This window comes from Schistocerca serialis, chromosome 1, assembly GCF_023864345.2.
Source record: "Schistocerca serialis cubense isolate TAMUIC-IGC-003099 chromosome 1, iqSchSeri2.2, whole genome shotgun sequence".
In the NCBI taxonomy this organism is placed as follows: domain Eukaryota; kingdom Metazoa; phylum Arthropoda; class Insecta; order Orthoptera; family Acrididae; genus Schistocerca; species Schistocerca serialis.
Window position 1 is genome coordinate 290052152 of NC_064638.1, and position 144179 is coordinate 290196330.

The 144179-nt window shown below is 37.7% G+C and overlaps 1 protein-coding gene across 1 annotated transcript; it reads left to right on the forward strand.

Moving 5' to 3' along the window:
• The first annotated feature begins 47231 nt into the window (after positions 1–47231).
• On the forward strand, positions 47232–87239 carry LOC126467022 (uncharacterized). The gene is made up of 6 exons (XM_050096434.1): positions 47232–47295; positions 52288–52505; positions 63954–64070; positions 64157–64561; positions 84706–85028; positions 87032–87239. The coding sequence occupies exons 1-6, from the start codon at positions 47232–47234 to the stop codon at positions 87222–87224; spliced, it is 1320 nt and encodes a 439-aa protein (XP_049952391.1). The 3' UTR covers positions 87225–87239.
• Positions 87240–144179: the final 56940 nt, after the last annotated feature.

Consider the following 144179-nt stretch of genomic DNA (forward strand, 5'->3'; position numbering starts at 1 on the left):
AAAACACTGTCCATTCCATTCAGCTGCTCTTCCAGGTCCTTTGATGTCTCTGAGAGAATTAAAATGTCATCAGCAAACCTCAAAGTTTTTATTTCTTCTCCATGGATTTTAATTCCTACTCTGAATGTTTTTTGTTTTCTTTACTACTTCCTCAATATACAGATTGAATAACATCCCGTATAGGCCACAACCCTGTCTCACTCCCTTCTCAGCCACTGCTTCCCTTTCATGCCCCTCAACTCTTATAACTGCCATCTGGCTTCTGTACAAATTGTAAATAGCCTTTTGCTCTCTGTATTTTACCCCTCCTACTTTCAGAATTTGGAAGAGAGTATTCCAGTCTACATTGTTAAAAGCTTTCTCTAAGCCTACAAATGCTAGAAACATAGGTTTGCCTTTCCTTAATCTATTTTCTAAGATAAGTCATAGGGTCAGTATTGCCTCACGTGTTCCAACATTTCTACAGAATCCGTACTGATCTTCCCCGAGGTCAGCTTCTACCAGTTTTTCCGTTCGTCTGTAAAGAATTTGTGTTAGTATTTTGCAGCCATGGCTTATTAAACTGATAGTTCGGTAATTTTCACATCTGTCAACACCTGCTGTGTTTGGGATTGGAATTATTATATTCTTCTTGAAGTCTGAGGGTATTTTGGTTGTCTCATACATCTTGCTCACTAGATGGTAGAGTTTTATTAGGCCTGGCAGTCCCAAGGCTGTCAGTAGTTCTAATGGAATGTTGTCTACTCCCAGGGTCTTGTTTCAACTTAGGTCTTTCAGTGCTCTGTCAAACTCTTCACACAGTATCGTTTCTCCTATTTCATCTTCATCTACATTCTCTTCCATTTCTATAATATTGTCCTCAAGTACATAGCCCTTGTATAGACCCTCTATATACTCCTTCCACCTTTCTGCTTTCCTTTCTTTGCTTAGAACTGGGTTTCCATCTGAGGTTTTGATATTCATGCAAGTGGTTCTCTTTTCTCCAAAGGTCTCTTTAATTTTCCTGTACACAGTATCTATCTTACCCATAGTGTTATGTGCCTCTACATCATTACATTTGTCCTCTAACCATCCCTACTTAGGCATTTTGCACATCCTGTCGATCTCATTTTTGAGACATTTGTATTCCTTTTTGCCTGCCTCAATTCTCCTTTCATCAGTTAAATTCATTACCTCTTCTGTTAGCCAAGGATTTCTATTAGCCCTTGTCTTGGTACCTACTTGATCCTCTGCTACCTTCATTATTTCATCTCTCAAAGCTACCCATTCCTCTTCTACTGTATTTCTTTCCCACGTTCTTGTCAATAGTTGCCTAATGCTCTTCCTGAAGCTCTCTACAACCTCTGGTTCTTTCAGTTTATCCAGATCCCATCTCCTCGATTCCCACCTTTTTGCAGTTTCTTCAGTTTTAATTTACAGTTCATAACCAATAGATTGTGGTCAGAGTCCACATCTGCTCCTGGAAATGTCTTACAATTTAAAAGCTGGTTCCTGAATCTCTGTCTTACCATTATATAATATATCTGAGACCTTCCAGTACCTCCAGGCTTCTTCCATGTATACAGCCTTCTTTTATGATCCTTGAACCAAGTGTTACCTATGATTAAGTTATGCTCTGTGCAAAATTCTACCAGGCAGCTTCCTCTTTCTTTCCTCACTCCCATTCCATATTCACCTACTATGTTTCCTTCCCTTCCTTTTTCTACTATTGAGGTCCAGTCGCCCATGACTGTTAAATTTTCATCTCCCTTCACTACCTGAATAATTTCTTTTATCTTATCATACATTTCATCAATCTCTTCATCATCTGCAGATCTAGTTGACATATAAACTTGTACTTGGCCACAATAATGCATTCACTATGCTGTTTGTAGTAGCTTACCCACATTCCAATTTTCCTATTCATTATTAAACCTACTCCTCCATTACCCCTATTTGATTTTGTATTTATAACCCTGTATTCACCTGACCAGAAGTCTTGTTCCTCCTGCCACCAAAATTCACTAATTCCCACTATATCTCACTTTAACCTATCCATTTCCCTTTTTAAATTTTCTAACCTACCTGTTCAATTAAGGGATCTGACATTCCACGCTCAGATCTGTAGAACGCCAGTTTTCTTTCTCCTGATAACAACATCCTCCTGAGCAGTCCCTGTCCGGAAATCCAAATGGGGGACTATTTTACCTTCAGTATATTTTACCCAAGAGGTCGCCATCATCATTTAACCATACAGTAAAGCTGCATTCCCTTGGAAAAAATTACGGCTGTAGTTTCCCCTTGCTTTCAGCTGTTCGCAGTACCAGCACAGCAAGGCTGTTCTGGTTAGTGTTACAAGGCCAGATCAGTCATTCATCCAGACTGTTGCCCCTGCAACTACTGAAAAGACTGCTGCCCCTCTTCAGGAACCACACGTTTGTCTGGCCTCTCAACAGATACCCCTCGGTTGTGGTTGCACTTACTGTACGGCTATCTGTATTGCAGAGGCATGCAAACCTCCCCACCAATGGCAAGGTCCATGGTTCATGTTTTTATTTAATTATCATATTACTATAAGATCACTGATAATGTTTTAAAAAAATTTTATACATGTGCCACTATTGACCAAATATTCATAAATGCAGAAAAAAATGATTTCCTGGCTGTAACCAAAAAACAAGATTTAGTGACCATAATGGATAATCTCCATACAGTACCAATATGTAAACCCACAATGCCAACAGAACTAGTCAAAGAAGAATGAATCCTAAGTGAACAGACTATAGACACCTTCAGACAACTGTTACCTAAGAAAACATGGATTGCAGTGTATGAGCATGGAAGTACATGTGGAAAGTTCAACAGATTTATTGAAATATTTAGCAAGTACTATGAAACTGCATTCCCAATAAAGAAACATAGGTTGAGGTCTAATAATAGAAACAGATCTTTAATAACAATTGGAATAAAGATTTCAAGCAAGAAAAGAGAAAACTATATTATATTATAAAGACAAAGCAGGGAGACAATGAATTTCATACTTATTACAAGACAATACTTAAAAAAGTTATCAAGGAAGCAAAAATGTATACTTGTGGGATTAGAAGGACTAAATAAAAAAATAAAAATGAATGCAAATGATTTATAAATTCAGTCTGCTGGAAATAAGTCCAAAGCCATGTGGAAAGTTGGGAAACAACAGACAGGTAATATAACTACCGGAAATGCCAATATCATCCATGGCAAGATGGAGAGAAAATAACAGAGCCAAGGAAAGTAGCAAGTACCTTCAACAGCTATTTTGCAAACATAAGTGAGTAACTAATCGGTAAGATTACTCCAAGTAACCAAAATACAACAGCATTCCTACTTATCATCAACAGCTGTGCTACCTCATTCTTTCTGTACCCAACGAATGGAGAACAAATGGTGACCATAATAAAAACCTCAAAAATGAAACAGTCATCAGGAGTAGATGGTATACTTGATAAAATAATAAAAAGATGTAGTGAATGCATTGCAAAACCACTGACATATATAATGTGATAGTTCACAAGCATAAGGGACTTTCCCCTCTTGTCTGAAAATTGCAAAATTGAAACCAATCTACAAAAAAGGAAACACAGAAGAATTTGGGAAATAAAGCTGGTTGCCCTATTGTCTGGCTTCCCAAAAATTCTAGAGAAAGTCTTCCACAAAAGACTTACAGCCTTTATGGAAAAATATCAAATCCTGTCCACAGCACAACACGGGTTAAGGAAGAACCACTCAACCAACAGTGCTATCTATGAATTCCTAAGTGAAATTTACCAGAAAGTGTACAGTGGTGATTATATCACTGGCATATGCCTTAACTTGTCAAAAGCATTCAATACTATAGATCATGAAGTACTCCTACAGAAATTAAATCAACTGGGCATCAGAGCCACACCTAATGACTAGGTCAGATTATACCTTTGTAGACGGAAACAAATGGTGGAAATACAACAAACTGACTTTATTAGAATCATAAACCATTACTCAGATTACCAAGGCATGAAATTTGGTGTTCACCAAGGATCAGTACTGGGACCAGTTCTGTTTCTTCTATATGTAAATGACCTACAAACAAACATACAGTGCCAAAATGCTTACCAGTTTGTTGATGACACAAGCTTTCTCATTACTGCAAAATCAGAAAACCTGCTACAAGAAAACATAACAAAGACAATGAATAGCATAGCAAAATGGTTCACATACAATAAGTTAATCATAAATCAAGGAAAAACTGTAGCAATCAATTTCCATAATGTCAAGGAAATGGTTCCACAAACTATAAATATCCAGTTGTCAAACAAAGCTGTAAACAGAGTTGACCTAACAAAGTTTCTCGGGCTGTGGATTCAGGATAATGTCAGGTGGGGAAATCGTATTGACAGTCTCAGCAAGAAATTGAACACTTACTGCTATGTGATGTGTTCCTTAAAAGCTGCTGTAGTAAAGACTGCCTAAAAAGTGTGCACTATGCAAATGTCCAATCAAAGCTGTAGTATAGTGTCATTTTCTGGGGAGCTTCTCCAAACACCATCAAGCTATTTAGAGTCCAAAAAAGAATCATAGAAGGTGCCGAATCATAGAAGACGCCAAACATAGAAAATCTTGCCTTCATATGTGTGAAACCATAGTATTCATACGGCACTATGCGGCTGAAAATCTCACACTCTTCCTCAAAAATGAAGATGAACACACTCACAACACAAGAAAAAAATTGGATCCTCATATGCATCATAGAAAAACTAAGCTCTGCCATTGGCAAAATGATATTCAGGTAACTACCAAGTAACAAACAATCAACAAACAACATAGCAGGTTTCAAAGCTGCAGAAAAGGCTTATCTAATTTATCACTGCTTCTTCAGTATGAAAGAGTATTTCGGTAAATGATAATGTGCCAGTATAAATAATAATGTACCAGTCTAATGCACTGAAACTGTAGTAACATTTTAATCACTGAACAAATACAAATAATGTACCAGTAATAAGTAGTGTAACCACAAGAGATTAATTATGTCAAAATGATAGGAACAAATTGTGTTAAGTGATGTCCAACATCTTATGTACATTCTATGTACGAACAAGGTCTCATGGACAAATAAATAAATAAAATTTCATTCATTACTGGGAAGTTGGTCAAAGATTTTTTGTGGCTAAATGGCTGAATACTTCATTCCTTTTTGTGCTACACTAAGGCTGAGTGAAGTGTAGTGTACATTGTTTCTCCTTCTAGTATTATATTTATAAAAATTACTGTTGTCCTTAACTGAGATTGATTGTTGACAACAAACTTCATACATGAATAAATATGTTATGAGGCTTTTTCAGTATGCCAAACTATTTAAAGAGAAATCAAACAGTTGAAAGTCCAGGACAGAGTAACAACAATGTTATGGAAATAATAGATTGCTACTCAGCATATAGGGGAGACACTGAATTGCAGACAGGCACACTGAAAAGACTACTATATGTTTCAACTTTTGACCAAAAGGTCTTCTTCTGAAATAGAAAACGCAAATACATTTATACAAACACAAGTCACATATGCATGACCATTGTCTCTGTGCCGAACTGTGAGCTGGAACTACACTTGATGGCAGGAGGAGTAATCCGGTGTGGGTGGTGGGGATATGTGGGAGGTGTTGGGTGGGTATGGGAAGTTTTATTTATTTATATCCCATAAATCCAATACTGCAAAACATTCGCATGGATGTAGGACGTGTCTCAATTATTACAAATAATACAATAGGAATACATAAAAGTACCTCTTGAAAGAGGATATCTGGTATAAGACAAAATACACATTAATAGGTGTAGATAAAATTACATTAAAAATATGGTAGATCTTAATAGCTAAATGAAAGACACAGTAATGTTAACAGTGATTGTGAGTATCGTAATGCACAATAGCACATCAAGTTAGTAAATGAAAAAATCAATTACAGTTAACTCTACTGAAATATTCTTCTACCGAATAGAAGGAATTATCTAATAAATACTGTTTGAGCTGTTGTTTAAATTTGGGAAGCTCGTGGATAAGTAATTTCAGTGATGGTGGGAGAGCATTGAACACCTTGCAGCTCATGTAATTGACTTCTCTTTGTACAATAGTTAGGTTTTTTCATTCATAATGGAGGTCCATCTTCCTCCTGGTATCGTGGGTACGGTATGAATCATTGGTTTTGTACGATTGTCCATTTTTACCAATGAAACATAACAGGGAGTAGATATATTGGCGTGCAGTTGTCAGTATCCCTAATTTTCTGAAAAGGTTCCTACAAGAATGTCTAGGTTGGAGTCCGCTCATTATCCTAGTAATTCTCTTTTGGGCAATGAATATTTTTTTGGACAATGGCTGATGCCATACAGCCATACAGCAATAGTGCATGGAAATAACTAAAACAAGCAGTTTTTTTGGTGTCTCGTTCACATACAGTGGAAATAATAAGAACAGCGAATGTTGCTGAGCTGAGTTTTTTGTGGAGGTGCAAAATATGTTCAGACCATTTTAGACTGTTGTCAATGGGTACACCCAGAAACTTGGTTGACTCAACTTGTAGTAGCTCACTACCATTCAATGTAATACTTAATTGATCCTCAACTTTTTTCCTTACTTGGAAATGTACAAACTGGGTCTTACTAACATTTAGTGATAACCCATTTTTACAAACCAATTACATACTTCACTAAAGGCAATATTGGCCGATTCCTCAAGATTGAGGTTGGGAGTTTTGTTGATGAGGATAGAGGTCTCATCCGCCAAAAGAGTAAAGTGAGTTTTAAAGCTAGTACACAAGGGAAGGTCATTGATAAAGATGAGGAAGGGAAGGGGGCCAAGTACAGAGCCCTGAGGAACACCACAGCAAATAGAGCCTCAGCTGGATGACACAGAGTACCCCTTAGAGTCGTTCAACATGACCTTCTGCTATCTTCCAGCTAGGTAGGATTTAATCCATGAGCCAACTGAGCCACTTATACCATAATATTCAGCCTTTGCTAGGAGGATTTCATGATTAACACTATCAAAGGCCTTAGAAAGGTCACAGAAGATACCAACAGGAGACAATTTATTATCAAAAGACTCTAAGATTTGATGGGTGAAGGAAAAAATAGCTCGTTCTGTTGATACACCCTGTTGAAATCCGAACTGGCCACTGTTTAGTACCTTATAATGCTTGAGGTGTTCAATAACTCTTTTCTGAACCAATTTCTCAAGAATTTTAGAAAAGGTTGTTAAAAGGGAGATAGGCCGATAGTTGGTAACGTCAGCTTTATCACCTCTTTTAAAGAGAGGTTTGACAATAGCAAACTTTAGTCTCTCAGGAACAATCCCATGCTGGATGGATTCATTGAATATGTGGCACAGTATTTTGCTTATCGATTTATAGCACTCCTTCAGTAATCTTGAAGAGATACCACCTATGCCAACAGAATTCTTGCTCTTCATCTCTCTAATTATATTCTCAATTTCATGAACTGTGACAAGAGACACTTTAATCTGCTTGGTTTTTTTATTAATAGCTTTTTGAAGGGATAACATGGCTTCATTAACGGAACATGTTTTTCCAGTTTGTACTGCTAACACCAGAAAGTGGCTGTTAAAAATTTCAGTGATTATTTCAACATTGTCATGAATGGTATCATTTGGTTTAATTTCTATTGTGTTTCCTGCAGCAGGGATTTTACCTGTTTCCCTTTTTATTATGCCCCATATGGTTTTAATTTTGTTGTTAGAGACACCAATTTCTGATTTTATAGAAATGCTCTTTGCCCTTCTTAGCACTTTTTAAGGATAGAGCAGTATAGTTTGTAAAATTTTTCCTTTTCTACATTATAACTGGATTTGAGTGAGGCATACAGGTTCCTTTTCCTTTTAACGCCCAGTGTTAGCCAGTTTTTATTAGAGTAGGTTTCGCGTTTGGATTTGACAGTCCTTTTAGGAAAGGCCGCTTCGAATAGGCAGATAAATTAATTTAGAAAAGCATTGTACTTGTCATTAACATTGTCAAAGAGCTCAGTCTGGTCCTAGTCTACTTCTTGTAGGGAATTACAGAAGCTATTGATAGACTGTGTGTTAATTACTCTGAAAGTTTTTCTGCAGGAGTTGTTCTTACAAAGAAGGCTAACATTATCAATTGAAAGTAGTTGACCTTTATGGTCTGAGAGCCCATTCAATATACGTTTTACAGTTATGTTTAGAATTCTACTGCTGTCTAAGAAGATGTTGTCAATTCAACTTGTAGAATTAGCTGTGACTCTAGTGGGAAAATCCACTGGTACTGTTAAGTTAAAAGAGTTCATTAAATGTGATAAATCATTTCTTCCCATGTTATCTGTAAGAAAGTCAACATTAAAATCACCTACAATTATAATATCTTTTGTTTTTGCAAAGAGATGAGTTAACAGAGACTCTAACTGTTTTAGAAAAATACAGATTTTGCTTGCAGGAGCCCTATAAAATGAAATAACAGTAATTTCAGAGAAATCAGTACAGATTACAACCCCTCAAACCTCACAATGTTGATCAATACAGTATTCACTCAAGTCTAAAGATCTATAAGCTGTTTTGTTCTTAATGTAAATCACCACTCCACCCTTATCTAAAGAATGTCTACAGTAAAGAGCTGCTTGGTTATAGTTATTCAGTTGTAGTGTGTCACAACCAAGTTTCGTAAAGTGTTCACTAAAACAATTTACATCAGCATTGTTAATAAAGTCCTTATCTAAAATGTTAATGGGTAGCTCATCTAGTTTACTTAATAAGCCTTGAATGTTCTGATGGTAAACAGTAAATTTGTTAGCACTGGCTGGAGATTTGGGGTGGTTGATTGGGTTAGTCTCTCTTAAAGTATTAACATTAGTGATGGCACAGGTCCAACAAAATGTGCTTCACTTCAGTGACTACTTCACTGACTGTGCTATCTGGATACTTCCTAACAACACCAGCCTTTCTGAACTGCATGGGTAGGAACTCTCCATGTAATATATCCTATGTTGCCATAAGAGTCTACTCCCCCCCCCCCCCCCCCCCTTCTCCTGGCAAGCAACCTTAGCTAGTCCTTGTCCTTCACATATCCAATCCCCACCCCAATATACACGCAGTTCAGCACTACACAGCCTTCTATTCCATCACCACACCCATCAGTCTATTTTCACCTTGTCTAGTTCTCTCCTTTTCCGCCTGTCCTCACGACACCCCTGCATGTTCTCATAAGCAACACTATATGTTCCTACACCTCTACCTTGCTATCCCTCCCCCTTTCTGCCCTATACTTCCTCCTCACCCTACCACCCATACCAGATTGCTTCTCCGATCAGATGCAGTTGCAGTCCACAGTCCAGCCACAGCAGCCAGAGACACTGGTCATGTGTGTGTGAGTTTTGCTTGAGTGAATCTGTGTGTGATATCAATTTCAGAAGAAGGCCCTTTGGTCAAGAGCTTAAGTGTATATCAGTCCTCTTGTTGTGCCTGTCTAGGACTCAAGGTCTCCTCCATATGGTGAGTAGCAATCTATTCTTTCCACAATACTCTTGTTATTACAATTGTTTAAAGTGCAATCTAGAAATAGTGAGTATTTTGGTATTAATTTATACCTGTCTTACCATGTTTTTTGTAAATGGGCCTGACAACAGCATCATTCTGGGATTATCTTTGTGATAGTGATGTCTCGAATACACTCCTGGAAATTGAAATAAGAACACCGTGAATTCATTGTCCCAGGAAGGGAAAACTTTATTGACACATTCCTGGGGTCAGATACATCACATGATCACACTGACAGAACCACAGGCACATAGACACAGGCAACAGAGCATGCACAATGTCGGCACTAGTACAGTGTATATCCACCTTTCGCAGCAATGCAGGCTGCTATTCTCCCATGGAGACGATAGTAGAGATGCTGGATGTAGTCCTGTGGAACAGCTTGCCATGCCATTTCCACCTGGCGCCTCAGTTGGACCAGCGTTCGTGCTGGACGTGCAGACCGCGTGAGACGACGCTTCATCCAGTCCCAAACATGCTCAATGGGGGACAGATCCGGAGATCTTGCTGGCCAGGGTAGTTGACTTACACCTTCTAGAGCACGTTGGGTGGCACGGGATACATGCGGACGTGCATTGTCCTGTTGGAACAGCAAGTTCCCTTGCTAGTCTAGGAATGGTAGAACGATGGGTTCGATGACGGTTTGGATGTACCGTGCACTATTCAGTGTCCCCTCGATGATCACCAGTGGTGTACGGCCAGTGTAGGAGATCGCTCCCCACACCATGATGCCGGGTGTTGGCCCTGTGTGCCTCGGTCGTATGCAGTCCTGATTGTGGCGCTCACCTGCACGGCGCCAAACACGCATACGACCATCATTGGCACCAAGGCAGAAGCGACTCTCATCGCTGAAGACGACATGTCTCCATTCGTCCCTCCATTCACGCCTGTCGCGACACCACTGGAGGCGGGCTGCACGATGTTGGGGTGTGAGCGGAAGACGGCCTAACGGTGTGCGGGACCGTAGCCCAGCTTCATGGAGACGGTTGCGAATGGTCCTCGCCGATACCCCAGGAGCAACAGTGTCCCTAATTTGCTGGGAAGTGGCGGTGCGGTCCCCTACGGCACTGCGTAGGATCCTACGGTCTTGGCGTGCATCCGTGCGTCGCTGCGGTCCGGTCCCAGGTCGACGGACACGTGCACCTTCCGCCGACCACTGGCGACAACATCGATGTACTGTGGAGACCTCACGCCCCACGTGTTGAGCAATTCGGCGGTACGTCCACCCGGCCTCCCGCATGCCCACTATACGCCCTTGCTCAAAGTCCGTCAACTGCACATACGGTTCACGTCCACGCTGTCGCGGCATGCTACCAGTGTTAAAGACTGCGATGGAGCTCCGTATGCCACGGCAAACTTGCTGATACTGACGGCGGCGGTGCACAAATGCTGCGCAGCTAGCGCCATTCGACGGCCAACACCGCGGTTCCTGGTGTGTCCGCTGTGCCGTGCGTGTGATCATTGCTTGTATAGCCCTCTCGCAGTGTCCGGAGCAAGTATGGTGGGTCTGACACACCGGTGTCAATGTGTTCTTTTTTCCATTTCCAGGAGTGTATGTGACTGAATACATAGCATGTATGAAAAGAACACTATAAGTAATTTACTTGACATGTCATCTCCATGAGGGTTTTTGCTTTTGAAGGAGTATAGAATAATTGTGATTTACATTGCATGCATGGCATTGAGATTGCTTCTTACATGGATTATACTGTTTTATCACTTGAAAAATCCAAACCAGTCTCTAGGAAGTGATTGTTAAATATGACATTCATTATTTGACTGTTTTCTTTAATAACTTAACTGATTTCCTAGTTTCTCTTCTAACTGTTGCCCATATGGATTTAATTTTGTTATCTGTATTATTAATCTCAGGTATTATAAAAATGGTTTTGGAGTTATTAATCACTTCCTGTAGGATAACACAGAATTCTTGTAATGTTAAACAAGCTCTTCTCTAATTGTTGTAACTATTTCATATTGTACCCATTTCCTTATACATGTTATTTGAATCCTTTTGTAATCCAAAACTTATTTCATATCTTATTAGTGCTAATCTTTATTGTTTCTTTGGAAAAGCATCTGTTAAAATTTATCAAACCCCACTTATAAATACATTAAACTTCATCTTGATATTTGTCACATTGCTATAAGGCTGCCTTGCCTGTTGATTACTTACTCTTGACTGTTTTCCATGATGCCACTTCATTGTAATAATAATTCTCATTATTAAGTGTAGCTGGTTGTGTACCATGATCAGAGAGGCCATTCACTGCTGGATACACATTTATATTATTGGTTCCATTAGTGAAAGTCTTGAGAGATGTCCAAGAGAATTTCTTTGTAGTTTGGAAGTAGGAGAGACACACAATGAAGTGGAAACAGTCATGGGATAGTGATATGCACATATACAGATGGCGGTAGTATCACATACAAAGGTATAAAAGAGCAGTGCATTGGCAGAGATGTCACTTGTACTCAGGTAATTCATGTGAAAAGATTTCTGACGTGACTTGGCTGCATGATGGGAATTAAGAGACTTAGAATCAAGAATGGTTATTGGAGCTAGATGCTTGGCAAGAGTGTGCTGAGAATACCAAGTTTCAGGGATTACCTCTCACCACAGACAACTTGGTGGCTTAGCTACTGAGAGCAGTCAGTGCAAACATACAAGTGACATGGCATGAAATAACTGCAGAAAGCAATATGGGATGTAAAACAAATGTATCCATCAGGACAGTGCAGTGAAATTTGGCATTAATGAACTATGGCAACAGATGAGCAATGGAAAGGTGTTTGCTAATGGCATGACATTGCCTGCGGCACCTCCCCTGGGCTTATGACCATATTGGTTGGACCCTAGATTGCTGGGAAACCATGTCCTCATCAGATGAATCCCAGTTTGAGTTGGCAAGAGCTGATGGTGTGGTTTGAGTGTGGCACAGACCTCACGAAGCCATGGACCCAAGTTGTGACGGTATTAGTTGGACCCTAGATGACTGGGAAACCATGTCCTTATCAGATGAGTCCCAGTTTGAGTTGCTAAGAGCTGATGGTATGGTTTGAGCATGGCACAGACCTCACGAAGCCATGGACCCAAGTTATAAACAAGGCATTGTGCAAGCTGGTGGTGGCGCCATAATAGTGTGGGCTATGTTCACGTGGAATGGACAGGGCCCTCTGGCCCAATTGAACCAATCATTGACTGGAAATGATTCTGTTTGGCTATTTGAAGACCATTTGAAGCTATTCATGAATTTCATGTTCCCAAACAATAAATTTTTTTTATGACAATGTATCACCTCACTGGGCCCAAATTGTTCTTAATTGGTCTGAAGAACACTTTGGAAAATCTGAGCAAATGATTTGACCACCCAGATTGCTTGACATGAATCCCACTGAACATTTATGGGATATAATCAAGAGGTCATTTTGTGCACAAAATCCAGCATCAGCTACACTTTTGAAATTGTGGGTGGCTGTAGAGACGACATGGCTGAGTATTTCTACTGGGGAGTTCCAATGATTTGTTAGGTACATGCCATGTCAAGTTGCTGCGGTATGCCAGGAAAAAGGAGATCTGACACAATATTAGGAAGCATCTATAGGACTTTACAAAAGAGGACCATGTAGTGATAGTGGGTGGGGTGGGAAATAGTTTGGACAGGGATGGGGCATATGACTTAGGTGGTGACCTGGACAAGATAGCTTCCCTGACTCATAGCACCAACATACACTTTGTTGAGCTGTTCCAACATCATGATCGGTCACACCTTGACGGAGCTGTGAGGCGAATCAATGTGGGTTTAGAGATGGCTCTGAGGGCAGCCAACTTTGTTCATGTTTATCTGGTGCCCATCAGGACTATCAACAGATGGGATTTCACTAGGCATGGCCTACACCTAAACAGGACTGGTAAGGGAAGATTGGTACAGCTGATTCCTGAAAGTATAGGGGGTGGATCTCGGGCCACACATGGTCAAATACCTGTTGTCATTGGTAGGAAAAGTAAGTCTTTTTTAGGATAAATCCAGACAGCAGGTTCCCCTGCCTAAAGAATATCTCCAGCACTTAAAAAAATACTGAAATAATCACTCACAAGACAGATTTTAACGCTCCAAATATCACACATACCAGATGTCACAAAGAAAAACAAACAGTTGGAAAGAGTAACATGGGGCATTTCACAGACTTAACAACCCTTCATCAAAATATGCACTCAATAAAAAATAAAATTCAGTTATTAGAAGTTGAGCTCCAATCTTTGAACTTGTTATTGAGAGATGGTGTAGAGAGACAGAAATCCGACATGTAGTGTTATCATTGTATGAAAGGGCAAACTCTTACTGCAGAACTACTTCAAGGGGTGGAGGATCAGGCATTTATATCAGAAAAGGAAAACAGTTCAAATCAAGACATGGCCTCAGTACAACAACTGAAGACAAATGCTTTGAAATATCAGCTATTGAATTAACAGGGCTTGATAGCACCAAAAAATTAATCATTTTATGTGTGTATAGATCTCCCAGTGGTATTATGGACACTTTTTTCAATAAATTAACAGAAGTTCAAGATAAAGTCTCAAGTACAAAGGTCAACATAATTTTGTGTGGGGACATTAACATCAACACTAATATCATAAATGAATCCAGCAGCACCCTCATAAATATCCTTCAAGGTTTTGGCATGTCTCTATTGGTCAACAGTGCAACAAGGGTTACTACAAGGACTGCAATGTCATATAACAACAGAAAAATAAGGCACTGAATCATTCCCTAAACTACAAGCCTAGAAACGACATTTATCAGAAATCAAAATTTAAAATTTTTCAAAGGAACTAGCAAAACAAAGCTTGAATAAAGTGTATAAGGAAACCAATGCGAATATGAAATTCTCTAAATTCTCAACATTATTTAAATTGAACTTTGAAAAAGCATTTCCATAAGTATGCATGTCTGTATCAACATCTCACAAAAACAGATGGATAACAGCAAGTAATGAGAAGTCCTCCCAAACACTTAAATACCTCAGTTATCTGAAAAAGAGTCGCAATGTTCCAGAATTCTTAAATTTCTATCACAGATACGAAAAGATCTATAGGGAGGTGCTGATTGCTGCAAAAAAGTCATTTAATGACAAAATAATATATAATGCAGAGAATAAAAGCAAAGCAGTCTGGGATGTTATAAAAAAGGAAACAGGGAGAGGCAAAGAAATGCAGAATAACATACTTGTAAGGGAGGGGGATAAGGTAGTAAATGATCCGCAACACTTAGCAAACTATTTAAACAGGCATTTTTCAGGTTTGCAGAGAAGTTACAGCAAAAATTCCCAAAAACAAATATAACACCTGTCAATAATGTTACACTAAATACAATGATGTTACTTCCAACCACAGAGAATGAAGTCAATAAAACTGTTCAAAAACAAAGAAAAAAAAAGTCAGTAGGCATTGTGTGTACTGAAATAATGCATAGAGATTTTGCAAGGACCCTTAAGAAATATAATAAATGAAAGCTGCATATCACGGACATTTCCGGAGCAGTTAAAACGAGCAAGAGTTGCATCTTTGCTTAAGAAAGATACTGCAGAAGACATGGAAAATTACTGGCCCATTTCCCCACTGTCACCATTCTTAAAAATAATGGAAGCAATTGTGAAAGACAGGTTAATGAATTACCTGAATCAATATAACCTTTTAAGAAAATCAGTTTAGTTTCTGAAGTGGCAAAAATACAGAGTCAACCATAGTAGAATTTACAAAGATTGTACTCAACGCTCTTGACAAAGTTGAGTGTGTCACAGGCATATTTTTGGATATTTCTAAGGCCTTTGATACAGTTGTCACAAGATTCTATTAAATAAATTAGACGCATTAGGAATAAGAGGGGTAGCTAATGACTGATTTTGATCGTACCTAACAGATAGAGTACAAAGAGTAGAGATAACACATACGTCACATAGATCTAAATATTTAGTAAAACACTTATCATGACCAAAATACATTAATATAGGTGTTCCGCAAGGTAGCATATTAGGATCAGTACTGTTCCTGATATACAGCAATGACTTTCCCAGTAGTGTTACTCATGGTGAAAAAATTCTCTTCGTTGATGACAGCAATATTATAGTCACTGAGAAAACAAGAGAACTCCTTGCAGAGAAAGCAAATGAAGCTCTCAAGGAAGTTTATGATTAGTCAATAAACAATAAAGTGACATTGAACATAAAGAAAACTAATGCCATGAATTTCAGTTTGAAGAGGAAAAATGACAACGTTAAATTAAATGTAGATGGCACTTCTATAGACTGTGTAACAAATGCAAAATTTCTATGAATGAATATTGATTCTCAGTTGAAGTGGTGTGAACATACTAAGGTACTTGCTAACAGAATGTCATCAGCAGAATCCTATAATCAGTGTGTAACATGCAGTGTCTTTTAGTTACATACTATTCATATAAACGCTAAATTCATAGCCATGGCATTCTTTATTGGGGAGCAAATGCACAAAATATGAACACAATTTTAAAACTCCAGAAAAGAGCCATAAGAATCATAAACAAAAATGGTAGTCGAGCTCAACCAGTCAGTTGTACACATCAAAAATAACATTGATAATTACTGCACAAACTGTTCTGTCCATGACTATGGAACAAGAGCTAGACTGAACTTACATTAGCCAAGAAATAATAAACATAAAACTCAAAACAGCATTTTCTACCAAGGAATAAAACTATACAATAAATTACCAAAAGAGATAAAAGAAACTGCAAAAATATACTTATTTAAAAAGGAAGCTAAACAGTATCTGTTATGCAGTATATTTTATACATTGAAGGATTACATACATAAAACAGAGTAGGGGTTTGGTAAAAAAATGTTACACAAATAAATAATGATAATGATTATAAAACATCCAACATTCCGCATAACATGTTCACACTATGTTTTTTTCCTTCTTTTTTCCTTTTCTAGAAAAACTTACCCCCAAGCTATGCATTGCACAATACTAACACCTCCTCCTCTTTCTGAGCTCAACATCAAACGCATTATAGAGGTATGCTGACTCAGTTTTTCAGGATAGCAAATGGGAAGTTGTGGTACAGAAAATGGCCCAGAGATCACCAGTGTGTGTGTGTTTGTGTGGGTAGTGAGTGAAGTGTTATGAAACAATGTGTGTACAGTGTGTATAGTGGCTGATAGTGAGATATGAGTGAACAGTGTGGTATTGCATTATTTAATAAGTTATTTGGAAAAAAGTATTGTATAACACGAGTAAATCTAATGATTGTCTCTAACTAGGAGTCTGTAAATGTATGTGTATATGAATTAGCTTATTTTAAATAGGTCTAAACTTGTAAATACTTTGACATGTCCTATATCTTTGTAAAAAGAGATCTACAGATGAATAAAGCTACTATTACTACTACTACTACTACTACTACTACAAGTATCTGATGCCATTTGTCACCTCAGTGTATTATCAGAAGTATAGCTGAGAAAGCAAGTCATGGTTTGTACCTAGATATCTCAATTGGGAAAGACATTGTATGTGAAAGACCAAGTTCCAGGTTTGATTTCATGGTCCATGGTCCCACAGCTTTTATCTGCTAAGAAGTTTCATTTACACTATTTATTCAGCATTCACCTACAAAAATTGTCCTGCTTTCTTGTGCTATTCAGCTGTCAGAAAATAACAACAGAATTTAGCTTACAATTGTTGAGTAACATTCCTTAATTGTTCCTTTTACCTTAATATTTCAGAAAATTAATATTAAAATCTCCACAAACTATCATTAGCTTTCTTTTGTCCACTGGGTGACATAACAATGTCTCTAATTGTTCTAAAAATAGTTAAATATTTCCTTCTGTGGACCTTAGTACTAGAATAATTATAAATTACTTTTCTAGTATCAATGCTTCACAAGCATGACTATTGAACCTGATGTTATTTTTAACATATGTTACAACTCCCCCTTTTCTCCATATATTCCCTACAGAAATAGGCTACTGATTTATAATCATCTGTGTTTCACAAATGGGTTCCTGTATTTGGTTGGAGCTCAGATGGACACAACTTCCATTTGACAAGCTAGATCATGTGAGCAAGAAGCTCTTAATTCTCTAACACTCTGATGCACTGCAATACGGTTATTTACAAAATCTTCTATTGTGTTGACACTTCATCTATGTGGACTTCTTTTAAAGCAGTCTGTTTGAATGAGGCTATATGTTAAAAGAGTTTACCTCTCACACCTCTAACCACTAGATTATAACACTAGTGACAGTGTTCCTTTTTCATCCCCTCTTCTCACTCTATTTTCAGCTATCAGTTAAGCTAATCTATCTTTCCCCTCCTGTTAAGGTGTCAGCTGTGTCTTGAGTACCTCCTCTCCAAATAGAATCAACTGGCAAAACACTGATGTGAACACCACCGAAAGTCAGTTCTTGGTTAACGAGTCTGACGGTATTATTCATAGGGTTCATCATGCTGCTGCATGCTCCCTCAGCAATTAGTACTTGGTTCTATTTAATCAAATTCCTCTAATCAACTGGTCAAGGTTGGTAGTAGGTTTTAACAATATGGAGGCAGTATTCCTGGATCTTGATACATAAAAGAACATTTAAAAATCAAGTTTGTTTTGCTATCCTCCACAAATCTCTGCTTGTTAACTTTGATGTCACTAACAACCTTTACACATTACATGACTATCTATGCATGTGTGAGAGGTCTTTCAATAAAATTCAACTACTATATTCATTGAAGACTTCAAACAATGTCTGTTTAACATTCAAATATGCTTCATAATTTTTTAGGTTTTTATTTGTTTATTTTTTTTTTTTTTAATTTCAAGCTATTTGAAAGGCTGTTTGTACAAGACTCAGTGTCAAGGTTGGACGTAAATGTGGAACTGGATCCTTTCACTGAGCACCAGGCTCACCTCCAAAAATAATCAAAAATTTAGAGAAAACTTGAGCTCAGTAGCATCTACTTTTTCCAACCATACTGTCATTATTTGAGGAGACTTTCTTTATTCATCCAACACTAAATCAAGAAAATTTCAGTTTTTTAGGTGGTGCGCATGACAAGACATCCTGAAAAATGATACTAAACACTTTCTCTTAAAGCTACTTGAAACACATAGTTCAGAAGCCCTTGCAGCATAAAAATATATCTAATTGCAAAAAAGAGAACTGAATCTTTTGAGGACGTCCATATTGAAACTGGCATTTGTGAGCATGAGGCAGCTGTAGCAAAAACAATTCCTAAAGCATGAAGGAAAGCTAAAACAAACAGAAAGACGTGATCAGTAAGCTAGGTAAACAGATGGTCATATCAAAATTCAAACTCAAACTCAAAAAATTTCCGTCTGGGAGGGAGTACATAGAGGAACTATGTTAAAATGATAGTAGAGTTAAAATGATAGTAGAGAAACAATTGGATAGATTAGATGTGTACCTAGCAGAATAGTTGATGATAGGATAGACTCACCACAGTATACAGTCTAAAAAAGCAAAGCAAAAGCAGAAATGTTGAACTCTCCTTTCAAATATCCCCTTACAAAAAAATGCAGAACTGCTGCCCCATGTTAATTCTTGCATCACTCATCACTGCAAAGTTGAGTGATACAGACGTTATTGGGAAACAGCTGAAATTGCTAATATTGAACAAGGCTCTAGGGTCCAATGGAATCCCTGTCAGAACCTACACAGCATCTGCAGCTAAGTAATCTCTCATTATAACCATAACATATAATTGTAGAACATACTGTGAACTCAGACATTATGGGGTATGTTCAGCAGGATGGTCTCCTCCATGCCAAAGAGCACAGATACTGAAAATATTAATCATGTGAAACCTAACTCAGACTTTTATGATGACACTTTGAAAGCTGTGGATCAAGACAATTAGGTGTATGCAGTATTTCTTGATTTTTGTAAAGAATATGACTCAATCTGCCTCTGTAACTGAGCAGTCAGTGTAGATGACTGCCAAGCAGAGGAGCCAGATTCAATTCCCTGTACTGCCAAGGATTTTTCAGAGTGGGAGGACAATTACAGGGTGCACTCAGTGTCATGATGCCAATTAAGGATCTACTTGACTGAGCAGTAGGGATTTCACAGTCTGTAAAGTCTGCAAAAAAGCTGACCCCCCCCCCCCCCCCCCCCCCATGTGCCACCATACCGCAAAGCAGGGGATGGCATGCCAGCTGGCAGACATCCCTTGGACCCTTACAGCCTGTATGAGAAGCTCTTTTTTTATGTGACTCAGTACCACAGCATTGATTATTGATGAAAATACAATAATATGAGGTATCAAATGAAATTTGTCTCTGGCATTAGGATTTCTTCCTAGGGAGGACACACATCATTACCTGGGATTGAGAGGCATCAATAGAAGTACCAGCGGCTTCTGGTGTGCCCAGATATAGTGTACTGGGACCCTTGTTGTTCATTTTGTACATTAATAACCAGCCAGACTTCCACTAACACTAACCTAAGACTTTTAGCAGATCACGCAATTGTCTATAATAAAGTATTATTTGAAAAAAAAAGGAAAAAAAAAAAAGAAAAAAAAATTGCGCAACTGACAGATCTTGGTAAGATTTCAGCGTAGTACAAAGTTTGACAACTTGGTTTAAATACACAGTGAATCAACTTTCATTTGACATTGACCATATAAACAGTAGAACAGGCTTCATCTCTTATATGTAAATGTGGGCATATATAGTTACCAACATACTTAATTACAAACCTACATAATTACAGGTAATTTGTAATGCATTTTAATTTTAATGTATCATGTTACACTCCGTATACTGATAAATTATATTGTATTATAAAATGGATTTTCAGCCAATGAACTATATAATTTTCTTTGAAATAATTACGAAGAGATGGGTCACTCTAAGGGAGACATTTTTAAAAGTATTTTTGGAGAGCTGACTCTGAATGAGTGGACCACTTTTAGTAGCCTGTGTCTTGGAATATCCATTTTAATTTATCTCCTAGTGTTTTGTTAGTGAATATCTTCTCTTATTTGAAGTTCTTTTTATTCAGTTAACATATATTTAGTGATGACTTTACACTTTCACCACATGACTTTTTATTGTATTTTCAATATATTCCTTATATCTGAAGAATACACCCATACCAGCAGCCCCTAATAAGTGTGAGACAGGAACAGTACAAAAGATGTCAGTCTTAGCTATTCAGAAGTAAGTGTGTACCTCAATTTCCAAATTCGGTATGTTACTATTGATATTATTTTGCAAATATGTTTGCTATGCTCTCCTCAAGTCAATTTGGAGTCAGTATGAAATCCTACAACTTTGACTGACTAATTTTCTGTATTGTTAGATAGTGCTAATAGAAGGTGATGGATCTTATCTGGGTTACACAGAAGTTTGTTGGAGGAGAACCATTTCACAGCATTGGTGAGTCAAGTGACATATTTTAATGCTGATGTGTCTTGATGGGCTGTAATTATCATTGTGTCATCTGCATAGCAGTTCAGTGAATGGTGAACATGATGTAGTGAATCACTGATTGCAATTATGGAAAAAATGGTCCCAGAACTGATCCCCCACTCAGCAGTGTTCATCAGTTAATGTCTGTTTCTCACAGAGATTTAATGTTTTCTTTTACTTAAATATGAATCAATTACTTATGCTAAGTATAATTAATTCCATAAAATTGAAGCTTCTCAAGCAACATCTCATAAGAAATATGATCAGAGACTTTACTTAGATCAAATGAAACAAGTAGGGCTCTATTCTTATTTTCAAAAGCTATGATTATCTGATTCACAATGTCAAGCTGAAGTGCTAATTATTTGCCCACCTACAACCAAACAGATTCTGTGAAAAGAGGTTATTTTCTTCAAAATAATCACTTGTTTGATTGTATATAAGAGTTTAAAACATTTTGGAAATTATTGGAACTACTAATACTGCTTGATGATTTTGAGAAATATCTCTACCTATCTCTTTCTCTCTCTCCTTTTCCCCCCTCATCCACAGATTAAATGAAAAGTTTTCTTGATAATGAGTTGTATAATCATGTAGAATTAGAAGGAATAAATAAATAAATGAACTTCTTTCCACGAAGAAACCAAACTTTAATATTTTTTATATTTCAGATATGCTCTTCTATCTGTATCATTCGTACTTATTTTTATATATGCTTCACAATAACAATATTTTTCCATAATACTTTCAGGTTCACTAATATACCAGTTTGATAACAAATGTTTACGCTTATGTTTAAAATCGTCCTTTCTTGGAAGCAAAAAAGTATACCGAACATCAAAGTATTTGCTAAACAATCTGTCAAAAATACTTTCAACATTAGTTGACTGCCTCCTTAGCTGAGTGGTCAGTGCACGTGACTGGCATGCAGCAGACTTGTGTTCGATTCCCAGACAGGTCGGAGATTTTCTCCACTCGGGGGCCTCAGTATTGCATTGTTCTTATCATCATTTCATCATCATTGATACACAAGTTGTCCAATTTGGTATCAACTGGAAAGACTTGCAACTCAGCAGTGGGCAGTGGACCACTATCAGTTGTACGGATAATGCTGCACATTGTGGTCTTCATTGAAATTCTGTAAGGAAAGCTGATCTGCTCAAACTTCTCTGTCAGTTGTTGGAATGCTCCAAGTATGATCTTAGAGCTGAGATGTCAGGTATTGTTTGCTGTGATGCATGCCCAGATTACTGATTTGTTATATTTAAATGCACAACTTGATATTAATGAAACATATATTGCCAGTTTCTTATTGGAAGATGAATCGCCTATCTCAGCAGGTGATAAAAAATAAATTGCACACACATCAACTATCATGCCCGGCATACAATCAATTTGCAGCATATTATGGTTATGCCTTTTTCATCTACATTGCAGATGAAGATTGTTTTAATACATGTAATTACAATGATGTCACATAGGAGTGACAGAGATTGAATGGGGTGGCAAAGTGGAAAGAGACTGGACGGTGGTTCAAGTAGTCATTTGATAGTCCAGATTTTGGTTTGCCATGATTTTAAAGAAAGTGAGTAAATTTCCTGTATGAATCCACAATCTCTGGTGCTGTTGATGTCCCAATTGGGCGTAGGTTTTTAGTACTGGGACTCTACCTTGTTTTCCAAGTTCTACATATTTTTAGTATCTGATGATGGCAGCACCTGAAATGGCATAATAAGTAAAGAAATTTATTTACCTATCTAGATGGTGTTATTAAAAAATTTCTCTGCTTTTCTTAAGGCAAACCTCTCTGTACCCTGGTACCTGGCAGGTTGAAAACTCCACTCCCTATTTTCATAAGAAAAGGAAGGAATCCTGTGCAGCAGCATACATTTTTCTGTCTTTCTGTTAATGTAAAAAGGTAGTCACCTTAGTAAGTTCTTCAGGAGCATGACCTGCCCTGAAATGACAATTAATATTCCTTAGCTGAGAAAAGCTGTAAAAAATTAGCTGCACTACAGGTATCAACAGAGTGCACAGAGCTATTAAGCTCCATTATAATGGCAAAGTGAGTCAACTTTATCAGGACTTAGTGCAACTACTAAATGAGGAAAAGGCCTCACTTAAAATATCTATTCTGTATTGTCATTTTGTGCACAGACATTTTCTTCCAAATCCATCCTAGCATGTAGTTCCACCAAATGAAAAAAATGAAGGGAAGCACAGTTTTTATTTATCCTTCCACACTCAAACACACACTTTCCCTCTAAAACCCAGTTTAAGATTTAAACTCAGACCTGTGACTGAAAAAAATCTGCAATTTTTATTTGTTAATAAACAGTTTGAAAAAGCAAGTGCTCACTCAAATACTATACAGATCGTTGTTTTGGGCTGTGAAAGGTCATGGTTATGACTGATATATTTATCAATTCAAAGAACATTAAAAATTGTATGGATCTTATCAATTGTTGGTGCAGGGTTTCTTGTTAAATAAGTTTACATGGATTCTTAAATTTTCAAAGTTCATATAATTAGTCTCACAATGTTTATAATTATACCATACAGTGTTGCTTAATACATGGGGTACTCATGAATATTAAGTGGTCACCTATCATTATTTTAAATATTCATTTACAGTGTAACATCTCCTACTTAATAAATATGCTTGAAGCCATTGTCTTTTCATTAAAGCCTTTAATTTCTTGTGATGGCCCATTGTACCATTTTAGGCCATTATGCAACATACTATTTTTTTTTTTTAAACTAGTTTCTCCTATTTGTGTGTAATTAGTGACTATTTACATATAATTAGTGATGGAATCTAAATTCATGGTCATGTATTGAACTGTTTTGTAGTATACAGATGAATATTCTTTTCTTATGTACATTGTAGTCTGGAAAATGAATTCACATGGGATAGTCAGGATATAGATTTTTGAATAAATCAATACAGTAGGCCCTATTCTACTATTTGTTATCATCTGTACAGGTCTTTTTTCTTTTTCCCTCAAATACAGTCTCAATGTTCCCAGTGCTTGCTCCCCAAAACATGATTCCATAACTGAGGATCGAATATATATCTATACAAAACGGATAACTTTGAACATGAAATATTGCATACTGGTGCAAGGATTCACAAAGCATAACTTCTGTGGATGGTCTCTTTGCCAAAGACTTTACATCCTCTGTCCATTTTAGTTGATAGTCTGCATTCAACTACAAGAATCTGATAAATGTTACACATTCTGCTGAATTCCCATTAAATAAAATCTTCTCAGTTTTCAAGCTGTGTCAATTTGAATAAAATTCTCGTCTTTTGATGGCTAGCTCTGCCATTATCATTAGGAGTAACACTACTGACTGCTTCTGCTGGCATAATTTTCCACTTACACTATGTGATAAAAGTATCTGGATACGTGGCTGAAAATGACTTACAAGTTTGTGGTGCCCTCCATCGGTAATGCTGGAATTCAACATGGTGTTGGCCCACCCTTAACCTTGATGACACCTTCCACTCTCTCAGGCATACATTCGATCAGGTGCTGGGTAATGGCAGCCCATTCTTCATGGAGTGATGTACTGAGGAGAGGTATTGATGTCAGTTGGTGAGGCCTGGCATGAAGTCAGTGTTCCAAGGCATCCCAAAGGTGTTCTATAGGATTGATGTCAGGACTCTGTGCAGGCCAGTCCATTACAGGGATGTTATTGTTGTGTAACATCTCTGCCGCAGGCTGTGAGTTATGAACAGATGCTCGATCATGTTGAAAGATGCAATCACCATCCCCAAACTGCTCTTCAACATTTCACGTCCAACTCTCTCGCGGATGGTAAAATTGTTGCTCTTTGGTTTATTTATTCTCTTTGTAACAACACATTTACGAAAAGAGTTACGTGAAATACTTTTAGCAATGCTGGGCTTTGCTTTTCTTTATCATCATTACCTTTTAGCGGAATAAAATGTATATATGGAAGTCTTATTGTTCTGTATCTGGCCTACAATTTAAGGAACGATTTTTCATAACTGCAACTCATGCTAAGAATCAATATATCTTCCCTACTTCATAGTGATTAAAAGTTGAAATTACTTTGTTATGAACACTGATGTTACAGTTCGTGTGATCGTTCAAAAACACAAGTTCGCAGTGGATTTTATTTCTCGTTAAAATGCTATTTCATACCACGACTAGCCCAAGAACATGAGACTCTCATTAAAAAATACGTTGTCACTATAAAGTTTGCCAGATCAGAACGGAGCACAGCAAGATTACTATCAGATTCTGAAGGTACATTAAATTATTTGCACTGTAAATTATATCCTATCAGCAGCCCGCGTCAATCTGCAACACATCATAAAATCTGCTGATCTTCACTGCCAGTCTGGGAGCTAAAAGAAATAATATTATTTTACTATTATTTTACCGCTTCCTTGCGGTATGCTCCACTATATTGTAAGTCGTTTAAATACGCCGCGGCAGCGGCTCTTCGTTCTCCACGCAGCTCAGCACCACAGATAATATTTATATAACTGAAAAATGTCTCAACAGGATGGGATAATATGCAAGCAAGCTTAACAATAAATAATACAAGTTTTCATTTAAACACCTCTATTAAAACCTTTAAATATCTCAGTGATTACAGACCTTTGTGAATTCACACGTAATGGCGTACATTGCTTAGTCTCGACAAAAGAATGCTACATTGGCGTTCTCTACGACAACAACAGGAGATCTTACTCGCACAACTTCCAAATTAAGATGACAAAGACATTCATATTCAACACGTATTATATACTAGTTCCTTTTTTAATCTCTGTTTAACATTTATCTTCTGTGTCGGTTTTATTACTCGCCGATGCAGACGCTTTCAGAAATAAATAATAAAAAAAAATACATAATTTTATACAATGACACAATATGATACATCTAATTCTCTAATTACTACATAATATATTGTTTTTGTTTCTCTAGACGTTACAAACAGTGTGAAGCAAGGAGGTGCTTAAAACATCAATGTAGGCTTGTGCTGTGATAGTGCCATGCAAAACAGCGAGGAGTGCAAGCCCCCTCCATGAAAAGCACGACTGCACCATAACACCATTGCCTCCGAATTTTACTGTTGGCACTACACACACTGGCAGATAATGGCATTTGCCATACCCACACCCTGCCATCGGATTGCCACATTGTGTACCATGATTCATCACTCCACACAACATTTTTCCACTGTTCAATCATCCAATGTTTATGCGCCTTACACCAAATGAGGTGTTCTTTGGCATTTACCAGTGTGATGTGTGGCTCGCGAGCAGCCACTCGACCATGAAATCCAAGTTTTCTCACCTCCCACCTAACTATGATAGTACTTGCAGTGGATCCTGATGCAGCCTCGAATTCCTGTGTGATGGTCTGGATAGATGTCTGCCAATTACACATTACGACCTTCTTCAATTGTCGGCAGTCTCAGTCAGTCAACAGAAGAGGTCAGCCTGTATGCTGTTGTGCTGTACATGTCCCTTCACGTTTCCACTTCACTATAACATCAGAAACAGTGGACCTATGGATGTTTAGGAGTGTGGAAATCTCGCATATAGATATATGACACAAATGACACCCAATCACCTGACCATGTTTGAAGTCAATGAGTTCTGCGGGGTGCTCCATTCTGCTCTTTCACGATGTCTAATGACTACTGAGGGTGCTGATATGGAGTAACTGGAGGTAGGCGGCAGCACAATGCACCCAATATGAAAAACACATGTTTTTGGGGGCTTCTGGATAATTTTGATCACATAGTGTATATAGCCTCAATTACGGCCACTGGCACCAATCAAAGAGGACCGAACAGATATGTGCCCGGAAGGTGATATGGGCAGCTCGTAGCAACTATGGCCCACTGCAGGACTGAGTGATGTCATGTGGGGCAAGTGACTGGCACCAGTTTTGAATCAGCCGCTCACTCTTCCCTGCAAGTGTTAAGCATCTGCCGTTGCTTCCTTTCGACATCCAAAGCCCAACCTCTTGTCCTACTCAGTGTGTATCCCTCGGCTCTGTCAAAATTGTTGCTATTCATTCTAATCTCATCTACCTCTTTTGTAATGGAATCCCAGTATGGTGACGCATGAACCAAGACTCTCATGTTCTCAAACTGTATTTTGTGTCTGTTTTCCAAGTGATGCTTAGCTATGGCTGTCTTGTCAAGCTCAATTTGTTTAATATGTCTCTTGTGCTTCGTATGATGCTCTGCAACTGTGCAAATTGTCTGATCTATATAGATACTGCTGCACTTGCAAGGGACACCGTGCACACTGGGCACACGAAGAGCTATGTCATCTTTAACAAGGCACAGCATATCTTGTATCTTGATTGTGGGTCAGAATACTGGTCTTGGTCCATGTCTCTGCAGTACACACCCTAAATTTGTCCTCATTGCTCACAGTATGGTGGGAAAGCCACCAGCTTGGCTTCTTCTGGTCATTCACATGGCATCCTTTTTCGGTGGCACATGAAAGCATTTGCACTTTCTCTTTTGCTATAACCATTTTCTCTGTAAATGTTGCAGTTCAGACTGTAGGTGGTCATTGTCAGACATAACTTTTGCTCTATATGTGTTAATGTGTTCACCACTGCTTTCTTGTGTAGAGGGTGGTGAAAGCTACCAGCATTCTGCCACCTGTCTTTCTATTGCTAGCTAGAGTACTATTGAGTTTGATGACTGGTCCTGGGTGGATAAGAAATATGTGTCTAGAAATTTCTGTTGTAATTTCTTAACAATGTTGTTGAAGTAAACATTCACCAAGTTTGCTATTTCTTTCAGTTGGGTTATTTGCCTATCTTTGTTTTTATTTGTGCTTTCAAATGTTTTTGCCCAATGTTTACTGTCTCCCATACGATAATATTCCAGGTTGCTCTGCTTTTATTTCCTGCCTGCATTAGTATTTTATGACCTGCAAGTTTTTTAGCAGCTAGCAGTATCTTCTGGCAATTCTCCTGTAGTTTTTATAAAATTACAAATGGTTGGTTTAGCCTGTACATTTTTGATAGTAGTGAGATACCTAAGAGTTTCAGAGATTTTTTTTTTTTTACCTCTGGTCATCCATATTTTTCTTTCTGTAGTTGAAATAGAATGCAATGTTTTGGGGAATGCCTCTTCTAATTTTAGTTTAAACATTGACATACAGCATTTTTTTTCCTGTCCATATCCATTGTCCCATGGTCTATCAATGTTGAAAATTGTTTGGTCACCATAGTGGGTCAATTCATAAGTGCAGACTTAACGTAACTGTACAGAATATTTAAGTAGGCCTTGCTGCCGTCATCTTACTTAACATCTGGCTTCAATGTATTGATATTTAAATTTCCACTGATGATTATGTTTGTTTTTGAACAACATGCCTTACCTAGAGTCTGGTTTAGTTTTGAGAAACAAATCTCCAAATCACCACTGGAGGTTGGTACACACAGAATACAATTAAATTTTTGAGATACTATGCTCTCTTATGTCAACAGCTGATAGTTCAAAATGTTTATCAACACTTAATGCAATAAGGTCATTTTTGCTTAAATGAAATTCCTCTTTTCACACACATACATGAACCGCCACATTTCATAGAGAGACTACTATAGATACAAGCAAGTTCAAATGAGGTTAAGGCTAAATACAAAATTTCATTACTTTTGCACCAGTGTTAAGTAAGACATGAAATTAAGCTGTCTAATGTTTGCAAACTTACTCCTAGTTGATGTACTTTGTTTTCTATGGATTGTATATTTTGGTGGAAGTATAGTAAACATTTAATGGTACTTAACATGGCAGGCTCCTCCTCCTTGTGCTTGATGTTAAAAAATCCTTCAGGTGGGATGGAATCAATATTTTTCACCTGCTTGCTACACTACACATTTCACTTGCAGTTGTTTTGCCATCTTCTAGTGGTGACATTCCTGTGTTTCTATGCTGCTATTGTTATTAATGAAGACATTCATGCTGTGATAATTTCCTTTAACCCTGATGACACTGTTTCTAGGTCTTTTATTGCTGCTGCTGCAGTTATTGTTACAGCTACTTTTCTGTCAACACTTACTTGTGTAAAAACTAGATAAAACATCTTTATCATGTTTTCAGATTTTTTTATATGTTTGTAACCAGTTTTGGCCTTTTCCTCAGACCATCCTCAGGCTTTTGACCACCATTATGACTGCCGGTGGTGGCAAATGGAGCAAGATCCTTAAAAGTAAGTTTATCACTACTCACTAATGGCAGTCGAAAGCCTGAAGATGGTCTGGGGAAAGGGCTGCACTAGTTGCAACAAATAAAAAAATCTTAAAATGCAATCTGAATTGTTTTTTATCTGCCTTTTTTTTAAGCATTTATATCAATCATTGTGTTCCAGAATGGTTTCTAAAATTTTACCTACTTCTGTAGCTAATGTTTCTTTGGGTACTATTACTGCTGCAGCTGGATTTGTTACTAGGGAAGGGTTTTCCAGGACTCTGATGGTCTTGGTTGTGCAAGATTTTCTTTTCAGGTCTCCTTTGCTGTTGGCAGTGCAGTTGTGTCATACTTATCACTTCTAGGGAAAAAAATAAAAAAAAAAACATTTTAATCTTCCGGCTGAGTAGCAATTTGCCCCATTTATTTAGATTCATTCAATTTGTTGTGAAGTGCTTTCTTTACTGACGATCTAAGCTGAGAAAAACAGCATGTAAACTGGACTGGCAGAGCTTTTTGTGAGTCATGCTGGCTTTGTGGATCTCTGCATTTACATAGGAAGATTAAGTGAGGTCACGCATGTGTGATACGTGTACCACAATCACTGTCTGATCTCCTAATGTACATAGTGTATCTCTTAATACTCTGGTTGCTACTTAGAGTTCATTTTTACATGCATTGTTTGTGCTGCCTACTATCACAGTACATTGATTTGGTGACACACAATTATTGTTATCATAGTCCTTGAAAACTTCCTGCTGCCTGATCCAGCTTGTGCAACACTTTTGCTATTGATATATTGAAGGTAATTAATTCCTTTGCCTTGGCTGTCAGAAAGTGAAACATACTAACACATTTTGATGTTGCTTTGTTTACTTTGTTGCACTGCTTGTTTACCTTCACTTCATGACAGTTTCTACAGTTGAATTATGATGTAATGGGTGCATTGTGCATTTTTATTCTATTTTATCTTATTTTATTTTATTTTTTTGCTGCTAACTCAGATTCATATACTTTATCTCAATTGCTAGACTCTTCACTTTTAAGTTTACTGTCAAAAGGGAGATATCAAAATTGGTTTCTTAAAGTTTAGATTTTACACATTGTTTTAGTTCGTTGTGGGTTTGAAAATATCAAAGTTCCCTTTGTGGTGATTTAGATAAGCATTTCACCATGTCTTCCAGCAGTGCAATGTGCTCTTTTGTGGCTGTCAGGTCTTTCTGCAATACTTCTAGCACCTTATGTTCATGCTTGGAACACCACATTTCAATTGCATCCAAATGACTGTTACACTTTGTTCCACATGCGATATTTCTGGAAAACCTAGAATTCTCAGGGAATTATATTTTACCTGGAAAAATCAGAGAAACCTCAGAGAATTATGTGTTTTTAACCTAGCATTGCAATTTAGTTTTTTTGAACTTCATAAACCACAAAATTTTAAAATGTTACTTAATATTTCAAACTACGTTAATTAAATGAATATTATTCCATACATATTATCCATGTTTAAACATTGAGTGGATGCACTCTTTAATGTTGTAGGAGCAGTGGCATTGTGAATTCTGTACAAATTGATGATAAGTGTCTATTTACTGCAGTAATTTACATTATATCATATAGTGATCAGAAGTAACATTTAAGTTTATGTTTAACAACAGTTTCATATGTTACAAATGCTAATTTGTTACACTGGAATAATTTACTTGAAAATTAATTGTCTTTGACCTTGTGAGAACACACATCACATTTTTTGAAGTTTGAGAATGATTTTTGCAAACAAAAATGTTAAAACAGCTATATCTTACTGTTGTAGTTCTATTCTTTGCCTTTCCACAAATTCCACATCGTTTCTTCATTGATTGCTCTTGAATATGCATCTTTTGAACTCTGTAACTATGTTGATAAATGCTAACATCAGATGGGAAACTTGGTATCACAGATCTTTTGATAAGACATGTTTTCATGAATTGAAAGAAACATTTTTTAGAAAAATTTGATGTGGATGTTTCTCATTCTTTTCATTTTCTAGAGACAACACATACATGTTGATAGCAATCACAACCTATACCATGTAACTGCTGTCCATCTTCTTGTCATTTGTGTTACTGAATATTTATTGCACATTTGGCCAACAGTTTCAACTCTACATTTTGTCTTATTATAATCTAGTATAATTTGAAGTTTCTTAGCGACCCATCCACTGCTACTTAATTGTGCACTGTGGAAATGAGTACAACAGATTTGTTATGTTTAGACAAACACAATACCACAGAAATGTCTCTGGTATCCAAAAACTGACAAACCAGTTTCTCTGTTCTTGTTGTCCAAAAACTCAGGTGAGATTCTTTTTCAGCCTTGTGTAGGGTTCTTACAAAAGTGATTTTGTTTTGGAGCAGAGAGAGAGCCAGCAACTAGATAATGTACGATTTATCTACTGTCTCATATCTATTTCTGCCTTGTATTGGCTCAGTTGATCTACACACAAAATCAAATGGCTTATTAGAAACACAAAATGATCCTTGTTTGGAATGTATTTCATGATGCTGCAACAATCTCTGATGCTTCTAGTTTCTCACAAAGAGTAACAAAATCTCCAAGATTGTAACTGTTTATGCAGTTTATCACAAATCCATCCAGAAAGCTCCTAGTAGCTGCTACCCTATCTGTTTTACATCTCATACCCACAGCTTCATTATCGCCAAATCTAATTCACCTGGGAAACAATAAAAATCTCTTGCAAGCCAAGCAAGTTCTCAAAACAATTATTCCTGTCCCATCATTTCATCAATGTACTAATGTATTTATGTGTTTCTACCTTTGAGGCGAATCAATTAAAGAATGCCTAATACCGCACAAATTTCATTTCAATCTGTCAACTTAGCACACCTATCTATAGAATAATTCTCCTCTTGTCTATTTCTGTGAATTATTCATCTGCAAAAAGCATAACATCATCTATCATATCAATACTGATGATTTTGTGACACAATTCAGTTTCCTCCACAATACCTTGTGCTATCATTTTAGAGCCTGGACAGATCTTGATAATATTTTTCATTGGTATATGGGATGTCTTTTTATGCATATCAGTTTTTATCCATTTTGTTTCTGTTGCCGCACCAATAAATATATATCTACAGCATTAAAGCAAGGTTATCTTTCAGCACACTTAATTCCAGAATCATTATCATAATATCACTTCATTCTTTCCAGCAGAAAACAGATCCCCAATATATTCACAGTCATCGTATTCTGCAAGCTCCTCTAAAAGACTTTCCTCTGTTTCCTCCCCTTTCAAGTATTTTGTGGCTCTAAAATTAAAAACACATACCACTGTTAGTAGCCATTGATGTATAATAATTGATGTCTCTGAAACACACATTACTTTTAGTGCTCCATTTTGTGTAAAAGTACAAGAGATAACACTGACAATAAAATAGTACTTACATGGCCAGTTACATGGTGTATACAGTACACCAGTGATGAAATTACGTGAATAACTTATCTTTGTCCTTGACTAGTTGATATTACAATCACTCTGACACAACTAAATATAAGAAAAACAATTACTAGAAAGATATCAACTTTAGGTGGCTGTAAGTCTTGGCTTTTATCTGGGAGAGCAAAAGTTGACTGTGCTGTATAACATATAGCATCATGCATGCTTTTGCTTTAAAACCATGGTTAAACTACTACTTGTTGGCTGGTATGCCTCAGTGTCTCACCAGCAAGGAAAGAAAAGCTATTATTGTACTATGAGATTCCTCTCCCCTCCCCCCTACCTCTTTACTTAATCAGGAGCCACTAATGATATCATCAACCAGGAATTTTAGAGATTTTTTTTTTTTTCAAGTTTGAGTAGTCACCCTGGATACGTTTTCTTGATCCACTTTCACAAAACATAATAAAAATTCCAGTTATACATCACTGAGTGTACTCTAATACCATTTGATATGATTTTATTGCATAATGTGCAAATTATACACACAAAGTACTCTCAATTTAGGGAACAATTAACTAATACCTGTACACATGTCACCAAATTGCCTACTTGTACCAAACAACATGCAGAACTGGCACCCTGCAACAGAAAATTTCAGTCTTCACTGCAAAGATCAGAAGTTTTTCTACACTTCATCCATGATGGGTCTTACACTTACCTAAAAAAAAAAAAAAAAAAAAAAAAAAAAAAAAAAAAAAAAAAAAAAAAAAAAAAACATTGTTACTCAGTGTTAATGAAAATGCCTAGAGCACTGGGACATGTGTCCTCTCATTCCAAGAGCTGACTAAGGACTCTTTTCAATTCATATGTGCAGTTCCCCTCTCAGTACCAAAGTGCACAAAGCATCTCTTCTCTAGTTCATGAAATAACACAGTAGCCAATTAGTTTCATATTTTGATTCACACAATCCAATACTCTCATTCTTTGGATTAATGCCAGTTCCAAAATCAGTTTATAAGAACTTACAAAAAACAAATTTCCAAAAAGAAAAAGAAATCTAATTAACTGAATTTTTAATCATTTGAAGGACTGATGGAAGAATTACAATTCCAAAATACCAAAACTTGACTGCTTTACAATTATCATTTTCCTCCACATGTATGTCCTAGATCAAGGATTTCCACATCATTCAAGCTTAGTTATTTACAATTTTAATTGTTATAGTCACAAAAATGCTGCTTTCATTACCTCATTCACTCAGACAACACAACAGATGAAAATAATGTCATCCAGCAGCTAAACTAATAGTAGCTATATGAAATTGAAACTGTTTCATTAACTTTAGTCTTTTCTTCAAAACACTGTTTACTCCATTATTTATGGATCAAGTGTTTACTTTCTTCACTAACTTCTACACACTACACATTAATATGTCAGAGACTTATTTATCATAGAAAATCATAAATTCTCTGTTTTAGGTAATTTTTGTGTAATCAAAAGCTACCTCAGATAATAAACTGAAATTCAAACAGTTGTTAAGTATTATCATTACAAAATGCTATATGAAGTTTCACAACAATTGAGTTACAATACTGTCAGTTCAATCTCCGTTCAGTATATGTACTTGGCTTGGCCTGATGAAGGGCTGGCTGACTTATGAGTGATGTATGATTGTATCAACATAAGAAATCATTCTTTGGGGTCACCACTTATTAATTGTGGCAAGAAAGCTTCTATCAGACTCCCTGTTGGTGATGTAAATTGCTATGCTTCACCTATATACTCAGGATGTGCGTCTCTGATGGGTACATATGTTGAATCTCCTGAAGAGCACTAAGAGAATCCAATCACAATGATATGACAAGGCTGCTGTGTGCTTGATGCACAATAAGGAGACACCACTCAATAGCAAATAGTAGCTCAACAGCCTCAGCAGAAAGGCTGGCAATAGGACTGGTTTTAACTATTGTTCCCATTAATAATCTGATCTACTTGTGAAAAATGGCACAGACATTTTTTATATGTAATACTCATACTGAAGCATATACTCAACACATATAAAACCACTGGAATCACACATAAGCCTTGTAGAATGGTTTCCCACAGTCTATGACTTACACACTTTAACCCTTCTACTATCAGGATTTTTTTTGTTTCATAAACACTCAAAGTAATTTACATGGGCTATATTTGCAGTGTTTCATTTGTTTTAATGAACTGAACATAAAAACATAAATTACAGAATTAAAAATAGGAAAACTGTATAAGCATTTTCAGATTTTGTCTTCATTCTTTATCTTAAACAATCCTTACCTTTCAAAGAAAACAACAATGAATGTTGTTTAACAATGAAAGAAAAACATCTTCTGCACTTTTCTGGATGTTTTCTATCCACAGAATGTTTGCGTATGGAGCACTGTTCACATTTTGCCCCCTTTGCACTGATGCTGAAGGAAGAGAAGGAACTTTGCTGCTCTGACTTCTGTACTAGACATATTCCCAGTTGAAGAAGAAATTTCTTTTTGCTTCCATTTGAAATTTAAGTTCATCCAAATTATGAAAGCAGTGAGGGTGCTAATTATAAAAAATATTTTTAACTATAACATTATTATTATTAATTATAAAAAATAACCATAGACCATCTAGTCATATGTTTCATAGTGTAGGTATCTTCTTAAAATGCATCGTACTCAGCTGTGTCATTGTCGTATCCACTTTTGGGCAGTAGGAGATTATTGTAGCTGATTCCTAGCATCCAAGGAGGCTTGAAACTACATTTATTTACTTGCCACAACAAATTCTGCAGATAGTTCATGATGATTTTTTCTTATTCTTCAAGAAGAATCACCTTTTTGTTCTGATTTCTTTGTCACCTATAAACTTGTGAAAAAATTGTCTGGTGTGGCATTTCTGACAGTCTCAGATAAATGTTCTGTTAGTTCCAACACTACTATTTCTCCCTGATTTATTTATGTAAGCTGGTCCTTACTTCTTCTGTGTCCAACAGGTTTGTTACAGAAAACACTCAAATTTTTCTCTCTCAAGATCTGTCCATTTGTTCCCAAAAGTAATGTTATGTCCTTTGTTGGTCCATTTCAAAATATTTTGGGAACTGATGGTTTCAATAAATAATTCGAATGCTTACTGCACAGTATTTACATTCCTTACACAATGTGGTATTGGACCCGGCACTCGTTTCAGCATATTTCATGCAAGCTCCTTTGTAATCTAACAGGGTTTCCCCCATGTTTCTTTTCCATTTCTGAATCTCAAAATAATGAGGCTACTATTTTACATATTTACTTATAATTGTTATTATTATTATTTCTCTTTCCTGTTTCAGACGTTATGTCTGGTTAAAAATGGAAAGTGAGGTGGACCTTGATCAAGTGTGACTTCCTTTTAACTGTATGGTATATGTTACATTGCATTTAGGAACTTTTGGGTAATTGAACATGTATCAATAATTACAGATTTCTGTAGTTGTATATATACGTTTGGATGTAGCTGTATTGCGTTGATCTACTGGTAGATATTGTGTGGTATGACTCCTGTAGTTGATAGTATAATTGGTATGATTTCAACTTTATCCTGATGCCACATGTCTTTGACTTCCTCAGCCAGTTAGATGTATTTTTCAATTTTTTCTCCTGTTTTCTTCTGTATATTTGTTGTATTGGGTATGGATATTTCGATTAGTTGTGTTAATTTCTTATTTTTATTGGTGAGTATGATGTTGGGTTTGTTATGTGGTGTTGTTTTATCTGTTATAATGGTTCTGTTCCAGTATAATTTGTATTCATCATTCTCCAGTACATTTTGTGGTGCATACTTGTATTTGGGAACATGTTGTTTTATTAGTTTATGTTGTAAGGCAAGCTGTTGATGTATTATTTTTGCTACATTGTCATGTCTTCTGGGGTATTCTGTATTTGCTAGTATTGTACATCCGCTTGTGATGTGATCTACTGTTTCAATTTGTTGTTTGCAAAGTCTTCATTTATCTGTTGTGGTATTGGGATCTTTAATAATATGCTTGCTGTAATATCTGGTGTTTACTGTTTGATCCTGTATTGCAATCATGAATCCTTCTGTCTCACTGTATATATTGCCTTTTCTTAGCCATGTGTTGGATGTGTCTTGATCGATGTGTGGCTGTGTTAGATGATACGGGTGCTTGCCATGTAGTGTTTTCTTTTTCCAATTTACTTTCTTTGTATCTATTGATGTTATGTGATCTAAAGGGTTGTAGAAGTGGTTATGAAATTGCAATGGTGTAGCCGATGTATTTGTATGAGTGATTGCTTTGTGTATTTTGCTAGTTTCTGCTCGTTCTAGAAAGAATTTTCTGAAATTGTCTACCTGTCCATAATGTAGGTTTTTTATGTTGATAAATCCCCTTCCTCCTTCCTTTCTGTTTAATGTGAATCTTTCTGTTGCTGAATGTATGTGATGTATTCTATACTTGTGGCATTGTGATCGTGTAAGTGTATTGAGTGCTTCTAGGTCTGCGTTACTCCATTTCACTACTCCAAATGAGTAGGTCAATATTGGTATAGCATAGGTATTTATAGCTTTTGTCTTGTTTCTTCTTGTCAGTTCTGTTTTCAGTATTTTTGTTAATCTTTGTCTATATTTTTCTTTTAGTTCTTCTTTAATATTTGTATTATCTATTCCTATTTTTTGTCTGTATCCTAGATATGTATAGGCATCTGTTTTTTCCATCGCTTCTATGCAGTCGCTGTGGTTATCCAATATTTAATCTTTTTGTTTAGTGTATTTTCCCTTGACTATGCTATTTTTCTTACATTTGTCTGTTCCAAAAGCAATATTTATATCATTGCTGAATACTTATATTATCCTTAGTAATTTGTTGAGTTGTTGATTTGTTGCTGCCAGTAGTTTTAGATCATCCCTGTATAGCAAATGTGTGATTTTGTGTTGGTATGTTCCAGTAATATTGTATCCATAATTTGCATTATTATTATTATTATTTCTTTACTTTCTCAGACGTTAAGTCTCGTTAAAAATGGAAAGTGACGCAGACCTTGATCAGCGTCACTTCCTTTTAACTGTACGGTATGTGTTATATTGCATTTAGGAACTTTCGGGTAATTGAACATGTATCAATAATTACAGATTTCTGTAGTTGTACATATAAGTTTGGATGTAGCTGTATTGCATTGAGGTACTGGTGGATATTGTGTGGTATGACTTCTGTGGTTGATAGTTGTTGTTGTTGTTGTGGTCTTCAGTCCTGAGACTGGTTTGATGCAGCTCTCCATGCTACTCTATCCTGTGCAAGCTTTTTCATCTCCCAGTACCTACTGCAACCTACATCCTTCTGAATCTGCTTAGTGTATTCATCTCTTGGTCTCCCCCTACGATTTTTACCCTCCACGCTGCCCTCCAATACTAAATTGGTGATCTCTTGATGCCTCAGAACATGTCCTACCAACCGATCCCTTCTTCTGGTCAAGTTGTGCCACAAACTTCTCTTCTCCCCAATCCTATTCAATACTTCCTCATTAGTTATGTGATCTACCCATCTAATCTTCAGCATTCTTCTGTAGCACCACATTTCGAAAGCTTCTATTCTCTTCTTGTCCAAACTATTTATCGTCCATGTTTCACTTCCATACATGGCTACACTCCATACGAATACTTTCAGAAATGACTTCCTGACACTTAAATCAATACTGGATGTTAACAAATTTCTCTTCTTCAGAAACGCTTTCCTTGCCATTGCCAGCCTACATTTTATATCCTCTCTACTTCGACCATCATCAGTTATTTTGCTCCCCAAATAGCAAAACTCCTTTACTACTTTAAGTGCCTCATTTCCTAATCTAATTCCCTCAGCATCACCCGACTTAATTAGACTACATTCCATTATCCTTGTTTTGCTTTTGTTGATGTTCATCTTATATCCTCCTTTCAAGACACTGTCCATTCCATTCAACTGTTCTTCCAAGTCCTTTGCTGTCTCTGACAGAATTACAATGTCATCGGCGAACCTCAAAGTTTTTATTTCTTCTCCATGAATTTTAATACCTACTCCGAATTTTTCTTTTGTTTCCTTTACTGCTTGCTCAATATACAGATTGAACAACATCGGGGAGAGGCTACAACCCTGTCTTACTCCCTTCCCAACCACTGCTTCCCTTTCATGTCCCTCGACTCTTATAACTGCCATCTGGTTTCTGTACAAATTGTAAATAGCCTTTCGCTCCCTGTATTTTACCCCTGCCACCTTTAGAATTTGAAAGAGAGTATTCCAGTCAACATTGTCAAAAGCTTTCTCTAAGTCTACAAATGCTAGAAACGTAGGTATGCCTTTCCTTAATCTTTCTTCTAAGATAAGTCGTAGGGTCAGTATTGCCTCACGTGTTCCAGTGTTTCTACGGAATCCAAACTGATCTTCCCCGAGGTTGGCTTCTACTAGTTTTTCCATTCGTCTGTAAAGAATTCGTGTTAGTATTTTGCAGCTGTGACTTATTAAGCTGATAGTTCGGTAATTTTCACATCTGTCAACACCTGCTTTCTTTGGGATTGGAATTATTATATTCTTCTTGAAGTCTGAGGGTATTTCGCCTGTTTCATACATCTTGCTCACCAGATGGTAGAGTTTTGTCAGGACTGGCTCTCCCACGGCCGTCAGTAGTTCCAATGGAATATTGTCTACTCCGGGGGGCTTGTTTCGACTCAGGTCTTTCAGTGCTCTGTCAAACTCTTCACGCAGTATCGTATCTCCCATTTCATCTTCATCTACATCCTCTTCCATTTCCATAATATTGTCCTCAAGTACATCGCCCTTGTATAGACCCTCTATATACTCCTTCCACCTTTCTGCTTTCCCTTCTTTGCTTAGAACTGGGTTTCCATCTGAGCTCTTGATATTCGTACAAGTCGTTCTCTTATCTCCAAAGGTCTCTTTAATTTTCCTGTAGGCGGTATCTATCTTATCCCTAGTGAGATAGGCCTCTACATCCTTACATTTGTCCTCTAGCCATCCCTGCTTAGCCATTTTGCACTTCCTGTCGATCTCATTTTTGAGACGTTTGTATTCCTTTTTGCCTGTTTCACTTACTGCATTTTTATATTTTCTCCTTTCATCAATTAAATTCAATATTTCTTCTGTTACCCAAGGATTTCTACTAGCCCTCGTCGTTTTACCTACTTGATCCTCTGCTGCCTTCACTACTTCATCCCTCAAAGCTACCCATTCTTCTTCTACTGTATTTATTTCCCCCATTCCTGTCAATTGTTCCCTTATGCTCTCCCTGAATCTCTGTACAACCTCTGGTTCTTTTAGTTTATCCAGGTCCCATCGCCTTAAATTCCCACCTTTTTGCAATTTCTTCAGTTTTAATCTACATGTCATAACCAATAGATTGTGGTCAGAGTCCACATCTGCCCCTGGAAATGTCTTACAATTTAAAACCTGGTTCCTAAATCTCTGTCTTACCATTATATAATCTATCTGATACCTTTTAGTATCTCCAGGGTTCTTCCATGTATACAACCTTCTTTCATGATTCTTAAACCAAGTGTTAGTTATGATTATGTTGTGCTCTGTGCAAAATTCTACCAGGCGGCTTCCTCTTTCATTTCTGTCCCCCAATCCATATTCACCTACTATGTTTCCTTCTCTCCCTTTTCCTACACTCGAATTCCAGTCACCCATGACTATTAAATTTTCGTCTCCCTTCACAATCTGAATAATTTCTTTTATTTCATCATACATTTCTTCAATTTCTTCGTCATCTGCAGAGCTAGTTGGCATATAAACTTGTACTACTGTAGTAGGTGTGGGCTTTGTATCTATCTTGGCCACAATAATGCGTTCACTATGCTGTTTGTAGTAGCTTACCCGCATTCCTATTTTCCTATTCATTATTAAACCTACTCCTGCATTACCCCTATTTGATTTTGTGTTTATAACCCTGTAGTCACCTGACCAGAAGTCTTGTTCCTCCTGCCACCGAACTTCACTAATTCCCACTATATCTAACTTCAACCTATCCATTTCCCTTTTTAAATTTTCTAACCTACCTGCCCGATTAAGGGATCTGACATTCCACGCTCCGATCCGTAGAATGCCAGTTTTCTTTCTCCTGATAACGACATCCTCTTGAGTAGTCCCCGCCCGGAGATCCGAATGGGGGACTATTTTACCTCCGGAATATTTTACCCAAGAGGACGCCATCATCATGTAATCATACAGTAAAGCTGCATGCCCTCGGGAAAAATTACGGCTGTAGTTTCCCCTTGCTTTCAGCCGTTCGCAGTACCAGCACAGCAAGGCCGTTTTGGTTATTGTTACAAGGCCAGATCAGTCAATCATCCAGACTGTTGCCCTTGCAACTACTGAAAAGGCTGCTGCCCCTCTTCAGGAACCACACGTTTGTCTGGCCTCTCAACAGATACCCCTCCGTTGTGGTTGCACCTACGGTACGGCTATCTGTATCGCTGAGGCACGCAAGCCTCCCCACCAACGGCAAGGTCCATGGTTCATGGGGGGGGTTGATAGTATAATTGGTATAATGTCAACTTTATCCTGATGCCACATGTCCTTGACTTCCTCAGCCAGTTAGATGTATTTTTCAATTTTTTCTCCTGTTTCCTTTTGTATATTTGTTGTATTGGGTATGGATATTTCGATTAGTTGTGTTAATTTCTTCTTTTTATTGGTGAGTGTGATGTCAGGTTTGTTATGTGGTGTTGTTTTATCTGTTATAATGGTTCTGTTCCAGTATAATTTGAATTCATCATTCTCCAGTACACTTTGTGGTGCATACTTGTATGTGGGAACATGTTGTTTTATAAGTTTATGTTGTAAGGCAAGCTGTTGATGTATTATTTTTGCTACATTGTCATGTCTTCTGGGGTATTCTGTATTTGCTAGTATTGTACAGCCGCTTGTGATGTGATCTACTGTTTCTATTTGTTGATTGCAAAGTCTGCATTTATCTGATGTGGTATTGGGATCTTTAATAATATGCTTGCTGTAATATCTGGTGTTTATTGTTTGATCCTGTATTGCAATCATGAATCCTTCCGTCTCACTGTATATATTGCCTTTTCTTAGCCATGTGTTGGATGCATCTTGATCGATGTGTGGCTGTGTTAGATGATACGAGTGCTTGCCATGTATTGTTTTCTTTTTCCAATTTACTTTCTTTGTATCTGTTGATGTTATGTGATCTAAAGGGTTGTAGAGGTGGTTATGAAATTGCAGTGGTGTAGCCGATGTATTTATATGAGTGATTGCTTTGTGTATTTTGCTAGTTTCTGCTCATTCTAGAAAAAATTATTATTATTATTATTTGTATTATTATTATTATTATCATGACTGTTGTTGTAAACAAATTGTACCGGGTGTCGAAGTATGAAACCAGACTTTCCCTATAAATGATGCTAGCCATCAGTGTAGGGCCTGTGAGACCATGTCTGCAGCACCATCTGCTTCATGTAACAGCTGATGATGAATGTCAACACACAGTAACCCAAGTTCCATGTATTGATATCTGTTTCAAACCTGTAAACATGTCAGGTTTTGTGCCTATGAACTATGATTTGTGGACAGCATTGGTTTTCTGTTATCATTTGAAGAAAACTGCTGCAGAATCACGTTGAATGTTTGTTGGAGCTTCCGGCAAACATGCGCTTGGGTAAAAACAGTGTTTTGAGTGGTTCAAAAAATTGAAAAGTGTGATTTTGACATGATAAATGATGAGCATGGGAAGACACTGAAAAACTCCAAAGACAACAAATTGCAGGCCTTATAGGATAAAGATGATACTCAAACTCAAGAGAAACTTACAGAACAATTGAATGTGATGCAGAAATTGGAATGCTAGGGAAATGGTGGAGAAAGTGGGAAAATGGGTTCCCCATGAACTGAATGAAAGACAACAAGCAAATTGCAAGACCACTTGTGAAATACTGCTTTTCAGATACAAAAGAAAGCCATTTCTGCATCAAAAACCTACAGGTGATGAAAAATGGATATATTTTGAGAATGCTAAGCTTTATAAATCTTGGATGAGTGCAGACAAACCATCAACATCCACTGGAAGACCAAATCACTTTGGAAAGAAGACAATGCTCTAAGTTTGGTGGAATCAGAAGGATGTCATCTATCATGAGCGACTAAAACCTGATGAAACTGTTAACACTGATTGCTACCACAGGATGTGATTAATTTAAATTGAGCATTACATGAAAAATGACCAGAGTATGAAAAAAGGCAACACAAAGTCATATTGCTCCTTGATAATGCCCCATCACACACTGTAAAATGGGCCAGCAAAAAGATTGAGGCATTCGGGGCGCTTTTACAATCTGACAGAATATATAAAAGCCAAACAACAAAAATAAAGATGCATTATTAATACCTCCTCATTAGTTATATGATCTACCCATCTAATCTTCAGCATTCTTCTGTAGCACCACATTTTGAAAGCTTCTATTCTCTTCTAGTCTAAACTATTTATCATCGACGTTTCACTTCCATACATGGCCACACTCCATACAAATACTTTCAGAAATGACTTCCTGACACTTAAATCTATACTCGATGATAACAAATTTCTCTTCTTCAGAAATGCTTTCCTAGCCATTGCCAGTCTACATTTTATATCCTCTCTACTTTGACCATCATCAGTTATTTTGCTCCCCAAATAGCAAAACTCATTTACTATTTTAAGCTTCTCAGTTCCTAATGTAATACCCTCAGCATCACCCGATTTAATTCGACTACATTCCATTACACAAGTTTTGCTTTTGTTGATGTTCATCTTATATCCTCCTTTCAAGACACTGTCCATTCCGTTCAGCTGCTCTTCCAGGTCCTTTGCTGTCTCTGACAGAATTACAATGTCATTGGCAAACCTCAAAGTTTTTATTTCTTCTCCATGGATTTTAACTCCTACTCTGAATTTTTTTTTTGTTTCCTTGCTCAATATACAGATTGAATAACATCGGGGAGAGGCTACAACCCTGTCTCACTCCCTTCCCAACCACTGCTTCCCTTTCATGCCCCTCAACTCTTATAACTGCCATCTCATTTCTGTACAAATTGTAAATAGCCTTTTGTTCCCTTTATTTTACCCCTCCCACCATCAGAATTTGGAAGAGAGTATTCCAGTCAACATTGTTAAAAGATTTCTCTATGTCTACAAATGCTAGAAACATAGGTTTGCCTTTCCTTAATCTATTTTCTAAGATAAGTCATAGGGTCAGTATTGTCTCACATGTTCTAACATTTCTACAGAATCCAAACTGAAATGTCGTGTGACGAGGGCCTCCCATCGGGTAGACTGTTCGCCTGGTGCAAGTCTTTGGATTTGATGCCACGTTGGTGACTTGGGCGTCAATGGGGATGAAATGATGATGATTAGGACAACACAACACCCAGTCCCTGAGTGCAGAAAATCTCCGACCCAGCTGGGAATTGAACCCAGGCCCTTTGGACTGACAGTCTGTCGCGCTGACGACTCAGCTACCAGGGGCGGACAGAATCCAAACTGATCTTACCCGAGGTCGGCTTCTACCAGTTTTTCCACTCGTCTGTAAAGAATTCATGTTCGTATTGTGCAGCCGTGGCTTATTAAACTGATAGTTTGGTAATTTTCACATCTGTCAACACCTGCTTTCTTTGGGATTGGAATTATTATGTTCTTCTTGATGTCTGAGGGTATTTCGCCTGTCTCATACATCTTGCTCACTAGATGGTAGAGTTTTGTCAGGGCTGGCTCTCCCAAGGCTGTCAGTAGTTCAAATGGAATGTTGTCTACTCCCAGGGCCTTGTTTTGGCTTAGGTCTTTCAGTGATCTGTCAACCTCTTCACGCAGTATCATGTCTCCCATTTCATCTTCATCTACATCCTCCTCCATTTCCATAATATTGTCTTCAAGTACATCACCCTTGTACAGACCCTCTATATACTCCTTCCACCTTTCTGCTTTCTCTTCTTTGCTTTGAGCTGGGTTTCCATTTGAGTCTTGATATTCATACAAGCAGTTCTCTTTTCTCCAACAGTCTATTTAATTTTCCTCTAGGCCCCTAGTGAGATATACCTCAACATTCCTACATTTGTCCTCTAGCCATCCCTGCTTAGCCATTTTGCACTTCCTCTCGAGATGTTTGTATTCCTTTTTGCCTGCTTCATTTACCGCATTTTTATATTTTCCCCTTTCATCAATTAAATTCAATATTTCTTCTGTTACCCAAGGATTTCTACTAGCCCTCGTCTTTTTACCTACTTGATCCTCTGCTGCCTTCACTACTTCATCCCTCAAAGCTACCCATTCTTCTTCTACTGTATTTCTTTCCCCCATTCCTCTCCATCATTCCCTAATGCTCTCTCTGAAACTCTCTACAACCTCTGGTTCTGTCAGTTTATGCAGATCCCATCTCCTTAAATTCCCATCTTTTTGCAGTTTATTCAGTTTTAATCTACAGTTCATAGCCAATAGATTGTGGTCAGAGTCCACATCTGCCCCTGGAAATGTCTTACAATTTAAAACCTGGTTCTGGAATCTCTGTCTTACCATTACATAATCTATCTGAAACCTTCGAGTATCTCCTGGCCTCTTCCATGTATACAACCTTCTTTTATGATTCTTGAATCAAGTGTTAGCTATGATTAAGTTATGCTCTGTACAAAATTCTAGCAGACAGCTTCCTCTTTCATTCCTTACCCCCAATCCATATTCACCTACTATGTTTCCTTCTCTCCCTTTCCCTACTCTTGAATTCCAGTCACCCATGACTATTTAATTTTCGTCTCCCTTCACTACCTGAATAATTTCTTTTATCTCATCATACATTTCATCAATTTCTTCATCATCTGCAGAGCTAGTTGGCATATAAACTTGTACTACTGTAGTAGGCATGGGCTTCATGTCTATCTTGGCCACAATAATGCGTTTACTATGCTGTTTGTAGTTGCTTACTTGCACTCCTATTTTTTTATTCATTATTAAACCTACTCCTGCATTACCCCTATTTGATTTTGTATCTATAATCCTGTATTCACCTGATCAAAAGTCTTGTTCCTCCTGCCACCGAACTTCACTAATTCCCACTATACCTAACTTTAATCTATCCACTTCACTTTTTAGATTTTCTAACCTACTTGGCCGATTAAGGAAGATGACAGTCCACACTCCGTTCTGTAGAATGTCAGTTTTCTTTCTCCTGATAACAATGTCATCCTGAGTAGTCCCCACCCAGAGATCTGAATGGAGGACTATTTTACCTCTAGAATATTTTATCCAAGAGGATGCCATCATCATTTAACCATACAGTAAAGCTGCATGCCCTGAGGAAAAATTATGGTTGTAGTTTCGCCTTGCGCTTAGCCGTTAGCTGTGCCAGCACAGCAAGGCCATTTTGGTTAGTGTTACAAGGCCAGATCAGTCAATCATCCAGACTGTTGTCCCTGCAACTACTGAAAAGGCTGCTACTCCTCTTCAGGAATCACACATTTGTCTGGCCTCTCAACAGATACCCCTCCATTGCAGTTGCACCTTTGGTATGGCTATCTGTATCACTGAGGCACCCAAGCCTCCCCACTAACAGCAAGGTCCATGATTCTGCACTTAATAGATAAAATATAGTTGCTTGAAAACATTATGATTTGTGATGTTATCATCTCCAGGAACAATAGTTTCCAAATATCCAACATCATCATCAGAATCTTCAGCTGATTCACTGCCTTCAGAAATAGTAGTACCAATCTCTCCATTATCATTACATGATATTTAACATAATTCCTCTTTTTCATTCAAAATTGCTAATATTTCAGGACTACTCAAACACTTTCTACTCATAAGATAATTCTATGACATACTGAGGTAAGACACAGCTGAGGCAAGAAACCATAACTGTGATTACAAAAGCAAGCAGGAAATGTTTGTTCTATTTTCATAGAATCACATTCAAGTACAGATAAATAGATTGGTGTCACAGTGACTCCAGTGATACTCAGCGCAAAAATCATGAATAAGTTTTAAAGAATTGTAAATTTAAAGCTAAACAAAACCTCAATTGATACAAATGAATCAGGAGCAGAAAGTCATATATTTTGAAAATAACGGTTTTAAAAACAAGGAAAGTATAAATTTCAGATGTATTTATGTGGTTATGTTGACTCCAGAAATAGTAGGAAGGTTGAGGGTTTGAGTACCTTGTCGAATTTCTTTTAAGTGTGTTGCAGATGTGAAAATTGTATTAATTTTTCACCTAAACTTAAGGCGATTTACATAGTGATTCTGGAAACTGAGGGCAGCATCAATTGTGCATAGTTTAGGTTGGCCAACACACCATGAGAATGATGAAATTCTGAAAAGAATTTGAAATCACAACATTCAGTTCATTTACTAACTTGGTCCATGTCAGCTAATGACAACTTGTGGTTATTAGGTAGGAGGAGGTGTGGAATATATCAGAATTATTTCACAAAAGCTGAACATTGAACAGAACTTAAGTAGAGCAAAATTTCTTACATCTTGAACAGAATCTTGGGGGATGCTCTTCTTTAGCACAACATGATCAGATACGATCTAGGAAAGACACTATCATTCATGGAACTGTTTGAAGAAGTTGTGTTAGGTTATCAGTGCTATATCTATTGAGATCCCACAATGGAAATGACTGAGGAACTTGTAGGTTTCAAGAACTGAAGATAATTGGCAGTTCACCATACACACTAAATACTTGTGTGTTTGGGTATTTGGTGGTTGTGTGCGTGAATGTGTGTACTGTTGCTAGAAATAGAGCTGGAACTCCAAAGCTAATGAGAATGCTGTTTTCCTTTATGTGTTTCTGTGCTTTGTGGAGTGATCTCCTGTAGTTGAGTGATTGCATTTCTGTTATTTTACTTGTTGCTCCATCCAGGAATTTCCATTATTGTTAAAACATTTTTAGTCCTACACATAAGTTAAAATTCCCCAAGTTTCTGTCTTCTTCAATGCAGATAAAGTCTTACAAAACTGCATGAATGTTTTTCAAATATCCTCTATTGTACAATATTATTAAATATGGTAGGTATGTTAATCCTACTAGTACGGCACACTACATCTGTTTCATATGTGAATTATCTTACAGTTAGTTAATGTATTCCCTGGATCATTTTGCACAATAGGTCATAATGAAATGGAACAACTCATTTTACATTCACATGGGAAATTAATTTGTACATGTGGTTATATTTCAAACATTTCCATGTAAAAGAAAAAAGATATACAGATGTGAATTATTAATATCCACCTGCTAACTTTTACACATTACAGTAATAGAAATTCTTCTATGGAATGGAGGGAGTTGTCAAGGAGAAACTTTCTCAGTTTGTTATCAAATTTTACTTTTCAGTCTTCCAGACATTTTATGTCACAGTACAAGTGATCAAAAATTTTTGTTGCAGCATTTTGCACCCCTTTGTGTGTTAAAAACAACCTTAATATGGGCTAATGAATCTAATTTTTTTTTCTGTTATTGTAATTATGTATATCATTGTTCCTTTTGAACTGCACAAATATTTAAAAACATCCATACAATGTATGTTGTTCTATGGATGAATAAATCAACCAGTCACTCGATCAGTTTACAACAATGTCCATGAGGAAATAAATATATTGTGAAGCAGTAGTCAGAATACCCAACTCACTAAACAGATGCCTACAAGATGATCACCAGTGAGCACCACATATTCCGCAGGCATTATTCCAAATGAAATTATTGGATGGAAATGTGCAAACTACGGTGGTCTCCAATATTAAAGCAACAAACCACTGTTTTTGCTTTCTGTGTCTAATTCGATCATACACATGGTCAATCAGACGTCCATATGATTGTATTCATCATGGAAAATGGCATTCCAGTGTACAGTGAATCATGCCAACGATAACATCAGGGCACGTATGAAATGAGGTAGTGCTGTCAGATAACCCCACATCCACAATTACTGCATACACAGTCACAAACAGTGTGGTATGTCATAGAGAAGATGCCTACAGACTCTCTGCAGCGGAGGGCCATAGAAAGAAAGGAAGCAGGACAGTTGTAAACTGATTTGGCATGACGGCTTAATGTGAATCATTGTGTTGTTTCTTGGGTGTGGCAATGGTGTATAGAGACCGAAACTGTATCCAAAATACCAGGGCAGGGATAACCATATGTGAGTACAGAAGAGAGGACCATTATTTGGCTGGAAGGGCATGGCATTACCACCTTAGAGTTGCATGGCAATTGGCACGTGAGCTCACAGCATTCACTGGACATGTCATATTGAGGGAAATGGCTTGCATAAAGCTTTGGCAAAGTGCCCTTTATTCTCAGAGACATGTTGTATGTCTACCTCTGATATGTCTTTACAAAAGTGAACGTCTAGAGTGGACTCATCAACATGCCACCTGGATTGTCTAATGGTGGGCCAATGTTGTTTTCACAGATGAGTCTTGATTTAGTCTGGAAAGTGGTTCTCAATGGATTCCCGTCTGGAGGGAACTTGGAAAATGATTTTGGGACCCAAAAATTGTGGAAAGAGGCCGAGATTGAGGAGGACCCCTAATGGTGTGTGCAGGGATTATGTGTACCACTCGAACCCTTCTTCAGGAAATTGTACAGGTCGATCAGCAATGTTTAACTGCTATCAGGTATTGTGATGAGATCTTGGGACCCTATCTGTGGTTATTGGGTGAGATGCTGTGGGCCCAGACATTGTGTTGATGCACGATAATGCGTGACCTCATAGAACAAAGGTGGTTGATGTTTTCTTGGAAATGGAAGATATAGCACGCATGGCATGGTTTGCTTGCTCTCCTGATTTGAATCACAAGAGCATGTCTGGGATGCAGTAGGGAGATGGGTTGCATCACACCAGTATTCATCAATCACTCTCCAAGACAGTGTGCAGCTCTCGGCATTACTGCCTCAACATGAGAATGATGACGTCATTCACATCATGCCCCATCATTGTCAAGCCTGCTGCCAAAGGTGGTCACATCCCATACTGAGCACATTAACCAGTTGTCAGAATGTGTGTGCAAATCTGTTAAGTTGGAGAAACTAAGAACATTTTTGTCTACCATTCTGAAAGTTGCAGTCATTTGCATTCTGTATTCTTTACATTGTTCATACTTTACTATCACCTGTTTACACTGTTTTGTGGCAAAATAAATGCAGCCTTGCAAAATTTTCTTTTGTTGCTTTAATTTTGGACACCACTGTATGTCAGATTACTGATTTGTCTCTCCCCAAGATTTGCAACGATCCAAAGCGCAAATGTGGCTGAACTAAGTTGGTTAAGGAGTTTCAAAAAGTGCTTTTAACAATTTAAATTCTTGTTGATAATAAGAATTGTGAAGTTTCTGTCCTATTTATTGTTTCCTCACCCTGTGTTACACTTATCATTGGTGTAGTACCTCTAGATGTGCAGAACTGAATATGTTGTGTCTTTTTAAAATTGAAGATGGGACCATTCACAGAAAACTAGTCAATGATACTCTTACAAACTTTATTTACTATTTCATCTGTTTCTGTGTGTATGGTTGGACTGATTACAATACTATTATCACCTCCAAAAAGAACTAATTCTGCTTATTGTATATTAGACAGAAGTTCATTTACATATATTAGAAACAATAGTGGACTTAAGATTGAGCCTTGGAGAACCCCTTACGTGATTTCTTCCCAGTCAGTATTATGGGCCAAAATTATATTGGTTGAATTAACAAAGCTTTCTGCATTCTTTTGGTTAGATATGGTATATTGGTTGGCTATACCATCAATCCCATAAAAATTCAATTTATCTAGAGAATAATGTTTTTCACACAGTCAAATGCCTTAATTTGGTCACAGAAAATGCCAACTAGTGCTATTTTATTGTTTAATGCTTGTAAAATTTAATTAGTGAACATATAAATGGCATTTTTAGTAAAGAAACTTTTCTGAAATCCAAACTGTGAGTTGCTGAGCATATTGTTGTCGCTACGGTGAGATACTATCCTAGAATACAACACCTTCTCAAAAGTTTTGGAAAATGATAGCAGTGGAACAGGTCATTGGTTATTGACACCTTTCTTATCACTTTTCTTAAAGAGGGGTTTAATAATAACAAATTTCAATCTCTCTGGAAAAATGCCTCGGGATACTGATGCGTTAAATATTTTGGGTAAGACTGGGCTTATTACATGGGAACACATCTTTAGTGCTCTAGTGGTAGCACTACCAAAACCAGTTGAGATTTTGTTTTTGAGAGAATGCATAATTTCCTTAATTTCAGAAGGAGAAGTTGGTGAGACATTCGTATGACTGAATTTTGTGAGAGCTAATTTTCCAACATACTGTTGTGATTTTTTTCTTGAGCTGTTTATCCCAATGCTTTCTGCTATATTTAATTAACGATTATTAAATATGTTTGTTACCTGTGGCTCACCAGTTATAGCTCTTCTGTTCAGTTCAGTAGTGCTGTTACTTTGTTCTGTTGTCTGTTGTCTGGTTGTCATGTCTCTCATTTCACTACATTCCACATAGCCTTAAGTCTGTTGCCAGAAGTACTGATTCCTACAATGCATATGACAAAATATACATAGGTGATTCTGAGGGGGAGGGTGGCAAGAGGGGGCTCTTACCCCTCCTGAAATCTCGGTACAGGATTTTTCTCATAACAGAATTTTATTGAATTTCTAACAACGATTGTTTATGACACTACTAAACAGCAACTTAACATTGATTGCCATGACAGAAGGTACTGTGAGTTTAACAACTAACTGTATTGAGATTTCTTGGTTTTCACACCATTCACAAGAAATTATGCTAATCCCTTGATCCTATTCTGAGTTAACATGGGTGCAAACATGTACAGAGTGGTACAGAAATAATATCAGAAATCTTTTGTCTGCCTCTTCCTTGTACAGCTGCTTTCGAGCTCCAGAAAGGGACCAATCCAATTATGAATGTTCTTATCATTAAGACATCAAAGTAATCTATCTTAAAAATAATAATTCCATAACTATGAGTTGACTTCTTGTCAATTTTAGTTCCTGAGGCACATCTGTTTTCTAACTCTTGGTATCAATTACATAAAAAATAGCATTTTCAGAAATTTGCCTCACTTTGGAAAAATTTATGCAGACACCCAAGAGAATATTCCATGGAAATAACTTATTGTAACATAGTTTTACTGTAACTAGGAATAATGTAAAGCATCTTCTGATAAACTTTTTATGATGAAACTGACTAAATGCAAAACTGTTTAAAATTAACTTGTTCTATTCTATTTTCATCATTCATTTATCAGTGTACTGAGGTCTAAGTTTAATCACATCAGGATAGGCTAAATTTGAGAGAAAAAAGAAATGAATTTGTGCCACACCTTCTTTGTTATTTAGTATTACTGTGGTCTTATCATCACATGATAACAGAAACTATTAGAATTTTATATATTTGCTTTGTTATCATAAGCCTAACATACCAAACCAAAGTGTTATTAGTGTCATCTGAGTTTTAAGTGACATGTAAGCAGTGTTTCCTGATTGTCTGTAATCCTTTTATTTCTGTCTGAAAGATGGAATGACTACATTCCTTTTTTATTTTCCCACTTAGGGCAGATATTTTATGTGTGCATAATTGAAATTAGTTTAGTACTTATTTTAATTACTCATTTATTCTTCTCCCAGGTGGCTGCAGAAGATGATTTTCCAGTGTTTGTCTGCTCAGACTGTGTTGATAAACTGAACACTACTCATGAGCTTGTTGTTATGTGCATTGAATCTAACAACAAGTTCAATGAGTACTTAAAATCAAAAGAGGAAAAAACAAAGGTAATTATCATGATACTTTACTGTATTTAGACATGATATGTAGGTTTTTTTTCTGAGAACTAATATGTTACAAATTTGAAAACAACTTTTCAAAACTGTGAAAAAATGCACTGTACATAAAGGGCCGTAGGAAAACAAACACATTAGACAGCTTAAAAATTATTGCTTTGAGAAAAGGTGCAGCTTTAAAAGCATATCTTCTACTTCTATTTAATTAACTTCACCAATATATATTAACTGAAAACATCTCCCGTGTACTTTATTCCCTACAGTTTTAATAAGAACCTCTGTTCCAAAATTCCATACAATTTTTGTTGTCATTTATCAATGGGGAACTTGTTGAAGACTTGGTTACAACAAAATGATGCCTCACTAAAGTCTGCAAAGACTTTGAGAATATCATTTTGAAGTCTGGTGTCAGACAATAAACTTTATGTAACTGAATATTATGAACAAATATGATTAAAGAAAAAATATGATAACAATTGATTATAAGGATCCTGAGATGAACAAATAATAATCTTAACCTTTTGAGTTACTGACCTTCACTGAATTATTACTGCTTATTTTGTGCAATAATAACTTTAATGATGCTTGGTACTTTAGTACAGAAGCCCATTACACTTCATGCAGAATAATTTAGTACTCCCATCTGTAAGTTATCACAATTAGAGATATTCCTAAGTGATATAAAGTTGAACTTAATTTTCTTTTATAGATGGTTTCTTGTCAAAAAGGAAAAAAAGTTTCCACTAAAGGTCCAATAAATTACTAAACACACATTTAAACAAATATTGTATGATGAGAGAGTTGCTCAGCCGTTCTGTACCTCTGAAGGTTTTCATTAAATGTTATGTCAGAACCTGACCTATTGCACTTTTGTATCTATTAATGTAATTATTGCCTAATGTGTTAGATGTTTTCTATTTCCATAATAACCTAGCAGCAATAAACTTATTCTTGTTATAGTTTTAAGTGTGGCGAGAATGCTTGTGGTATCAACTGGTGAAATCTGTACAGTGTAAATTGTCATAGAATACATAAACAAACCAAAAAAAAAACCATATGATAGGGGATTTCTGAAGAACCTTGGCAGCTTTTGATAGAAGATATTCATAATTTTGAAAGATGTATTTTTTAATCTGAGTTTATTATTATTTCTTTTAAAAACAAAATGAGACTCCAGTTATGTATTTTTCTGAGTAAGACTTTATGCTACTCATAATATTATACATTGGAAAGATCACAGAAAAAATCAGTAACATTTTTAAATTCTTTTCTATGAACTTCAATTAATAAAATCAAGTTCCCTGTAAAGTACTTAATCAAATGTAAAAAATAGTAAATGTTGTATGGATTTGTTGGCCTGGATATCCCACAGGGTGGGTTCAGCTACCTCACAGAAGGAATGGTCTTCCACATACATTGGTGCCTCTCCTTGCAGATATGTGAGAATTGTGTCTTGTGTGTATTTGTGGAGTTTAAAACAGTGTAATGGAGGCAGGTGTAGTGTAGTGGTGTCTTTCTGTTGTGTGATGATGATGATGATGGAAGAACAGGAGGGTGGAATGCAGTGCTGGCATACAGCCTACTCCTCTCAAATGGCATGTAGCATGCTGCTGAGTTTACGAGGTGCATTCAAGTTCTAAGGCCTCCGATTTTTTTCTAATTAACTACTCACCCGAAATCGATGAAACTGGTGTTACTTCTCGACGTAATCGCCCTGCAGACGTACACATTTTTCACAATGCTGTCACCATGATTCCATGGCAGTGGCGAAGGCTTCTTTAGGAATCTGTTTTGACCACTGGAAAATCACTGAGGCAATAGCAGCACGGCTGGTGATTGTGCAGCCACGGAGAGTGTCTTTCATTGTTGGAAAAAGCCAAAAGTCACTAGGAGCCAGGTCAGATGAGTAGGGAGTATGAGGAATTACTTCAAAGTTGTTATCACGAAGAAACTGTTGTGTAACATTAGCTCGATGTGCGGGTGCATTGTCTTGGTGAAACAGCACATGCGCCGCCCTTCCCGGACGTTTTTGTTGCAGTGCAGGAAGGAATTTGTTCTTCAAAACATTTTCGTAGGATGCACCTGTTACTGTAGTGCCCTTTGGAATGCAATGGGTAAGGATTACGCCCTCGCTGTCCCAGAACATGGACACCATCATTTTTTCAGCACTGGCAGTTACCCGAAATTTTTTTGGTAGCGGTGAATCTGTGTGTTTCCATTGAGCTGACTGGTGCTTTGTTTCTGGATTGAAAAATGGCATCCACGTCTCATCCATTGTCACAACCGCTGAAAAGAAAGTCCCATTCATGCTGTCGTTGTGCGTCAACATTGCTTGGCAACATGCCACACGGGCAGCCATGTGGTCGTCCGTCAGCATTCGTGGCACCCACCTGGATGACACTTTTCACATTTTCAGGTCGTCATACAGGATTGTGTGCACAGAACCCACAGAAATGCCAACTCTGGAGGCGATCTGTTCAACAGTCATTCAGCGATCCCCCAAAACAATTCTCTCCACTTTCTCGATCATGTCGTCAGACCGGCTTGTGCGAGCCTGAGGTTGTTTCGGTTTGTTGTCACACAATGTTCTGCCTTCATTAAACTGTTGCACCCACAAACGCACTTTTGATACATCCATAAATCCGTCACCACATGTCTCCTTCAACTGTCGATGAATTTCAATTGGTTTCACACCATGCAAATTCAGAAAACGAATGATTGCACGCTGTTCAAGTAAGGAAAACGTCGCCACAACGTCACAACCAATGAAAAGTATTTAAAACAGTTCTCATTCTCGCCACTGGTGGTAAAATTCCATCTGCCATACGGTGCTGCCATCTCTGGGACGTATTGACAATGAACACGGCCTCATTTTAAAACAATGTGCATGTTTCTATCTCTTTCCAGTCCGGAGAAAAAAAATTGGAGGCCTTAGAACTTGAATGCACCTTATAATATCCCCATCCAGTAGATGGATCTCCATCAACAGTGCCACATGTCCTCACTTTATGAGACACTGCGGAGAGGTTTGGAACTGAACCCAGGTCACTGGCACAAAGACTGGTGATCAGCAACTTTACACCACCACACCACATCCCCATTCCTGCCAAATACTGACAGCAAAAAATTCATCCTCCACAAGGATTTGATCCTGCTTACCTCTAATTTGAATGCCATTGCTCAGGATTAATCAGACAACACACCTGTGGAGGTGGGTATGTAATAAAATGATGTCAGATTAAGAGATAGTTAATGAGTTAATCTCCAAAAAATTAGTATTCCTTCTAGCTCATGCTACTTTCTCAAAAATTCTTGGAAAGACTGGGAGTGATATTTGCCCAATGCTCAAGATTGATTAGTTACTAATGAATGTTACTACTATTTCAGTTTTCCAGGTAAAAGACTTTCAGTCATTGACTAGTGGCAAAGCTAAGTTTACTGGATGAAATATTAGCCACACCCTTAAAGGAGCACATTGGTACTTTAAAGCAACATAAATGTTGTAGAGCTGGTACCATCCAGTCATATGACCCTCCACTGCTACAAATGTAGCTAGTGACTTGATCTGTATATATGCAGTTGGTTACATGGTTTCAGCATAGTAAGATGGATCAACATGCAGGCATAATATAATGGCAGAGAGGAGTTATTGTCCTTGTATGTTCCTGTTACCTCACAGTGAACGAAATCATCAAATTTGTGGATGTGTCAGTGTGGGCTGTCCAGTGTGTCTGCAACAAATGGTGCACCACTTTCTGACATGTAACTTAGTATAAGAGCAGTGCTCATAAAATGATTCTAACTGACAGGGACCAGAGACAGGTGTCATGACTTGTCAGTGGCAATTGGCTGCAAACCTGACAGTAACTGCTGCTGTCAGTGAACGCAGATCCATCTCACCCAACTGGCAAGTGATAATTACAAAAAGGAACTGCGTGCAGTTGAAATTTTTGGTGCAGGCACATTGCAAAAGGCTATTACTCACTGTGGCACAAAAAGTTACATGTCTTCATTGGACCAAGCAACATAGACACTGGGCAGTCGATGACTGAAGGCATGTAGTGTGGTCCAGTGAGTAATTATTTTCTCTCTTTTCAAATGATGCGAGGTGTCAAGTTCTTCTATGGCCCAATGGGACAGTGAACTCACAGAGTGTGGTGGGTGCAATTCAGGGTGGAGGTGGTTCTGTGATGTTTTGGGGATATCTTTGTACCTTTACTTGGGCCTACTCATCCAGATTACTGACCAGGAACTGGGATGTTTATTTTGACATTCTTGGTGACTGACTGTTGCCGTTTCTTCTAAATCTTCATGATGAGTATGTTGTGGACACCTCCATATTCCAACACGATGTTGTTGTTGTTGTGGTCTTCAGTCCTGAGACTGGTTTGATGCAGCTCTCCATGCTACCCTATCCTGTGCAAGCTTCTTCATCTCCAAGTAATTACTGCAACCTACATCCTTCTGAATCTGCTTAGTGTATTCATCTCTTGGTCTCCCTCTATGATTTTTATTCTCCACGCTCTGCTCCAATGCTACATTTGTGATCCCTTGATGCCTCAGAACATGTCCTACCAACTGGTCCTTTCTTCTTGTCAAGTTGTGCCACAAACTCCTCTTCTCCCCAATTCTGTTCAATACCTCCTTATTAGTTATGTGATATACCCATCTAATCTTCAGCATTCTTCTGTAGCGCCACATTTCAAAAGCTTCTATTCTCTTCTTGTCCAAACTATTTATCGTCCATGTTTCACTTTCATACATGGCTACACTCCATACAAATACTTTCAGAAATGAGTTCCTGACACTTAAATCTATACTCGATGTTAACAAATTTCTCTTCTTCAGAAATGCTTTCCTTGCCATTGCTAGTCTACATTTTATATCCTCTCTACTTTGACCATTGTCAGTTATTTTGCTCCCCAAAGAGCAAAACTCCTTTACTAATTTAAGTGTCTCATTTCCTAATCTAATTCCCTCAGCATCACCCGATTTAATTCGACTACATTCCATTACACAAGTTTTGCTTTTGTTGATGTTCATCTTATATCCTCCTTTCAAGACACTGTCCATTCCATTCAGCTGCTCTTCCAGGTCCTTTGCTGTCTCTGACAGAATTACAATGTCATCATCGAACCTCAAAGTTTTTATTTCTTCTCCATGGATTTTAATACCTACTCCAAATTTTTCTTGTTTACTTTACTGCTTGCTCAATATACAGATTGAATAACACCGGGGAGAGGCTACAACCCTGTGTCACTCCCTTCCCAACCACTGCTTCCCTTTCATGCCCCTCGACTCTTATAACTGCCATCTGATTTCTGTACAAATTGTAAATAGCCTTTCACTCCCTGCATTTTACCACTGCCACCTTCAGAATTTGAAAGAGAGTATTCCAGTCAACATTGTCAAAAGCTTTCCCTAAGTCTACAAATGCTAGAAACATAGGTTTGCCTTTCCTTAATCTTTCTTCTAAAATAAGTCGTAAGGTCAGTATTGCCTCATGTGTTCCAATATTTCTATGGAATCCAAACTGATCTTCCTCAAGGTCGGCTTCTACCAGTTTTTACATTCGTCTATAAAGAATTCGTGTTAGTATTTTGCAGCTGTGACTTATTAAACTGATAGTTCGGTAATTTTCACATCTGTCAACATCTGCTTTCTTTGGGATTGGAATTATTATATTCTTCTTGAAGTCTGAGGGTATTTCGCCTGTCTCATACATCTTGCTCACCAGATGGTAGACTTTTGTCAAGACTGGCTCTCCCAAGGCCATCAGTAGTTCTAATGGAATGTTATCTACTCCTGGGGCCTTGTTTCGACCTAGGTCTTTCAGTGCTCTGTCAAACTCTTCACACAGTATCGTATCTCCCATTTCATCTTCATCTACATCCTCTTCCATTTCCATAATATTGCCCTCAAGTACATCGCCCTTGTTTAGATCCTCCATATAATCCTTCCACATTTCTGCTTTCCCTTTTTTGTTTAGGACTGGTTTTCCTTCTGAGCTCTTGGTATTCATACAAGTGGTTCTCTTTTCTCCAAAGGTCTCTTTAATTTTCCTGTAGGCAGTATCTATCTTACCCCTAGTGAGTTAAGCGTCTACATCCTTACATTTGTCCTCTAGCCATTCCTGCTTAGCCATTTTGCACCTCCTGTCGATCTCATTTTTGAGACGCTTGTATTCCTTTTTGCCTGCTTCATTTACTGCATTTTTATATTTTCTCCTATCATCAGTTAAATTCAATATTTCTTCTGTTACCCAGGGATTTCTACTAGCCCTTGTCTTTTTAACTACTTGATCCTCTGCTGCCTTCACTACTTCATCCCTCAAAGCTACCCATTCTTCTTCTACTGTATTTCTTTCCCCCATTCCTGTCAATTGTTCCCTTATGGTCTCCGTGAAACTCTTTACAACCTCTGGTTTAGTCAGTTTATGCAGGTCCCACATCCTTAAATTCCCACCTTTTTGCAGTTTCTTCAGTTTTAATCTACAGTTCATAACCAATAGATTTTGGTCAGAGTCCACATCTGCCCCTGGCAATGTCTTACAATTTAAAACCTGGTTCCTAAATCTCTGTCTTACCGTTACATAATCTATCTGAAACCTTCGAGTATCTCCAGGATTCTTCCATGTATACAACCTTCTTTTATGATTCTTGAACCAAGTGTTAGCTATGATTAAGTTATGCTCTGTACAAAATTCTAGCAGACAGCTTCCTCTTTCATTCCTTACCCCCAATCCATATTCACCTACTATGTTTCCTTCTCTCCCTTTCCCTGCTCTCAAATTCCAGTCACCCGTGACTATTTAATTTTCATCTCCCTTCACTACCTGAATAATTTCTTTTATCTCACCATATGTTTCATCAATTTCTTCATCACCTGCAGAGCTAGTTGGCATATAAACTTGTACTATTGTAGTAGGCATGGGCTTCATGTCTATCTTGGCTACAATAATGCGTTCACTATGCTGTTTGTAGTAGCTCACCTGCACTCCTATTTTTTTATTCATTATTAAACCTACTCCTGCATTACCCCTATTTGATTTTGTATTTATAATCCTGTATTCACCTGACCAAAAGTCTTGTTCCTCCTGCCACCGAACTTCACTAATTCCCACTATATCTAACTTTAACCTATCCAACATGATAACAGCCACATTTGCAGGGCGACGTGTATCTTCTTCATTTGACATATACTCATGAACTTGATCACACCTCGAATGACTTGCAAAATCATCCAGTCTGCATCCTATAGAGAATGTCTGGGACCATCTGGAAATGCAGGTGAAACATAGCAATCAGTATCTGTTCCGTTGGGTAGGTCTGTGGGATTTAATGTACTCTTAAGTTAAGAAAAACAACACACAAAAAAGGAATGAATAGGACACAAATCAGTAGAAGCATTGTAGAGGTTCAGAGGAACAGATGATACAGTTCCAGTTAAAATGTATGATTTATTCAAGAGAAGGAACTTCACAAATGGAGAAAGTCAGTAACATGTTGTTCGACCTCTGGCCTTTATAGAAGCAGTTATTCAGCTTGGCATTGGCTGATAAGAGTTATTGGATTCCCTCCTGAGGGATATCATGCCAAGTTCTGTCCACTTGGCATGTTAGATCATCAAAATCCAAAGATGGTTGGAGGGCCCTGGCCATAATGCTCCAAACATTCTCAACTGGGGACTGCTGTAAGGGTGCCATGGATGACAACCAAAGAGGTGCTGCTGTGAAAAGAAATGGCACCCCCAGATCATAACCCCTGGTTGTCAGGCCATACAGCAGGTGATGGTCCGGTTGGTATCCCATCACTGGTGCTCAATTCAAAGTGTGACTTATCACTGAAGACAATTCTTCTCCAGTCAATGATATTCCATGTCGAAGACATGTTTTGAGATGCCTCAGATGGTGGTGGGACACCAACTTGACTATCACTTGCCATAGGCCAAACCCAGGAGTTATGGTTTTAAGTGCTATCCGTTTTTATAGCAGCACCACTTTGGTTGTCATCTGTGGCATCATTACTGCACAGTGGTATTTCAACAATATTCTATGCCCCATTTTGTTGCCCTATATGGCAAGCCATCCTGAGCTTACATTTCAGCATGATAATGCCCACCTACACTCAGCGAGTGTTTCTACTGCCTGTCATCATGTTTGCCAAAGCCTTCCTTGCCCAAAAAGGGCATTTGATCTCAATCAACCAATCAATGCCGTGCTGAATAACTGCTTACATATGGGCCAGGAGGAACAATACATTATTTACTTGCTAAATTCGTGGAGATCTTTCTCTTGACTAAATCATCCAATTTTTCTAAAGTTGTAATCATTGTTTTTCTGTACATGTACATCACATCTACTGATTTCCATCCCATTTGGATAATTCACTTGTGGTGCATCATTTTTTTTTTTTTTCTTAGAGTGTATGTTATCAGCTGGGTAGTGCATACCTGAAGAAACTGATGGAGTCTCTTCCTCATTTTTCTTTGGCCATTATCTAGGCTATAAATGGTGTTACATGGCACTGATGTGATGACTGTTTGTCCAGCACATACCATAAGACCGACCCATTAATGAAGCATAAGTTTTCAATACTTCACTGCTCACTTGATGTAGAGATGAGAATTACTGCTTTCCTTCATTGAGTAATTTTGTTAAGAGTCTAGAACTGTATTAAGAGAGCAACAGAGTTCAAAGTGTCTGACCATCCAGTTTTTGGTATTCCTTCTTTCTCTAAATTACTTCAAGCAATCTGGGATTTTTCCCTCAAATACTCTATGGCTGTCACCTTTCCCCATCTAAACTCCAACCTTCCTTTCTTCTGAACCATTTTTTAGCAAAATAATGAGAATTTTTGGTATGTGTTTAGTGGGTGAGTCACTGAAACTTACATTGCTGAGTGACACATTGTTATCCTGAGTAAATCTAGTACATCTGTATTTGATTGTTTGTATTTTTGTCCTATAATATTCTTAATTACCTCACTGAATTCTGTGGTCAGTGATGCCACTGAATCTTCAATTATCTTTCTGCTACTGAGAGGAACTTTTCAAAAATGGTATTTATCTTGCACCAATCATTTTACCCTTTCACTAAATAATTAACATGCCCTCACATGATACTTCCTGATCGTAGAAGGTTTTTGGGTAAAATTAACAACTTTGTCTTCTTGTTGAGCTGAGAATGTCTGATTAAAAGGAACAGCTGAGTAGAGCACTGCTTAGTCAGTAAACAGGGCTCTCTTGATGAAACTGCAATGATCTGAAGGGTCCCTCAGCACCCATCTGTGTCACTTTCTTGTTCTTTTATTTATTTACTTTTCCCAAATTTTCTGTGTGTAGCAAAATGTTTGCTATATGAAAACCACAGGCACAATTGCATTTTTTATTGAAAAACATTTTTTCAGTGAGCAGAAAAATATTATGATTGTTAATGACAGTGAGAAATTCCATGCTTCTGCTATGTAACAGTCGTAAATCAAAAAACTAGAACAACTGATCCAAAAAAAGACTTCAGTTCTCATTCCTAGAAAAGATACAGTTTTTTGTTTTTTGATTTTGATAGAAGGGTACTGGACTACCAGGGCTTAAAGGTCAATTATGCAAATACTATCAACCCCAATTATGCAATGACTCATGATGAGATGACCAAAGTGTTATCACTCCCAGGCGCAATCATATTGTGGTTGAGTTATATTCCAGTTACAGGACACAAAAGCCTTAACTGATCTGAAAATAAAGATAATCATAAAATCATGTTAATGTTATATTACTACCTCTACATTTTCATGTATACTCTGCAAACCGCTTATATGCAAGGCAGAGGATATGCCCCACTATATCATGTATTGAAGTTTATTCCTTTATAGTCATGTATGGAGTTCAGGAAGAATGCTTCAGTGCATATTGTGATTAATCTAATCTTGTCTTTGTTGTTCCTTCAGGAGCTGTACATATGGGGCTGTAGTATATTACTCAATTACCCATTTAATACTGGGCCTTGAAACTTTGTTAACAAGATTTGGTGTCGTACTGAGCCAAATACTTTTCAGAAGTCAAGAAATACTGCATTTATCTGACTGGTGTGATCCATGTTTTTCATGGTGTCATGTGAAAAAAGTGAAAGGTTTAATATGACTCAGGTTTCTGGAACCCATGCTAGTTGGTGTTGAGCTCAAAAAACATTCTAAGTTTCTACAACATGTGGTTGTCTAAGTTACTGGATAATAGTTTTGTGAATAATTTCTGCTACCCTTCTTGTAGACCAGTGTGACATTATGAAGTGAGTGGTTTATGCAGTAGTAGGCTGAAGTCATATGTAGACATGGACTTTAGAAGAAAATAATAGTGTGGGTTATATGTATTAAAAGGAGAGTTAATGAGAAGGAAGACTAGTACTTGAGTTCTGAATACCTATCTACTATTAAAAGTAGAACTAAGTGGAAAGAAGGCAAAAACAGAGTGCTAAGTGATGTCCAGACTTTCAGTGTCTGATACTAGGTCTTGATAATTGATCACCAGCATTCTCAAGAAGTTAATGTCTCAACAGAACTGCCAATAAAAAATTAATATTTCTGTTTTCAAAAATAAACCCTCAGTGAATCTGACAGCATGTAGACATTGAGTGACAAATGAAGTCTACAAACTTTAAAAAAGGAACCCTATTAAGTAATGCAAATTTCAGGCAGTTCTTAGTTTTATTTGAATGTATGCTTTTGTGAAATTTATTATATCCCGTGGTCTGATGAATTTCTAACTGAAACCCAATCTTTTGTCCTCATCCATGGGGGAAATCTTCAAAGGAAGTTGTAACTTTTTCAAAGTTCTTATGCACATCCTGGTTCACTACTACTTTTCCATACTAAGGATTAACATCCACCATCTGGCAATTTGCCTATGAGACATCTCTGTCAGCTGTCTATGAACTTCCAAGTTAAAACCTATTTAATATGAGCAGTAATGTTATCTGGAATTTATGTTCCTGAGTGCAAATATTCTGATAAATTATAGAACCAGTATCTACTAAGATACTCTTTTATGTAATTTTTCAGTATCTGGGAATCTGCAGTTTTTTGCCTAATGTCTGCTGGAAACCTGTTAAAGACTTTTGCAGGAGAATATAAAATACCATTCTGAACATTAGAAAATAATGCAAAACCTATGTTATGGAAATTATTTTTGCTCCTTGTATTATAGTTGTGGACTTCATTTCTGTTTAGCTCTTTAATGAGACTGCAGATGCTAAAGCAAATGACAAATGTAAGAGAGTTGTGTATAACTAAACTTTGTTAGCATACTTAGTTTATAATTTGGTGTTTTCTGCTGTTTTACCATTGAATACCAAAATTCTCTCCTTCAAAGTGTAATTTTAATTCTATGTGGGCTGATGATTATTACATAAATTTTGAAATTTTGAGTTATTATATATTTGTTTCACAGCCTGATAACTCTGTGAGAAGAGATGTTGCACAAAGTGAAAACAAAATATATGAAACTGAAGGTATGGTCGAAGAAAAGCAAGAGTCCCAAAAGAAAGCACACAATTCAGTAAATATGGTAAGCCCAAAATTTATTGTGTCTTCATCCATTTCAAATATATTGCATTTGCTACTGCAGCACTGCACTGTTTTATTACATTTCAGAAAGAAGAGAATGGAACTACAGATATGTCAATGCTGAAATTTTTAGAAAAGGAAGGTATTAGTTCTTGTGGAATCCATAAAAATGGTAGCTTGCAAGGAGAGATGCATCAAGAACAAGAATATGTGTTGTCATATGAAGATACTTTCCCATCCTTTCAGTTTTCAAATGCAGATATGATAAAGGAAGTTGACAATGAAGTCCTTAATTCAATGGAAAATATGACAACCCTTGTTCCTGTCCCTTTACATAACACGTTCTCTGATATGCAAAGTTTTGATTGTAAGTCATCGAACATAAACACAATGGAGAAAGTAGTGTCTCTCAAGTTACATGAAGATGGATTTGTGCATTGCGAAGATGATTTTACATCATTTCAAGACTTCACAAAAACCAAGCTACCTAAGGTATGGAAATAATTTTATGGATTTCTGTATTGCATGCTTTTGATTTGGTACTACTGCAGTGGTTTTCATGACAATTTGTTGACAGTATTTTAGTTGCAACTACAGCTGAAATTGCATGATAGCAATATGTTCCAAAAAGCTGTGCAAGAAAATGAGATTTTTCAACGGATCATATCTCAGGTTCTATTGATCACAAATATAATGGGTCAAGTGTTTTGGATATCCTTTGGTCCAGAGAACATTTCTATACATATTAGAAGCACAGATATACTGTAGCTATCCTACAGTAGAAGGTCAAAATTTTAACGTTACACACGTTCTCCAGTGTGGGAATATTGAGAAAACCACTTCTTCCTTTTGATTTAGTTGTGGTGTAGGTTAGACCTTAGGTAGCTTGTAAAAGTGTTCCTGAGAAAATGTGAAAAAACTGTGATTTTTAGATGTGAACAATTTTTGAACTGTGGACCACAATTATCTAATAACTGATCAATGGAAAATGGCTCAAGTATTAAATGTACATTTTCTTAACATTCAGTTAGAAAGACCATTTTCCTGTTTTTGATAATCTGTATTCATTTTCAAGAAACACCTAAACATCGATGATTTTTGGTGCCAAAAGTACGTTAAGACTTTTTTCAATATTATTATGCATTAATGAGATCCAGAGATTCAAAGTTACCATACTTATGCATGTAAATTATGTGCATAATATGCAGTCTGAGGCCTAAATGTAGTTTTAACTGGTGTAATGAACACATATGAAGTGTCATAGGGTCATCACAAGGGTTTTGAGCTCACCAAACCGTTTTTAGTCAGTACTTTTTCACCAATGACATTTTATGTCATTAGGCCTCTGTATAATGGGCAGTTCATCCTTATACAAATATGCTCATAGTGGTACTTCAGTGACAAAAAATAGACTAAGATGGATCTTGACATGCTTGAAAGGAAAAATTCCAAAAATTATGTAAAACTGGAAAGACTACAAATTTAGTAAATTACTTTCTCTAGGACATTAACTCTTTTGGGATCCAAGTCATAAGCTGGACTTTTTCATCAATTGTGATCGATGAGCAAGGTATTCAGAAAAAAATGTAAAGCTAAACATTTTGTGTTAATCTTATATTATGCATATTTATTTGTTGTTTATATGAGTCAAACTATATAAATGTGTCAAAGTACATAAAAAGCTGTCAAAACTTTACTGACCTATAAAACGCATTTTATATATGAAGGGAACCAATAGAAAAATGCCCCTGTTGGAGTACAAAAAAGGTTAACAGGCTCCACTTTAAAAGACTGACAAAAAAATTGAGAATCGGCTGCCTCAATCCTCATGCTGCCTTCTGCACCAAAAAGTTTGTCGTGTAAATGTGTTAGCACTGTTTTTGTGCTGAAAAAGAGAGCCAGAGAAACAGTGATGCTGGAAGAGAGAGCAGACAGAGTCAGTGGGAAAGAAAGAGAGACAAGAAGTGATGGTGAGGGAGTGAAAGTGGCAGTGAAAGAGAAAGAAAGATGGAGGAAGACAATAGCTGTGAGAACTAAAGAGAGGAGACACTGATGGTTAGTGAAAGACAGTGGCAGTAAAAGCAGAAGAGCAATGGATAGAGATAAAAGCAGCAAGAGAGAGAAGAGACAGTTGTTGAAATGAAAAATACAGATGTGTGGACACCATACATAGGCTTTGGGGGAAGGGTGGGGAGACTCACCTAGGCCTGTGAGCAACATGTAGGTATAGGGGAAAAAGAAGTAGGACTACCAAGAATTTTTTAACTGCTGAGGTATAATGGAGACAGTGGCAATGGGAAAGAAATACAAATGGAGAAAGTGTAAGTGAGAGAGGAGACAGCAGCAGTTGGATGCACTGTAAATCAATGGGAGAATAAAGGAAACTGTGGGAGAGAGACGTATATAGACAGAAGCAGTGAGAGGGAAATGCTGAGTATAAATGCTTATCTACAGAGACAGACTAGGTGAAAGGAATTAGAATGTTTTCTGTTAAAACAGTGTGAATAAGTTTGTGTGTCAAACTTCCTGGTGAGGAATGTGGAATGAATATTGAAGCAGCAAGTTCCTCATTTTTCTGTCAGTGTCTTTTAAAGAGGAACATATTTTCTTTTTGTGCTCCAACAGGATCATTTTTCTGTGGTTAAATTTCTTGAATGACAAGAATCCATTGCTCTGGCAGTCATAATTGGAACCAGAGTATCCTTTTATTTTGTCTTTCTGACTACTGCACAGTTTTGGCTGTGTAGCTATTTTCAAATGAATGGAGTAACTAATCAAACAGACATAGTTATGTTACCATGAAAGTTTATATTGGTCATGCATTGTTAAAATAAAACTGGATGGCCAGCCTGTTAAAAACAAATATGCCATTTGTTATTAAATACATGTGAAAATGGCTATGCTGCCAAAACTATGCAGCAGTGAAAAACACAAAATAAGAGGAATTCTGACCCAACTTCTGACAGCCATAGTGGCCAATTATTGTGAACCAAAAACTTGTGTTGACAGTTCCTCATGTAGACCTTACTGTTTACAGCAATAGTAAGCTTAAAATTTATTTATGCTAAATGTTGCTGCTACCTGATTTAGTGGAATTATATTTGTTGTTATACTATCACATAAATTAGAATCAGTGTTGTACTTCTAAGTAAGCATCTTCAGCTCATTGTTATGGCTTTGTTTAACTTTGAAGATAGTGAGAAACAGGCTAAAATGGTACAGAAACTTACAGTGCAAAAGGAAAAAAAAAAGACAAAACTACATGTGTAAATGGAATCATTGAATGAGGAAGCTGATTCCTCTTTTCCTTTGTATGATGTATGGTTGGTAGCTGGACTCAGAATCTGTTGTATTGTAGACAGAAGAACGACATTTGTTTTGATGACAAGCACTCAAGTTTTGGTATCTCTGTGTTTTTCCACTTATGATTCTATAATTTATTGTATAATAATGGAATAATCCATCATGTGGACAAAATATCTTTTTTATTTATTTACAAGGTCTGTTAAAAAAGTTCCAGAATTTTGTCCATAAAATTTTTCTATGCTTACCTTTTACTTATTGTGCATGGTCACCTTCAAAATACTCTCCTCCACAACTGATACATGTACCCAGTGCTGTTTCCACTTGCAGAAGCAGTCTTGGTATTTCTCTTGCTGGTTCACACAAAGCACAGTCTTTGAATTTTCTTTTATCTCACCTATTGCTACAAATCCTCATCCTTTCAAAGGGGTTTTCAATTTTTGAAATAAAAAAAGTCTGCAGGGGCCAGCTCTGGAGAGTACAGAGGATGAGGTAGCACACTGATTCCATTTTTTGTGCAATAGTCGTACACCAAAAGGGATGAATGCGTATGCGAATTATCATGGTGCAAGAGCCAGGAATTGCCTTGCCACATTTCACGCTGTTTCCTTCTCACATTTTCTTGCAGGCATCACAACATGTCCTGAGAGTACCACTGATTGACAGTTTATCCATGTGGCATGAATTCATGATGAACTAATCACTCAAAGTCAAAGAAAAGTAGTATCAGCATGGCTTTAACATTTGACCTGTCGTGATGAGGTTTTTTTGGTCTTGGAGAACCTTTCCCAACCCATTGTTAAGATTGAACCACAGTGTCAACATCCCATATCTCATCAATAGTTTTGATTCTCTTAAGTAACATCTCGTTCTCACTGGCACAATCCAAAAACTCTTCACAGATTCTGATGTGAAGGTCTTTCTGGTCCTTACACATGTGCCATGGGATGACCTTGGTGTCAACATAATGCATTACAAGATTCTGTGTTAGGGTTTCATGACATGATCCAACTGTAATGTTACATTCTTCTACAATCTCCCAGACCATCAATCTTCGATTGACATTCATAATTTCATCCTGAACAAGGGTCATCTTTAACTTCCACCTGGCCTATGTAAAACATTTGTAACACTGAGTATGGCTTAATCACTCATCATAGTAGGCTTCCTGCATCATTTGGTGTGTGTCTGTAAAGATTTTCTTGAGTTTCACGCAAAATTTAATGTACACGTTTCTCGTCTAACTCTGCCATCTCGAAATTCACGAACTGTGAAACACAACATTATGTTCAATACAACATTTGTAATCTACTCCTCCCTCCTTTGTTGTTGCAACTGTCTTCATGGTTAAGTAGTTTCAGAAGATTTGAGAGGAGTATGATTTACAATAAACTTTTACTTATCATCTTTCGTTAAGCAGTTGGCTCTAGTTATTCATGTCTAGGAGTTTCATTCTTGAAGCTGAAATTTTCACATTTTAGTTTTTCATGGTCCAACTGATCTAAATAAACTTTAGGAACATATATGCAGAATTTTTGTTTTTTCAATGTTTATTTGCATCACATTTTACTATATCTCACTATCTTTTGAATTTTCACATTAACAAACCCGAAATTACACTGTTCATATAAAATACAAAAACCTAGAAACAACTAAAACAAAATAATTTATTTTCACAGATTTTAGCTTGAAATATGACACATTGTGTACAAAATCATATGATTTTTTAAAAAAAGAACAGCTGAGATAATACTGATCTGTTCAAAATTTAAAAAAATTCTGGTATCGACTACTTCTATCTAGAAAAAGTAATGCTAGAGGAGGATGTCCCTTTACAATATTCCCCTCAAAAAATTTCGAAGCAATGTGTTTACAAGGTTTTGTGACCTACTATAAGGTTTGCCAAACGATGTAAAAAATGACGCCATAAGATAGAATACAGATGATAGAAGTATCTTATACATAAGATATTACACAAAACATAAGAAAAATATCTACTACACAAGTCATAATTTATACATATATCAGGACATGGCATTCTGATTTTTAGATGTGTGGAACATTATATCACAAGACAAATTATACAAAGACAAAACTACAACATTACAACACTAAACTACAGAAATAAGTGCAGACACAATGAAAATCACTAGAATTACAAATTGCAAGTTTACATCTATAAATTCACATCTTAAAAATCTTCAAAAGAGAAGAAAAAAATTCAGAACCTAAGTGTATGGCAAGTGAGCTGACTCTAAAAACTCACAATGACAGGTATAGAGCAGAAAAATATACTCAACTATGAGTAGGGATATAGCACAAAATCAATCAGGGTATGCAAGGATATGTTAACTCATGAAAGGAGAAAATAATACAAGAATATTAGGGCCGAAGCTTACGATGTGGGGATCACCCCATGAATCCAAACGATACTGAGTACAGACCAGAAGACACAACAAAATGAATAAAGTTCATAATAATACATCAATAAGTCCAATCATAAGTAAAGAATAATTAAAGGAAGCATCTAGCCTTAATCATTAGTTACACGCTCTCCTGGAGTACACACACACTGTCACAGTCACCAGGGGTACCCATAACAGAGTTATACATGAGTTTTCCCACAACTCAATTTCCAACGAGATACAATATTGCAGTACACAGGATAAGCACAGGTAATCAGAAACATTTGAATGATGACATAATTTAGTACTTGAGGACCGAACTCAGTGTCTGATATCAGAAATTTATACATCTTGTTATACTGTCTATACTAGTAAATGCCTTCCACACTATTTGCTAATTGTTCATACAAGCTAACCTATGTACATAGGGACCTAGAAGATTCATTTACAGCTGATAAGAAATACACTACTGGCCTTTAAAATGGCTACACCATGAAGAAGATGTGCTACAGATGAGAAATTTAACTGACAGGAAGAAGATACTGTGATATGCAAATGATTAGCTTTTCAGAGCATTCACACAAGGTTGGTGCCGGTGGTGACACCTACAACGTGCTGACATGAGGAAAGTTTCCAACCGATTTCTCATACACAAACAGCAGTTGACCAGCGTTGCCTGGTGAAACATTGTTGTGATGCCTCGTGTAAGGAGGAGAAATGTGTACCATCACATTTCTGACTTTGATAAAGGTTGGATTGTAGCCTATCTTGATTACTGTTTATCGTATCACGACATTGCCACTCGTGTTGGTCGAGATCCAATGAGTGTTAGCAGAATTTGGAATCGGTGAGTTCAGGAGGGTAATACGGAACACTGTGCTGGATCCCAATGGCCTCGTATCACTAGCAGTCAAGATGACAGGCATCTTATCCACATGGCTGTAACGGATCGTGCAGCCACGTCTCAATCCCTGAGTCAACAAATGGGGACGTTTGCAAGACAACGACCATCTGAACGAACAGCTCGATGACGTTTGCAGCAGCATGGACTATCAGCTCGGAAACCATGGCTGCGGTTATCCTTGATGCTGCCACACAGACAGGAGCGCCTGTGATGGTGTACTCAATGATGAACCTGGGTGCACGAATGGCAAAACGTCATTTTTTTGGATCAATCCAGTTTCTGTTTACAGCATTATGATGGTCGCATCTGTGTTTGCTAACATCACGGTGAACGCACATTGGAAGCGTGTATTTGTCTAGTCATACAGGCATATCAGCCAGCATGATGGTACGGGGTGCCATTGGTTACACGTCTCGGTCATCTCTTGTTCACATTGGTGGCACTTTGAACAGTGGACATTACATTTCAGATGTGTTACAACCTATGGCTCTACCCTTCATTCGATCCCTGAGAAACCCTACATTTCAGCAGGATAATGCACGACTGCATGTTGCAGGTCCTTTACAGGCCTTTCTGGATACAGAAAATGTTCAACTACTGCCCTGGCCAGCACATTCTCCAGATCTCTCACCAATTGAAAATGTCTGGTCAAGGGTGGCCGAGCAACTGGCGCATCACAATATGCCAGTCACTACTCATCATGAACTGTGGTATCGTGTTGAAGCTGCATGGGCAGCTGTACCTGTACACGCCATCCAAGCTCTGTTTGACTCAATGCCCAGGCGTATCAAGGCCGTTATTACGGCCAGAGGTGGTTTTTCTGGGTACTGATTTCTCAGGATCTATGCACCCAAATTGCATGAAAATGTAATCACATGTCCATTCTAGTATAATATATTTGTCCAATGAATACCCGGTGATCATCTCTATTTCTTCTTGGTGTAGCAATTTTAATGGCCAGCAGTGTACGTAATATATTGGGAAGTTAATCCCCCTACTTGAATAAAAACATTTACATGGAATAACACTGTCCATGGCAGTGGTGACATTTCTAAACAAATAGTTCCATGAATTCTTCATAAAGGATAATTTCTTGGCTAACAATTTACAAATCTCAGTCACAACACTGATGAAGTTGACAGATGCTTCAGTACATTACCATATCATGTAAATCGACTGGACCAACAAGGTTGCAGCCATACAGGAGTGTGGGAATGGATCCACTCACATCTTTCAGTCTCCTCTGCAGATTTCTTATCACATGCTCTGGCAGATAGGTAACTTCCTGTCTAGCTTTCACCTCAAATCCTGCAACACCATTTTGTGTACTAAGTATGCTGTTCAATACCTCCCTAACATCACATGGCATATGCTCTGCCTACTTATACTGGAAAAACAAGTGCACAGGGTTTGTGTTAGAAAGGATTAAGAAGTGTTCACATATGAAACTTTAATAAACAGAGCTAAATGCAATTAAAAAATGAACTAGTAAGGTGATATACAAAGGTTTACTAAGATACTATTCCTAATTTTGCAGTACAAGATATGAAAATGTATTACTAGATATTTAATGGCATTGTCCCTTTTCAAAACTGTAAAAGGATATACTCATTTAGAATCATGGCATATATGTATCAAACTCTAAAGCACAAATCTATTACAAACATAATTATATATTTGTATGATTTTGCAAAGGCAGTGTGATGTAGATTTAAACTCAGAACTTAAGAAATCACATCATCTTCCATACTACATTCCTGACAATGGAGAAAGAAAAGGAAACAAAAAAATTAGATACTTATGGATTATGTCTGTAAACTTTCAGTTCAGTGATACTGCATAATCTGAACAATTTCTTAGATTTAGGATACACAGGTCTGTATGCATTAGGATGGAGATATTCAAGAATTTTCAATCGTCCTATATAAATATCCAAAAATTTCTTTATCTCAGATGTCAACACTTTAGATTTCTCTTTGGCTTTCACCAACACAAGATCTCCTACCTCAAACTTCGAAAATCTGCCTTTACCATCATGTCTCTGCTTCCTCCTATCCCCCTGCTTTTTCACCATCTCCCTGACACACTCTTCTCTCTCTTTCAGTGACAGAATTTTACATGGAGGAAACTCAACATCCTCAGAAATAAAGTTAGCTGGTCTGTGACTAAACATGATTTGAAATGGTGAAGAACCTGTTGAAGAGTATTGTAAGCTGATCATGATATCCTCAGAATCATTGACATAGTCTACCCAACTGGTATGATTCTTACTACAATATGTTCTAAACAGTATTCCAATTTCTCTCATATATCTTTCTGCAGGGTTACTTGACAGATGGTATACCGAGGTTAGAATATGCCTTATATTTGTGTGATCAACAAAATCTTTCCAAGCTTGTGATTGAAACTGAGAACCATTTTCAGATAAAATTGTTTTAGGAATACCCACTTAATGAAAATATGTGTTTCAAACTTAGAAATGATTTGCTTTCTGTTAGCTTTATTAAGAGGAATCAGCTTTATGAACAACAAAAGTACATTAATGACCAAAAAAACATAACAAAATTCATTCTTAGACTTAGGCAAAGGTCCATATGTGTCCACAGACATGAGATCAAAGTTACTATTGGGTGGTACGTTTTGCATTTGGCCTCTACTTGTTTGATTACTTACCTTCACTCTATGACATCTGTCACAGATGGTGATCTTCTTCTTCACTCTCTTTCATATGTTATAAAAATAGATGTTTTCCTGAATCTTTTGTCTACATTTGGTTGATGCACAATGACCAAAACTCGCATGTGTATAAGTAATTAAAGAATCAGTACTTTGTTCCAGCCAACAAATGAGCACCCAAACCTATGTCACTACTGTCCATCATAATACAAAACAGAAGAGACAAATCTGGTCTGAACAATATCTGACTTTGACACGACATCGAAATCATCGTGACATTCCTGTTTCCAATGCCAAATAGTAGTCTTCTTCAAAAGTTCACACAGGCATGAAGCATTCAAAGCTTGGCTGTTACCAAATTTTCTATAGAATCTCGTTAACCCAAAAAATTATTTCAGCTGTTTTTTGTTGCGAGGAGTAGGAAAATTAGCAATAGCATCTAGTTTCTCTTTATCAGGAGCAATTCCTTTCTCAGATATAACATACTCTAAAAATTTAACTTCTTCCACACCAAATTTATACTTACCTATTTTCAAAGTCATACTTCCCAACCCCAGTTTTGGAAACACATCTCTTAACAAATCCAAATGTTTTTCTCAAGTTTTTTCAGTGACCAAAATGTCATCAACATACACAATTAATTTTGAGCTCACTTCACTTCCCAAGACGGAATCCAGAGCTCTTATGAATTCAGCTACAGATCCATTTAGCCCAAATGGCATCATACAGTACTGAAAACACTTACCTCCATACAAAAATGCAATACACTTTTTAGAATTAATTTCAAGTAGGATCTGGTGAAATCCAGAGATCAAGTCCAAACTACACATGTATTTTACATTATCCGATTTGTGTAAGAACTTGTCCATGTTCCAGGATGGCCATTCTCTCTGATAAGAAACTTATTAAGATGTCTAGAGTCCAAAACAATTCTCACTCCAACATTTCTATTACTTACCACAACTAGTAGAAGCCAACCTCGGGGAAGATCAGTTTGGATTCCGTAGAAACACTGGAACACGTGAGGCAATACTGACCTTACGACTTATCTTAGAAGAAAGATTAAGGAAAGGCAAACCTATGTTTCTAGCCTTTGTAGACTTAGAGAAAGCTTTTGACAATGTTGACTGGAATACTCTCTTTCAAATTCTAAAGGTGGCAGGGGTAAAATACAGGGAGCGAAAGGCTATTTACAATTTGTACAGAAACCAGATGGCAGTTATAAGAGTCGAGGGACATGAAAGGGAAGCAGTGGTTGGGAAGGGAGTAAGACAGGGTTGTAGCCTCTCCCCGATGTTGTTCAATCTGTATATTGAGCAAGCAGTAAAGGAAACAAAAGAAAAATTTGGAGTACGTATTAAAATTCATGGAGAAGAAATAAAAACTTTGAGGTTCGCCGATGACATTGTAATTCTGTCAGAGACAGCAAAGGACTTGGAAGAGCAGTTGAATGGAATGGACAGTGTCTTGAAAGGAGGATATAAGATGAACATCAACAAAAGCAAAACAAGGATAATGGAATGTAGTCTAATTAAGTTGGGTGATGCTGAGGGAATTAGATTAGGAAATGAGGCACTTAAAGTAGTAAAGGAGTTTTGCTATTTGGGGAGCAAAATAACTGATGATGGTCGAAGTAGAGAGGATATAAAATGTAGGCTGGCAATGGCAAGGAAAGCGTTTCTGAAGAAGATAAATTTGTTAACATCCAGTATTGATTTAAGTGTCAGGAAGTCATTTCTGAAAGTATTCGTATGGAGTGTAGCCATGTATGGAAGTGAAACATGGACGATAAATAGTTTGGACAAGAAGAGAATAGATGCTTTCGAAATGTGGTGCTACAGAAGAATGCTGAAGATTAGATGGGTAGATCACATAACTAATGAGGAAGTATTGAATAGGATTGGGGTGAAGAGAAGTTTGTGGCACAACTTGACCAGAAGAAGGGATCGGTTGATAGGACATGTTCTGAGGCATCAAGGGATCACCAATTTAGTATTGGAGGGCAGCGTGGAGGGTAAAAATCGTAGAGGGAGACCAAGAGATGATTACACTAAGCAGATTCAGAAGGATGTGGGTTGCAGTAGGTACTGGGAGATGAAAAGGCTTGCACAGGATAGAGTAGCATGGAGGGCTGCATCAAACCAGTCTCAGGACTGAAGACCACAACAACAATAACCACAACTAAAGGATTATTGTAACCATTCCTATTTCTGTCAATTACCCCCCACGTTTCCATTTATGAATTTCTTTCTCAACATCTTTCCTTTTTGAAAATGGTATATGATATGGTCTGAGAAGAAAGGTTTATGATCTCTACAGTAAAGCATGCAGTGATAGCGTTTCACTTTCCTTTCACTAAACACATTTCTAAACTCCAATAACAAATTTCTAAGTTGTTCCTTTTGTTGGTCATTAAAAGTTGTAGCTTCCCACTTTAGAATCTCCTACACTTTCAAAATCCTGATTCCCAGTCTCATCAAAATTTATATTGTAATAAAACATCCAGTATTCATGTTGGTTGACAATGTTTTACAAATAGTTACAACTTTTCCCACAGTTTAAAATACAGAAATTACTTTTCATGTAAGTATTACTTTTAGGTTCCAAAATAAAGAATTCTTTAGCATTCCATCCAAAACAAGCCTCAAATTTAAATATCCAATCCATACTGGGAATTATATTTTCTACCAGGCTAGGGATCACTAAGTATACATGTTCGACGGTTTTATCTTTGATATTAAAAGTTAAAAGTACCTGAGGTTTTAGCAATTTGCTTTGCTTACTTGTAGCTCCTCTTACCTTTATATGTGGAATGGGCATTTCCACAAAATTCATACTGATCTTGTCCCTAAATTGTTGAGATATATCATAAATTGGGCTACCTGTATCAAACAGTTGATCAATATTAATTTTAATGTAAGGACACACAAAACGTGAATCATCTTCTCTGTTGTCAGACACTTCATGCAAAAGTCATTTTCAATTTCATCAAATGCTACATCCACACTATCTTTGCTGGGTTTTATCAACTTTATGGGTATCATAGCATTACTTTGGTTACCCATGTTATTATCAATATGGTCCCAAACAAACTTCAAAAAGTTTTTACCTTTATTCTCTAGGCTCACAGATAATCCAACTTTACTGTTTGGATCATTACTCTGCACAACATTAATGAAAAACTATTTCGACTGGACTGTATTCCATGACTCTCATTCTGTTGCTGTAGTGTGCTTTGTCCTCTTAGCTTAAAATGTGGAATTTCATTTTGTGTGTGATGAGATGCCCAGTTTTGTGGTATGTACTAAAAATGACATTTATTTATACTCTGAATATTCTGTTTGATGATATATACTAGTCAATTCTAAACAAGTATGCAATGCACATAATGTTGGTAATGCAACATGGAGACAAAAGTTTGTTTCAATTTACAACCAAAACAATTAAAACTGTATGTTCTAATACATATCTCACTACTTTAAGAGTATCACACACACACACACACACACACACACACACACACACACACACACACACACACACCACTGACATCACTCCACTTATACTTCTTCACATATGTAATTTCATTTCCACAAATATTTTTGCTCTTTGCCAAGCTCACACCAACAGCTCTCTGGATAACTGACTGCCTGAAACAATAAAACCAAAGATGCAACAATGGAAACATTTGTTGCATGAAAGTTACAGTAAAACATATCACTGTGCCCTTGAAAAAAGATAGTGGACCTGCTCAGTGTGCATATTTTATCTATTCCTCAATTCTATAATGCTATTATATATTAGCATATTTTTCATCTCTTTCTTAAATATGCCTCACGTTTTGATATTCTTAATTTCTCCAAGCAATGGAAAAAGTTATTTGAGATTTATATTAACCTATCTTCCTATTATAGGGCTTGCTATGTACTTCTCTGCGAAAATCATTCCTACTTCTAGTTTCATAATTGTGAGCTTGGCTGTGAGGCTGAAAATATCCTATGTGATTTAACCCCTTGACCTTGCTGTATGAGTTGGGTTAAGGATCCATTGAGGCACTGCTGGCATGCTCTATAAGCTGGACTTGGGAAGGGCCATTGCCTCTCCATATCTGCTCCCCAAACTGAGTTCATGTTGCCTGGCAATGCTGCACTGCATATCTACAAATGGCACTTTGTCCTGCAGTTGGTAACATTTGGGAGGGTCTACAAAATGTATTTAGTGTTGTGTATCAGCTGCAGGGTTGCACTAATGGATGTCACTAGTGTTTCTGTTGCATGAAACAATTATTTTGTCAGTAAGTAGACACATTGTTCATACAAAAGTAAGTGTGTTGCACTGTGCATCATCCTCATCTTTTCATGTTGAAGACTTTGAAGATTATTAAATGAATGTGGTAATGAATATTTTTGTGACATCTTTTTTTAAAGAAGTAGAAAAGACAGTTATAATAAGAACTTTAATGGCAATGATAATGAGAACTGTAATGACAGTGATACAGAAACCTCTTGTGACTAAGGTAGCATAGAAGAAGTGCTAATAACTGATGATGTTTCTACAAGAATTTTGTCTATTAACTGTAGTACAAATAGCAGTAAATTTCCATTTGCAGGGAAAGCAATCATACAAATTTATTTTGCAGAGCCTTCAAATACAGTTAAAATTTTATTTTTTTAAATTTTTTATTTATTATTTTTTTTAATGAGAGGTTGTTTGCAGTGGTGACTAAGGAGACAGAAAAGTAAACTGGACAGTTAAGAAGTCAAATATGGACATACTGTGTAACAAAACAGGTGAACTCCCCCCCCCCCCCCCCCTCAACCCATCCACCCCCATCCCACCACCCACCCCCGGTATGTTTTCTTCCCCCAATAGTTTTACTTATTTATTTTTTGTAAATATCTTTGATTTTAACATTTATATGACAAAGTGCACTCTACCAGGAATCTTGAATATTAACTCAGGACTTAATCAACTTTACTTTATTATCTGGTACATTAATTTAGTTAATTAGGAGCCATTCATGTGACTAGTTTACCTAAAAGCCTTGCTAATTACAAATACTAGTAATTTCAAATTTTTTAAATCAATATTCCTTTCAGATAAAGTGTATTAAAATTTGTATAAATAAGTGAAGCATCAAGGTAGCTAATGCTGGAAATATGCTAGAAATTTTACACTCATTTATTTTCAGAGTAATTAACATTCTTATCTAAAAAAAATTGTTACTGAAGTAGAAACCTGTATTTTGACAAACTAGAGAGCATAATCCAACAACAAGTATCATTTTATTTTAAAGTCCTTAGTCAAACAAATCTTATTCCATTGTTCAGTTATTCAGATATAGAAATCTTTAATTGTTATTTGTAAAAAAACAACAGTGGCTGAATGCAGTGCTAATTACTATAATATTATAAAAGGAAGGCTCCTGGGAGCCATTTGAAATAGTCTGTAGCAGTGTATAACCTGAGCAAGACCTGTGTCCAAAATTATCGAACAATGTACTGGAGGCAAATTAGCACTAGTTACAGTTCATAAAATGTGCTGGGTTTTACCTAAATTTTACATCCAAAAGATCTTTCTGTACCTCAGTGATTGTTTTCAGTGATTGACTGTAAACTTAGTAAACTTGCAGTTAATCTCGAGAAATGTGTTAATCCTCAATAATGCGTTCTGTGAAGTGTGACAATAGTAGTGAATTGTGAACTGTTATTTCCAAATCATGCTTACTGTGCACATAATTTTCATTCTGATATGACTATCTACTTGAAATGACAGCATTTAAGGTAATTAATCAGTTACTGTGTTAACTGTATGTCTGCCACATGTAAATTTCTGTCACTTCAGTGTTAGGTTACTGCAATTGGACAGTTGTCATTGTTATAGGACATCAATCAAGAGTAGTATCTGGCTTACCCATTAACTGTGTGTAAATAGTAGTAAATGAGGCTCAGTCTCGCCATCGACAGTAGGTTAATTAACAAAAAAGTGCAGTTAAAGTATTTGGACTGAAAACCTGGTGCAGACCAACATCATTTAAAATTGCCTGCTTGAGACAATCAATTTTCAGCCAAATTTGACAGAGTCGCAGTTACGGAGGGCACATTTGTGGGGGTAAATATGGCAACACTTCAACTGAAACAATGACTGTATCAGCACAGATAGGTACCAACAATCAATGAAGAACTGTATTCTTTGTTTGCAATGTTATTTTTAGAAGGCCTAATTCAGTATTGTGATTCTGAGATGTATTACTCAAGGAATGAAATTTTTTAGGTATCGATTTTATAGAAAGTAATGCCAGTAAGTAGATTTAGACCTTCATTAATCTTTCTTTATTTTAATGACAATAGTTTTTATTTGAAAGAAGGTGGTGTCCATGTTAAATTATACAAAATGAAAACTGTTATTGACTATCTGCAGAAAAAGATTTGAAGTGTTGTGTACTCCCAAACAAGAATAATTTATTGATAAGTCCCTTCTAATGACGTAAGGCTGACTCTCTATGAAACAGTATATACCTATGAAATGTGCTTATTTTGGGATCAAATCATTTTGCTTGTGCAGAGCAAATAATGGCTATTTATGTCACTACAGTATAGTGCATTTGAGCCACAAAATAGTGAATATTTTCTGACATCTAAAGTTGTTTCATCTTGAAGGTTATTTTGCCAAGAGGTATAATGTTTCTGCTGGCAAATTTTACAGAAGTCCATAGTTCTTTGATTTTCTCGTCTCCAAAAACACTAACAGCATTGGCACAGCCATGACTAGAGACCAGATTATATGCATCACAAAAACCTTAAAATATGCATGCAAATATGCATGTAAAATGTTTAAAAATGCATGAAATGTGCCAAAATATGCAAGATCAAATAATAAAAAATCATGGTAGTTAATGCATGCATTATATCTCAAAGTCAAACCTGTGCATAACAGTTATGAGGGAGAGCACCAGCCACATGAAAAATCAGTACATTTGGAATACTGATGTCACTTTCTGAATACTTTCTGGTAGAGGTTAGGAAGGGGGCCATTCTGGGATTATTTTCTAAAAATTTGCAAAATGGGTACGCATACCATGTTTGAAGAACTGTTCCTTCTTTGCTATTGTTGCTGGTAATAAGTGGATTTGATGCAAATGAGTCACAGCAAAACAATCAATATGTATGGGAGCAACTTTGAGATATATCACAAGCAGAGGGGCATGCTCAAAAACTCTGTAATATTTTATTTAAACAACAATATACAATCATGAATATATTTGAAAGCATTAACTTTTAATTAACACTATTGGACCAAAGCATCATTTACAATTTATTTTACATTTTTCTACTATTGTAAACTTAAATGACCAAGTAGTGTTTCAAATGTGCCATAGTAAGACTATGTCTTTGATCACTCAAAACATTTTTACAAGCAGAAAAGGACCATTCTACATCAACTGAGGTAGCTATGTTGGTGTTTATTGTTTCTGGTAAAAGTTCACCTGTCCCATTAATAAGACTATCAATTTGGCACAAGGGTTCAAAGCCTGGGTTATTGTTTAAAATCCTTTTTCAAACTTTTCTTTACATTTACTTGGGAATACTTCTGGCAAGGAGGAGTTCACTAGAACAATTTTATTCATTAATTGCATAGATTCATTCAAGGCCCAACCTTGAGTTTCAAGCTTTCTAATACTTACAGGTATATGGGAAAAATGAGTGCTAATCACAGCATTGTCTTTTTTAATACTAGAATCAATTAAAATTTAATTGCACTGGCAAAGTGCCAAAGCCTCTCCATTATCAAAGTTGTTTACTACCTCTCTAATGGTCTCAAAATGTTCATTGTAAAATAACACATCTTCAACCAACACACCCCAATGAATCACCACTGGTTCAGGAGATAAAGGCACATTTGGTAGTTTTTCTTTGTAGGTCTTGATGTGAGCAGGAGCCTTTGTTGAATGAAATAAGTTTATTTACATTCACAAATGTGGAACATACTTCTTCAGCAAGGTGATGTACTCCATGAGCAAAGCATGTTACATGACTAAATTTGGGATAAAATTCATGGAGGGCTTTTCCTGCTTTGATTATATAGAGAGCAGTATCTAAAATAATCACAAACACCTTTTAATCTGCAGAAGATTCTGGAAATATTTTATTCACAAACCTGGCAATTGTGGAATGATTTACTTTTTCAAGTTCTTTGCAGGCCACTAAATACGAAGAAGAAGGCTCTTCTTTTAAAGCACTGATAATTAAATTTGCAGTATAATGGCCACAAGTTTCTGTAGTTTCATCAACTGAAAACCAGATAATGCTGTCCTTGAGTTCATTGTGTATTTCTTCCAAAACATTTTTGGTATGTAATTTTTATGCAATGTTGATTCATCTGGTATATTTTGATTTAAGCAATATTTGTTGCAGGAAGTCTTTGAGGATAGGGTTTGTACATTTGTGAAGAGGAATATTGCTTGCTATGAACTCTTGACATAGATACATGTTACTTTGACTTTTTTGGTTACCTTTGGACAAATCCCTTCTACTGCAATTTGCTGTTGTCAGAAGTTGTTGTCATTTCTTCTGCATTCCTGTGATATGAAGACTTGTGTTGACATTGTGGTCTGTTTGAAACTTTTTTTTTTTTTGCATGAAATGTTTTTCTTGCAAACTTGACAATATAAAACGTTTCCATCACATGTAAATGTTCCAGGATGGTCAGCTACCAATGAAACAATGTTTCTTTTTTTGGGCAGCATGGCACACAACACATTACACACTACACATTGTAAAAACGTTCAACTGTGTACAAGTAAATAGAGAGCTAAACTGAAACAATGGACAGGCAAATAAAAAGCTTGCATAATTCAATTTAATTGTTGCGAACATGTACGGTATGACAGAAGAGAGAATTAACTGGGGGTGCGGGTGCAGGAGCATTGACTCTATCTACCTATTACTGTTCCCCTTCTGTAATGATTTTGCTAGGCAGTAGCCACTCGGTTAGCGGCTGCATGCAGTTCTATGTTACGGTCAATCTGTGAGACATCAAAACTAGTTTGAGCTAGAGACCACCCATCTAAATTTTTAAAATATTGTAAACATAGAGCGTAAATATGCATTGTCACTAGACATTAGTTAAAATATGCAATAACCAGTGAAGAGGAACTAAATATGCAAATGCATAAGCAACATGCAAATGCATATAATCAAGTCTCTAGTCATGACTAACAGTTAGAAAACACCAGCTGCTTTGAGGGAGACAAAACTCAGTAAAGTTAAGTCTTTTTACAGAGGGAAAATGATGGTGATTCAATGCAGAGACAAGAAAGACAGTCACAAGCTTTCGAATATTTACCATGATGAACTAAAATAAGCAGAGGTGAAATTGCCAGAAGGTATCCTCTGTGAGAATGACAGATGCCATGGCACTGACTTAGCTGACCAGTACATCACAAATGATACAGCAACAAGGAAATGTCTCCAAAAATACTACACAAAACAATTTCCTTCTCTGATTGATGTTGCAGCTCTAAATTCATATTTGTTACACAAGAAACTCAGTGGCAAATTCGAGGGACTTGATTTCCAAATTCAGATTATTGGAATTTTACTTGAAAAATACAGTTAATTTTTGAATTCTTCCTTTTTACAAAGAAAAATGGTTCACCCTTGCCAAGAACCAGTCCTAACACAATTGGGGAGAGGGCACTTTCCTAAGCATATTCCTTCTGCTGAGAAGAAATAGGTGCTGAACAGGAACAGTCAAGTGTCCTGCAACAAAAAAGACATTAATGAAAAGAAAATGAGAAGAGAAAGATATGTTTATTGTGAAGAATGCTATGTTTCACTATGTGAAATACCTTGTTTTGAACTGTACCATATGAGAAGTAACTTCTAAATAAATATTGTACAAAAATCTCCTTTAATAAAATCTTTCCTGGTATTAGCAAAATAAATGAGAAGCAATTTGTTTATTTTCATAATAAATACTGCTGGTGTCAAAAATACAGTTGTAGCAACTACTTGGTTTGAAAAAAATGTGCCAGAACATGTCAGATTATGCCACACTGCAAGAAAGATCCATGAGGAATGGAAATAATTGTATAGGTGGGGACAGATAGTGGGGTGTGCAAATCCCTGTGACAGCAGTGTCACAGTGGCAAGTAATACCACAACAATGGTCACAAATCAGTGCAAGAAACAGCCCAGTCAAGGAGTTAAGGCAACACACACATTCATATAATCTCTTTCATAATCCTTATTCATTGTTTTAGAATTTTAAATGATTGTTTTACAAAACTCACATTTCCCCAGGATGTCACACCACACTGTGCATTGTAAGCACATAATACTGTTTAAAAAGTCATAATAGTTTTTATTCAACCTTTTTATCAGTATTTCAACAAATTTTCTCATCTTAAATGTTCATCTAACCAAACTTCTTTGTTTAAGATCATAGTTCAAAGCCACCAGCACTTAATTCTAGGATAGCACTGTGTCTGGATTTTATTCTTAGGCCTCTCTAAGTTCACTCACACCCCTTTCTTCTCATTTACAATCACAGAATCATCTCTAAACCATCTTCCTGCTCCTTCTGTTGTCAAAGAGACATTCTGCAGTAAATCTGCTTCTTATACGATTTCTAGTATAACATGCAAATAAAAATGTCTGTGCTGGTAACAAGTAGTACATAAATCATTTATAAAAATAAGCAATAACATAAGCCCTAACACAGAGCATTGAGCTACTCCATAACTTACTTTCTCTATCCTTAAAAGTAACTATTACTTTCATAACAAATTTTATCACCTGTTGCCTACCAGAAAGATATGATTTAATCCAGTTAAAGGCAACTTCACAGAAGTGCTAATAAGATATTAGAAGTACAGCTGTATAAAAGAAAATCAGGAAAAAGCAGTAACATACCTAGTACAAGTAAGGATAAGGTATGCTTGTTGTGAATAAAAAAAAATAATAAAAATGTATGGCACATAATGAAAAATATAGTAGAACTGGCAGAAAATGTACACATGTAACGTAAATGTCTCATTACAAAGTTTTATTTTGGCAGGATTTATGAAAATACTGTTACTTCATTGGTGAAAGGTGAAATTGTTACATGTCTTTGCTATCAAAGAACTTTTTTATGTACTATTGGTCTCGTATGATGAATGTTACCTGTTTAGATTTTTAAAAAATAACAAGTCTATTGTAATATGACTTTGGACATTCTATTTCCCTTCTTCTTCTTATTCTTCTTTGTTTTGTTTTGGAGGAGTCTTTGTTAACTAATTAATGGAATTCCACTTTTGTTGAAACTGGAATTAATAAAATATTGTAATTCTTTTCCTGGTTCAGACTAATGAATCTGCATTTAGACATCAAGATTCCAGCACCCTGAAACCACCAGATCAGTGTGAAGTTAACAGACATGGTGGAGGTCTGAACTGCCCTATATGCAGCTACACAGCTCAGACTCAAGATGAGCTGGACTCCCATGTAGCCTGCTGTAACATCAGCAGCTCTGTGTCAGAAACGCCAGGCCATGACATTATTGAGCATGACAAGATATATACAAAGGTTGACACAAATCAGGTACATCGACTTGGCCACATCATTTCTCAGGGGTTTGATCCTGAGGTTTCTTGGAGTTGTACCTCATGTCACCTGAATTTTCAAAGGTGAGGCATAATTAGAATCTTATTTTCCTCTTTTAGAGCGTATTCTGAGAAAATCACAATAGCATATCAGAGATCTGTTTGGATGAAGAACATATCTTTTTTAATTATTATCTTCTTTTCTGTCTGTGCTAGAACATGCAGTAGAAAAAGTTTCTTGCAAATGAAGGCTACACAACTAACACACTGGTAAACTTCCATAGTCATAATGTCCAAGCATGAACAGCAGTTAAATTGAGATATTCACACTCAAGTACACTACATGGCAGAATGAATAACACATTTAATATGGGCACAGTAAAATATTAATGGTGAAAAATCTGACTCTATATCTGAATTTCCAGCATGCATGACTGCCATACAAATAACTCAAGTTTGATCCTTGGTATTGCCAGACAGTTCTCTTAGTAAGAGGGTTTTGTGCATGTGGTGTATTCACAGACTTGGGAACAACAACCACTGAGCTGCACGAAGAAGAGGCAGTAGTTCCATATCTAAAACTTACATTAGTAACCAAGAGTGCAATTTTCTGATTGTATGTTCCCCCCCTCCTACCCACACTCCTTTACCATCTGCAGATGCTTAGACAGATGATGAAATAGCAATTGCTGAACAGCCATATGTCATATGAGGCTGACAAAATGCCATAGTTCAGTTCAGTCGAGAAATGTTGACCATATAATGAGCATGGAGCAATAGAAAGGCATATGAACAACAACTTGAACATGATGAGATTCAGAGCAGACAGACACACACATAAATATGAAGGTGTGGCTTGTGACACATCTATTGGTAGACTGAATATCGGTTTTCGCACTTCTGATTTATCATAGTACTAGCTGAGTATTCAGTATTGCCTGGGTATGTATTCCAACACTGTTAGTCCATTTCCCCCTTCCTCCTCTATACATCTCCTCCCATCCCCCCCTCCCCCCCTCTCTATCCAGCTCATCCTCTTTTCTCTCTCTGTCCATTTCCTGCTCTTCTCTCTCTGTACACCTCTTCCTCCCTCTATCTGAGTCCATCTCCTCCTTCTGTCTCTTTGCCCATCTCTTCCTTCACACCTTCTTTCTACAACTTATCACCCCCATCCCAATAACACACTGGTGGTTTTTACTCCCACAGTATTTCATTCCAGATAGTAAGATACCAAGATTGCTTGAAATCGGCCAAGAGGTTTAGGAGGAGGTCTTTAACCATGGCTTTGACAGAGTATGCACATGTAAAACATATCTCACATATATTTAACACATTTCACACATATTTGTACATACATTTCGTCTATATCTATAGTGAATATTGCTCTGCAGTTCAATTTTCACACAGCTCAATCTGTATGATGTCATATATTCTGAACAATGTTTTGTACAAAGATATAATTTTGTAGATATGTTCAGTGGTGTATTTGGATACTGTCTGTGAAATTTTTTGTGAATAGTGTTAATGGTAAAGATATAATAAATTAAAACATCATGCTTCATGCAGCACTATTTAATACATTTCAATGTTTATGAAATCATATCTCTTGACCTATGAGTCGTGCAATGATATAATTTTGTAGGTGCACTTAGCAGTACATTAGGATACTATCTGTGAAATTTTTTGTGAATAGAGTTAGTAGCACAGAAATAATAAATTTCAACAACATGCACGATGTGGCAGTTTTTCACAGATATCTTTATTTATGACATAAACTATGATATGTAGGTGGTTCTTACTCCCAAAGCAGTTGTTGTGACAGTAAGGAATGTATGTACCAAGTATGGTTGAAATTGCTCCAGGGGTGTAGGAAGAGATGTGGAACATATGCACATACATTTTTATGATATATATGGATCTAGTTTCTAGTTCACTACTTAATTTATGATAAACTTTTAATATTGAAAAACCTCTCATTTCATGACTTATAATTCTTTTAGCCTGTGCAAAGTTAAAGTATTTCTTAAAGTTAATTTAATGTGAGATGTCTAAGCATATGGACAAATGATATCTTATGATAATTCCAGCTCTGAACGTCTGCGTGAACACAGGGAAACTTGTCATGCAACACTATGGCTTTGTGATCTCTGTGGCCGAGGATTTTCTACTTCTGAAGAACTAAGTGATCACCATAATCTAATGCATGTACAAAGTTTACAGCGTAATTCTCGGCCAAATGTCTTTCGCAACAGGTTAGTTGCTGGTGTTATGTCACAGTAATAATTTTCAGGTATTTTGATGCTTTGCCTTCACTAAGGCATGTCTATCATGCAGATGGTATTAATTCAAAATACAGTTTATACATCTATAAAAATCCACAGCTCACAAATGGAATCAAAACATACTGTCAGAGGAAGAGAGCTATACATAGCATTCAACATTTCAAATAATTCTGACAAGCTAAGGATTATTATGAAATTTTAGCTTAGATAATCAGGAAATTAAAAAAAAATTGTATAAAGTTTGAAATTAACATCTCCTATGATAAAATCAAAGCAGTTTGGAGTTGGTAAAAAGAGATACAGGAGCTCTTACCCTCTAACAGTGGCAAAAACATTGTTCTCAACATTAATAATTGACATATAGTGGACGGCAAGAAAATAGTTGAAATGTATAACAATATTGAGAATATTGTTACATTCTGTCCTGGATCTTCCATTGTTTGAAGTATATAACAATTGCTTTTTAACTATCACCTCTCAAATAGATTGCAGCAGTTTCTTAGGTGAAGCCACAGGGTTCCCAGTACCCTACAGTCAGGTAGGTGGAACCCCAATAATCATTAAAGGAATAATAAAAATCATTGGTTCTTTGCAGTGTAAAAATTCTGCAGGTATAGATAATATCTCCAATAAACTATTGAAAGCTGGCTATTATGAAATAAGCAAGGCAGATCTCATATATGCCATGGATGCTTGCACCAGGGAGTGTTCCTGGAGAAAATGAAGTGTACTATGGTCCAGTGGTTCCCAGCCTTGGGTAGGTGCCCTGAGGATAAATGATGTTTTCTGGGGAGGAGGTGGAGAGGGTAAAAACAGGTAGGGTTCAATAACAGTTCAGTAACAGAGGGAGAAGGAGGGCGAGGGGGCAGAAGGCATATGCAGTGGGTTTTAGGGGTGTATGTGCAGATAATGTGAACATTGGTGCCTTAATATATTCACAATTCTGTGTGTTAGTTATTTTTTCTCTGCATCCAAGAATGTTCCTGCAAACACATCCCAAACCTTACAACCTAAAGTTTTCTGCACAGTCTTAACTGCATGATTAAGTGGAATATATCTGTCAGTATAGGCTTATCATTTTGTGTCTAAATTTCCACACTTTTACATCTGATCTTCTGTCCAGGGGAAAATAACATTAGTGGTTTCTGTTGCTTCATTTACTTGTAGGCATTAACCAACCTACAAAGATACTGTTCCCAACAATAAAAATATCTGCACTTTTATATCTAATACCGCTAACATCCTGTGTGTGTGTGTGTGTGTGTGTGTGTGTGTGTGTGTGTGTGTGTGTATGTGTGACTACTCTATCAGATTAATAACTTTTAGATGGGTAACTAATTTGAAAAGTTTCATGTGACTACCCTATCAGATTAATAACTTTTAGATGGGTAACTAATTTGAAAATTTTCATATATGAGCATTAATGTATGACATGACCTGGCGCAGGCTAGAGGAAATGTGTTAATGACATCATTTGAAATTCGCACACAGTTAGCAATCACAACTAAGTACCCAGCCTCTTGCTTGGGAAGTTATTGGATTGCTCATTGTTCTTCTTTCTGTAGTTAGTCATTCACTTGCCAACCACGTTCGCAGTACATGAAGTGAATACATTGTTGCTGCCACCAGTTTCACCATGTTTTCAATGTATTTCATACTGATAGATGAGAAATAGAAGCAAGTGAGTGAATTTTTTTCTATTCACATGGCAGCTATTGATTAAGAAACAGTTGATTTGTAGCACTGTCTTGTGAAATTGAGGAAGTCTGGTGTGAGGAAAATCCTTACGGAAATCTATGAAATGTATGTTTTACATTATGATTATTATAAAAAGAAAAAAATATTCACTATCATCATAGCATTTTTAATGGCTTTGTTTGTGATTAAGGCTCCAACAAATTTAACATCTGATCATGCCTCAAAATACTAAACACACTTTGACATCATGCCACTGTTTGCACATCCCATTTTATCACAAATCTCATGCTCATCAATCTGCCTCCTGAACAAATCTGATCCAGACATGTAGCCCATGACAGCACTCCTCCTGTAATCGTAGTGTGCAGTAATTCATTGTTCAGGCTTTATTACCGCAATTCTTTGTAGCACGCATTGTAGCATACTTTACTGCCCTATTACAGAAGTGATCATCTCGTAATTTACCTTTGTGTCAAGGAAAGCAGAAAGCTGAGCCATCTGCTGCTCTTCAGAAGACATGTTACTCTTTGAATAGAAAATTAAAAACCTGTTTTTTGCAATGCAATCATTCACAAACAATTTTAGGGGAACTACTCAATAAAAATAATTGGTTATTTTGCAGCCTATAGTCACTAACATCATTTAGTTGTTATATTTTCATTATTGGTCAGATTTGCCCTTGTTTGAACAATTTTCAGTGAATTATGAATACAAAGTACCATTGCTAATCTGATGGAAGCAGAAATTGGCAGTCTAAAATATTTTTTTTTTTTTTTTAAATGCATCCCCCGCCCACCTCTAGAAATATTTGGTAAGCTTGGTAAGACATTTTCCGTCTTTCATTTTTAAGGTGTCAAGAAGACCATCCCCAATCTGTTTCCTTCTTTAAAAAACTCACAAATCCACCAATGTTTATGAGTGATGCTTATAGTTTTACATAGCAAACTCGATTTTTGTAACTGTGGAAGAACTATAAGTATATCTCTCTTCTAGCCAGTGGAGATTTGTTTACTAGTCTTATGTACAATTTCAAAGTGGCCAAACAAATAACATCTTAATATGTTAATGTGGATCACACTCTGAACAAAAGAAGCAGAACATTCGTGCATGCTCAGTTTTGACAGGGGCTGCATCACACAGCACAGAACTTTACCTAACTGCATTGCACACAGTTGTTCCAGTCAGAGCTCAAGCAGGCTCACAGCTGGAGTGAATATAGATTGCAAGTGCCTGTTTATTGTGCTGTACCATCATTTAAAAACGAGCAAAAAGCGTTGTGTTAAAAAATAGTGCAATTTGTCGTGGAAATATTCCTTTCAGTGAACCACTTGCCAGTAAGAACGGGTGGTTCAAAAATTTTATTGAATCTCTGTCACAGACTTAAAATATTTGTTCAATCTGAACCATGGATAAAAGAAACATATTGTACAGCTGTAATGACTGGAAAAAAGAGTCTGGTAATGACTTTATGCTTTCTGGCAGCTGAAGTCCCTTATGAGCTTGGTGTTTCTATTCAAGATATCAAAAGTATATAAACAATTGTCAATGAAGTTTGCATACTGTTCTTCACTTCACTGATTTTGTAGCTGACACCAGTATGAACACATTCCTAAAGTTACACATAATATATTTATTTTGAAAGTGGTATATTTTGCAGATTTCTTGGTAGAAATAAATGCATAAAATCTCAGCTTGCAATGAAATATTACTTTCATAGCACATGATAAAATTACCAATTTTCTTCACAGACTGGAATATTACCAATGCAGCACTGTAGTTCAACACATTTTGAGATTTCCTTAACTGACAGTGATCCTTAACATCAACAAATTCCTGGGCTTCTTGAAGACAACACAATAAAAAGATATTTCTTTAAAATAGAACCAGCAACATTTTGAAAAAGTTTGGTGATGGATATCCATTATTATCAGAAAAAGCATTAAGAATACTGATTCCATTCATCACAAATTATAGGTGTAGTAATGAAAACAAAAGCTAGGAACTGATTGAACTCAGAACACAATTTATTATGTGCATTGGCCAAAACAAAACTGACTATAAAAAATATTGTTAGAAATAAGCAGTACCGGCCATCTTACTGACTGTCTTTATTTCTTGATTTAATATAACACCTACAAAACATATGAGTGTTATTTGTTGAACATTAATGAAATACTCTGTATGTTCTTGTAATTTTTTAAAAAAAATAGCATGTAGAAACAGCTTTTGAGCCATCTAAACTGTAGTTATATACTTAACTCTATTGGTGAGTACTGGTTTCTATATGATCTCATTCAGGGCTAATGGTATCAGAAAGGTTGGGAACCACTGCAGTTGTCAGATAACTTTGCAAATCTGAAGATGAAACATGTACCACAAACTGTTATCTATTTCTCTCTCCACTACAGTTTCAATCATTATGGAAAAAGTATTATACCACAGCATTGTGGAGCATCTCATGAACCTAAACATCATTAACAGAAGACAGTTTGGTTTTAGAAAGAGAACTAGACACAGTGCTATTTACTCATGCACATATGTTATTTTGGAGTCATTGGAAAGTAATGTCATTGATTAGCACCTTCTGTAAATTGGCCAAGCCAACAACTGTGTAGCTCAACAGGTACTCATAGAGAATGCTCATAATTGTAGAATATTTTTATCAGTAGGTAACTTGCTAAAGGCATACCTCATAGATAGAAATCAGAAGCAGAAGACAATTCTAGATGTTTCAAACAGCACTTTAAAAGATCTAATGGCCTCTGAATGGGGGATAATATTCCTGGAGTTCCTCAATGTCATACCTTCATCAGTAAGCAAAAAATGCATCCTCACAATGTTTGCTGATGATACAAGTATTGTGTTACATGATAGTCTTCTAAAAACTAAGAATCCAACAGTTATAACATGCCCAAAGAAACTTCAGTGTGATTCACTGTTAACTGTCTCTTGATAAACTTAAATAAAACTAGTTTCATTCAGTTCCACACAAACTGTAAGAATCCAGAGAAACTGGTATTATCCATAGCAACCAACCAATAAAGCACATACTCTTCCAGAGTTTTTAGTGATCATACAGACAGGAACGGGAATTGGAAAGAATACATTTTCTAGAGAGTGAAGAGATTTATCTTAGAAATTATCATCTGTCTTGGTGACATCACTGTCTCAAAATTAGCATACTTCATTATTTCCACTTCATAATGTATTGTGGCCTAATTTTCTAGCTGAGCATGCCAATTTCAAAAAAAATCTTCGTAGCACAAAAAAAGAGCTGAGACCTACAGGTGGTGTATGTCCAAGAACATCATGCTGTGGGCTCTTCAGAAAGATTCGAAATTATGGCTACATCACACCATATATATTAGTTCATGTGTTTTGCAGTAAACAATCCTTTCCATGAAAAAGAAATAGTTTATACCAAAGCAATAACATTGCATCGACAAAAGGATGATCTTAACTGTGAGCTAAAGCATTAGTCAATAGCGCAAAGGTGATGAAGTACGTTAGTACTAAAATTTTCTATTCTCTGTCAAAAAATGTTAAACACAGGGTGATCAGAAACAGTCTCAAAAGCTTTTATGGGTGTTGCAGAGTATGTTGTGCTGATAAATAATTACTAAGAAAAAACTGTGGTACGTTGTTCTGTTTCCAAGTTAATTAGCATTGAAGTTAACCAACCAGCCAGGTCATAGAGCATGCAAATTCAAGTGGCCTGTCAGAGACGGTGTCACTAAACATGTTCTTTGTTTGGTTTCCTAAATACAAAAGTTGGAGATGGGATGGTAGTAAGGACTGAACCCGAGCTAAAGGCTGAACAGTCTCATGTGGTATCATTTATTCTGTGAGAACAATGGATACTAATTGTATCCAATGGACCACTTGAATTTCTGCACCCAATGGCCTGATAGGCTAAGTGCAGAGCTAATTAACTCAGAAATAGTGCAACATATTGAATTTTTTCATAACAATTATTTCTCAGTACAACCTACCCATCAACACCTTCACAAGCTTTTCAGACTGTTTCTGACCACTCTGTATATGACAGATAATAAGTCTCTATTTAAAGTTAAGGAAGATCCTGATTGATATGTGTCTCTCCGTTTTAGATAGAACTATTTAGTAGAAGCAAATGAAGTCAAGAAGTGGTCTTCTTGTGTATATAGCAGTTATAAACAAGATTATTCTGTAGTTATTAATATCACAGCTTTTAAGTTTTCACTAACTGTTTTTTTTAACTGTTATAATTTAAAGGGAAATGTGATGTCTGTCAGGAATTATTGTTATTATGTATTTTTTCATTTTATTTTGTATTTTTTACATTGAGATTATTATTACTTGTCTGAATATGTATTGATTCGTTACAAACACAAGTCGATCCATGGAATATGGATGTAAAAATAGTACAAAAATGAAGTACCCTCAGTGGCATTTGTGAAACATTGAGAAAGAAATAACATATATATTAGGTCCTTCTTTGTCCTTTGGTTACATTTCATTTTGGCATGTCTGGAACACCTGAGACATACAGACATGTTCTGGATCAAATCATCAGTCATTTCACTTCCATGACCTCCTTATTATGCAGATACTATTAAAATCTTAATTAATTGAAACCCTCATCTGCTGACAGGTGTTGTTGATATACCTTGGGAATGTGGGTCTCTCAGTAGGCGTGCAAGGGATAAATCCCTGCAGGTGCACTGTTCATCTGTGCCCTCGCTGGCTCAGATTGTTAGAGCATCTGCCGTATAAGCAGGAGATCCCTGGTTCAAGTCCTTGTCGGAGCACACATTTTCAGCTGTCCCCATCAAGGTATATCAACAACACCTGTCGGCAGCTGAGGGTTTCAATTAATCATCATTTATTCTAGAGAAGCTGCATGGTCATCAATGGTATCTGTTCTTTCGTAAACAGTTGCTATCTTCATATACTATTAAAATCATTTTGTTTCTCTATCATAGATGAATTTGCAGTGGGTCATAAATAATATTGAACATCATGTGACCATGTTTGTGTGACAATAATGAGAGAAAAAAAAAATGAAACTAGACAAACATCAAAAAAGAAAAAAAAAGAGACCCTCTATTTCTTTTCAGTTACCATGACATAAGCTTTTCGTTTACTCATATAAGAAGTATTGCTCCATTTTGGACATGACAACTATTCTATAACGATAATATGGAAATATATAATGTGTTAATGCCAGTGTATTTGAATATTTTGATTGTAATTGACCAACATTTGTGAAAACTGCATTTTCCAGAAAGAATAGACAGCAAGAAGCAAAATCTGCAGACATAAAAATATTTGAAAACTTCCCTCATGAAATAAAAGTGCTGGCAGACAATGGCACATTTAAATACTTTCTTCTTGACAACCCTTATGCTCTACATGTGAATTTTCACATAGAAAGCATCTGTGTAGTTGGACTGCCTTTGTTAAATTTTATTGCAGATTAACGTTAAACAAAAAAATCAGTGATGTAAATGACCTACATGTTGTTATATTTTGACAGAGAAAATGTGTTAAACATGCTGAAACATTTCACATTACAGTGAATTTTTGTGAATATGATTCATGTAACATCCATATTACTAAAATAAAACAAAGTAAGTGTTATACAAGGTGTCTGAGAAAAGTAATGCGACTGCAACACTGTGAGCAATCTAGCAATACCTTGTTGTTCTACCTGTGTAGACTGGTATTCCTTCCAGCTGCTCAGTTCAGGTTTCAGCTCCATTCAACCATCACATGATTTGTGAGAGTGCCATCAGTGAAGTTGTTTTTTGATGTATGTGATGAAAATACACCATTGGAATTTAGAGCAGCATTATGCCATCAAGTTTTGTATTAAACTTGGGGAATCCATGAATACAACCTTTGAAAAGTTGAAACCAGCTTATGGGGACATTCCATATAAGGGCAATATTTATTTGCTGGCACAACTCATTTTTGGAAGGCTGAGAACATGCTGAAGATGAATCTCATGCAAGGAGGCATTCAACTTCAAAAACCAACAAAAGTGTAACATGTGTGCCAAGTGGATGGTGCATCATGACAATGCCCCACGTCACACAGCCACTTCCAACACAAAATTTTTGACCTAAAATGGTATTCCTGTTGTTCTACAGCTCCCCTATTCCCCTCATCTGAGTCCTTCTCACTTTTTTCTTTTCTCAAAACTGAAAAATGTCTTAAAAAGATGTCCTTTTGGGACTCCGGAGGACATTCAAAAATTTTTGACTGACATATACCACTTGAAGCCTTTCAGCGCTGCAACCAAGACCAGGAAAAATGACTTCACCTGTGTATAGCTGCCGAAGAGAATTACTTTACAGAGTACAAAATTGTTGTTTGAAAAAAAAAAAAAAAACTTTTGGTGGATAAAAAAATCTGTCTCATTACTTTTCTCATACATCTTGTATGTCACAATGCAACATCTAAAGCAGTATGAGAGTGGCAGGATAATCACTCTTTGGCAAATGGAGATAAGTGGGACATGTGAGACAAGTAAGTGCTGGATCACAAAGTGTGATGACAGTACAGAATCACTGCCATATTATTCTTCTGGCCAGAAATTGTAGCTTCAGCCACAGTATTGACTTAATAATAAAACAATGCATTGGACATGGACCTGTCTAAGCTGACACCATCTGCTACAGGGTGGTGGTTCTGGTCCTTTTCAGTTTGAAACTAGAAGCTTCATCAGTCCAAGATGAGAAAACATTATTCATTTGTGAGAAAATTTACAGCAGGCAAAGCATATAATATTATCGTAGTTAAGGATTGTATTTTAATGTATTACATTTTTACTGGCCATATAGCTTACAAAAGCTGCTTATACATCAGACAAGTCAGTTACAGTGTGTACAAGTGATAGTTCGTGATATTTATACATGCTGAAAATTACAAATGATACACTTCATACTTTTAAATATTTACTAATACTCTTCAAACAGTTAAATAGTCTACAGTGGAGTAAAATTGGTGATGCAGCATATATGACTTAAACATTTCACAAAGGCTTCATCCAGGGAATTTGTTTTTGTGTTTTCACAAAGTTAAACTTCTGAATGGAAAGTACAGTTTTGTCACAGGGATGAGCTAATTTGATCAATATGCAAGTTTTTGTTTAGTCTGGAAAAGTGATAAGGAATATAAATTTATTTATTTATTTATTTTGCTGCCTGCTCCTATTTTTGTAACAAATATAATCATGTGAACTGGGCTGCTAGTATGTCAAGAGAAAGTGCAATTCTCCTGCTGGCGTGTGTCTGCAGTGGTGATGGTGGTGGTGTTGGATGGTGGTCCATCAGGAAAACATTCTAGTTAAGAAAGACATTTATTCTGTAGCAAATGCTGTAGTGGAGTCAGAGATGGAGGGGCAGTCAGTGGTTCCCTTGACGTAGGTGGCCACAGTCACTGAAATGTGCCACTGTCAGCAGCTGTCTGCCAGTGGATGGCATGTTGTATAATGGCAGCTGTCAATGTCATACTGCAGTCAGCACAGCTTCAGAGCTGGCAGCAAGGCAGTGTCAGCTATTCGCTTCAAAAAATACGAAGCACACTGGGTAGGTGAGCTCAGATTGTAGGCTCTGGCATGACTGCTAGTGATGACATGTGCTTGCTCTGGGCAATGTAGAGCAACGAAGTATGTCTGAATGGAGCAATGTACAGTGACAGTACAATTGCTTGGGTAGTGTTTGGCAGGCAGCTAGATTGATCAGACTTGAAACCATGGCCCGTTAATAGAGGCAGCCATTGGTGGAAGGTAGTCACCCAGTAGGTATCTCGACAGTGCAAAGGCACCAAGTTGACAGCATCAGACTCAGTCCGGCAGTGGCCTGCAGCTACTGCCAATAAAGTCTGATGTTGACGGCTACATCATTTATCTCAGACTAGAGTGCACATTTTTTTGTGTCTGGCGGCTGCATAATTGTGCATACTAGGCATAACTGAGCCTGAGAATCTGAATTATATGGTATATATATGTGCCAGTGTGGTTGGTGTTTCTCAAACAGCAACACCCCTGGTCTGTAAGTCACAACATGCTGGAGCTGCCAGGTGTAATTGTTGGGAAATCGTGATGTCATTTGCCCCCTGACTTTCCCATCCTGCCAACTCCTCCAGAAGCCCTGTCAGTGCAGTAGTATGTCACAACTTTGACTTTAAGAGATGCTGACTGGTGTCTTCGCTAACAAAGCTGTGCTGCAACACATGGTAAAGGAGGAGTACCAGAAATATTTAACAGATCTTTACATGAGTTTTTAGATTTGAATGATTAACCTCATATTTAAGATGAGAATGAAAGTAGACATAAACAGCACTATACTGTTCTCTCACCACAGCATGATTTTTAGTGAGGAAAGAAGGTAGCAGATCTTGCACAGTTTTGAGTTAAGATATTCTATATGCTTATTCCATTTTACATTGCCTTGCAGCCATAATCATAAGACACAAAGGAATTAATGACATTAGCTGCCAGTAAGCATTGATTAAAATTAATGGGGAAAGTTGAAAATTTGTGCCAGACCAGGGTTTGAACCCAGGTCTCCTGCTAACTATGCAGATGCCCTGACCAGTCTACCATCTGGATGCAGTGGTTATTGCAACTGCATGGACTACATCTAGCATGCCTCCCATAAGACCCAAATTTATGTCTGAAAGAACAGACACCACGTATATAATCAAGGCAATATCAGCCAGTGATCACTTCAGTACAGATGCTCACAACACTTGAACTCATATGGGATTTGGGAAAATGCCATGATTAGAGAGGCTAATGGGCAGGAGGCGCTACATCAATAGTCTGTAGATGTTGCAGGGCACCATCAATGCCTACAGAGTTGGAGTTTTGCTCCTGCATATTGTGTGACAATGTCAACATACGTAAACCAACTGCTTTTTTTTTTTTTTTTTTTTTTTTTTTTTTTTTTTTTTTTTTTTTTTTTTTTTTTTTTTTCATTGGATTAGGTATTGTTATTTGCATTTGATTTTATCATATTCTCTGCAACACCTGTGATTTATTTTACCTTTACAAGATGGTTTGGTTTTGCAAATTTTTAAAAATAATTTTCCACATGGCTTTCACTTTATTTGTTTCTTTATAAATGTATTTATCATTGTTCACTACTGTTGTTACTCTTATTTCTTTTCTTAGTATTTTGGAATATTTTATAAAATTATAATACATGTTAAATTCAGGTGAGAAATTATTCAGCCTACACATTTTAGAAACTCCTCTCTTCTTCTGACATGAAACACTTGTTCCCCCTGTGAACCAATTGTTTTTCTAGAATTGCCTCTTATGGTCACAGTTTTCTGTGGACATGTGTCTGAAAGTTATGATTCAATTTAACATATCAATGAAGGTGTTGAGTAATTCATTTAGATCATTAAGTTTACAAAACTATGACCAATTTTCTTTCTTTAGTAAGTTGTTTAAATAATTTATGTTATTCTGATTATAGAATATATATGTATTTGAATACAGTAGTAAGAGACATAATTTTTTCATAATTTATGAACCCAAAATGGTAATGTGAACTTTATTGTGTGTGTTAATGATGCATGCAAAGAATATGTAGCATTGTCAGCATCTAAAACTTTGTGAATCTTCTTAACAAAATATGTTATGGTATGAGTAGTACAACATATACACTGGAGCGCAAAACTTAAGGATAAAAGTAACTTTTGCATGATGTATCACTACCAGCTAACATAGTTCAGTGAAACTAGGACCATTCTAAAAATAACTGCTGTAGTATAGTGCAGAAGGTAACTCAAAGTAACAAACAATAAAATGAACAGAAATGATATTTTTATTTGAAGGCAATAATTACACTGAAGTCATCGCAATTTGTAATAGTCTCCTGGACATTACAAAAGATGGGACAGGTGCTTAATAGCATGTGCAATCAACAAAGATGTCAATGCCTGCTTTACAACCTGCTCCGATGGTGGCCACAAGGTTCTTGAAGAGATCTTGTTGTAGGACCTTCAATTTCTCCTTCAGCGTAGTTGACAACTGCTCAGTGGTCACTGGTGTATGTGCACGTGCTGCTGTGCATCTCCCCAACACATTCCACACATGCTCAATATGATATGAGTCAGGGCAGTGGACAGGCCAGCCTTTTCACCAAATATCTTCTCATTCCAAGGGCTCCTCCACCTATGTATGTACACTATGCAATCAAAAGTATCCAGGCACCTGGCTGAAAATGACTACCAAGTTCATGGTGCCTACCATCGGTAATGCTGGATTTCAATATGGTGTTAGCCCACCATTAGCCTTGATGACAGCTTCCAGGCATATGTTAAATCAGGCACTGGAAGGTTTCTTTAGGAATGGCACACCATTTTTCATTCAGTGCTGTGCTGAGGAGAGGTATCGATATCGGTCGGAGAGGCCTGTCATGGAGTCAGCATTCCAAAACATCCCAAAGGTGTTCTATGGGATTCATGTCAGGACTCTGTACAGGCCAATCCATTACCAGAATGTTATTGTTGTGTAATCACTTTGCCACAGGCTGTGAATTTTGAAAAGGCGCTCGATTGTGTTGAAAGATGCAATCACCATCCTCAAATTGCTCTTCAACAGTGGGAAGCAACAAGGTGCTTAAAACATCAATGTAGACGTATGCTGTGATAGTGCCACACAAACCAATGAGGGATGCAAACCCTTTCCATGAAAAACATGACCGCACCGTAACACCAGCATCTCCAAATTTTACTGTTGGCATGACATACACTGGTGGATAATGTTTACTGGGCATTCGCCATACCCACACCCTGCCATCAGATCACCAAATTGTGTCATGTGATTTGTCACTTCACACAACATTTTTCCACTGCTCAATCGTCCAATGTTTATGCTCCTTACACCAAGCGAGGCATCGTTTGGCATTTAACAGCAGCATGATGTGTGGCTTATGAGTAGCCGCTCAACCATGAAATACACATTTTCTCACCTCCCGCCTAACTGTCATAGTATTTGCAGTGGACACCGATGCAGTTGGGAATTCCTGTGTGAGGATCTGGATAGATGTCCGCCTATTACACATTACGACACTCTTCAACTGTCAGCAGTCTCTGTCAGTCCACATGAGGTCACCCTTTATGTTTTTGTGCTGTACATGTCCCTTCATGTTTTCACTTCACTATCACATTGGAAACAGTGGACATAGGGGTTTTTAGGAGTGTGAAAATATCGCATACAGACGTATGACACAAGTGACATCCAATCATCTCCCCAAGTTTGAAGTCTGTGAGTTCCATGGCGCACCCAATTCTGATCTCTCACAATGCCTAATGACTACTGAGATCGCTGATGTGGAGTATCTGGCTGTAGGTGGCAGCACAATGCACTTAATATGATAAATGTATGTTTTGGGGAGTGTCCAGATACTTTTGATCACATAGTGTAGTTCAATGTGGTCACACATTGTCATCCATAAAAATGAAGTCAGGGCCGAATGCATTCCTGAAAATACATATATGGGAAAGGAGTACAGTGTTACTTTATTGTTGACTGGAGAGTTTATTGTGTTGAAATGTTTTGGTGATCAGTATACCCATGCAACATTATGCCTCCTCACACCATAATATCTGAACCAAAAAAACTGTCATGTTCGCATGCAACATTATGCCTCCTCATACAGTAACATCTGGACCAAAAAAACTGTCATCTTTGACACTATTCTTGGTGCCATTATGTACCCTCATATGCTTAGAGGTGGGGACATTGCCAGACATGATTGTTACAGTGTGGGGAGGAATAATGTTGTATGGGTGTCCTGACTTGGCAGTGATGCATAATGTGAAAGTTACTTTCGTCATTAAGTTTTTGCACACCAGTGTGCTATTAGTAGAAGAGTTTTTAAGTCCAGAGTACTGATAATGAGTGATAAGCAACTAAGGGGTAAAAGGTGATAGGTAAGCTCAAAATAAATCACAATGCATAAAATAAAACAGTAGTTAGATGAGGGCGGAAAAAAAGTTAGAAATCACTTTGATGGGTAAAATGTAAACTGAGATACTGATAGAGAGATAGAATGGCAATGCAAAATGGGTCAAACGGCTCTGAGCGCTATGCGATGTAACTTCTGAGGTCATCAGTCGCCTAGAAATTAGAACTAATTAAACCTAACTAACCTAAGGACATCACACACATCCATGCCCGAGGCAGGATTCGAACTTGTGACCGTAGCGGTCGCTAATGGCAATGCAAATTGTAAACAGAAAGGAGGATGAAGAAAAGCTGTAGAAAACATCTGAGAAAGCTAACAGGGCAGAAACCAGTGTAATTAAAACTAAAACAATGTTTAAAATTTTTGGGTAAAATGTTAACAAGTGAATGAGAGAGAGATAACCACTAATCATATGGTGGAAGTGTTGAACAGTAAGATAAGATGAAAACAAGAACTTAAACCTTGTCGCAGTAAACATACGTACGAGCATCCTTACTCAGAAAACACACACATACACACACACACACACACACACACACACACACACACACACACACACACACACACACACAGAGATATATATAGAGGGAAACATTCCACGTGGGAAAAATAAACAAACACAAACATACACACGAAATTCAAGCTTTCGCAACAAACTGTTGCCTCATCAGGAAAGAGGGAAGTAGAGGGAAAGACGGAAGGATGTGGGTTTTAAGGGTGAGGGTAAGGAGTCATTCCAATCCCGGGAGCGGAGAGACTTACCTTAGGGGCAAAAAAGGACAGGTATACACTCGCACACACACACATATCCATCGGCACATACACAGACACAAGCAGACATTTGTAAAGGCAAAGAATTTGGGCAGAGATGTCAGTCGGGCAGAAGTAAAGAGGCAAAGATGTGGTTGAAAGACAGGTGAGGTATGAGCGGCGGCAAATTGAAATTAGTGGAGATTGAAGCCTGGTGGATAATGAGAAGACAGGATATACTGAAGGGCAAGTTCCCATCTCTGGAGTTCTGACAGGTTGGTGTTAGTGGGAAGTATCCAGATAACCCGGATGGTGTAACACTGTGCCAAGATGTGCTGCCCGTGCACCAAGGCATGTTTAGCCACAGGGTGATCCTCATTACCAACAAACACTGTCTGCCTGTGTCCATTCATGCGAATGAACAGTTTGTTGCTGGTCATTCCCACATAGAAAGCTTCACAGTGTAGGCAGGTCAGTTGGTAAATCATGTGGGTGCTTTCACACGTGGCTCTGCCTTTGATCGTGTACACCTTCCGGGTTACAGGACTGGAGTAGGTGGTGGTGGGAGGGTGCATGGGACAGGTTTTACATCAGGGGCGGTTACAAGGGTAGGAGCCAGAGGGTAGGGAAGGTGGTTTGGGGATTTCATAGGGATGAACTAAGAGGTTACGCAGGTTAGGTAGACGGCGGAAAGACACTCTTGGTGGAGTGAGTAGGATTTCATGAAGGATGGATCTCATTTCAGGGCAGGATTTGAGGAAGTCGTATCCCTGCTGGAGAGCCACATTCAGAGTCTGAACCAGTCCCGGAAAGTATCCTGTCACAAGTGGGGCACTTTTGGGGTTCTTCTGTGCGAGGTTCTGGGTTTGAGGAGATGAGGAAGTGGCTCTGGTTATTTGGTTCTGTACCAAGTCAGGAGGGTAGTTGCGGGATGCGAAAGTTGTTTTCAGGTTGTTGGTGCAACGGTTCAGGGATTCCGGACTGGAGCAGATTCGTTTGCCACGAAGACCTAGGCTGTAGGGAAGGGACCATTTGATGTGGAATGGGTGGCAGCTGTCATAATGGATGTACTGTTGCTTGTTGGTGGGTTTGATGTGGACGGACGTGTGAAGCTGGCCATTGGACAGGTGGAGGTCAACGTCAAGGAAAGTGGCATGGGATTTTGAGTAGGACCAGGTGAATCTGATGGAACTAAAGGAGTTGAGGTTGGAGAGGAAATTCTGGAGTTCTTCTTCACTGTGAGTCCAGATCATGAAGATGTCATCAATAAATCTGTACCAAACTTTGGGTTGGAAGGCCTGGGTAACCAAGAAGGCTTCCTCTAAGCGACCCATGAATAGGTTGGCGTATGAGGGGGCCATCCTGGTGCCCATGGCTGTTCCCTTTAATTGTTGGTATGTCTGGCCTACGAAAGTGAAGAACTTGTGGGTCAGGATGAAGCTGGCTAAGGTAATGAGGAAAGAGGTTTTTGGTAGGGTGGCAGGTGATCGGCATGAAAGGAAGTGCTCCATCGCAGTGAGGCCCTGGACGTGCGGAATATTTGTGTATAAGGAAGTGGCATCAATGGTTACAAGGATGGTTTCCGGGGGTAACAGACTGGGTAGGGATTCCAGGCGTTCGAGAAAGTGGTTGGTGTCTTTGATGAAGGATGGGAGACTGCATGTGATGGGTTGAAGGTGTTGATCTACATAGGCAGAGATACGTTCTGTGGGGGCTTGGTAGCCAGCTACAATGGGACGGCCGGGATGATTGGGTTTGTGAATTTTAGGAAGAAGGTAGAAGGTGGGGGTGTGGGGTGTAGGTGGGGTCAGGAGGTTGATGGAGTCAGGTGAAAGGTTTTGTAGAGGGCCTAAGGTTCTGAGGATTCCTTGAAGCTCCACCTGGACATCAGGAATGGGATTACCTTGGCAAACTTTGTATGTAGTGTTATCCGAAAGCTGACGCAGCCCCTCAGCCACATACTCCCGACGATCAAGTACCACGGTTGTGGAACCCTTGTCCGCCGGAAGAATGACGATGGATCGGTCAGCCTTCAGATCACGGATAGCCTGGGCTTCAGCAGTGGTGATGTTGGGAGTAGGATTAAGGTTTTTTAAGAAGGATTGAGAGGCAAGGCTGGAAATCAGAAATTCCTGGAAAGTTTGGAGAGGGTGGTTTTGAGGAAGAGGAGGTGGGTCCCGCTGTGATGGAGGATGGAACTGTTCCAGGCAGGGTTAAATTTGGATAGTGTCTTGGGGAGTTGGACCATTAGGAGTAGGATTAGGATCGTTTTTCTTCATGGCGAAGTGATATTTCCAGCAGAGAGTACGGGTGTAGGACAGTAAATCTTTGACAAGGGCTGTTTGTTTGAATCTGGGAGTAGGGCTGGAGGTGAGGCCTTTGGATAGGACAGAGGTTTCGGATTGGGAGAGAGGTTTGGAAGAAAGGTTAACTACTGAATTAGGGTGTTGTGGTTCCAGATTGTGTTGATTGGAATTTTGAGGTTTTGGGGGGAGTGGAGCTGGAAGTGGGAGATTGAGTAGATGGGAGAGACTGGGTCTGTGTGCAATGAGAGGTGGTTGAGGTTTGCTGGAAAGGTTGTGAAGGGTGAGTGAGTTGCCTTTCCGGAGGTGGGAAACCAGGAGATTGGATAGTTTTTTGAGGTGGAGGGTGGCATGCTGTTCTAATTTGCGATTGGCCTGTAGGAGGATGCTCTGAACAGCCAGTGCGGATGTGGGAGAGGAAAGATTGAGGAATTTTATTAAGGATAGGAGTTGACGGGTGTGTTCACTGGCTGAGTTGATGTGTAGGTGAAGGATTAGTTGGGTGAGGGCAATGGATTGTTCAGTTTGGAACTGGTATAGGGACTGATGGAAAGAATGATTACAGCCAGAGATGGGAACTTTAAGTGTGAGGCGTTTGGGGGTAATGCCAAATGTCAGACAAGCCTGGGAAAATAAAATATGGGAGTGTAATCTGGCTAGGGCGAAGGCATGTTTGCGGAGGGAATGTAAATAAAACTTAATGGGGTCGTTGTGGGGATGTTGCGAGGGTGGCATGGTATTAGAAGGTGGAAAGTGTAACAAGAGGCTGAAATGAAAATGAAAATAAAAATATATGATGAGCTCGCCATATATTTTCTTATCTCTCGCCATCACCACTGCTGAAGCCCAGGCTATCCGTGATCTGAAGGCTGACCGATCCATCGTCATTCTTCCGGCGGACAAGGGTTCCACAACCGTGGTACTTGATCGTCGGGAGTATGTGGCTGAGGGGCTGTGTCAGCTTTCGGATAACACTACATACAAAGTTTGCCAAGGTAATCCCATTCCTGATGTCCAGGTGGAGCTTCAAGGAATCCTCAGAACCTTAGGCCCTCTACAAAACCTTTCACCTGACTCCATCAACCTCCTGACCCCACCTACACCCCACACCCCCACCTTCTACCTTCTTCCTAAAATTCACAAACCCAATCATCCCGGCCGTCCCATTGTAGCTGGCTACCAAGCCCCCACAGAACGTATCTCTGCCTATGTAGATCAACACCTTCAACCCATCACATGCAGTCTCCCATCCTTCATCAAAGACACCAACCACTTTCTCGAACGCCTGGAATCCCTACCCAGTCTGTTACCCCCGGAAACCATCCTTGTAACCATTGATGCCACTTCCTTATACACAAATATTCCGCACATCCAGGGCCTCACTGCGATGGAGCACTTCCTTTCATGCCGATCACCTGCCACCCTACCAAAAACCTCTTTCCTCATTACCTTAGCCAGCTTCATCCTGACCCACAAGTTCTTCACTTTCGTAGGCCAGACATACCAACAATTAAAGGGAACAGCCATGGGCACCAGGATGGCCCCCTCGTACGCCAACCTATTCATGGGTCGCTTAGAGGAAGCCTTCTTGGTTACCCAGGCCTTCCAACCCAAAGTTTGGTACAGATTTATTGATGACATCTTCATGATCTGGACTCACAGTGAAGAAGAACTCCAGAATTTCCTCTCCAACCTCAACTCCTTTGGTTCCATCAGATTCACCTGGTCCTACTCAAAATCCCATGCCACTTTCCTTGACGTTGACCTCCACCTGTCCAATGGCCAGCTTCACACGTCCGTCCACATCAAACCCACCAACAAGCAACAGTACATCCATTATGACAGCTGCCACCCATTCCACATCAAATGGTCCCTTCCCTACAGCCTAGGTCTTCGTGGCAAATGAATCTGCTCCAGTCCGGAATCCCTGAACTGTTGCACCAACAACCTGAAAACAGCTTTCGCATCCCGCAACTACCCTCCTGACCTGGTACAGAACCAAATAACCAGAGCCACTTCCTCATCTCCTCAAACCCAGAACCTCGCACAGAAGAACCCCAAAAGTGCCCCACTTGTGACAGGATACTTTCCGGGACTGGTTCAGACTCTGAATGTGGCTCTCCAGCAGGGATACGACTTCCTCAAATCCTGCCCTGAAATGAGATCCATCCTTCATGAAATCCTACCCACTCCACCAAGAGTGTCTTTCCGCCGTCTACCTAACCTGCGTAACCTCTTAGTTCATCCCTATGAAATCCCCAAACCACCTTCCCTACCCTCTGGCTCCTACCCTTGTAACCGCCCCTGATGTAAAGCCTGTCCCATGCACCCTCCCACCACCACCTACTCCAGTCCTGTAACCCGGAAGGTGTACACGATCAAAGGCAGAGCCACGTGTGAAAGCACCCACATGATTTACCAACTGACCTGCCTACACTGTGAAGCTTTCTATGTGGGAATGACCAGCAACAAACTGTTCATTCGCATGAATGGACACAGGCAGACAGTGTTTGTTGGTAATGAGGATCACCCTGTGGCTAAACATGCCTTGGTGCACGGCCAGCACATTTTGGCACCGTGTTTCACCATCCGGGTTATCTGGATACTTCCCACTAACACCAACCTGCCAGAACTCCGGAGATGGGAACTTGCCCTTCAGTATATCCTCTCTTCTCATTATCGGCCAGCCCTCAATCTGCACTAATTTCAATTTGCCGCCACTCATACCTCACCTGTCTTTCAACAACATCTTTGCCTCTTTACTTCTGCCCGACTGACATCTCTGCCCAAATTCTTTGCCTTTACAAATGTCTGCTTGTGTCTGTGTATGTGCCGATGGATATGTGTGTGTGTGCGAGTGTATACCTGTCCTTTTTTGCCCCTAAGGTAAGTCTTTCCACTCCCGGGATTGGAATGACTCCTTAACATCTCCCTTAAAACCCACATCCTTTCGTCTTTCCCTCTACTTCCCTCTTTCCTGATGAGGCAACAGTTTGTTGCGAAAGCTTGAATTTCATGTGTATGTTTGTGTTTGTTTGTGTGTCTATCGACCTGCCAGCACTTTCGTTTGGTAAGTCACATCATCTGTGTTTTCTCTTGGTCAGAGAAATTAATGTATACCAAACCACTGCACCACCACACTTGGTATGGATAGAGGAAAATTATTTAATGCTGAACAGTTAGAGAGAGATAGCAGGCATGACTAAATGTATAAAAAAGTGATGAGGTTTATGTATGAGACAGAGGGATAGAGATAGAGTTGTAGGACACTAGATCTATAAACAATCCATGTGAAATAAAGGAGAGGTGGTAAGAATAAAGTATTGTATATTTATTGCTCCTGTGAATCATACATTGTGCAGGGGTACATAATGATATAGGGCAAGTCAAATAATTGCAATAAAGTTTAACAGAAAACTGTTGTATGGTTTCCAGTATATAGTGATATAAGTCTAATCTATGGGAATAACATTTCACAAATACACACATAAATTTTACACATACACATTTCTTACTTTTGGCCTTGATTATCAGATACTTACATATATGTAATAGACCACATATAATACACAGATAAATCTACATGTACACGTCTCTTATTTTGGACTTAATTGTAGAAACTATTTTAATTTTTCACATATTTACATTATAGATAAAAATTTATCAACACTATAGTAGCAATTCTGTAGCAAGTAGTCACTCACTGCAGTTTTGAATTTATGCATGCCAGTTATTGCCTTAATTGTTTTTGGTGGTTTGTTATACAGTTTTTCTCTTGCTTGCAAGAGTCCTTTTTGGTTTTAGTGTTGTATGTGAAAAATGCATGTGTAAATCTTGATTGTTCCTTGTGTTGTATAAATGGATATTTTGGTTTTTTGGAGGAATCTTGCTATTTTCATCTACGATTTTCCTTATAAACATTATTATTTCTAGGATATATAGGCATGGTAATGGAAGAATATGAAGCTTTTTAAACGAGAGTTTGCATGAAGATCGAGGTGCTGTGCCTTCCATGGCTATAATAATTCTTTTTTGTGCAATAAAACAGCTTTTGCTGGGTGGTTTAATTTCCCCAGCAAATTAAACCATATCTTAGTAGTGATCCTGCTTGGGTATAGTACATATTTTTTATGACTTGCATTGATGTGCACTCAGCAAGAATTTTTATACTATAACAAATGGTATTTAATTTACTACATAGGTGTTGTGCGTGTTCCTGCAATTTTAGGTCATCTTGGATCCAAACTCTCAGAATTTCAAGTATTTTGCCTAACAATTCTATGGTTCCAGAATGAGATTTTCACTCTGCAGCGGAGTGTGCGCTGATATGAAACTTCCTGGCTGATTAAAACTGTGTGTCCGACCGAGGCTCGAACTCGGAACCTTTGCCTTTCGCGGGCAAGTGCTCTACCGACTGAGCTACCGAAGCACGACTCACGCCCGGTACTCACAGCTTTACTTCTGCCAGTACCTCGTCTCCTACCTTCCAAACTTTACAGAAGCTCTCCTGCGAACCTTGCACAACTAGCACTGCTGAAAGAAAGGATATTGCGGAGACATGGCTTAGCCGCAGCCTGGGGGATGTTTCCAGAATGAGATTTTAACTCTGCAGCGGAGACGAGGTACTGGCAGAAGTAAAGCTGTGAGTACCGGGCGTTAGTCATGCTTCGGTAGCTCAGACAGTAGAGCACTTGCCCGCAAAAGGCAAAGGTCCCGAGTTCGAGTCTCGGTTGGGCACACAGTTTTAATCTGCCAGGAAGTTTCATATCAGTGCACACTCCACTGCAGAGTGAAAATCTCATTCTGGAAACATCCCCCAGGCTGTGGCTAAGCCATGTCTCCGCAATATCCTTTCTTTCAGGAGTGCTAGTTCTGCAAGGTTCGCAGGAGAGCTTCTGTAAAGTTTGGAAGGTAGGAGACAAGGTACTGGCAGAAGTAAGGCTGTGAGTACTGGGCGTGAGTCATGCTTCGGTAGCTCAGTTGGTAGAGCACTTGCCCGCGAAAGGCAAAGGTTCCGAGTTCGAGTCTCGGTCAGGCACACAGTTTTAATCTGCCAGGAAGTTTCAGTTCTATGGTTGCTTGCCTAACAGTTCTATGTTTGCAGTTAAAGGCTCTTTATTCTGCACTGTGTGTAAATGCATAGTGTTTGTTTTATGTGCGTTTATTATTGAGTTTTTCATTGCAAACCATTCTGATACATGTGAAGTGTCCCATGTGGCTTTCATTTTATATGGTACATTTGCTATGAAGGAACTATTTGCCATTCTTTTTGTTTCTTTTATGACTTTAGTTAAAATCTTTTTGTAATTCTTAAAATAGGAATCAAATTCTGGGGATGTGGTGTGCTGTCTAGATATTTCATGAAATAATCTCTTTTTCTTTGCAGATATTTGTATCCCTTTTGTTACCCATTTTATTTTCAGATCCTTTTTTGTGACTGTCTTTTTTTGGATTGGAAAGCAAAGTTCAAAATAATAGCTAAAACTATTTAGGAGTTTGTTGAACTTATCATTTGCACTTTTACATTCATAGATGTCTTCCCAAGTTTCTTTACTCAGGTATTTAAAAAAAATTGTATATTCTGGTCATTATACTTCCTAGATGTAGTTGTCAGACATTCATTTGAACCAAACTGTTTTCCCAATCTTATACTGATTTCTTGGGCTGTGTGGTCCCCAAAGCCTGTATTGTGGGTTTGTGTTGAATATTACAAGGGCACATTTGTAAATATTTGATCAATTGAGTGGTTATATGAAGGGGGAGATAACAAGAGACAGACGAGTCCGAACTGGAAGTGGAAAACATAGTATTGCTATGCGGAAAGGAACAGAAGACAGAGTCATGGGAGAATGTGGGAGAAAGAAAGACTGACTGAATTCTGCAATAAATTTCAGCTAGTAATAGTCAAATGTGTAAATGATAAGATGAGTGGTTGTAACAAGGAAGAAGTTTACTTTAATATGTCTAGAGACAATGATACTCTAAATACAACATTTTGCCTTGTGAGTAACCCAGTTGTAAACAAATAAACGAACTTGTGAAACGCACAGTAGCACACAATGCAATACACATCTTGTTACAATGTAAATGGTATCAGAGCAATGCAGCACATATGCATTGGGGAGCAAGCTGGTCAAGAAACTGCAAGCGCGTGCACACCAGAGAGTCAGAGCTGGAAGTACTGGAGCGCCCAAAACAAACAAACCTGATGAGCTACAGCTGGCACTAGCATTTGTAAAGCCTATTTAGTAAACCGTGACATAGAAAAGTAAAGGAGAGTCTATACTACAACTATTTACACAATACACACACAACACATGCACACACAAAGATAAGCTAGGGTGATTATTATATACACAGGGAAGGGATGCTAAATTATGAGATATTTACTTAAGCTATGCTACTATCTCTCTCTCTGTGTGTGGTTTTTTTTTTTTTTTTTTTTTTTTTTTTTTTTTTTTTTTTTTTTTTTTTTTTTTTTTTTTTTTTTATGTTCAGCTTGTCTCTCCCCAAAAACCCCCAATTTCCTGCAATTGTCCCCTTAGTTTGATTGTATTTTTGGAGGGAGATGTTATTGTCTTATTTATGCATATCTTCACATTTGTTGCCATGTGGACATAGCGATATCATAAGCGCCATATAGGAGACACTTAGAATAGCCATTTCCACCATATTGATGATGTCATGGGTCAAAGCAGACAGGTGGAATTGGACATGTCCGTATTCCCAAAAAGCCTTGCTGCAGGTAAACAAGTGCGTACAGTGTAAGTGGCAAGCTGAATAAGAGATCGCACCACACCTATAATACACATTATCTTTCAGATTTCTAAGGTAAGCAGAGATGCACACATGGCATTAAATAACTTTTGTGATAGCATGACAGCACACTGAATTGAATGAATACAGTGTTGTGTATGAGAAAAAGATATTAGTTGCCATTGAGCCACTGTACACTTATCTATGAAGATTTAGTTTTAAATGTTTTTCTCCCAGGGGATGATGAATCTTAAAGTTAAGAAAGATAAATGTTTGTAGGATATTAGGTACCATATAAACATAAGAAAGGTCTGCACCACAAGATAAATATAGTTATAAGTATGTGATTCATGTGAATGTGATAGTGTGAAAGTATGTGAAGAAGAAAACAGGTGCAGTACGTCACATATCATGATGCTGAACTAACGTTGAGTACTACCAAATAATCAAGGGGTCAGAACCTAACTACTGTGAGCATCGACTACCCATGAATTACATTGAAATTTTTATGCATACTTGTTACTCATGTTAACACTGTTTTATGCTTATTGTGTATAAGATATCATATTGATGATACAACTCTGTATACTTCAGCATGTGAAGTGGTTATCCTTTATACAATGAACAAACAAGTAAACATTGAGCTGCACTGAATAGCTATTTGATATGATTGGTATCATTAGATTTGCATTGTGTTTATGAACAACAAACTATTTTGTTCTTGGGACCACAGTTAAGTCTATTAACAAGACGTAACTGAGCGCATAAATGCCTTTCCGTGGAATTTCCTCAACACTGTAGTTCCTGGGGAATGCTATAGAGACAAGGCCATGCATAGTTATCTCAGCAGCTCATAGAATCTATTGTAGTGAATACTGTTTACTTCTTTAATTCTTTGGAATTGATAAATATGTTCTGACGAGAAGTAACTGTAAATTGAAATGAAATGTATGTCAATTTATGCCATAAATGAAAACAGTATGTATTATTTTATGAATGTTACATGAAGAATGTATAACCAAATGAGATTAAAATGTGTACTAATGTAATTGGAATCAAATAATGTAATGAAATTGTAATTTAACAAAATGTTCTAAAACAAAATAACAAACAATGACACTATATATAGAAAGGGGAGAGAATATGTTACAAACTATAATGTACTTAAAGCGACGATAATGGCATGTCAGCAAATCACTAGAATAAGTGTATTTTGTAATTTTATTTGTATTTTTTTATTTTATATGTATAGTATGTGGAAAGGTCAATACAGAAATTTAATGTAATGCAACTGTATGAAGGATGCTCAAAAACAAAGTGCAAATACATATGAAACCTGACTGCAAAGTTTTAAGTGTGCATGTGATATACGTGCATGTGTACGTGATGAGCTTAAGCTGGCAATAGTTCATGTAACATGAATTTTATGTGCTTGACAATGTTGTGAAGGCAGCAAGGAACTATCATTATTGATGGATGTCAGATGTATGTCTGGTGTCCCTACTGAATAAGTGAGAGCAACGAGGTAAAACAAATTCCTCGGGCCGCTGATGTGGAAACCAGTTATCACCACATCAAAGGTTTCACAAAGGATCATGCTGTTGAACATGAGCTTCACGAATTTGTGCAGTGAAAGCTATTGTAAATGCATGACATGGACACTCTGGCCTTGTACTAAACATGTGAGTGTGAACTAGGATGACGTTGCACTGCACGCACATGCTTCATGAGCTGAACACTGTACAGATGCTGACTGACAACAATGGAACTATTTGGTTATAGCAAGCACTTTGTTAGGAGAAAAAACTTATGTATATGTGTTAAAAGAATCTAACATGCCCATATAAATTGATAACCATTCAAGATAACTCCAGTTGCTGAAAATAAAGGCTATGCCCATACCAGCCAGGATTATCAACCCTCAAAAAGGGAAATAAGCTCAGACACTGTGGACCTCCATATGGCATCAGTACACAGTGGGGGACAATTATATTGAATGACATTATTTTTTTCCTAGTTTTTGTTCTTTTCCTTTCTTTCACGTAAGTTATATATAAACTGAATGACTTATTGATTGCAACAAATGTAAATTAATGAGTTTTTTTGGGGCAGGCAAAGGTAATGTTTTGATACATATGCATGAAAAAAAAGGAAGAAGTATGCTCTTCAGTTTATTAATTCCTGCACCTACACCTGTTTGTTTCTGTAAGTGGTAGCAGGGGGACGTATGATTATATCCATCATACCAGTATTGTTTACAAGCGTGAATTTCAACAGTACATTAAAAAGTGTTACAAAAGTTATTAGGAAAGCAAAGTTTGTTCATACATTCATGATGTGCACCCCTGTCTGTTCATAATTTTGCCCATGACCGAGATCCTGCGTCAGGAGGCTCAGAGCAGACAAGAGGAATTTGCATGAGCAATGGTGGAGTGGTCCTGCATTGGCATTGTTATAGTCAGGACTATGCACAATGGAATTAATGTGAAGCAATAGGGGAAATTATGAATATTGATCTGAAATTGTATTGACATTGAAGGTCTGTTGGTATTGGTACCAGTTAAAGTTCACCCAGGATATGTGTACAGATTTATAAATTACCTTCCAATTTCTTTCAGTTATTCTTTCCAATCTGACATTGCGCTAGATAGTGAAGGCAAGGCTTAAGTTAAGAAAAAATTTCATAGGATTTGTTGACTTCGAAAATGCATTTGAGAATTTAATGTTGTGAAATATGTCATTTGAGAATTTAGTGTTGTGAAATATGTTAAAAATTCTCAAGAAATTAGGTGCAGTCATAAGGAAAGAGTGTAATCTACACTACTGTATAAAAACAAGTTGATGTTTAGTGAAGACTAATTCTTGTTTAACATCATAACAAAAATCTCGAAAAGTTTCTGTCTATTTCATTTCAATTTTTTACATCATACTCTAATAAACATTCAGACAGACTTAGGCTATACATTTTTCAAACTGCCTATTCTGGCTAACCATTCCAATTGAATATTACAGGTAACAGTTTCTCTCATGTTTCTGTAATGTCATTGTGATTGTCACAGACATTCTTCTGCCATGGCATGCATCATATCTTCAAGGCACGAACCGATGACAAGGAATAGAATGCCCAAGCAGCAGGCACTGTGAATGTAGTATGAGTACTATCATTACCCCAGTTTGCAAATAAGCTGTGGCTGTCCACTCCATAATACATGTGTACAAAGAAAACAAACTTATGAACAGCTGGAAATACCAATTCATTCCTTAAATAAACCTTTTATAGTGGGAATCATCATTCATTGCTTGTGCAAAACATCTTATCACCAAAGTGACATGTTACACTGCAGATTCATCCCCTTAGGCAAATGATGCCATCATTACTGTATAACACAAATAAACAATGAATTTTTGCAGTCCAAAACTAATTTTAATGTTTTTGACTACAATTATCAACAGCTTATGGATATTACTTTCTTTTGTTCCATTCTTTGCTATGCTCCACCACAACTATAATTACATCTTATTTGTAATAAATATACTTATTCATGTTTATTACATGTGAAATTCTTGACAATGAATTATAAGCCATTAATCATTCCATGTATGTCTCTAACAGCACTTTGATTAAGTCTCTTTACACCTCTACAAGATGATTATTCTCTTACTACAAATATGAATCCCTAGATAACAAATATTTCTTACCAATATGGATCATTAAACAGTTTTATAGTATCCCTATTTTATACACAGAGACTATCCATTACTATGACTTGTAGTCCAGTGGCTCTTTCAGCCTAATTGCTCCTATTTCATTTAACCAACTATATTTCTTGCAGAACTTGGGCTTTACTAGCCATACTCATTACACCTTTTGAAATTAATGGACGTGTGCTACAGCATTGGCAAGCCCATTCCTTCAGCTTTTGATAAATGGAAATGAGAAGGGTTTAATGATACAGATTATTGATTATGATTATATCCATGGTGTTCCAGATGGAAAAGAAAGAAATAAAAAGAAAAGCTAAGGATTTTAGAACCTTTGATAGAAAGAAGGTAGACCCCAAAGAATGATACTCATCCCACCCTGTACCTGGGAGGTTCTTCACCAATGGTTCAGATCTTCACCATGTCTACAGAATCAGTTCTATCTGCTTCTCGTCATCAAGCCCCAAAAATGGTTCTGACCCTTACTATTGAGTCTTGTTGCAGGGGATAGAAATGTGACACAGTAATCACCTTTTCATCAGTATACCCAATAGTCAAATTATATTAATTCCATGAACTCAGTTAATCAAACTTCCCATTAAAAAATCCCATAAATCCAGTCATGTCACTTATCATATCCAATAAAAAAGATAGAAATTCGTCTAATACAAACTTTTAATAAACCAGAGTCCTGCTTCCCCTAGGAAGAATATATGAAGTTTACAAAGTTCTAGTGGCATATTGCCCTATATAAGTTGTTACAGGAAACATAACATTCAATGTTATTTTATTTATTTATTTATTTATCTCTTGTTCCGGTGATCCATGTTGTGACAGTATCACAGGATATGGAACGTGTCAATTTGACAAGCTTTTGACCAGAATTTATGGTAATACATAAAACAAAACAAAAACAATAAACAGTAACCTAGGTCCCACTACAAAAAAATACATTTTAGAAATAGATAGAGATTACAAAACAAAAAACAGTAAACAGTAACTTAGGTCCCACTACAAAATACATTTTAGAGAGAGAGATAAAGATTACAAAATAATAAGTGTTACAGAGAAATAAATATTGCAAAATATATGTTTACAATAAAAATATTCGGTATTACAAATACAAATTTGGGCAAACATTTGCAATTTACAATACAAGAGATGTTAAACACTGTAGTTCAGGAACTCTTCTAATGTATAAAATGATCCTTGCAATAAGAACTGTCTTAAGTTTTTTTTTAAACAGGAGATCATCATCTACCAAACACTTAATTCTTGAGGGGAGGGCATTAAAAATCTTACAGCCACTGAAATGGACTCCTTTCTGCACCATACGTAGATTTGGCTGTTCATAGTGGATATCATGTTTCCTTCTAGTATTGTGACTGTGATATGCACTATTCAGCTTAAAGATGGATTTTTCTTTCCTTATGAAGCACATCAATGAAAATATATATTGCGCAGTGGATGTAAGTATTTCAAGCTTCTTAAAAAGATTCCTGCATGTGGCTCTAGGATGGACTCCACACATGATCCTTATGGCTCTTTTTTGTACACACAGTACTTTTTTAGCCAGTGGCTGATTTCCTCAAAATATAATTCCAAATGCCATAATTGCATGAAAGTAACCATAATACGCTGACTTCATGATTTCCATGTTTCTATAAGAAGAAACAATGCGCAATGCATATGTTGCTGAACTTAGTCTTTTGCACAGATCCACGATGTGGTTGGACCAATTCAGTTTGCTATCAATATGCAAGCCTAGGTATTTTGAGGAATCTACCCTGATTATTGTCTGCTCACCTACCTTTACAAATATTTCCTCATCTTTGGATGTTTTGTGGAACTGAATGTAGTTTGTTTTACAATAATTTAAAATAAGACCATTAATGTTGAACCAGTTCACCGTTTCATTTAAAACCTTATTTGCTGTTACCTCAAGCTTATCTTCTGAATTATCAATAAGTAGTGTAGTGTCATCTGCGAAAATGGTGAATCTACAATATTCCGTAGAGAGAGGAAGATCATTTATAAATATAATAAAAAGTAGGGGGCCCAGAACTGAGCCCTGTGGCACTCCACATGTAATGGTACCCCATTCTGAAGATATTGGGACACCATCTTGACTATCTACTACAACTTTTTGTTTTCTGTTTGACAGATATGAGTCGAGTCATTTCCCTGCTGCACCACTTATACCGAGATGTGCAGCTTTTTGTAAAAGAATTTGGTGATTCACACAGTCAAATGCTTTTGTTAGGTCACAAAATATGCCAATCACTTTCAGTTTCTTGTTGATAGGTTCCAAGAGTTTGCCAGTAAATGCAAATATTGCATCTTCTGTTGACAAACCTTTCTGAAATCCAAACTGACTTTTTCTGAAGCTATTGTGTTCACTGAGATGCTTAACTATCCTGGCATGCATTAGTTTCTCTAAAACTTTTGAAAAGCTTGTCAGTAGTAATATAGGCCTATAGTTAGCAGTCTCTGTCTTATCCCCCTTCTTATATAGCGGTTTTACAACTGCATACTTAAGCCTCTCAGGAACTATTCCTTGCTTAAGTGACACATAAAAAATGTGGCAAAGGACTTTACTTACATGGCTGGAGCAGTATTTTAATAATTTGTTAGAAATGTTGTCAATTCCAGCAGAGTTGTTACTTTTCAGGGATTTAATAACTCTTTCAATTTCTTGAACAGTGACTGTTTTTACCTTCATGTGTTGCACTAAACCAGGTACTCTAGCTTTCAAAAGATTGACGGCTTGCTTCATGGACCATTGTAAACCTATGAGACTGGTTTTCTCATCAGGCACTTATGAGAAGCATTGGAGCATGTAGGGGCAAGTAATACTTTCAGAATTTATGAGACTGCCATCTAACCAGAGGAATCACTTGGGTTGAACAATTAGCAACTCTTTGTTGTCAGGCATTCTATAACCAATTACCTGCTGTTCCAATCCTGAAGAATAGCATATAAATTTCAGATGCATTCATCTTTATTATTTCATCTTTAAGTTGGCATATAGCATAGGTTAATCAACTCAGGTAAGTTCATCGGCCGGCCGCGGTGGTCTAGCGGTTCTGGCGCTGCAGTCCGGAACCGTGGGACTGCTACGGTCGCAGGTTCGAATCCTGCCTCGGGCATGGATGTGTGTGATGTCCTTAGGTTAGTTAGGTTTAAGTAGTTCTAAGTTCTAGGGGACTTATGACCTCAGATGTTGAGTCCCATAGTGCTCAGAGCCATTTGTAAGTTCATCTACTTTGCTACTTTGGAGGAACCTTGAAAATAAAAGTACCTTCTTCTGTAGCAACTGTCAAGATATACCTCTTTCCACAGAAAGACTACCTCTATCAATCATTTAACTCTCCACAGTGATAGTGTCCCATTTTCGAAAACAATACATTTATATTCTAATACATCTACTTTTTAATTCACACTTTTTAATCCATCTGACAACCCAATTTTTGGCTCTGAAACATGATTACCAAGTTTTTTTGTTGGTATTGTACGCTGTCCACTTTATCATTGTTTTTGGTTTATATTTCCATTAACTGATCAGTAACTGCACTTAATTAAGCCAGAATCAACTGCATAACATCAGTTTTAACTGTTTCTTTGCTTTCTACACTTTCAATTGGTTTAAACATGTCTTGGCTGGGTCCTACAGCTTTCACATCTTCATCATTACCCTCATTTCTATTCATTTTCCTAGAAGTCACATGAGTCCACGAAAAAAAATTAATATCACAAATAGTTTGTACTTATCTTTTTTCTTATTGATGTCCCTCATGTATTTCTAAAGTCCTCTTTCAGTTCACCCGGTCTGTCATTGTTGATATAATCTCATCACTGTTGATCTGACTTTGTTGGGCAGTTCTCTGGTCTTCTTTTAATGAGTAATTTTTATGTAAAAATACGCAAATAAGTATCCTTTCTTCTTCTGAAACAGACAAGACTTCATTATCAGTCAAAAGATCATGGTTGACGTCCCCACTTGTGTACTTACCTCCCCGCACATCACCATTAATTTGCTCTTAGTCTGTTCCTTATTTTCAAAAGCTTCAAGAGACATAAGATAAACAAAATAAAAACTTTTTACTTACCTTCGTTTTCTCTTCCTGTTGTGGGCTCCAAGTATTGTGTCTAGGGTACATTCTTGAGGCTGTGATTTTTATAATGTTGTAGCTTCTTGTTGAACTGAATAACTGATGAAGATTTGCCTGTTGCTATTAATATCTTTTTATTTTATCCCTTTCTTTTATATCACACAGACTTTACAATTCCACTTCAGAGCATGAATTCACATTGTTGTTGACAAGATTAGCAAAATACGTGCATTTGTATCAGAGGCATGCCCACTACTACTTAACATTCTGTGGTATTCACCATATTCCAAAGAGTTTACAAAGCAAAAGAGTTTACAAGCTTTCTCAGCAGAACAAGAATCATCACCAAGTTATACCATTATTTTATAAAAGTGTCCAGAAATAAATGTAGTAATTATCATCAGATTGTGCAATTAATAAAAGGAATTTTAAGTGTACCAGAAATTTTGTAATCCCAAATATTTTTAAAAGAATAGTAATTTTAACTGAACATACAGAGTACTAAAAAATTAATTTTTTTTACGTATTTTAATTTATCAAAAAACAAAGATTATGTGACTTACCAAACGAAAGCGCTGGCAGGTCGAAAGACACACAAACAAACACAAACATACACACAAAATTCAAGTTTTCACAACAAACTGTTGCCTCATCAGGAAAGAGGGAATGAGAGGGAAAGACGAAAGGATGTGGGTTTTCAGGGAGAGGGTAAGGAGTCATTCCAATCCCGGGAGCGGAAAGACTTACCTTAGGGGGGAAAAAGGACGGGTATACACTCGCACACACACACACACACACACACATATCCATCCACACATATACAGACACAAGCAGACATTTGTAAAGGCAAAGAGTTTGCTGCTCAAATGTGGTATTTGTATGCTCAAGTGTGGTATTTGTTGTTTTTATTTCATTTTTCAATTTTGTTTTACTATTCTCTATACTAGTAGTTAACTTCTCTATATCACTACATTATTGTGCACTAAAAGTTTTCAATGATTGTGGCACCTCCATCTCCACATCTCTTGTTGCCACTGGCATACAATATCTACAGTAATACTTAGCTGAATACTGTAACTAAGCCAGCCACAACGCTGTAGTACACCCATAAAATTTGTTTGTGAAATTACTTGCAGCTTATCCAAAAACATAAACACCACCATCAAAAAGAATTCATAATTAATCAATTTGGATTTTATACAGCACATCAAATTTTCATATGTAGCCCACCACATCTAGATGTTGTTGGGTAGCTGGTTCAATGTGATACTCAGATAGCATTGTCAAAAGTGAGTGTCCAACTGTCGGTTGATGAGTTGCAGCTGCAATCCACAACTGCTGCTGAAAGCTCACCATGGGAATAATGATACAACTGAAGCTCTCATAGCTCTCATAGTCAAAGATCTTCTGGCTCATGGACTAGTTAGTTTCTTCTTCATTTTAATTGCAGTCAAAGGTCTCAATAAGTGTTCATCAAACTCAAATCATCATTCATATTTCCTCAAAGTGCTTAAGTTGTGCTATCAATTGTTTTTACATTAAAGCATAGTCTTGGCTATTGACCTTCATTGCTAAGGACAACAGCTATCAACACCAGTAAATCTTCATGCAAAAATTACCAATATTCAACAAAAATTTAAATTTCTTATTATTATTCTTACTATTTATCAGTGTCGCTCACATCATCTAACAAATAGTTGTATTGTCTTTTTATATGGTGCTGATATGCAATCAGTTTTTTCGCCAAATGCCAAGGGAAGTTGCTGAACTAGAGTTGTTCTTTATCCTAACCTAAGCATCACCCTGTTTCTTCATCCGCACATACCAGCTGAAACTTGCTTTGAATTCTGTGATGCATGCTGTTATTCTTATTTACCTCCAGCAACTTCATTCAGATTATTTATGCATGCAGTTGTAAAATTCTTACTTACCTCCAACAACTTAATTCTGATTATTTCTCAAGTAATTAGGAAGCACTAATTACATTTCTCTCACAGTACTGAGCATCTACTGCTTCAACTAATGAAACCTTCTCTGCTTCAGTCCCCTGAAAGATTGACTTGTAAAACTGGTATTCTTTAATTTAGCTTTCATCTGATGCCACATGTGAACATTCACTTCCTTGACACCAAATTTTCTTCCTGGTTTAAAGTTGTTTGTGGCCTCTGCTTCATGTATCAGCATTAACTTAAAATTAGCATAGTATTGTCTGTGAACTGCAGACTCTCGGATCCATGTTTCTCAAGAGTCCCAGCTGGGATTTGCATCTGTTATCGATTGATACCATTTACAGTACTTAGATTGCTGACAATATAAGCATACTGAATAAGAACAATATGTTGCCCTCTCTGACTTCTTGTACATCTGAATCAGCAGAATATTTGATTTTCAGGTTAACTCCATTGCCAACCATACAAATAAAAAAGTGCTATAGAACAGTAGCTGCTTTAGCAGCTTTGTTGAAACTCATGTTTCATTCACTGTGCTATGTTTCTGGTAGTGTTAGCAAAAATTTGTTTCATGTAAAAATGTGTACCATTTTTGAATAGTTGCTTAATTTTAAGGTCAGTTTAATTCCAACTACTGTTGGACTCAGGTGAACTTAAGGTAAACATAGTGGGTGTTCAGGAAAAGCCATGGTACATGATACACTTCCCCATGGCTGTGAATAATGGCATATAGGGAGATGACAAAACGTTTTGCATCACCTCAGTTCTGAGACTTCCAGAACCTGTACAGAGAATTGGAATAGACATCAACATAAACATCATTTACACCATTTTTATTGCACATGAAAACCACACATTGCATGTTGTACCACCATACAGCGAGACCTTCAGAAGTGGTGGTCCAGACTGCTGCACACACCAGTACATCTAATACCCAGTAGCATCCCCTCCTGCATTCATGCATGCCTGCATTTGTCATGGCATACTATGTACAAGTTCATCAAGGCACTGTTGTTCCATATCGTCCCACTCCTCAATGGCGATTTGGTGTAGAACCCTCAGAATTGTTGGTGGATCACATTGTCCATAAACAGCTCTTCTCAATCTATCCCAGGTGTGTTCAATGGGGTTCACGTCTGGAGAACATGCTGGCCACTCTAGTCGAGCAATGTTGTTATCCTGAAGGAAGTCATTCACAAGATCCTCACCAATATTCTGCTGATATGGTTGCACTATCAGTTGAAGAATGGCATTCACACATCGCACAGCTGTTACAGCACCTTCCACAACCACTAGCAGTGTACATTGGCCCCATATAATGCCCCCTAAAAACAGCAGGGAACCTCCACCTTACTGCACTTGCTGGGCAGTGTGTCTAAGGTGTTCAGCCTGACTGGGTTGCTTCCAAACACATCTCCAACGATTGTCTGGTTGAAGGCATATGCGACAGTCATGAAAAGAATGTGATGCGAATCCTGAGCGGTCCATTTGGCATGTTGTTGGGCCAATCTGTACCGCGCTGCATGGTGTTGTGGTTGCAAAGATGGTCCTTGCCATGGACGTTGGAAGTGAAGTTGCGCATCATGCAGCCTATTTCACACAGTCTAAGTCATAACACAATGTCCTGTGGCCGCACAGAAAGCATGGTGGTGTCACTGTCAGGGTTCCTCCTAGCCATAATCTGTAGGTAGCGCTCATCCACTGCAATAGTTACTCTTGGGCAGCCTGAGCGAGGCATGTCATTGACAGTTCCTGTCTCTCTGAATCTCTTCCAGTCCAAACAACATTGCTTTGGTTCTCTCTGAGACACCTGGACACTTCCCTTGTTGGGAGCCCTTCCTGGCACAAAGTAACAATGCGGACGCAATTGAACCACGGTATTGGCTGTCTAGGTATGGTTGAACATGAGCCATGGACCTCCTTCCTGGTGGAATGACTGGAACTGATCGGCTGTTGGAACCCCTCCATCTAATAGGCACTGCTCATGCATGGTTGTTTACATCTTTGGGCGGGTTTAGTGACATCTCTGAACAGTCATAGTGACTGTGTCTGTTATGCAATATCCACAGTCAATGTGTATCTTCAGAAGTTCTGGGAGCCGGGGTGATGCAAAACTTTTTTTGATGTGTGTAATAGAAACTGATTAATAGTTGCTGCTTGAATAATGAAAAAAAATAATTGGAAAGAATAAGTGAAAGAAATTGGAAGGCACACATATCCTGGGTGAACTTTAATGGTACTAATATCAACAGACCTTCAATGTCAATAAATTTATCCTGGATGAACTTTAATAGTACTAATATCAACAGACCTTCAATGTCAATAAATTTAAGATAAACATTCATCATTTAAAGTTACATACTTTGGTGCGGGCGAAATGATGAACAGAGGGGGCTGTTGATGTAAATATATATAAATAAACTTGGTCTTCCTAATAAGTTTGATAACACTTCATAATATGTGCAGTTTTAATACACATTTTTGAACAATACTGGCATACTGGAGCTAGTTATATGTCCCCCCGCTCCCACGTATAGAAACAAACTCTTGAAGATACCGAAATTAATCAGCTGAAGAGCTTATCTCTTCTCTTTTTTTTTTTTTGTATCAAAAAAATACTTCTGCCACAAAATAACTTGTTACTTTACCATTGGCCTATAGCTTACATGTGTAAAAAGAAAATAATGAAGAAAGAAAGAAAAATATGATCCATTACAGCTGACATCAACAAAAATTGCTGCCTGTTTGCCACTCTCCTCCTCATATTCACCCTAGTGGTTGGCCGACTGGTGCTACTGTCCTCCTTCCAGCCCTTCTGGATTCTTCAAATTAAATCTGTATGTGACCACAATTGCAAGGTTCCATCTGTAAATTTAAAATGACCCATGTATTAAGCTATAACACAACTTGTGACTTAAACAAACTTTATATGATGTGTTAACTATATGGCAATACAGAGAGACAGTCAAAGTACCCCATTTGTGAAACTGTATGTTTGGAACAGTTGAAAGATACTCTTGATATCTTAAAGAAACACATACTGCCTACATCTGACAGTTATGTCTCATAAACATAAGGTATATCTCTGAAGATAGGCATGTGGCCTCATATTTGTCCACCTTAATAAAATTATAACAAAATGATCCTGTCCAATGAATGTTAATTAGTAGTCATAAAAAGAGTAATGTTACTATGTCATTGCATGGGAAGAAAGAGAGCCTGAATATTTTCCTAGGGAACCTCCCTCCACAAGATTTGCATGCAAGTTAACAAAGTATCAGCAGTAGTTGTTGGACTTTGACAAACAGATTGCCACCAGATATATCCCAGATGTAATCATCATGAAACATGTCAGGAAAATGTGCATTGTTGCCCATAATTCTTCAAACAAGATGGTACATTCTTTGACAAATGATGGTAAACAGTGCTTCACTGAAATATGGTATAAGGCGTTTCCTAAAGAAGGAATAGCAACTTGGATTATAAAAGTTCTTTGAGTGAGAAATTTATGCTCAAATTGCCTTTGACTAATATGAGTAAAGATTGCTCATTGTAACCAATTTGTTGCCTGTGGCACTTAACAAAACAGCCAGTCAGGCGATGGTCGTATCTTACTTGTATATGTCTAGCACTGCTGAACAGTTGGCAATGTAAGTCAATGAAAAATATGACACTTTCCATTACAGCTTGCATGCAATAACGTTTGCAGTGAGGCATTTACATCTTTGTGGACAACAGAAGTCTATGCAGTCACATGTACACTACTATTTCAAACCACAGTGAACATCGTTTAGCTGGTGATAGAGACATGTCCACATCTTTCATTACTCGTGTGCTGACCCAACACTGTGGATCAAGCTGTGTAATCCATCGTGGCCATATGTATGAACAGGATCATTGTGTGTGGCCAGGAGCTTGCCTGTCACTGCATATGACACACTCCTATTCGCTGCATTCCCACATGCATCACTGCTACACTAGCACACCCTGTACAACACAATACGACAAATCCCCTTCTTGGATATTGATCATTCTGCCCCATTTCAACTCAGTCGCATGCCAAAGTTGTGCCATTTTCTGTCAGCGTTGTATACTGCTGTTTGATTTCATATTTCCACCCTGCTTGATGACTATTCACTGGCAGAGTTTGGTGTAATTCTAATGTTTCCAGTCACTTTAATAGAGGGTAATGTAGGGCCTACATTTTTTCCAAGTCTCTCCAGCATTTCTCACTTATTGCTGGTACACAATTCCACATGTGGTTCCATTTGGGCCATTCTTTCTCAGTTTTGCAATTTTATAAATGTTCATGCATATCAGTTCTTCCATATGCATGCATATCAGCCCCTTGCTTACTGTGTCACAGAATGTGACTTCATCCTTCAGCTTAAACACAAAGCTTTTATCCTGAGATGCCATCTCCTGCTTCTCAAAGTTCACTTTGTCTTTTGCTGACAGATGGCCAAGGATTGGATGATTAAGGCTTTTATATTATTGGTTATCCTCCCACATTTTCACCCGCCCTCTTAGACTTGCTAGCATAGTTCATTCATTCACTGTGCTCTGTCATCTTGAAGGAGACCTTCAAGAATATAGAATGAATAAAGACATACAGTGTGTCCCAAAAAACACTGACAATACTTAGTACATAGTGCATGAAGGCACACTGATTGGGTTTAAAGAAGAAGACCATGTCCAGTAATGCATGACTTGTGTATTGGAGATCGTCAAAGTATGAGATGGGTGTGTATATCACATTATATCAATAAATTGAACAAGAGTAACACATTGTGTTAACTGCATTACAAATGGACTTCGAAGTGTGTACCTCCTATGCCAATGCATAGCCTACATCAGTGGTGCTGAGCCCTATGCACATGGGTGGTTGTCTTAGATGTATTTCAATTGCTCTGTTGATTTTAGCAATAAGGTCTTCTGTTGATGTTACAGGTGTGTCATACACTATACTCTTCACACTGCACTACAGGAAATAATTGAGTGGTGTCATATGTGGTGACTGTGCTTGCCATGGAATTGTTCCACCTCTACCAATCCATTGATTGGGATATGCTATGTTGAGGTGACTCTGCACATCGACATCAAAGTGTGCTGGAGCTCACTTGTGTTGCAGCCACATTTCCATCTGAAAATTTTGTGGTACTACATCCAATGGGGTAGGCATAACACCTCTAATGAATGTGAAGTAGATTGATCCTGTTAGTCTATTTGACAGCAGATATCGACCAATGATATCAGCAGATATGGCCCAATGATATGATCACCAGTTATCCCATCCCATATGTTAATACTGACACTATGATGGTGACGTTGAATCACATGCACATGTGGCTTTTTGTCTGCCCAAATATGCATGTTGTGCAAGTTTAATAAGCCATTTCTAGTAAATGTGTTTTCTTCTTTGAATACTAACAAGCTCAGGAATTGTGGCTGGAGTATGCATGATTGTAAATAACACTGTGCAAACTTTACCTGTCATGGGTGGCTCTCCTCCCATAATGCCTGGACTTTCTGCAAATGGTATGGATGGAGGTGTTGATCATGAACAACATGCCAGAAAGCACTTTTACCCAAGTGCAGCATGTGTGACATCAGCCAAATGCTGGTGGGTGGGTCTCCTTTAAACATTGTCAGCACATCCTCCTCCGACTGTAGTGTTCAAGCCATTTGTGGATAACCTGCATCGCATTTTGGCACCTACCAGAGTACAAACAGTAGACTGAGGATAGTATTTGTAAATTCCAAACACATAGTGCTACTACATTCCTGTACAATGGACATATCTCAGGCAGAAAATACCTAAATGCAATCTTCTGGCTTCTGTGACGCATCTGCCAATGGCCACGAATGTGAAATGATGTGAGGTATTTCAGTTTGGAAAATATTATACATACAGTCTTGCAGCAACTCTCCCATTTTCAATCCACGTTGTCATATGCAAGCACCATGTTGGTCATTTCTGCAGCTATGTACTGGTACCTGTCACACTGCTTACAACCATGTTACTGCCCTGGCAGCCCACACAGGTTCACAGTAGCATGCACACAATGGCTGTGTGGAGGAATGTGGTGCTTGTGCAGGAATATTATTAGGCTCAGGTCATCTATCCACAGTACACAGATGGCTAAAGGGTTGCATACCTTCTGTACACAGATGCCAAAATGAGTTGGAACAAACAGTCACAACTGTTTATGCTCAGACTTTGGCACTCTCAAGAGCACAAGCCATGCTATTCTGGATATTTTTTTTTCCTTCTCGGAAATCAGTTAGTTTGTCTTCCCACACATACTAAGCATTGTCAGTGGTTTTTGTGACATCCTGTATACTAACAAGTGAAGAAAGTGCATTAATTATTAATTATTATTAAACTGCTGTGAACTGTTTGTGCCCACTTCAGTAAATTTAACACAGTCAGATTTATAGGAAAGCTGCTACTCTGAAAAAAAGTTATTTTTCCTGCAGTTATATTAAAGTGCCAATGTTTATTTCCTATCATTAACTTAATATATGTGTAACCACATTGATATTTATCATAGAGCAATTGTTATTTTTTTTGCTGTAAAAGTAAATGCTTCTTACAATGAACACAGCTAGCAGTCACACAGCTCACAGGAATATGTAGTCCTTGAATACAGATAGCTGAATAATTTATAGGAAAGACTTCTGAGGTACATTTTTAATTTTGTTTACATTTATAGAGATTTTCAGTATACTGCTTCATGACAGACGGTCACCTGGTGAAGACCTATTGCACCAGGATGCAGCACCTAATGTAAATGATAGGAAAGGACACAAGATCAACATGGATTTTTTTCTATCTTGTAATGTGGTCAAGAGATCACAGTTCCACTGCAACTGATGTTTATTATTAGCAATAAATAATGTTAAAGAGTACATGTACTATGGAGTGAGTGTGTGAATTTAAAGTTTCTTGAAGAGGTCTCTGCACGATGTGCAATTATCTTACTTGCTGCTTGATTTCACGCCATGAATACTCAGCTTATGTTAGCAGCGTTAGACCAGAACATAATTCTGTGAACTAACAACAATTGAAATTTTGCAAAATAAACTGGGGCCCTGTCTTTCAGTCAATAGAATGAGAGATACTTATAAGTACAAGGGTTGTAGCTTAAATAGTGCCGCATCTCGTGGTCGTGCGGTAGCGTTCTCGCTTCCCACGCCTGGGTTCCCGGGTTCCCGGGTTCGATTCCCGGCGGGGTCAGGGATTTTCTGTGGCTCGTGATGGCTGGGTGTTGTGTGCTGTCCTTAGGTTAGTTAGGTTTAAGTAGTTCTAAGTTATAGGGGACTGATGACCATAGATGTTAAGTCCCATAGTGCTCAGAGCCATTTGAACCATTTTTGAACTTAAATAGTGGCAACTATTTATTCACAACTGATACAAACGAGTTACATGTTTGCACTTGTTACCATCCTTCTACATAGTCACCAGCGTTGTGTAGAACACATTGCTAGCAATGTGGAAGGCATAGTATACCATTAGCAGTGCCTGTTCTGTTGATGGTGCGAATGGAGAGGTCTACTGCCTGTCGAATCACTGGAACAGTTTCTTCATCTTCAGAATCAAATTAAAGTCACAAGGACCTAAGTCAAGGGGGTATGGTGGATGGTACAGTACTTCCCAGTACCATTGACCAAACAGAGCAGCCACAGCTTGCACTGTATGCGCCTGCACATTGTCATGCAAAATGATAAGTAGGTTGCACAGAAAGTGTCACTGCTTCTTTCGCAAAGCTGGTCACAGGTGATGCTCCAAAAATGAACAGTAATACTGTAGATTGATGGTCTACTGTAGAGGAATGTAATGCATTAGGATAACACCATCACACTCATACATGAGACTGATCATAAATTTCACCATACTGGGCTCTGATGTAATTTTGACTTTCGCGGAGACCCATAATGACACCATTCATCTGAGTGGCATTTCAGTTTTGGCTCATACAATGTGGCCCATGTCTCACCCATTGTTATGATATGGCATAAGAAGGCTGCTCCTTCACGCTCATAGCACTCCAAGTGCATCTGAGCAGCATCGTTATGCATCCATTTCTGCATTCCCGTAAATTCATGCGGAACCCATCATGATGCAATTTTTCGCATGCCCAGGCATTCCTTCAGGATCCTAATCTGGTTTCATGGGCGAGCTCACAAATCATATGGCATCAGTCACTGTCCACTAATGCAGCAACAGCATGTTTTTGCACATCTTCTTCAGAGACGCTAGGATGACCTGCCCGATGCACGTCTGCCACAGTTTTCTGACCTTCATTAAAGGCTTTTACCCATTGTGTCACTGTTCTGTACAGCAATGCCAACTCCCAGCATGCCTCTTGAAGATCTTGATGACACTGTCATGCTATACGACCTCTGGCACATTCAATCTCGATCCAACTCCTCTGTTCCTGTTTTGAAAATGTAGTGACACCATTATGTCAGACAACTCACTCACAAGTGACTGTGTTTCCCTTGATTGTACGCACACTGGTGATGTAGGACAGGTGAGTCCATTTGCTCGCAGGTAAGGTAGGTATGTCAGCAACATGAGCTATCAGCGACAATAGTAGATTCCATTGCATAGAGTCTCCACAGCAGTGTTGCCACTATTTAAGTTCCAACATACGTATGAAACATTCCAAATTGTGTTTTTTGACAAGTTTATCTGTGTGTCACTTCCATTTTAATTTGTTATCTGTCTTTTCATTAATGTATGTATGTGGTAGCAAAATGTATTTTTGTTTGCTTTAAATAGTATCTTTTAGATGAACATTTATTTATTGGTCCAAGAATCAGTTTCGTACATTGTTTGTACATGTGATATAGGACAGTGGTAAACCTAGTTAGTTTACTATACATTAGTCATTTTGACTACATTGCTGACGTAATAAAAATGCATAATAATGTAGGTTGGTGTACTACGTTGCTTCTACATGTGACAATAGCAGTCATTAAGTGAGAGGACATGATAAGTACAACGTAAGCTATATTATGAATTGACAATTAGTGAAATTCAGTAAATGAGGTTTACTTATTTTGAGGTTCCATAAACTCAGACAAAGAATAGAAGCAGTGGTCAAGCAAGTACTGTTTTAACTTTATTTTAAATGCATTTAATGTTGGTGTGCATTTTAAATAAGAAGGTGTATGGTTATATAACATAGCTCCAGAATGATACACCACTCTTTTGCGTAATTTTGTATTTACTGGGTTCCTGTGTAGGTTCATCTTCTGTCTAGTTTCATATATGTGTATATCACAGTTGTGTTTGAAGAGATTTTCCTTTTTTAAAATGCTCCCTTTTGTGAAAATTAGTATTTTGTATATATACAAGCAAGGCAGTGGCAATATTTTCAGAGTTTTGAAAGGGGGTCTACAGGAATCCCTACATTTAGTTTTTTTTATCACCCCGATAATTTTTTTTCATATTTTAAATGTTTTTGTAGTATTTGTGGAATTCCCCCAAACAATTATTCTGTACATAAGTAGCGACTGTATACTGCAATGATACATTGTCAACACTGATGAGCAGCTTGTATTTAGAGTGAGAATCCTAAGAGCATATGCTAGTGAATTCAGTCTCTTATTTAAATTGTTTAGGTGTACCTCCCACTTCAGATCTGCCTGAACATATACACCTAGAAATTTTGTATGAGTGACCTTCAACACATTTTTTCCTTCAACAGTGAAAACAGGGTTTGCAAGATGGAGGTTTTGTGTGGTAAGAAAGCTAACTGCCACAGTTTTTCAGAATTTATGATGAGCGTACTGGTCTTGAACCAGTGTGTTGAGGTATGCATAACTGATACTGCAGCCTCCTGCAGATTCTCCTCATTCTGTGATTTAATTAGAATATTAGTGTCATCTGCAAACAGTACAGTGGTTCCATCATGTAATCTGCTGACGATTATTGAGGTACGACTGGATCCACTTTTCAGACTGGCCTCTAATTCCATAATTACTTAATTTACACAGGAGAATGCCATGATCAATTACATCAAAGACTTTACTTAGATCCAGAAATATCCCAGAGACATGTTGTTTATCATCCACTGCTTTTAATAATTCATTTAAGAAGGCAAAAATTGCTGACTGAGTTGGCTTTTCAGCTCTGAACCCATGTTGGGAGTCACTTATCAGCCTCTTTTTATTTAAGAAAACTGTTAATCTTCTAAGGAACATTTTTTCCATAATTTTGCTGAAGCCTGACAAAACTGAAACTGGTCTATAATTAGCAATATCACTTTTTGCAGCCTTCTTATGCAAAGGTGTTACTTTTGCAGTTTTTAGATTATTTGGAAATACACCACTCTCAAAAGATGAATTTACTATGTATGGTAGTGGTTCCACAATAAATGTTGCAATAGCTTTGATAATAGCATCTGTTATCTCATCAACACCCACTGAATATTTATTAGGTAATTCTTTTAGGATTCTTGACAGTTCTTTGGGTGTTGCTGGATACAGGAATAATGTATTTTGATTGAATTTCTTGATCTGAGTGATTGATTGGCTGTTTGTCATAGTGTGTATCTATTAACTGCTATGCTATATTTGAGAAATAATTGTTGAAAGCACTAGCAACATGTTTGGGGTCAGTTAGTTTATTTTTATTCATAATCAGCTTTATATTACTGTGATTAACTGGCCTGGTACCCATTTCTTTCCTTATAATTTGCCAGGCTGCTTTAGTTTTCGACTTATAACCTATGCTGTGTCCTATTAAACGCTTTTTTGTCTGCTTAGCCACCATCTGGAGTGACTATGAGTCTGAGCTATTGGTTAGTATGCTTGAGTAATCAGCAAACAACTAAGTTCATGAACAGTCTGCTTAAGTCACTGGGAGGCCATTGGTGTAGTATTAGGATAGGACCACCCATTACAAAACTGTGTAGGACTCTTTTTGTCCCTTCTGAGTTTAGCTTTATTTCTTTGGGGTAATTTGTCATTGTAATCCTCTATTTCATGTTATATTGTCATGGATCCACATGTTCAAGAGAGATACCTTAAGTGGCATATTAAGAACTCGCTTTTCAGTTATTACTTTAAAAAAATTGCACCACATGAGTTTGCTCCATTGCTTCAAGTTTTCAAGTCTCAGGGTCAAGATGCAATTAGGATGCCTCACATCCAGATCTCTTCAGAGCTCAGCATTTGCTTTATTCTGCGAATGTCAGTAGTTAGCCAAAACTCAGTATGTTGACCTCTTGCAGCAGTACATTTGGTGTATTACTGATCTTAGTCAGATCCTCCAAGCAGTAAATATTAAGAAATTACACCTCTTTCAAAGCAGCACAGGCATTTTATCACTGAAATTATTCTGGTCCATTTATATATACATCACAAAAAAGAGAAATTTTTATATTAGTTCAGAAAATTGACCCAGTTTTATCATGTTGTATAACACAAAACTTGAGTAACTTTGTGGATATTATATGGCGTAGAACTGTAATAACAAACTTTTGCAGTCAAATGAACATTTAGTTTAACACTGAACAAAGCGAATAAAAGAAAATCTGTCGAACATGGTGCAGCAAGACACAGACAAAGTGAACTAAAGTAAATTTAAAGAACATCAGTTCAAAGACATGGCATTTCACACCAGAGGTGCCACAGAGCTCCGCCCTCCCCCTTCCCCCACACTTCTGCCACCCCCTCCTGGCAGTGCGGAGCACAGGGGATGAATCTAGCGCACGTCAACACAAAATACTTGTGCCAGCGCAAAGGATGAAGGCAGCATCCGGTGCATGAAGTGGGCACTTCAGAAACCGGGTCAGACAGTTGTGCAGGCAGTGAGGAGTCGTTAAAGGCCACATCGCTGGCATCAGCAGGCGAGGCACCAGCAAAGGCAGGCTGGCAGGGGACATCGGAACATGGCTAGTAGATCGACTATGCAGGTTTTAATCAGTGCACTTTAACCATATTCGGTCATCCACTGAGTAGTATCATGAAAGTATTAACTCCGTGGCATAAGACATGGTGCAGAGCAGCGTATGGTGGTTGGATGGCTGGTCGTACAGAGTCGTCTCTTAGCATGACGAATTCATATGATGCCAGGTCTTTTTGTACAAATGCTGGTGGCGTGGAATGAGTGCAAGGCAAGGGGGTATGAGTGATGGCAGTTCACTGACCTTGCCTGGCCAGAATGGCATGGGTGGTGCATCGGCGGCAGACGACAACTGAGGGTCCTGTAGATTCGCCTGTGACAGCATGGAACTCGAAGCAGGGGGAGGGATACTTGATACAGGAGTGATACAGTGTGAAGACACAGTACAAGTGGATGACGGTTCCAAAAGAAGTGGCTCTGCAGACAGGCTGCCGTTCATGTTCTGTGCATGTGACACATCAGCAGACTCGCCAGCAATGTGGGTGCATAATGCCTCATTCTGTGTGTGGAGCTCATTGACTTATGTGTACACAGCTAGCAAATCAGACAGCTGTGTAGTAATATGTTTGAGCAGAAATGCACATGTGGAAAGCATTGGCAAGGAGGCAGAGAGCAAAGTCATGCAGAACTCGTTCAAGCATGGTACAGTAGAACCAGATGAGTGGTGGAGAGTGGCGGCCGGCAGGTCTGGTGAAACTTCCTAATGGTGTAGGATGTCCAACCCAATCGCAGGTTCATCCATGTTGGTGATGTGGAAGTCCAAGGAAAGGTGGTGACTGGTGATAGGTGAAGCAACATCTTGATGGAGCCAAGGACTGCGATAGGGGAGTGATTTGAAGCAATCAGAGTGAGGTTAGCAAGAGAAAACATGCTGCACGCATGCTTTGCTGGGCTAACACTGATGTTGGCGCTGGTGTTGATGAGAAAGCGTGTGCCCGATGACAAGTCAGTGACGTAGAGGTGTTGTGCCGCTGGAGCAAGTGGTGCAGCATCGGACGGTAAGCACCATGAAGGATCATGGCAAGACGTGGTGCCTAAGCATGGCTGCCGTTCTCAGTTGGGGAAGGTGCATAGCACATGATATTTTGCAGGTGATGTCCCCATAAGTAGCTTGGAACCAGCACAATGCAGCTGACTGTGTTGGGGCTGGAAGCCGATCAGGTTGCTGTTCGGGTGAGGTTTGCTGCTGTCAGGGGGCTGAAGTCAGTACCTCCTGTAGGTCACTAGGTGGCAGTTCCTGACAGGCAGCTAAGATGCTGAGGTGAGCTTGCTGGTCTCTGCCAGCAGAGTGCAGAACCAAAGGTTCAGGCATGCCAACTGAAGGCGATGGCGATGTCATCCATGACAGGTGGTGTCGATGATGAATGATTGCTTAGGGCCAATTGACCATGTGTAGATGAACCTTGAGAGAGTCAGCGATGTGAGACAGTATGTGAAGTTGTAGGTCCAACAGCAGTTTGACTACAAAGTCCAAAGTGCAGCGTCTGATAGTGCTTGATCACAATTAATGCATGAAGGTGGTGAAGCTGCGAAGGTGTGTGGTTGTTTAGGTGCTTGTCATCGATGATGTGGTGGATAGCCTCTGCTGATGGGTGAGAAAGGCTTTCGATGAGCAATGTTCTTGCCATTAAATACTTGGCCAAGGTGAATGGTGAGAGGAACAGATCACTGATGGGGTCTGGATGAGCATGGAGGTGGCTCACGAGGCATATGAAATGTGCATCGTTGTCCAAAATCCCTTGGATATCCAGAATGTGATCCACCAACATGAACCAAGTCTTAGGATTGTCCTTTTTCAAAACAGGCAGCTTAGAAAACCTGCAGGGTAACACATGTTAATGCAGCACTAGCAGGTGAAGATCCGTGCGTGTGGGGCAGGAAGCCCCTGACACTAGGGGTGCTGTAGCAGTGGACAGTGTGTCACCCGAGGTCTGCGTGGCAGGATGGCCACAAGCAGCACATGATGTGGAGTTAGCCGGTGCAACTGATGGCTTCAAGTGTCCCAATGTCAGGCTGGATAGCAAACATGGCATGGATGTAACGGTTGATGCCATTGCAACTGCGGGTGGAAGGCAGTCGTGGGTGCAGCCATGGGGGGCTGATCCGGTAACCGGTGTGGGTGGAATGGCCAGTGCCATTATGGAAGCAAGTGGAAGGTGATTCTTGGTGTGGCCATGGAGTGATGGGTGTGGAAACCGAAGCGATGCAGTCGAGGTGACTAGCATTGCTGAGAGGGCGTGCGGGGTGGGGGGGGGGGGGGGGGGTGACGTCATGCATATAAGGATGTGCGATGCCATGCACTTGACTGTTTAAACTATGGTTCCAAAACATTGTCGGCACATCAAACCAAACCAAAGGAGACTGTGTAGCTGATGGGTTTAACACATTGTCCTTCACTGGATTATCATTCACAATATCATGAAGCAGCATTCATTTTCCATGAAGCATCCATTGCTGTGTAGTTGCACACAATGGTGGCCATGTTGAGGCATTTCAGGTTAAGTGGCCACTGGCAAGGCTGTGCATAGGTAACTGTTCACTTTTAACCACATGCACTTTAAGTAAACTTGTATATTTGTGATTGGAAGCAAAGTCAATTAGGTCTGCTACGCTTACACTGGAAGACACTGGTAGATCCATTGTTCTCAAGACACTGTGGATCAGCACACAAAGTTTGTTAATGATTAAAAGAAGCACATAATTATTCCTGAACGCACTACAATGGTGTCAGGGTCACCACTGTGGGTATTATGTGGTGTAGAACAGCAATAACACACTTTTCCAGTCATATGAACATTTATTTTAACACTGAACATAACAAATGCAAGAAAAACTTTCAAACATGGCTTGCAGCAAGATACAGACAAAGTGAACTGAAGTAAATTCAAAGAAGATCAGTTCAAAGATATGGCACTTCACGCCAGAGGCACCACAACTTCATTAGGTGGAGACAAGCTTGACAACATTGCTAATTTAGCTACCAACATGATTATTACATTTTGACTGCAGATATTAGATGTAGACAATGTTTTGGTAGTAGTTATTATTTAACGTTTTATGTTGTAAAGATGGAGAATAATAAGTGGAACAGACTTCTACACAGGTGAAAAACATCATAATGGCCATATGTATCCATAAAGTAAACAAAACAAAGTAATTCTTGGTGTTCAAGGCTTTTTAAAACAGAACACTGCCTACCACAGCAACCAAGACTGCTAGGAAAACAGTGAGATATTCAAAAGACTTGTAATGATGTTCACTTGCTTTTATTTCTTTGTTGATTGTCCTCGGTCTCAATGTACTGGCTGGAAAAATAGTGGGTAGAAGTGCAATACTGTCTACCATAAAAGATGTAGCAACAGGTTCACATTCCACAGTCGTTTACTTTCACTTTTCACAACCCCCAGTATACACATTTAATATGGCCAGTGTACTATTGCTTAACTTTCGATAGATTCCAAACGAACATCCACATACTGCTAAAATAGCAGTAAAAATGAGCAGTAAAAACCTAACTACAATGTTCACAGTTCTTGAAGAATAGAAAGGTATGTATTGAGAAGACACTGTCATTGTTTTTACATGTGGCCTAATTGTGTAACACTTATTTTGCAGTTAAGTTGAAGCATTGTTGTTGTTCTAATCAATACAGGTTTCTCATCTGAAACTCGGCCATGGACTGATTGTCTTGTGACCAAAAATTGGGCCCTTACATATCATCACAATAATAGGCCCTGAAACTACAAATTGTTTGATGTTCAGTATGCAGAAATTACAATTAAAACTTAACTCATTAAATTAACTGAATACATTGAAAAATTGGTTCTTGTTTACAGCTTCTTCTACTACAAGGCTTAAGCTGAATTATTTGTTTAAATCATGAAATTAACAAATATCATTATGCAAACAATACTTTTGCCAAAACAGTTAATTACTTTGGAATTAATTAAGGGCTGGCTTTGCTAACATGTTTTCGAATAGACCCAAATAAATACTTAAAGAATGCTAGTGTTTCATGTTCCAAATGTTTATAATAAGCACAGAATTTATATTTGTTTATAAGACAACAACAGAATTTAAGTTACAAAACAATTACTTATTTCACCCTATAATGAAAGACGCTAACTAGGAATAGTCAAAATAAATTATAAAATCAATTACATACATAAAACTAAGTACAAAATTAGATCTGTTGCTATATTCTTTAAAACTGTTGGCAAATCTTTCTCTTTTATGAAAATGCAGATTACATTCACATATGTTAATGTTAATTAGTTAAGATCAAAATGAATTTTAAGGAGACAGATGGCAAAACAAGAGGGGAAGCAAAATTATCCCAGCTTCTTTTGTCAAAGACTAGTGTTGTCATAATATTTTTTTTTAATCAATATTGTAAAGAATACATCATTTGGCAGTTGGGAATTCACGGCAATCTATCATTAACCATTAAGTGGCACAGTTGATATGACATAAATGTTAGACAATTGGGGTGTCACATCATGGGTTTATAAGTTTGCTAATCATTATGAAAACACAGAGAGTTATCTCTGAATTTAGATGGCTTTCTTTATGAATGACAGTTTCTAAGGTTTGCAGGATTTAAAGTCATTTTTTAGGTTAGAGGGTCGCAGGAAAACACAAGAAGGGCTTCAGTCACAAAGGGTGCTGGCCAAACACAGGAAGAACATAGATACTGGAACAATCGGTATAACAATTGTAAAGTGCCGTAGCTGTGTTGGGAAAGTACCAGAGCTCAAAGCGCTAACAGAAAACACTGATGCTCAAATCATTATAGGCACCAAAAGATGGCTAAAGCCAGAGATAAGCTCAGTCAGAATTTTGCAAAGAACCTAACGATGTTCCAAAAGGATAGGCTTAAAACAGTTGGCGGTGGCGTCTTTGTTGCTGTTAGTCATAGTTTATCTTGTCACGAAATTCAAGTAGATAAATCCTGTGAGTTAGTATGGGCAGAAGGTCATTGTTGGCAACCAGAATAAATTAATAATCGTTTTACTGACCTTCCAATTCAGATTATACAGTTGCTGAAAAGTCCAAAGAAAACAGTTTGCTTGATGAAAGATCCATACCCAAAGACTGGAAAGTTGCACAGGTCACATCAGTATTTAAAAAATGTGGTAGGAGTAATCCACTTAATTACAGGCCCATATCATTAATGTTGATATGCAGCAGGATTTTGGAACATATATTGTGTTCGAACAGTATGAATTACCTCGAAGAAAATGGGCTATTGATATAAAGTCAACATGGGTTTAGAAAGCAGCATTCTTGCTAAACACAACTAGCTCTTTACTCACATGAAGTGTTGAGTGCTATTGACAAGGGATTTCAGATCTATTCTGTATTTCTGGAAGGCTTTTGACACTGTGCCACATAAGCGGCTTGTAGTGAAATTGCATGCTTATGGAATATCATCTCAGTTATGTGACCAGATTTGTGATTTCCTTTCAGAGCAGTCACAGTTTGTAGTTATTGATGGAAAGTCATTGAGTAAAGCAGAAGTGATTTCTGGCATTCCCCAAGGCCCTTTGCTGTTCCTTATCTATATAAACAATTTGGGATATGGTTTGAGCAGTGTCTTACGTTGTTTGCAGATGATGCTGTCATTTATCAACTAATGAAGCTATCAGAAGATCAAAACAAGCTGCAAAACGATTTAGAAAAGATATTTTAATCATGCAAAAATTGGCAATTGGCCCTAAATAACAAAAAGTGTGAGGTCATAATTATAAGTGCTAAAACTAATTCATTAAAGTTCAGTTACACAATAAATCAGTCAAATCTGATGGCCATAAATTCAACTAAATATCTAGAAATTACAATTACAAACAACTTAAATTGGAAGAAACAAATAGAAAATGTTGTAGGGAAGGCTAACCAAAGACTGCATTTTATTGGCAGGGCACTTAAAAAATGTAACAGATCTACTATGGAGACTGCCTACACTACATTTGTGCATCCTCTTTTAGAATACTGCTGCACAGTGTGGGATCCTTACCAGATAGGACTGATGGAGTACATCAAAAAAGTTCAAAGAAGGGCAGCACAATTTGCATTATTGTGAAATATGGGAGAGTGTCTTTGAAATGATACAGGGTTTGGGCTGGACATCATAAAAAGAAAGGCATTTTTGGTTGCAGTGGAATCTTCTCACAGAATTCCAAACACCAACTTTCTGCTCTGAATATGAAAATATTTTGCTGACACCACCCTACATAGGGAGAAATGATCATCATGATAAAATAAGGAAAATCAGAGCTCGTACAGAAAGCTGTAGGTGTTCGTTCTTTCTGCTCACTGTATGAGATTGGAATAATAGAGAATTGTGAAGGTGTTTCAATGAACTCTCTGCCAGGCACTTAAATGTGATTTGCAGAATATCAGTGTACATGTAGATGTAGATGTTATTCAATGCTTAAGAAACTATCAATGCAGAGAGGAGCAGAAGTATAAATTTGCATTGTCTGCTTAAGTACTGCTGTCATTTTGTGTGCTAGAATTTGCCTGTTGCCAATTGGTAGTTAGTATGCATGGAGCTTTCCCTGGCCAGTTTCAGAAAACACCACCAGTGAACAACAGCTTAGAGAAATAGTACAAGAAATTTGAGGAGCATAAATGTTCGTGTGATGGCAAACACTTGGGCCAAGAGGCATGTCAGATTATACAGTACACAGTGCAAGGAACATGATGTTAAGTCTGATGAGGTCTGCATACTTACATCCAGCAGAATGAACATCCCTCATCCAACAGCATGGAAAATCCATCATAACTGAGCGTGAAGCAATAAAAACTGCAGCTCTTTCAAGCCATAAAAATGATGGTAAATTGTGCCATCTGCAGTTCTGCATTGATATGCAATGATGAGTTTGCAAACAAGTTAATTTTCAGTGATGAACCCACTTTTCATCTTTCAGGGAAGTCAACCAAGAGAACATACATATGTGGGGGACAGAGAGTCCATATGCAACTCTTGAACATGTGTGGGGTTCCAAGAAGGTTAGTATGTCCATCTCTACAGTCTATGGACCATTCTTTTTTGTTGAGAAAACTGTGTCACCTGTCTCAACAGGCTGCACTTGTGGCTCAGGCCACAACTTAAGACTGACAGCGGGGGTTTCATCTTTCAAGAAGATGACAATCTTGCACATTTCCATAACTGTATACGGGGCTAGCCTTGTATCCATGGCTTCACTTGCATATGCATATAGGACATACATTGCACACATCTCTTCCACCTTCCTCTCTCCATCCATCTCCTCTTCCACCATCTCCCTCCACTTCCTCCTACTCCCTCTTTATCTGTCCATTTCCTCCAGCCTCTCTTTCTGTCTATCACCTTCAAACACCCTCTCTCTGTCCATCTGTTCCTCCCACTCTCTCTACCCATCTCCTCCACTCTCTCTCTCCGTCCTTCTCTTCCCACCCCCTCTGTCTGTCCAACTTCTCTGGCCATCTCATTCTGCTCACCCTATCTCTGTCCATCTCTCTCTGTCCATCTCCTCCTCCCCCTTTTGATCTGCCCATCTCCTACTCTCTTCTCACAGTCCCTCTTCTCTTGCCCACTCTGACCATTTTCGCTTTCCCCCTCTCTATGTCCATATCTTCCTACCTCCTCTATCTGTTCATTTCTTCTTTTAACCTCTCTCTGTCCATCCCCTCCCTTTCTCCATTTCTCCATCCCTAAAAATTACTAGTGGCAGTGTACCAAATTTGGTTTAGCTGGAGTTGTGGAACATGATACAGACATACATGTATTTATATATAATGAGATTGTTTGGACGAGTTGTTGCCACATCAATGGATAAGATTTGTTGCAGCCACTGACCTGTCACTACTCAAATGTACAGTGATCATCACGGTGGCTCAACTTGATACCTAGTGCTCATTTATTTTTATATTTTCAGCTTCAGCAGTGTGGAATTTCAGCTCCCCTTCATGAAGCTTCACACAATGAATACTTTGTATTCACAAAAGTTAAACCAAGAGTGACATTAAGTGCTGTAGTTGAGAATTTATCAGAAACAAACAATCTGAAAAAAGATGACCACATTGTAATCACTGGCCATGCCAACGATGTTAATAAAAAAGTCAGCACTCGCAGTTTATAGGAAGTTATTACCAAAACTTTGTAACACAAATGTTACTCTAATAAACCTGCCAGTGTGACATGCTCTCCTGCAGTGTTCATATGTTAATATAGAAATTGAGCTCCATAATTTAGAACTGCAGAAACTATGTAAAAAACTGAATCATGTGCACTTGCTAGGCATAAGCAAACTGAAATGAGAAGAATGTACCAGACACATACTTCACTTAAACATAAATGGAAAGCTCAAGCTAGTGAACCAGATAACGGAACTTTGTAAGGAGCTGCATAAAACCATGAACCAAACCATCTTAAATTATAATCAACAAGTTTTTTAGGCTCAACTTCAAACAACACAATTTGACTGAACTAAACCCCATGGATTGGAAAGAACCCTGTTCACATGCAGAAGAAACCGACTTGGAAGTGAGTAAATTGTCATTACAGTACAGTGTTAAGGACTTGTGAAATAATTCGACTGATTCAGAATACCATGTCACAAAGTGTTGTAAAATATCAGTGCCCCTTAGGATAATGCATCTAAATGTGCAGTATTGTAGAAATAAACTCAATTTGCTGCAAGTATTTTTGGATGAGAATTCACCACACCTGTTAGTAATTACAGAACATGAACTAAAAGAAAATGAAATTGAGTATTACAAATTAGTTGGTTATGTGTTAGCAGATAGTTACTGCATGCAACAACACAAAGGGAGTGGGGTGGCAATATTTGTAAATGAACATCTTCCATTTAAGAAAATCTCATTTGTTGAACAATACTGCAAAGAAGGAACAATTGAAATGGGTGGTGTTGTGGTCCACATAAATACTCATTCATACTCATTCAAGCAGGTTAGACAAACATAAAGTTATTGGTATGTACTGCCCACCAAATTCAGATGTGTTGTATTATCTTGATAGACTTAATAGAGCAATTAGACAAAAGGCCCCACTGACCTTAGGACAGTTGGAACTTAAATATTGTAGCAGACTCCTGTAGTATAACCCATTTGAAAATAACATGTATATTAAACTCATATAATCCCACAAATATAGTTACTCTGACATTTGAGTAACAGAGTCATACTCCAGTAAGATAGATTATGTAATAGTCAACAAAAATGTAAAAGACAGTGTTAACTTTCAAAGTGCTGATTTTCATTACTCAGATCACTATTATCAGGTGTTAGAATATTTAAGGTTTGCTGTATCAACAGCAATTAAGATAATTGAGAAGATGTGGATCCTGAATAGCACCAACATCAGCACCTTCAGAGCTAAGTAAGCAGATGAGAAATGGGACACTATTTACCAAACTAAAGGGTCAGAAGACAAATTGGAAAAATTTTATACGGCAGTGCTGAAGCATTTTGACTGCTGCTGCCATCTCAAAGAAATAACCAGGGTATGAACCAACTCTCATTTTGAAAGTAATAATAGGCTGAAACTTACACCTAGGCTGATTAAGTTGAGGCAGAATGTATATGATCTTGACTGTTTATATAAGGAAACAAAGCTACATATATTTAAGGAAAAGTACAATTAAGGCAAAAAACTTTTAAGACAGACCTTTTACACTTGAGGAAACAGATAAACAATGATGCAATAGACCATTCAGCCAACATAAGTAAGGCATCATGGAGACTAATCAATGAACATCATAAAGCCACCAGCAAGGGAAAGAGTGAACCACTTAGCATTACACATGAGGGCCATCTAGTGAAAGATCCAAATGAAATATGTAATTTACTCAATAAGCATTTTATCTCTCCTTTTGACCAACCAGCCCCTATTGCAGATACACTAAATGACAGATACACAGGCTGGCACACCAAATGATATCATGGATGGACTAGAGCTCGAATTTATGGAGGTGAATCAACAGGAAATATTTAACACAATACGAATGCTAAAGAACAAGTATTCATCTGGATGGGATGGTATCTCAAGTGTGGTGTTAAAAAAAATGTGCCAATGAAATAACTAAACCCCTTACCTATCTTATCAACAGTAGTATTAATGAAAACATATACCCAAATGCCTTAAAATATGTGTAATACAGGCAATAAATAAGAAGGGAAGTAAAGAAGAGGTTTGAAATTATAGACTGATATCACTAATCCCTACCTTCAGTGAAATATTTGAAACAGTTATATTATCACAATTCACAACATTATTCTCAAGACACAAAATGCTTACCAAATCGCAGCACGGGATTAGAAAAGTCCTAAGCACAGCCACTGCTGTTGCCAGTTTCTTCCATGAAGTATGTAATAATACAGAATGGGGTATGCACACAGCCAGAATATTCCTTGATCTGAGCAAAGCTTAAAAAAAAATGTGGACCTACAATATCAGTGATACGTCAATGAAACTTATATCCACTTATCTGGTGAATAGGAAACAGTGTACCAAACTTGCACATCAAATTGACAACCAGATCTTAACTTTTAAATCCACAAGTGAAACAGTGACACAGGACATCCTGAAAAGCTCAGTTCTTGTACCTTACCTCTTTTTAGCAGATATTAATGACATTGTACACCCCATTAACTTGCACATTGTAAATTATGCTGATGACACCTCAGTTTTATTTCATGGTAAAGATTGTGAGGAACTGAAATTTTCAGCACATAATGGGATACTAGAATTAAGTTCATATTTTCATGCACAGGGATTAAAGGTCAATTTAAATGAATCCCAGATGCTAAAATTTACAACTGGCAGCTCACACCACTCGTACATACATGAAGTATGTGGCATAGTGGCAGAGGAAGCAAACGAGTGTAAAATTCTAGGGGTCCATCTGGACTCAAACCTCCAGTGGATTAGCGACATTAAAGCTGTATGTAAAAAGTCAGAAAAAGGGCTATATCTTCTTAGCCAACTGTCCAAAATGGTGCCCACCCATACGCTTAAAACTGTGTATTATGGGACAATCTATGCCCATCTTAGCTACTGTATAGAAATATGGGGTTGTGCTGCAGACATTTACCTTAACAGAGTACTATTGCTACAAAAAAGAGCGTTTAGGATTATACATGGAGTAGGTTATAAAGACTCTTGCCGTGATGTTTTCAGCAACACATGTACGAGGGCGAGTCAAATGAAAACCTTAAATTTGTAATAACAAATTGAAATTTCACACCGTTATCCTGGAAGTTGGTAAGTGCGCTACAAACAGCATGCAGAAAGGCCTGTAGGTGGCAGCATAGTGCAGAAGCACACATACCGTCACAGTATCAGTATAAAGATGGCCGCCCCACTTGTGGCTTGCACCAGGGAAGAACAGCGTTCTGTTATTCAGTTTTTGCGTAGTGAAGTGTGAAACCTATTGAAAGTCATCGATGAATGAAGGTTCAATACAGTGAAGCATGTTTGTCACAGCAGCAAGTCTATGAATGGAGTAGGAAATTTTGCAAATGAATTCATAGGAAGATGCTCCTCATCCAAGTCAGGCACAATGAGTTGTGACTCCACAGAACATTGCATCAGTTGAAGCCATAGTGAAGGAAAACTGCTGAGTGACATTGAATGACATTGCAGCATGTTTACAGATTTGTCATGGGTCAGCACACCACATTGTGCATGATGTGCTCCAGTTTTACAAAGTGTCTGCAAGATGGGTGCTATGGTAGCTGACTCCTGAAATGAGAGAACGACATGTTGATGCTTGTGAAGAACTTC

Coding starts and splice junctions, on each gene's coding strand:
- LOC126467022 (XM_050096434.1), top strand. CDS start 47,232: ATGATCAGATACGATCTAGGAAAGACACTATCATTCATGGAACTGTTT. Junction 47,296..52,287: donor GTTTGAAGAAGTTGTGTTAG/GTTATCAGTGCT, acceptor TTTCCCACTTAG/GGCAGATATTTTATGTGTGC. Junction 85,029..87,031: donor TGTCACCTGAATTTTCAAAG/GTGAGGCATAAT, acceptor TGATAATTCCAG/CTCTGAACGTCTGCGTGAAC.